Here is a 144,179-nt window from a genome sequence, read left to right on the forward strand (position 1 = left end):
GATGCCTTGGAATGGAATGAATCTCCGTAAGTTTCTTGTTCCCCCTCTCCAGAAAAGCAGGATTTTTCTGTCAGCCTAAAGCAAAAGAGGCAAACCGCCCTCCGGTACTCCCTCGGCAGACGTACTCAAAAAGAGGCTATTGAAAGAACGTTTTCCGCCCCGTACCCCAAACTAGATACACATGCACAGTCACTACAACTCCAAACAGAGTAGGGGTTAAATGCCACATACCGAGCCTTTCTGACTGAGTCTCCTGAGTAAATAGGGGATGGCAGGGCAGAGGGGAAAACCACGAAGGTGATGTTACGGGATAACCAAAATCCCACCCTTCTCTTTTTCCCTAATTCGAAGCTCATGCGGGCCACGGATGTTGGAGGGTGTGCCAGAGACTAGGAACCTTGGCCAGGATGGTAGTGGTGGGTAGTTTGGCCTCTTTTTCTACGGTTAACCGTGCTAAGGCCACAGAGACTGGCATATGGAAGAGGCCCGGTTTCAGAATCCAACCAGGATGTAGGCAGTCTCTGCCTACAGGGTTTAGGGACAACTTCTTTCTCTCCCTCTCCCACAACTCAGAGTGTAGTCCAGGCTCCCCTCCTCAAAGTTCCGCCGCAGAAGCCGGGGGAACTTCTCCCCCTCTGTTTGCGCTCTAGGTCGCAGGATTCGCTACCGAGAAACGTCAGCAACGACCCCACTTCCCCTGGACTCCCCTCCCAGGCGCTCCCGAATCCTACCCTCCTGCTGCTGCTGCTGCTGCTGCAGCTGCTGCCGTTTGGCGGGGGGGGGGGGGGGGGGGGGGGGGGGGGGGGGGGGGGGGAGTTAAGAAAATAGGGAGGGTGTGTGTGTGTGTGAGTGTGTGTGTGTGTGTGTGTGTGTGTGTGTGTGTATGCGGCGCTGGGGGAGGGGAGGCAGGGGCCCTGATCCTGGGAGGGTTCGTTGAGAATTTGGTCTTCTGGGACTTGGTTTAATTCAGGAAGCCTCCCGCCCTGTCACTGCTGGAAGTCAGGGATAGGGGCTGGGCGCTGGGAAGCCACTAGGGCCCGGCCCTCAACGCAGACCCGCCAGGCGCCCCAAAGGCGACTTCGCGTCTCCCCGCCAAGGCTTTGAGCTGCAGAGGGAGGTGGGGAACAAGGGAGGGGGGTAGGAGGGAGGGAGGAGGACCCTTGGGGAAACACGATAGGCATCTTTTCTTTTGAAAAGCGTCGGGGGGACCGGCGAAGAGCTCACCTAAAGTGTGGGCGCACACACCGATTCGGCTGTCGGCGCTGGGCTTTCTCCCCAACCGGTGCAAAACAACTATCCCCAACAATCTGCCCTTGGTTGCTAGCAATGACCAGTAAAAACCTACCTTTCTCTGAGTTTTCCCTGAGCCCTAAGCCTCCGGCCACGCTGCCCTCCCCTCAACATTCCGCGCTCCCGCAGCTGCGCCTCGGGTCCCTTCTCTAGCCCCAGGCGAGATAGCCAGCAACACAGAGCACAATGAAAGGGTCAGATTGAACACCTATCCAAGCCCGGAATACCCCAAGTCCCAAGTGACTTACCTTGCCGGGTGAACAACGATTGCCTGCTGAGAAGCCCGCTCGGACGCTGGGGCTGCAGTGCAGCCGCTGTCTCTTTCCTCGGCCCCCTCCCCCCGCCCCTTGCTCCAACCCCCCCCCCACCAACGCGCGCCACACACACACACACACACACACACACAAACACATACACACACACACACTCACACACACTCCCCCTTAGCCCTAGAGTGACTGGGTGTGCACACGCGCGCACGAGAGTGTTCGCGGGGCTAAGCGTGCGGGGCGCGCACGCGGGCTGCTCCAGTCAGAATCCCGGCGCCCCGCACTAATATTTATATTACAAAAATCTAAACAAGCCGCCAGATAGGCTGCCCAGACGATTCCAATGTAGCAGAAAGGGGGCATGGAAAGAACTGCCCGTTTTCGCGGATTTTTTTCTTTATTAAAGAATCTCCGAGAACATGTTTACACTGGGCTGTATAAACATCCTGCCAGGTTTCCCCCTATCTTAGAAATTAGACCGTTGATTTTTAAGCAGGAGAACGCCAAGGCTTGGGGCCGGGAACCGAGCGATCTGAGCGCTCCAGGCGGGCCTGGGCCAGGACTCTTTGCTTCCCTCGGCTTTGAGACCAAACGGTGGAGTTGCTGCGGCCCGCTGCCCGCTTAGTGGGAACCACAGAGTTCACGGCAGTCCCGAGCCAACTGCGCGGCCGCAGACAAAGCGACTAGCCGCGCTTTCGTTTTCCCCAGGAACGCGGCTAGTCTGGATTCGGGGAACCCCAGGACTTTGGGGCTTCTGAAAATTCAGGCGGAGCAAGGCATTTGGCAGCCACCCGGGAAAGGGTCCCTCAGAGCGGTTCTATTAAGGGGGTCCCCCTGAGGTGGGGGTGAGAGGTTGGGAGTGGGGGACCTCCACCAAAGAGGGAGGCTTGGAAAATAAATGGCCTGGACTTCACGGAGGTGGCTGCAATCCCGGGGCTGTGGAGAAGGGAAGAGCTTGGGGTTGGAAAGTCTATTGATGGCTCGGCGTTTCCCGCTGGTCTGAACAGTTCAGGAAGGTGGGGGTGGGGGGACGGACGTGTGGACGCGAGCGTGGAGAGAATCGCCTGGTATTCGTTCTTCCATTAACAATCGTTTGGACGGCTGGTAGATAGAGATGGGGGGCGGGATCTGGATGAGAGCCACTGTTCGGTGGGGAGAGGGAAGGGGAGTGTGAAGGTCCCTTTAAGTGCCCACTAGAGTAAGGGTGGGGGGTGGGTTGGGGGGAGGGAAGGAACGAAGACGGGGGAGGTCGGGGCGGGGGAACTCCTCCAGCTCCTTACATCTGACTGACTGTCAGGAGCCGACAGATGCAGCTGACAAGAGATAAAGTTAAAGGCGATCTCGGCTGAGGGAGCAGAGCCCAGGGCCGCTGTTATGACAAGCGTCTTCTTTGGGCAGCAGCGGCTGGGGTAGGAGCATTAGTCTCTGTGGGGGCAGCCGGGGTCTTCCAAGGCTGTTTGAGACTGTAGCAGCACAGCCCCCTCGCCCTCAACTCCACCTTCCCTGGACTCCCCAAATCGGAGAGGGGGAGGGTTCCTCGCTGTCCACAGGGCTTCTGTAAAGAGCCTGTCCCTCTGGCTCAGGCTTGGTTCTCAGCTGGTTCCTGCTCTTCTGGGAGGGCCAGAGCGGAGCGGGAAGAGGAGGGGGTGGGGAAGAGAGAGAGAGAGAGAGAGAGAGAGAGAGAGAGAGAGAGAGAGAGAGAGAGAGCGAGAGAGGGAGAGAGAGAGATCCAACCCCTAGCAGACCTAGGGAGCTTCTCCGAGGGGGGGAGGGAGGGCCGCTGGGCCCGGGAAAGGGGGGTTGGGGGGAGGGGAGGGGAGGGGTGTGCAACCGAGTGCTCTGGAAAAGTTGCAGCAGATGACGGCAGAGGTGAAGCAGGCTCCCTTCTCTCAGCCCCCTCCTCTTCCTCCCTCCTCCTCCTCCTCCTCCTCCTCCGCGGCGCAGAGCAGCGGCGGCAGCGGCGGCGGCGGCAGCAGCCACCCAATGTCCTCAGTCCCAGAGAAGGCGCAGCAACACGGCGGCCACAGCAGCGGCAGCAGCGGCGGCGGCGGCGGCTCAGCCATGGACCCCGCCTCGTCCACCACCTCGAAGGCCAAGAAGACGAACGCGGGGATCCGGCGGCCGGAGAAGCCGCCCTACTCCTACATCGCACTCATCGTCATGGCCATCCAGAGCTCGCCCACCAAGCGGCTGACGCTCAGCGAGATCTACCAGTTCCTACAGAGCCGCTTCCCCTTCTTCCGAGGCTCCTATCAAGGCTGGAAGAACTCGGTGCGCCACAACCTCTCGCTCAACGAGTGCTTCATCAAGCTGCCCAAAGGACTGGGCCGCCCGGGCAAGGGCCACTACTGGACCATCGATCCGGCCAGCGAGTTCATGTTCGAGGAGGGCTCCTTTCGCCGGCGGCCCCGCGGCTTCCGAAGGAAGTGCCAGGCGCTCAAGCCCATGTACAGCATGATGAACGGGCTAGGTTTCAACCACCTCCCCGACACCTACAGCTTCCAGGGCTCAGCCGGGGCCATCTCCTGCCCTCCCAACAGCCTGGCCTTGGAGGGCGGCATCGGCATGATGAACGGCCACTTGCCGGGCAACGTGGACGGCCTGGGCCTGCCAGGCCACTCGGTGCCCCACCTGCCCGCCAACGGCGGCCACTCCTACATGGGCAGCTGCGCTGGTTCGGCGGGCGCCGAGTACCCGCACCCCGAGGGCTCTGTGTCCGCCTCCCCGCTGCTGGCCAGCGGCGGGGTCATGGAGCCGCACTCCGTGTACTCCGGCTCCGCCTCCGCTTGGCCGCCTTCGGCCTCAGCAGCGGCGCTCAACAGCGGTGCCTCCTACATCAAGCAGCAGCCCCTGTCCCCCTGCAACCCTGCCGGCAATCCCCTGTCGTCCAGCCTCCCCACGCACTCCCTGGAGCAGCCTTATCTGCACCAGAACAGCCACAATCCTGCCGAACTACAAGGTAAGTGCAGCAGAGTGTGGATGGGAGGCGGGGATGGTGGGTGGTGGTGGGGTGGTGTAAGGTGTTGGAGGGGGGGATGGCAACTGTGGAACTAGGGTCGTGCTTCCTTGAGAATCTATGCAGAGACACGCACCTCCCCAAGCTTGCCCCCCCCCCCCCCGCCCTGCACCATGTGTGGAACAACATATATATTGTGTGTAGTTTGTGTGCGTGTGTGTCCATGACCTTGCCCATACATACCACTAATCCACTAAAAAGAGAAAGTTGAGTTGTTTATCTACATACAGGGTGGGTGGAAAAGATGCTGGTGATTTGTCGGCACTCGGTACATTCCTTCAAATGGCATTCCTTCAAACACACATGTGTTCATTCATGTTCAAGTAGGCTCCCTCCCCTGCCCCTTCTCTTTCCAAAACTTGGACCTTGGCTGCAGCCTATGATTCTCAGTTTGAGCCCAGGAAAGGAGCTCTTCATGGCCTTCCTCAGGCCCCTCTAGAAGCCTGCCTCTTTGCTGTCCCGAGCTCTGGGGTCCTATGCATGTTTAAAAAGCCCACTGTTAATTGCTTGAGGTTTTGACCCTATGGACTTTTTAGTTTTTCTAAAGAAAGAAACTTGAAAGCTAAGCCAGCAGCCCAGGGCCTCTCTGTTTTTTAGGCCCAGTTCCTCCTGAATGACCCTAACAGCCGAGGGAGACTTTCCCAGGAATTGAGCCCTGGGTCTGAGAGGAGGAGGTAGGCCAGGAGGGTCAAGAGCTTTTTTGGGGGGAGTTGGAGTGGCTCAGAGTGTTTGTGGATGCAGGACTAGACTACTCTATACAACAGCTCAGGGTTAGGAGGGCATCCTTTTTCTTTACTGAGGTTAGGGTAAAGCCCAGGCAGGCCTCACTGTCGCTCTTGGGGAAGAGGTTGGCTAGGTGAGGTGCCACAGCTGGTTTCTTAGGCTCCAGGTTCCAAGACCAAGTGCACCCTCCACAGAGAGACTCCCACCCAAACCCAGGGAAGAAAGATTTAAAAATACCTCCCCCTCTCGCTAACCCCCAGCTCATTGCCAATCCTTTCCCTTCTCCGGCCTTGTTTTGGAAACTGTCTGGACTTAGCCAGAGGCCTGTCACTTAGGGCTTCCTTGAAACCAGGATGCTCTACTCCTGGGGCCAGGCCTGGCCTGATTAGCAGTACTGAGGGAGTATGGGGGCTCCCAAACATAGCAGGTTCCTTTTGCTGTATATTGTGGGGTTAGGTGGGCTGAGAACAGCCTTCCTCAAAGAGTAGGGCCTCCGAGCTAAGCAACAGGACAAGATCCTGAACATATTCAGCCTGTGCAAAAGGCTCTAAGATCCACATCCCTCTGTCCTTCCTGAATGTTTCAACTTCTGCTGGTAACTTTGCCTGAAACGTTTCTGCCTCACCTCAATTCTTGTCCTCACCTCCTCCCAAACTCCCTCATTCTGGGAGTTGCCGGTTGGATCAGCCCATAAATGCAATGTGGTCCCGGGGAAAGGGGAGAAGGTCGTTCCAATTGGGGTGTTGGGCTCTCTAGGAAGCCATGGCTGAACAGGGCAGGGGTCTATTCTGAAATATTCCCTTAGCTTGGGACATCAGACCGGGAGGAGGTGTCCCCGGAGACCTGACCGCCTCTCTTTGCCAGACAGGTGGCCCATGATCTCTCAACCCCGCCTAGACCCATCTTTTTGCCCCCCACAACACACACGCACGTAGTTTCCCCAATCTCGGAGAACCTCAGAGGAATCTCAGAGCAGCCAGAAGCATTGGAGGGACTAGATTAGCGTCTCCAAGCCTCAATGCGTCTTGCAGACCCCGCGCCGCCAGGTTAACTCCAGCCGGGCGCCCTGGGAGAGTGGGGATTAGCAAGGCCGGGTGCAGCCAATTCGTTTAGTCCTGGAGCGACCCGGGAAAAAAAAAGGTAATAGGTTTCCCTTTCTTTCCCTTCCAGTCCTGACATTAAAAGGGTAGCGTAGGCTACTTTCCCTGTTCACATCTGCCGCCTTCACATCTCTGCTCCGTGTGTGTGTTTGTGTAAGGGGAAAAAGGTGGGATATTTTCCTACAAATTGCTTTCTCTTTTAAGACATAGACCTTCCAACTTAAACAAATACATACCTATATATATATATATATATATATATATATATATATATATATATATATATACACACACATATATATTTTAAATTTCCTTTCCTCTCTCTATTTCCTTCCCAGGAATCCCTCGGTATCACTCCCAGTCGCCAAGCATGTGTGACCGAAAGGAGTTCGTCTTTTCTTTCAATGCTATGGCCTCCTCCTCGATGCATTCAGCAAGTAGCGGGTCTTATTATCACCAACAAGTGACCTACCAGGACATCAAGCCCTGTGTTATGTGATAACTGGGAAGGCAGCCCTGCGGCGACACAAAAGGCGCCCCCTTCTCCATTACAGGGTGAAGGAACCGCTAAAAACTGAAGAAAAAAAGAAAGAAACTGATTAATTCTTGAGGTATAAGCCATCAGCAGGAGACTAAGAGTTTGGCCTTTGGGACCAACTGGGAGAGGATATCCGAAGGTCGGTGTTGAAAGCAGTCTCTAACTCCTGCTCCTCATCCCCACCTCCGCCCCCAGGCTCCAATTTCCATTTCTAGTGTAGATTGGGACCTAGTCTGACTGTCAGTATTTGAGAATCGATGTTCAGATCCTTTTGGAGCGAACCAGCCCCACCGGATCCGGATGGCAAGGTGCTGTGTTTGGGGAACCCCCAAAACCTGTGAGGAAAAATCTGCTATTTTTTTTAACCTCTCTCTCTTCCTCCAAGGAAGTGAATTTGGGCAAGGAAGGACGGCGGGTTGGTGAGGGTGGGGATATGTGAAATCCAGTAATTATCAAAGACTGATTTTGTCGGTTTGAATATTTATCTTTTTGTCGTCCTTGTTGTTGAAAGAATGTCTTATAAAGAGTGTCTTCCCCCAACACCGCAATATGCTGGGTCCAGAAATTGCCCTGTCTTCGCCCCTTAGCCGGGATTCTCTTCAGATCAACCCCGAGTGGAACTTATAGACAAACTCTATTTTCCGAAACCACTCTCTGCTTAAAAAAATTAAAATTAAACCTAAACCCAAATTACTGCGAACCAAAGAAGTGAGTCCGTAACCGGTGTTAGACTTCCCCTCTGTTCTGCTCCCGCCAACAGTCGGTGTGACCTTTTCCGCATCATCCGTGGGCTTCTTTGTTTGTTTTACACTCTCACAAAACGACTCCTTTCGAATCTCTACTGTAAACTTTCTGGTCCAAGACTGAGCATTGGGCTCTGGAGGCTGAAAATCAGCGGTTGGCTAGGATTTAAGAGAAAAGCTACTAATTCCAAAGTGGATTCAGGATCTCCGGGACACAGAAAGATTGAGGCACTTTTAAAAAAAATAGCAAGGCTCATCCTGTTATTTATTCTACTTTTTTTTTTTCTAATAATCGAAACACCACGTCGGCTCCGTGGATCAGTATTAAATGGTGTGTACCTCGTTGGCAATATTTGCCGTGTAGATTGTTTTTTAGCTATCCATTGTAAATTTGAAACAAAGTCGCATCTGTGTAAAGACAAATTTCCATATGTTTTATATAAATATATATATAATGAAGGACTATTTCCCTCTTTTTTTGTATGTTGGCTGCGCCGGGCAGCATTTGTGACACCTATTTTAAGCTTTCTTCTGCACTGTATAAAATGGTAACTAATGACGTGCCCCTTGTGTACCCTTTTCCAAAAAAAAAAAAATAGAACAAAAATAAAAACATGTATAGCATTTGTACATGGTCTTCACACTTGTATGAACCATAAATAAAACACCACGAATATTTTACCAGCAGTGGGACTTCAGAGTATCGTGCAAACTCCTCCAGGGAGAAAGGAGCCGCCCTAGATTTTTGCTTCTAGTGATTCCCGATCATTTCAACAATCCTTCCATTGTCCCATTCACTTTACCATCTTTGGGAAGTCTTGCCTAGAGCTAATAGTTATTATAGATCTAGTCTCAAAAATTTCCTTCCAGCCTTCAAATTTTGGGATTCTATTCCTGGTCTCTGCTCTTCTCTAAACTGTATCTCCTGCTTTAAAGAAATAACTTTAAATTCGAAGAAAAACCAGAGACCTTCTTTCTTCCATTCCAAAAGTGGAAATGGAATCTTTACTTCTCCCCTTCCCATTAGGAATTTCTATGTTGATTCAGCATTAGAAACCTTCAAGCACTACATAAATGTGAATTCATGTGGTTGTTGTTTAAAAGGAAAGATATTTTCAGATTTTGATACTTTTTCATCCGCGATCAAAAGGAATTTCTTTGTTGAAAAGAGAGAGCCCGCTGACCCCTAGAAATTAAAGGAGTCCTTCCTGTGTCCCTCTCTTCGGTTTCCCCAAACTGGAAATGTCTAAAATCAGATCCGGATCATGGGCCTCTGGAATGAAAGGGGATGAAAGGGCAGAAAAGAAGAGAATTTCATTTTGAACCAGAGAACATTTTCCCTAAATCATAGTTTTTTAAATGCAGGGAAAAAAAGATTTTCAAAATGCTGCACGCTCCACACCCCCCCCCCCCCCGCCCCATTTGTAGCCCTTCCGCTCCTTTCCCTTCTATTAAAACAAACAGAATAAAGTAGATGTCATTGGGTTGCAGCATTTAGACCCACCACAGTTTCTCCCTGTCTTAGGGTCGTGAGCTCTGTACCTGGTTATTTTCAGCCTTGACATTTTGGACGTGAGGGTAATTTCTTCCGAGCTCTGTTACATCAGAATTATCAATAAACTCACCCGGACAATTAATGCCCCAAACAAACAGCTGTCTATAAACTAGAGATAAAGAGACGACCAAATGCAGGCCCCAGTGATCCCTCCTTCCCTTGCCTTCTCCTCTGGATCTCTCTAAATGGCCCCGGAATTCTTTTCCTCAGACTACCTTCACTTAATTTGAGAAGGACGGTTGGAGTGCAAGGAGAAGTCTCATCAAATTGTAAGATTCCTCCCACTTCTCTCCCTTCCCCCACCTTCCATCAATCCCCAAGAACTCATGGAGAGAAATCTTTGCCCTCCCCGTCCCTTAAACCAAAATTTCAAGAAGAAAAAAAAAAAAACTCAGATTCTCTCCCTTCGCGCACCCCCACCCCCACCCCAGTCCCACAGAAAAATAGATCTTCCACAATTATAAGGATAGTGCTGGTGGACGCTGTGTTTGATGAGCAGAAACCTTAAATCTTGAAAGAGGACCCGGTTGCCGCCATGGGCTTGCGGGTGAGCCACACTCCTCCACCTTTCTCTAGGTGTCTGACTCTGCTTCCCTCCACCCTGTCAGGCGCATCAGCCCATAGGGTGTTCCCTGTTTATTTGTTCTTTCCCACCCTTTCCCGCCCTTATTTCTCCCAGCAAGCAGAGGCTCCGGAGACATTCTGTTGCTTCTTAGAAATCTTCCCGGAGTGAGGAACTCCTCCCCCTCCCCAACTCCCTGGTATTTAAAACTCAACTTAACACTTCAGCTTGGCCCAGTCCACCTGGTTTCTCATCTGGCTAACTTCTCATCTCCAGCGGCAAATGCCCAGGCCTAGTGTAGGGAAGAAAGGGATGAGCAGTCAGGGCCTCTGATTTGGGGCCTTAACTAAGCAGTCCCAGGAAGGGGTGGCAATAGCCAGCTAAATGGATTACGAAGATCTCTGATCTTTCCCTTGTTTGAAGAGCCTCTTCCCTTGTCAAATGGACTGCCTACACCAAGGGACCCAGTTTCTTCTTGTGAAGGAAAGAGTCTGGTCTGGGACCTAGGTTCTCCAACCTAGTTCACACTGGCTCAATCCTGGAGAGAGAAACCTCTCTCTGAGATTGTGACATGCTGCTTGTTACATAGGCATCACAGTCAGGCACTGTGGAAATTGCTTCCAAACAACTGCCCATGCCTTCTCTTGGTCATAAAGTGTGTTCAGGGATGGGAGTGTCCAGCAGGCCAGCTACATATGAGATACTGAGAGTAAACACCTAAGGTTTACATGGACAGCTGTAAACACATCATTTTGCACACACACATCCCAGTGTTAGGTATGTGCTGGAACACAACGGAGTATAGAGGAAATGAGACTGTATGGGCAACAGGAGCTCTGGGTTTTCAGTTGTATCCGACTCTTCATGCCCCCTTTGGAGACTTGGGGTAAATCATGTGCTCTTCCTGGACCTCCTCTGTAAGATGAGGGTATTGGGCTAGATGGTCACCAAGGTGACTCCAACTCTTTGGTATTTCACTAGATCTGTGATCTCACTGCTATGTGCACAATTTTCACAAAGGTAATCCCAAACACACTTTCTCATTGAGTAGGATTCTTGGGCATGTCTTTCTTTATATTCTCCCTCCAGAAAAGGCCCATCCAATGCAGTTAGAGACCTTCTGATGTGACTGTTGTTTCTAGAGGTACCAGCCAGACACTTCAAGATGGCACTCTCTCAGTTATGTCGGCTTTGGCTATAGGATGGGCCCATGTCCTCCTCGAATCCCACATGTTCTGGATATTTTCCATAGTTTTTAATTTTGGTTCTAACATTCAATAATTCTAACAAGATATATGCTATTAAAAATATGTGCCACATGAAATCAAAAGCTATTCACTCTCTGAGACATATATTTCCTATAACCACTATATAATACATAAGCTATAAACATATATAAGATATGTACTTAGGGAAGGTAAAAGGTATTTTTATAGTTACTAAATTCTTTTTCTAAAGATATATGCATATACTATGTGTATATGTGCATATATAAAAATGCATAGGTATACATATGTGTACTCAATTTGTAAACACATACATATACACATGTATGCATGTATGGATCCTGGTTAGGTGCCCCAAGGTGGGATCATCTAGCCTTTGATTCTTGTGTCCAGCAGAAACTCAGGGACTTGGCAGAAAGGGAAAGACAGCCTTCAGTTTAGTTGAGGAAGCTTTGGGATGGCCCCTGGGCTCCCCCAGCCTGAGGGCAGTGGGAACTACAGAGTACTGGCTCACCTAAATGCTAGTATCCCTGTCAAAGAAGGAATTGGGCTGGATGAACTGTGAGGTCCTTTCTGGTTCACTAGATACAATCTTATAATTACTGCTTCTCTGTAAACAACACTGTTGTCGTTGTTTGTCCTTCATTCTCCAAGAGGACCATGACATCAGGGAGGTGATGCCATTACTGGAAAGTGAATTGGATTTACATGAGGGAGCCCTGGGCAAAGTCACCAGCCTCACTTTCTCTTCTCTAGCCATCTGGGTCCAGTGGCCAGATTCACATCAGGACTACTGGAGATGGCAACATAGAAGTATAGAGAAGTGGTTAGTAAAGGACCTCAGATTGAAAAATGGAAGGGCCCTTGGTGGTCATCTGGTCCAATCCCTTCAGTACATAGATGAGGAAAATCGAGGCCAAGACAGGTTGTGACTATTGCAAGGTCACCTAGGTAGCAGAATTGGAATTTTGATCCAGGTCCTTTGGCACTCCCAATTCAGGACTTTTCCTACCACATAGCCTGCCCTCCTTTGTCTCTGCCCTCTGTGTAGGCAGTGGGAGCCATACCACTCTGTAAGATTATAGGTCTGTAAGACTGAGTAGGAAGGGATCTTAGAGGCCATTTAGTCCAGCTCTCTTATTTGACAGAGGAGAAGAGTGGGGTCTAGAGAAGGAAGTGACTGACCCAAGGTCACAAACATAAGTAGTGAAGCTACTGGGACTTGGCCCAAGATGCCTCACCCTAAATTCTATATTTTTCCCTTATCCTGTGAGGTTCCCATTTGAAATACTTTATATAGAACCTTGCATATATTGGGAGGAATGCAAAGACCATTCTGGGCTAGAGGTCAGGAAGGAAGGAAGGAAAGATGTGGGAGGTTCTTTCTTTTGGGGATAGGAGATAAATAGAGTCCAGAGATCAATCCTGATGAGAAGGCATGGATACTATTTGGATCTGAAAGAGCTGGAGGCAGATCCTTTGTTCGAATCAAAGAACCAACCAGGGGGATGGCCCAGCTGACTGACCTCTTTCGGACTTGACTGAAATGTGCTATCAGGAAAGTATGCCAGATCTGGAGGTAGTGAAAATAGCTTCAAATCCCCTCTGTTTTTTACTGTATGTGATCTGACAGTCAGTCAATAAACATGTAGGCAATAAATCACTTTATTTCCCTGGGGCTCAGTTTCCATAAAATAAGAAGGCTGGACTAGGCAGGTGGTCTCCAAGGTACCATCCTCTGATCTTGTGAAATGAGATAGTGAGGTATTCAAGGCATCAAGCCATAGAAGGTTACGTTCTGACCTATGTCGTGAACATTTCTAATGCATAAACACACCAAGGATACTGGGTCCATCCTTGCATGTGAAGATAACTGACTTTCCCCAAGCTTTCCACGTTGCTTGGTGGGCTCTTCTATAAAGAAGGAAATCGAGGCAGTTAAAACTGTATCAACAGCTATGGATATGCCAACACATCCCTATCCAGGATGAGCCCAAATGCATATATTGGATGAAATGTTTGTATCTTAAATCTATCCATATTTTTAATGGATCCCTACAATGGCAGGGGAGGGGATGATCTTTCTCTCTCTCTCTCTCTCTCTCTCTTTCTCTGTCTGTCTCTCTGTCTCTCTCTCTCTCTGTCTCTCTCTCTCTCTCTCTCTCTCTCTCTCCTGCCATGTAGAAGGCAATAGATTAGGATAACTAGTATACATGCCCAGAAAAAACTCATTTTGGATGGGGAACTAATGATATAGTTGTGACTGGCCTCAGTTTCCACATTTGTAAGAGAGCAAAGAGCCCATCACATAAAGTAGAAAACTTGGAGAAAGTCAGATGTCTACATTTCAAAGATGAACCCAGAAACCATCTACTAAGCTGACCTATGAGTAGTGTTCATGATTAATATATCCTGGTGGAAGGAACATGGAACTTAGAATTGGGAAACCTGGGTTCTAGCCTTAATTCTATCAGTTAGATATTTGCTTTCTATATGACTTTGAGGAAATCACTTCCCCTTCTCTGGGTCTCTGTTTCCTCATCTGTAAAATCAGGGGGGTCAGATTCTATGATATTTATGGTACCAAATAAATTCAAGTGTTCCATGAGGCTTTGGGCTGGCTGGGTCCTCCCTGCCAAAGGTGGCTAGATGTGTACTGGACTGTTTGATCTTGCTCACTAGTTTGCCAACTTGGGATCAGGCTTTTTCTGCATCAGTACCTATTTATTGAGGGCATCTAGGTGGCACAGTGGATAGCGTACCAGGCCTGGAGTCAGGAAGACTAGTCTTCCTGAGTTGAAATCCGGCCTCAGACACTTACTAATTGTGTGACCTTGGACGAGTCACTTAAACATGTTTGCCTCAGTTTCCTCATCTGTAAAATGAGCTGGAGAAGGAAATGGCGAACCACTCCAGTATCTTTGCCAAGAAAACCCCAAATGGGGTCATGAAGAGTTGGACATGACTGAAATGACTGAACACTACCACAACTACCTATGCATTGAGCACCTCAATTTCATTTGATCTGGGGAGAGAAGCCAGAACTGACAATCATACTGGTAGCTCACATTTATGAAGCAAGTGCTGAAATGTTTGTGAAACACTTTCATACTCATCTCTACTGACCCATACTTTTACTCTGTGGGATAGCTGCTATAAGCTCTATTTTATAGGCCATATACTGAGGCTCAGAGATGTTAAATAACTTAGCCAGAGTCCCAGAGTTAGTGAATATCTGAGGTGGGATTTGAACTCAGGTCTCTGGGATGCTCATGCTCGAAGCTGTATTCACCCCTGCTCAGAGAATCCAGTTGCAACATTGGCCATTCCTTAAATAAGAGGATGCAGGGACTAGGATATGGGGGGGAGGCAGGGGGTGGGGAAGAGATTTAAAGGGGGAGGAAGTCATACTTTCCAGTATCTCTTAGGCACTTAATAAATATTTCTTGACTTGAATTTGTTGAAACTGGGATAGAAGAGATGAGAAGTAACTGATCTACTGGTTAGTGTGATATCCTGGAAAGAATACAATGTTCTATAGAACACCATAGGACTTGGGTGCAAATTCCAGAACTGTCATATACTGTCATTTGTGTCAACTCCAGTAAATCAATTATTCTTTCTCACCTCACTTATAGTGGTGGAGTGGACTAGAAGACTTTGAAGGTTCCTTCCAAATCCAAGTCTGTGATCCTATGATATTGTCCCCATTGAAGGGTCTCCCTGCAGAGAAACTCAGAAGGATACATTAAGGAGGATCTTAAAGGAAAAGGGAGCAATTAGGTGGTGCAGTGGATAGAATACCAGGCCTGGAGTCAGAAAGATTTGAGTTCAAATCTAGACTGAGACACTTGCTAGATGTGTGACTCTGGATAAGTCACTTCATCCTTTTTGCCTCAGTTTCCACATCTGTAAAATGAACTGGAGAAGGAAATGGCAAACTGCTCCAGTATCTTTGCCAAGAAAACCTCAAAAGAGGCCATGAAGAGTTGGACAAGACTGAAAATGACTAAAATAAACAAAACAAATACAGCATAGAATCTAGGTGACCTAGCTCACTGGCTGAAGGAAAAGGGATCCCAAGGAATAATTTAATCCATTGTGAAACTTCTTACTTATTATTTTATATTTACTAAGATATTATATATATAAAGAGGAAGAGGGGGAGAGAGAAAGAGAGAGAGAGAGAGAGAGAGAGAGAGAGAGAGAGAGAGAGAGAGAGAAAGAGAGAGAACAATAGCCAATGACCTAAAGATTCCTTTAAAAGTAAAGTGTTTGGTATCATGGAGACCCATATTCCCCACTTTCAAACAGATCTTATTTTAAAATGTTATGGACCAAGTAAGAATTAAGTAAATCATACAAGCATCAAAAAAAAAGGTTTCTCAGCCAGTCATGGAGGACTTGGAAATGTTAAGCAGGATGTCAGACCTCAAAGAGTTGCTAACTATCCAGTCTCTCAGGTTCCTTAGCACTGCAGGGAATCATGGGCTGGCGTATTAGTTAGGTGTGACCCACCTAGCTTTTATGCCACCCCCATGGCACAGTTAGCTCTCAACATAAAGTAAAAGGCCCTAGTGAGAAAAACCAGAAAAACTACCATGCTAGCAGAGTAGGCAAAACATCTTGATTCATCCCTGGACCAGCACACATATTTGAAAATTAAACTTAATAACTTGTTGGATTATGCCAAGAAGATGCTGTTGTAGTGAGATAAACCCTGTCAGCTTATCTGAGTTCTTCTCCGTTAGCTGGAGGACTTCTAGCAAGAAATTTTACAGATAAGGGACCAGGTTCAAAGAGCTCAATTGGAGATCATAGAATAAAAAACTGAGAGTTGCAAGGATATTAAATATTAAACAGTCCAACCTCAAAATGAAACAATCTTATTTTATTGATATCTTTTATTTTTTATATTACTTTCATTTACAAATATATTCTTTTCCCCACCAAATCTGCTGAGGCACCACTTGGAATAAAGATGAAAAAAAAGAGAGGAAAGCATTTCAGCAAAACTAACACATGAATTAAGTCTGATAATCTAGGTAATATTCCACATCCATATTCTCCCTTCTTTGCGAAGGGAGAGAAACACTGTACTCTGGAGCCAAGCTTGGTCGTTATAATCATGTGGTGCTTAGGTTCCATTTTTTTTTGTTCTTTATATTTACATTCCAATACCTTCATGTTTCAGATGAAAAGACTGAGGGTCAGAGTGGCAACTGACTTGCTGATGGTCAGGCAGCTAGTAAATTGTAAGACTTTAATTTGAATGCAGATCCTCTAATTTCAAATGCAGTGCTCTTGCCACAAAGCCTTGATACCTGCAGTACTTGCGCTACCTCGTTAGGCTACTATGAGGATCCAATGAGATACTTTGACACCATAAACAGAGCACTATGAAAAGGCCAGTCATTATCATTATGATCACAGTATGTAAATGCATTATTATTATCTTTATTTTATTTGGGACCAGGAACAGTTACAGAACTTAGAACAAAAGCTTTTCTCAAAGTCCGCATTGCAATGAGATAGAATAATGTTACAGATGAGGTGTGGATCACAGGTCCTTAGAGGATGCCCGGTAATCAGTGTCTCGCTTCTGGATGGGTCCCAGAATACCCCTGGGGAGATCTCCTGCTGTTGTCATTTTGTGTTTCAGAAAGAGAAAGCAGAGACAATGTTTCTGGGAATTCCTTGTGGCCTGGCTGTACTCTGGCAGGGAGTTCAAGGTTAGTGCTTAACCTGGGTTCTAGGAAATATACATACATACATACACACATACATATATACATATGTATACATACAGGGTGTTCCTAAAGTCTGAACACACAGGCAAAAATGCATATTTTCAAGAAATGAAAGGAATGAAATTTTCAACAATATTTTAATTGGAATATTAACAAATAACATCTTCAATATGATTTATATCATTTGTGATGCAAAGGTTGATGTGCACACTTGATCAAAGGCATAAAGAGTGAGTGTGCTAAGATTGACAGCAATGTGGAGTTATTGCATCGAGTTCAAATGAATCTTGCAAAGCTCATCAAGGCAAGCAGAAGTTAAGTGACTTGAGCAAGGTCACACAGTCAATATGTGTCTGAGGCTTCTTCAGGTCTTCCTGGCTTCAGGAGCCCAGCACTCTTTCCGTGGTGACACTTATGTAATTTATTTTAAATATTTAAATTTTAATTTTAAAATAGGATTCTGAGGAGTCTGTAGGCTTCACCAGAATGTCAAAAGAGTCCATAAGACAAAGAAAAAAAAAAGGTTATGAAGCCCTGGCTTAGAGAAAGGAGGGAGAATACATTCCAATAGGAGCATTTTCTTTTCTTTTTTTTTTTTTTCTGGGCAAGGCAAAGGTTAAGGCTAAATTCTTCTTTCATGGAGATATCGCCACCTGCTGTCCACGTGAGATTTTGCAAGAACAAGCATGAGCCAAAGACAGTTTCATGAAAAGAACTTAGAAAACAAACTTATATAGATCAGAGAAAGTAGCAAAGAGATCGCTCTGACCATGGTGCTTTAAATGCTTTAATTCAAGTTTAAGGGGCAAGTGGCCTCGTAAAGGGGGTAGGAAGATGCTAACTATAAGTGGAGCGAGGCAGTGAGTTTTAATTGAACTGGGTATAAGGGAACAGGGTTTCAGTGCAGGCTTTGTCACCAATCACTAACAGATCAGGCTGGATTAAATGATTTCTAAGATCCAGCTCTAATATTCCATATTCTAAGGTCTTCTCCAGCCCTGACATTCAATGATTCTGACAGAATCATAGTATCCTGGATTTAAAGCCTCCCGTTCCTTGACTAAGAGAATACAGGGGTTCGGATATAGAGGAGATTTAAGGTAGTGGGGGATGTGGGAGGGTAAGTCATGCTTTCCGGTTTCAAATTATTGTTTGTATGATAATTGTCATTATTCATGGACTTGTCTCCTGAACTGGTGAGCTATCCTCATTTTGAAAAGGAAAAGAAAGGTAGCTACTGAATAATTCTACTTTCACATTCATTGAGGATGTATATCTATCTGTCTGGATAGATCTATCTATCTACCTATCTATCTGCTTAGATAGAAAACCAATTATGCAAAATTATAGTTTTGGGAATATGTAGTATTTTAAAATTTAAATATACATATATACATACATAGATAGCTATAGATATAGATTATGAGCCAGATCTATCCATCTACCTATCTGCTTAAGATAGAAAACCAATTATGTTGAAATGTGGTTATGGAAATATATAGTATTTTAAAAGTTTAAATATGCATATATGTGCACACATAGATAGACACAGATTATGAGCTTCTTGAGGGCGGGGACTGTGGTTTGCCTTTTTTTGCATCCCCATTAATCTGGCGTAACTATATTTCTATATAATTGGCTTTTTATTTAAATAGATACTCTATCTATTCGGATATACATCACTGATAAAAGGGAAAGTAGAATTATTCAGCTGCTTTTCCCTTCCTTTGAAAAATGATGACAACTCACCAGTTCAGGAGATAAGTTCACATATCATGCCAATAATTGTAGGAACAACAGTAATTTACATTTCTATACCAGTTTATGGTTTCCAAACACTTAACTCACAAAATCTTCATGAAGAAGATAGGGCAGGCATTATTATCTCCAATTGGCAGTTGAGGAAACCAGGCAGATGAGGCTCAGAACTGAAGTGACTTGGCCAATTTCACAGAGCTAGTAAGTGTTAGTCAATTTCCCATCATGCATAGCTCTCTCTCTCTAAGCGGAATATAAGCTCATTGAAGGCATGGTGCCATATTTATCACTGCATATCTAGCATCTAGCACAAGGTCTTGTTCACAGTATGCTGCTAGTAAGTATTTGCTGAACTCAGAGGAATGAAATTGAATTCATTGGGTCAGAACTGTTGCTAATGAGGCCAAGGCCATGGATGTGGTCCCTACACTGGCCAGTCAGCATCTTATTTAGCACTCTTTGTCATGATCTGGGTAAGCGCAATCTCATCGATCAACATGAAATGCCTGCTATATTTGGACTCTGTGCTGAATACTCACCAATGACAATGACCCATGCCACTGGCAAGGATGTTTCACATACTTCATTTGATATGAAAAACCAAAGAGTAATAGAATAAAGTCATCTTTGTTTTAATGTCTTTCAAGGAATCTTGAATGAGGTTTATTTATGAATGGTAAATACCTTATTGGAGGACAGCCTTTAAAGGTGATATTCTGCTATACCAAATAAAATGCTTTTTAAATACTCAAAAAAAGCATATTGGTATATCTTACATGCTTTGCATGGTTCAGGCAATTTTATAACTATAAGGATGTGGACTGTGGTAAAGGATAATTTTCCCAAGCCTGCCTGATTCCTTCTCATGCTTTTTCAAGGATGTTGTTGTGGTACATATAGGTCAATTATTCTCATAAAAATTTCCATTGATGGCATCAATCACCAGATCCTAAATGAGATCCACAACTACTCAAAGGATTTTGGCATAACTATCCACACAGGAAAAATCAAGTGGATGGAAGAAGAGCAGCTATCCAGCCTCGAGCTCCTCCATCAGTGCCCATATCCTGGGAAGACAATGCATATGGACAATGAGGTGGGCCTAGCACTGAACAGGAGGAAGAAGAATGAGCTGGCTCACCGCTGGGATATTGCGCCCTTATTTTAATAGCCTCAAGTTTCTTCCTGAAATGAACATCCATCTTTTTAAGTAGTGATATTCCGGTCACGTACGGTTTCAAGCCACTCAATACTAGATACAATTTCCCAAAGAATAAAGTCCAAGCTCACACAAATGGCAATGTCAAGGTTCATGGTAGGTATGAGCAGGTTGAAGAGCATCATAAATGAGGAGTTATGCAGGAAAAGTGGTGTAAGAGATGATAGATAGTCTATGATGTCACTTGTATCTCTACCACTGTAAGAGAATGAGAGCTTCCTAGCATATTAGGTGGCCCCCTTGTGGTGAATTTGCAGAAGCTCATGGACAAGAGTCAAACAGGATGGGCAGGCATGAATGATGGTACCCCACATTGTACCTGCACTGATGGGATCACATAGCCATTGGAGTATTATTATACCAGTTATTAATCTTTTCTCCATTCAGGAGTCATGATCGGTATTCATGTTTTATAGATAGGAATCCTTGGGCACAAGGGGGTCTAGATTGATAGGGTGCAGATGGTTCAGATTTACCCCTGCTTGTAGAAAATGACTTCAAAGAACATGACACCTCTTACTGATTGAGTATGAAGGTGATGATAGGCATTCTGGTGCATGAGAAGGAGCACTTGCGCTGCAGGCGGACGACTTGCTTTTGAATCCAGGCTTTGCTGCTCACCTCTCTGGCACTCAATTTCCTCATCTGTAAGATCAAGGGCTTTGTTGTTGTTACTAATTTAGTAGACCACTTGTGTCCAACTGTTTGAGACCCTGTGGATCAACTGTCCATGGGGTTTTCTTGGTAATTTGCCATGTCCTTCTCCAGTGGATCCTTTTGTCAGGCAATCAGAGGTTAAGTGACTTTCCCAGGGTCACGCAGCTAGGAAGTGTCTGAAGCTGGATTTGAACTTAGGTCTTCCTGACTCCAGGCCCAGTGCTCTATCCGCTGAGCCACCAGCTGCCTCCTCAAGGGTTTAGACTAGATGATTTCTAGGGTCTAGGATCCTACTGACTCACCATCACAGAAAAACACATTTTTTATTGTCCAGATACAAATGTTCATGTTATAGATTTTGAATGTATACTGAGTATGACCTCTCATTCATCTTGATGCGCCTGTGCTAGCACTGCCTGCCAACTATACTCAAAGATAAGGGGGATTTCTTGTCAAATGCTGGTGCCACTTACTACCTCGATGACCTTTTGTAAGTCTTTAACATCTTTGGGTTTCAGTTTTCTCATCTTTAAAATGAGAAGGTAGGACTGGATGATCTCAGAGGTCCTGTCCAGCTTTAAATCTAGGATTTATCATTGAAATTTTAAAAAGGAGTATTTAGAGAATGAGAAACAAGGGCTCAGATTCAATCTAGCTCAACTTAGATTCAATCTGGCCCACTGGCTTTAGCTTACAAATGCTCAGGCTCCCTAAGAGTCAACCCATTAAGGCAAATCTTCGATAAACTTTGTTTTGATGTGGCTGAGAAAAAAAAAGAAAAAAAGAAACAACGAAAGGGAGTGCCTTTATTTCTCAATGGCAGTTTCCAATGCAAACATTTCCCAGTCTATCTTGCCTTTGTCTTTGGGATTCTGACTCCAAGATCTGAATTCTCTTCTCTTTTCACTCCTCAAAGCAGAAGGAGAATAAATTTGTTGTATGCCTAATGAATGTTGAATAGCATCTACCTGGAGTAGGGGAGAATGGGCAATGATCTCCAACTTATTGATAAGAAAATTCAGGCACTGAAAAGTAGAATGATCTTTCTAGGGTCACATCATCGTCATCACCATCATCATCATCATCATCATCATCGACATTAATACAGTCTTTTAAAGTTTGTACTACATATTAATGGGAGAGCTTGGACTTAGAGGCATGTACCCAGAAACCTCAGACTTCTATGTGTGGCAGAACACGGTCATCTACACCAGGCTGTTTGGAGATTGTGAAGCCATGGTCGCAGACAGTGTAATTGCACGGTGGAGATGTGAGCATTTATCTCTCTTACCAAACTGGGTAATACTGGATAGGAGATATTTTACATGGAAGGGGGTAATTGAGTCAACTAAGCTCTCAAGAAGATATCATTTGATTCAAGTAGGTGAATACCTTTCTTGTAGGAGGGAATATATTTTATTTACCTCACTTTGCTGCCCAAACTGGTGTAAATGAACCAAATAAAGATTATGGAGGAAACCTAAACTGAGCAAGAAGCAGTCTTATACCTGGGAAGGATAGTGATTATCATCATTACATCAAGAACCCTCTTCTGGCAACTCTCTGGGACTAGATTCCTGAAGAAGCTACGCTGGCTTGTACTGTACCTTTAAATTTTGGCCAGTTGATGATACCATCTTCGTCGTTCTGCCAATTTTTCACTGAGTCTTGGGCTTTCGTCCGGCAAAGGCCTGGTAAATACTCCAACCAGAATTTTAAATGAGAGTTTTCCTTTCCCTTCCACCCCCCTTTTGACAGAAGAGGTTTCTTCATGTGAATGGAACCCTTTATATCTGATGCCCATAAATCATAAAGGTTAAAATGGGTGTTTAAATATGACAATTTAATTTAGGCAGTTTGTACATCTGAAGGCTTGGAAGTGAGATCGCACAACACTCCAAAGCTCCAGGCATCTCAACTCGTTCAGCAGAGGCCAGGGAATAAGTCTGTTAGTTATTACCAAATTGAATGCTGTTCCCATTTTTAGCGGCTTACTGGGTCAGGTCAGAACAGTTGTTTTGGGGGAGAAGGAAGGGAAGGGCAGGCCCTGTTCTTTAGAGGAAGGATTATTTCCCTGTCACTTTATGTCAACTATTTTCTGCCTCTGCCTGACACTTTGAGTTGATCCTCAATCCCATAGGTTTTGCAGAAGAGCTCTAAATTTTGTCAATGTGACATTGAGTTATTTCAGAAAGACTCATCTCCTTTCTTAAGCCCTTGGGCAGGGTCTTAGGTTTGTAATGTTTAAAGTAGCTTCTTTATATGTCGAATTAAACTGTCTCAGGGCCTCAAACTGTTCTCTGGGGGTTAATTAAGATTCTCTTGGAAACTATATATATTTTTTTTTCCACAAGGACGCTAGGGACTCACTTGGACTACAAGTCCATTCCAAGATTCGATCTCCTTCATTGATCTCAGCCAGAAAGCACCTCTGGGAGAGGGAAGAAAAAAGTTATTGTTGTGATAAGCAGTTCTTACTTTAGGAATATGAAAAAAAACCAGTGTGGTGTGATAAGGAGAACCATGAGGATGTGGTTTTTCATTCTGGTTTCACCAGTAACTCATGTGGGGCAAATCAAATCATCTCTCTGACCTAGGTCTCAGGTGAATGAATGAATGAGAAAGCATTTGTCAAGAGATTACTATGTTCAAAGAACTGAGGTTACAAAGAGTAAAGTAATACAACTTCTATTCTCAAGGAGTTCACATTTTAATGGGCGAAACAATATATATAGAAGGTTTCAGCTGAAAATCAAATGGAAAGATTCCATGGTCCTTAGGGGGCAGCATTAGCAAAGCACCTTTAGTAAGACACCTTTTTTTTTTAATGATGAAACTATATTCACAGGGAACATTACATATCTAAGCCTTTATACAAGGGCTTGCAAAAGAAGAGGGAGCTTTTCTCCATGGACATACTCTGATTCATAATATCGCACAGACAAAATTTGCAAACATTCCGCAACATAGATATCATGTAATCTAACCTCTTATATTACAGATGGGGAAATTAAAATGTCTTCCAGGTCTACAGTTTGCATAGCAATCTTTCAACTTCATCATCCTTTCTAAATTCTGGCTTAACCACTTTCTTGGCTACATGGTTTCAGGAAAATTATTACACAGCTCTGACCCTCAGTTTTCCTATCTATCAAATGGAGAAATTAATACTTGTACAGCCTAACTTGCAGAGTCATTGTGAGAATACAGCCAGATTGTGTGTGTAACTTGCTTTGTTACCATGACATCTTACATAAACATGGGCTTTTATTATTGTGCTGGGGTTCCATGAATAGTAAGTCACATTCTTCTCAGGACATACTCCCTTGAAATGCGATGACCTTTGGTAGCTGTAGTAACTGACTCCGTCCACTAGGGAGACCATTTAATAAATTAGTAATAACAAGATTTAGCATTCTAAGGGACCTTTGAGACCATTTTATGTAATCTATTCACTTAAGACCATAATACTAAAGCCAAGAGAAATAATTTGCTTTAGGACCCGCAGCTAGATAGGTGGAACTCTAATCTAGGTTCATGAAATCAATGGAAGGAATCTTAGAGATGATTTAATCCAATGATTTCATTTCATAGAAGATGATGCTGAGAGAGGGCCAATCTACTAACCTCAACTATTAACCTTGGAATCCAAATCTAGTATGTTTCCCACACCTGCACACTGTCTCTTCTAATGAAAATTTAAATATAGTGATGGTTGAACTAGAGCAGTACCCATACTCAAGATGACACATGAAAGCAGTAGCCATAATGCCCAGATGGGGAAGGACCAGTCAATCCCTCCCCCTTCCCTGAAAGTCTATGATTTATAAAATATCACTTGGAGGAATATCTTACTTTTAACTAATATAAACACATCCTCACTTCTTTGCCCTTCCAGCATTATCATAGGAGAAAGGGAGGTCTGAGGACCCAGGGACTACTTAGGGTATTTTACATCATACCAAAGCTACAAGTCTTTTCAATGCTCTGCCACTACATGGTGGGAAGCAACCAGTAAGTTATCTCCAATGTACCCAAGTACTGAGTCACCAAATCTCCAGAGATCCAAAAGTTTCCAGAGTGCATGCTCCCTAGGATAGCCCCAAAGACCAATTCAACCTCTACCGTATTTATAACTCCAAACCTAAGATTTCAACAATTTGTCCCAAGGGAATCAGGACAAAGATTTAACAAGCAAATGAATGTGAGAAAAGGGAGTCCATCCCTCCTCTCATGGGAAACCAGGGTCTCTAGGACTAAACCTAGTTGGACCATATGCCTGGGTCTAGAACAGAAGTGTCTGTTAATAGATAAGGAACCCAATAACTCAATAGACTCAATACCTCAGTCCCAATAGGTCTATCAGGAGTGTAAATTATTTAGCTACTAACGTTTTCCCTTAATGACTCTTTTCAGTAATCTCATGCTTATCTTGGAGACTATATACTCCACCCAGGACCGGGGAAAATGCCAATTTCTCTATGATTCTCAGAGAGCTGCTACTTTTCGTTCCATCTCCATCCTTTTGTGGGTAGCAGCTGTTCCACTAATGCACTTAGTAGTGTGAAGTCGATGTGGATTTATCACATTAGAATCTCTAACCAAGCCCACATCCACTGGGAAAACTCCATTTTTTTTCCTCAGGTTTACTCTATTTCACTGAAGCTTAATCATGTGAGTATAATGTAATAGAGTTGACCACAAGCATGGTTTACCTATATGGTTTTTATTCTTGGCTAAAGCAGCATAAGTAATACAATAAAAACATATTTAAACAACTTTGGCATAGGTTATATACCCATAGCCTCTCCCAAATGCAGGTCACTTACATTCCTGTCTTCAGGTTCTGGACATAGTTTAGATACCTAGACACAGTGGCTCCCATCGGGAACTGCAGATATCTCAAATGTTGGATTTAGCAAATACTCCCAATGCTCACAGTGGATAGAGCAACTGATGTTAGAAAGACTCATTTTCCTGAGTTCAAATCTGGCCTCAGACACTTACTGGCTCTTTGATCCTGGGCAAGTCAGTTAGCCCTGTTTGCCTCAGTTTCCACATCTGTTAAATGAGCTGGAGAAGGAAATGGCATACCACTCCAAGAAAACCTCAAATGTGGTCACAAAGAATGGAGCATGACTGAAACTACTGAACAAGAAAAGGCATACTTAAGGAAATCTTTGTTGATTTATGTTAAGACTACCATGAGAGGACTTCCAGGAGCCAAAAAGGCAGAGTAAGCAGTAAATCACTGTAAAACTCTCATATTCGCCTCCAAACTATCATACAATAGTACCCCCAAAACAAATCCTGGAACAGCAGAACCAGTTTAAAAGACAAGGTGAAACAATCATTTAGTTCAAGAAATTTGGAAGATCAGCAAGAGAAGTCTGTCTCACTTGGGTAACACAGTCCAGGGAATGCAGTCCAGCGGAACAGAGTCCAGGATAGGAAGTGTTTCAGCAAGCCAGTAGCAATCTCCATTTCAGCAAACCAGTGGAAGATCTTGAGCCCCATTGAAGTGGAGCAGGCAAATGCCAATACCAGGCCCCACCACATGCCTCAGCATAGCCAAGGGATTGGACAGACTCGAGTTCTAAGAATTGTCACGTACTTCAATGTAACCCTAGGGAAATGCAGAAACACCCTATTGGCCTCAGCACATGCCAGACACCAGCACTAAGACTCCAGCTCAGCACCCTTTCAGCCTCCATACACCCCCATCTTCCAGCTCATCCCTTCACTGCAGCACCAAATACGAGGGTCCCCTGTGGGCCTCAGGGCAACATCTGTGTGTAAACAGCCAGGACCTGCAGCCCCTGGCACAAGAAACCTGAAACAGTGCCCCTTCCACCCTGGGAGCATAGCTCAAATTTAAAAGAAAGGGAAAAAGTCAAAAAAGGTGAGCAAACTGTTTACATTCCTACATGGGAATGTGATATTTGTAATTCTTACAAATTGTACCACTAATAGACAACTAGAAGGAATATACATAAATAGAGGGAACGACAAAAAAAAATTTAAAGGATGAGCAAAAAGAATACATTAGGTGTAGGAGGAAGGGAGTGGTAGAATGGGGTAAATTAATTCACATGCAGAGGCATGAAAAACCTATTAGAGTGGGGGAAAAGATGAGAGGGTGGGCGATGGGCATCACTTGAACCTTACTCTCATCAGTATTGGCTCAAAGAGGGAATAATATACACAATCAGTTGAATATAGAAATTTATCTTACCTGACAGGAAAGTAAGAGGGGAGGAGATTAACTAAGGAGGCTTGGGTGGGGGGCTGACAGAAGAGAGGACAGACCAGGAGAGGTGGTAGACAGAAGCAAAACTCTGTTGAGGAGGGAAAGTGTAAAAGGAGAGAAAGGAAAAACAGGAGGAAAAGTAGGATGGAGGGAAATATACAATTAGTGGATCAAAAACTAGAATCCCACAATATGTTGTTTATAAGAAACACACTTGAAACAGAGGGACACACACAGAGTAAAGATAAAGGGCTGGAGCAGAATCTATTATGCTTCAGCTGAAGTAAAAAAAAAAGCTGGGGTAACAATCCTGATCTCAGACAAAGCAAAAGCAAAAATAGACCTAATTAAAAGATATAAGGGAGTAAACTACATCTTGCTAAAAGGTACCATAGACAATGAGGTAAAATCAATAATAAATATATATACACTAAGTGTTACAGCATCCAGATTCTTAAAGTAGAAGTTAAGTGAGTTACAGGAAGAAAATAGAAATAGAAAGCAAAACTATACTAGAGGGGGACCTCAACTGTCCCCTCTCAGAACTTGATAAATCCAACTAAAAAATAAACAAGAAAGGAAATAAAGAGGTGAAAAGGATATTAGAAAAGTTAGATATGACAGACCTTTGGAGAAAACTGAATGGAAACAGAAAGGAATATACCTTTTTTCTCAGCAGCACATGGCACCTACACAAAACAGATCATGTATTAAGACATAAACCCCTCAATCAAATGTAGAAAGGCATAAATATTAAATGTATTCTTTTTGGATCATAATGTAGTAAAAATTACATTCAACAAAGGGCAATGGAAAGATAGATTGACAACTAGTTAGAAACTAAACAATCTAATCCTAAAGAATAAGTGGGTCAAGCAATAAATCATAGAAACAATCAATAATTTCATTAAAGATAATGAAAACAATGAAACAACATCCCAAAATTCATGGAATGCTGCCAAAGTAGTACTTAGGGGAAAAGTTATTTTTCTAAATTCTCATATCAACAAAAGAGGGAAAGAGCAAATCAGTGAATTAGGCATGCAACTAAAAAAAAGAAACTAGAAAAAGAACAAATTAAAAATCCCCAAATGAGCACCAAACTGGAAATCCTGAAAATCAGAGGTGAGATTAATAAAGTTGAAAGTTAAAACAACAACTACTGAGTTAGTTTTATGGAAAAAAGAAAACAATAAAGTAGATAAGCCATTAGCTAATTTGATTTAAAAAGAGAAAGAAGAAAACCAAACATCCAGTAATGAAAAGGGTGAAAACACCACCAATGGAGAAGAAATTAAAGCAATCATTAGGAAAATTTTGCCTAATTGTATTCCAATAAATCTCACAATCTGAGCAAAATCAATGACTATTTATGAAAAATATAAATAACCTAAGTTAACAGATCAGAAAATAGAATGCCTAAATAACCCCATCTTTGAAAAAGAAATTGAACAAGCCATTAATGAGCTCCCTAAGAAAAAATCCCCAGGACCATATGGGTTCATAAGTGAATTCTATTAAACATTTAAAGAAGAATTGATTCTAATACTATGTAAACTATTTGGAAAAATAGATGAAGAAGGAGTCATACCAAATTCCTCTTATGACACAAATATGGTACTCTTACCTAAACCAAGAAGAACTAAAACATAAAAAGAAAATTATAGATCAATTTCCCTAATGAATATAGATGCAAACATTTTGAACAAAATACTAGCAAGGCAATCAGAGAAATATATCTCAAGGATTATACATTTTGACCAGGTGGGATTTATACTAGGAATGTAGGTTTGGTTCAGTATTAGGAAAATTATCAACATAATTAACCATATCAATAACAAAACCAACATAAATTATATGATTATCTCAATAGATGCTGAAAAAGCTTTTCACAAAATACAGCACCCATTCCTTAATTAAAAACACTAGAGAGTACAGGAATAAAGGAAGAATTCCTTAAAATGATAAGCAGTGTCTATCTAAAGCCATCAGCAAGCAAAATCTCTAAGCTAGAAGCCTTCCCAATAAGTTCAGAGGTGAAGCAAGGATGCCCATTATCAACACTATTATTCAATATAGTATCAGAAATGTTAGCTATAGCAATTAGAGAAGAAAATGCAATAGAAGGAATTAGCACAGGCAATGAGGAAACAAAACTATCACTCTTTGAAGATGATATGATGATATACTTAGAGAACCCTAGAGAATCAACTAAAAAACTACTTGAAATAATTAACAACTTAGGCAAAGTTGCAGGATGTGATAATCCCACATAAATAATCAGTATTTCCTTATATGACCAACAAAGCCCAGCAGCAAGAGATAGAAAAAGAAATTCCACTGAAAATAACTGTAAACCATATAAAATACTTGACAGTCTACCTGCCAAGACAAACCCAGGAACTATGTGAACACAATTACAAAACACTTTTCACACAAATAAAGTCAGACCTAAACAATTAGAGAAATACCAAGTGTTTAGGAGTAGGCTGAGGCAATATAATAAAAAGGACAATTCTACCTAATTCAATTTACTTATTCAGGACCATACCAATCAAATTACCAAAAATTACTTTTTAGAGATAGAAAAATGACAAAATTCACCTAGAAGAACAAAAGGTAAAAAAATATCAAGGAAATTAGTGAAAAAGATACAAAGGAAGGTGGCCTGGCAATACTAGGTCTCAAACTATATTATAAAGCAGTAATCATCAAAACTATCTGGCACTGGCTAAGAAATAAATTGGTAGATCAGTGGAATACATTAGGTACACTACACAGTAGTAAATGACTATAGTAACCTAGTGTTTGATAAACCCAAAGGACGCTCCCCCCCTCCCCTGCCCCCAACCTTTGGGATGAGAGCTCATTATCTGACAACAACTGCAGAGAAAACTACAAAACAGTATAGCAGAAACTAGGTATGGACCACACCTCACACAATATATCAATATAAGGTCAAAATGGGTACATGATTTAGACAGAAAGGGTGACACCATAAACAAATTAGGGAAGCAAGGAATAGTCTACCTTGTCAGATCTATGGAGAAGGGAAGAATTGACCAAATAAGATACAGAGAGCATTATGAAATGTGAAATAAGATTATTTTGATTATATGAAATTAAAAAGCTTTTGCACCAACAAAACCAATGCAACCAAGATTAGAAGGAAAACAGAAAGCTGGGAAACAATCTTTACAGCAAGTGTCTCTGATAAAGGCTTCATTTCTCAAATATACAGAGAATTGAGCCAAATTTATAAGAATACAAGCCATTCCCCAATTGATAAATGGTCAAAGGATATGAACAGGCAGTTTTCAGATAAGGAAATCAAACTATCTATAGGAACATGAAGTGCTCTAAATCACTTTTGATTAGAGAAATGCACACTAAAACAACTCCATGGTACCACTTCCCACCTGTCAGATTGGCTAATGTGACAAAAGAGGAAAACAATAAAAGTTGGAGAGGATGTGGGAAAATTGAGACACTAATGCACTGTTGGTGTAGTTGTGAACTGATCCAACCATTCTGTAGTGCAATTTGGAACTATGGCCAAAAGGCAACCAAACTGCACACACCCTTTGATCTAGCAATACCACTACTAGGTCTGTATCCCAAAGAGATCATAAAAAAGGGGAAAAGACCTACATGTCATGTACCAAAATATTTATACAGTCCTTTTCAAGGTGGTAAAATACTGGGAGTTGAGAGGGTGCCCATTAATTGCAGAATGGCTGAATAAGCTGTCATATATGAATCTAATGAAATACTGTTATGCAATAAGAAATGAAGAACAGGCACATTTCAGAAAAACCTGGAAAGACTATGAACTGATACAAGGTGAAATGAGCAGAACCATTTCCTTTGTACACAGTATCAGCAACATTGTGTGATGATCAACTATTAATGACTCAGCTCTTCTCAGCAATGCAATGATCCAAGACAAGTATAAAGGACTCAGGGTGGAAAACGCTATGCACATCCAGATAAAGAACTGATAGACTCTGAATGCAGATTGGAGCATATTTGTTTTTCCATTTGCTTTATTTACTTTTTTTGTGTTTTTTTTTCTTTTGATCTGTTTCTTCTTTCACAACTTTGAGTAAAATGGAAATATGTTTTACATGATAACACATGCATATCAAATTGCCTACCATTTTAAAAAGAGGGGAAGGGAGGGAAGGGAGAAAAATTTGGAACTCAAAATCTTGTAAAAATGAATGCTAAAATTGTCGACATGTAAATGGGAAAAATAAAATACCATTAAAATTTACTATAAGAATAAAGGAAGCTATTTAGTATTTTTAAAAAAAATACCATTAGGGTGTTAGGGAGGTGATTCATGAATCTGACAGGGGGATGGGCTCATCTGTGGCCTCAGATCCCTTCTTACTTTCTCTGGGATTCTATGATCTCTTAGAAAACAACTTAGTTGGAAAAAAATAAATAGGAAAGTTTTTGCATCTGTGCTTTTTTGTTATCCTGGTCAGCAGATCGATACCAGTAGCTACCTCATCATCACTGATACCCTTTTTGTCAATCACAGGAGGATTTGAAATCCGGAGTAAGATGAGGCCACTGGCACACTATGACCTCAGGCAGATCAAAGAATCACAGAAAGTCAGATGTAGTTCCTAAGACATCTAGTCCAACCAATGCCTGAAGAAGGATCCTTGCAACTTCTTGGCAGTGTTTGTCTGAAGACCTCCTGAAGTAGAGCAGTTCCACTTCTGAAAAGCTCTAATTGTGTCAGTTTTTCCTTACATTGAGCTCAAATCAGTCTCGTGATAATTTCTTTGTACAGCTCCAAGTTCTCCCCATTGGGGCAGTCATAAAAATCTAAGCCTTCTTCCATTTACTTGTGCTTCAATCACTTGACCATGTGTATCTCTACTTCTTCCAAAGTCTTCTCTTCTTGAAGCTATCTTTAGTCTCATCACTTGGGCCTCATATGGTGTGGTACCTTATGTTCTTCAAGTCACTTCTCCACTGTCTTTAGTAATGTTCCTTTACCTCTTCTGCAAAAATGAGCAACTTGGACAGAATGATCCTCAAGGTCATTGTCACCCCTAACACACTCTGAATCCATGAGTCTCTAAGAGGACAATTCCTGGCAAGTAGAGTGCATACACTGCAGTTTAATGTCTAGCTTGCCCAATGATTAATGATCATCTTAACTCCTTCCTTGCCAAATCTCCTTCACAACTAGAATGAAGTTTGGCAAACATAAATGCTCCATAGCATCTAACTTAGGGAAGGCATTCCAAACTTTCAGCATGGATCAAAATTACACTTAATTAAGGGTCTGCAGGGTCTAATGTCATCAGGAGTGGTGTTTTGATGCATGTCCATATGAATAAACAGATGGTTTGGAAAAGTTGGTAGGCATTACGCCAGGCTGCACATTTCCCTAATGCAATTAGATTTCTCCAAAGTTTTACTAACTGGGTTCCTCATGAACTGTACTAGAACTGTACTAGAGTTTACAAGCCACATTAGGTCATCAGGATTGTTCTCTCAAATTAGTGAATAGACCATGAAGTGCCTCTGGGTAAGGACAGTCGTGAACCATTCTTCTTGACCCATAAAGGCAAAGTTCTGAGGGATTTACATGTATGTGGATGATCCTATGCCTGGAAAGCAACCCACCAAAACCACATCACAGGAACTCCTCCAATTTATCCCATGAAACAGTGAGCTTCAGGCTGAGCAGGGAATTCACTGCCTTAACAAACTTTCCTTTCGAAAGGAAGCTTGGGGAAGGAGATCTTATGTGGTTTTGTGATAGAGCAAGTGTTTTAAATAATCCGAAGTGCCTTTTATGATTTACTTATAAAGACAAAGGAACTGTGCTAAGCACTGCAGAAAGGGATGAAATACAGGACTGGGTGAGTATACAAATAGCTATATAAGATGTAAGATGTGTTAAGAGGGACAAAGTGCTATGGGGTTCAGAGGAAAGAGAAGTTACATCAGGCTGGGGAGATCCAGGAAGGCTTCATGGAATATATAGTACTTCAGCTAAGTGATATTTTGACAGATAGTCATGGAGAGGGTAGGGAAGAGAAAGTATAAGCAAAAGCACAGAGGTGGGAAAAAAACAGGCATTGCAAGAGAGCATTTGAGCAATCTGCACCACCCCCCATCCCCTAAAGCACTACAGTAAAATTTTTTTTCAAGAATCTTTTTTTCCCTTCCTCTATCCTTTCTATCAGTGGTATTTCTTCCTCTAGACCTCCCCTCCCCCAATACACTCATACACCACAATAACAACAATTTTATCCATATGGTATTGGGAAACCCCTCATCTTTGCCCTCCCTCAACCTCCTACCAGGTACATCTCAGAAAAATTTACAACATTGCCAGTATTAAAAAAAAAGGTTGAAGTGGTCTGGGCTCCATATTAGCTTGTTTTCTAGCACCCCCTGATGGCCCAAGTGAGTTAATACAGCTGTCAAAGTTGTCTATTTATGTACAGCACCCCTCTGGAAATCTAGCCAACAGTCCTAAAGCTAGAATAGAAACTTCTACACAAAATGAAAAAGCAATATTTGCTTATTTGGTCCTCAAGGTAATCGTATACCTGTTTTCTGTTACATACTAGGAAAAATTCTTAAAGGAACACAAGAAGAAACAAGTCATGCAATCCAAAGGGTGGTAAACAACATCTCAGGATGCCATCCTTACCTTGACAGTTCAAATGTGGGGGCACAGAAGCAATCTTGAAAGAAATCTTGACACAGTGAAAAGAGTACTAGGTGGCCATGGGCAAGTCTCTTAACCTCTTAGCCTCAGTTTCCTCATCTGTAAACAGCATTCCAAAAGTTTTGGTGCATTTTTAAGCTATTAAATAAAGCTTAAGCACCAAGAAATTTGGGACTCCCTTGTACCCTTGAGATACCCTCCTGCCAGAGTTTTTGTGAGGAAGATGTTAGAACAGGATAGAAAAGGGGGTATCGTTAAAGGGAGGTTGGTAAGAGAGGAAAGAGAAGGATATACATAACCTTCGACCCAGGGTCAGAAGAACTACATTAAAGATTAACAACACATATTGACAGTGTCCTGTAACAAAATTATATGCAATAAATAATCAAATTTCTTATGAAGAAAGATGAACTATAGCATTCGTAGCAATGTCTTCATGGCCCAACTCTCTCCTTGGGGAATGCCAGTGTAAGATTTTGTACTGGCATTTGGGGTGTTAAGGAAGACCAGCACCTTTAGTGTAAAGGCTGCTGAGCCCTTTTCAGGACTGCTCATCTACCTTTGGTCCATCTGATTCACCCAAGTCTCATCTGTGGTTCCAAGAAGCTGCAGCATGCATAGCAGCCACACCCCAGTAAGCCAGCTCAGCAGACAGGCTAAACCAGGTTGAGGGTAACCAATGGGCCTCAAACTTGTCGATGAATTGGGGGGTGTCTGTCTCAAGCATGTGAGGACATCCCTCAGCAGAATGGGTAGATTCCAACAACTTGTTGCAAAGCCTGTGACGTCAGGGGAAGCAGGCATTGTGGAGTGCTTAGAGCTTTGTTAGACACTGAAGATACCAATGTCATCCACTGCATCCCAGGCCATCTCCAGTTGTTGACTTTTGTCTTGCCACTGGACTTCGATGACTCTGGAGGAGAGAGTGAAGCTGATGCTTTGTGCACGCTGCCTCACTTAAATCTAATTTCACAGGACATCACCCTCATGACATCATTGGTCGTCTTTGAAAGCCAAGGACAAACAACAACGTGCAAATAGTCTGTTTTGTATTTAATGGAGAAATAATAAGGCGATATTTAGTGTTAAATGATGAATGCTCTCCTGCTGGTAAGATGGAGGGCCACCAGATCTTATTGTCCGCTGCGTCCTAAGGACCACTGGGACTTTTGCCGTTTGCCCTGCAGCTATGCCCTCCAAGCCCCTGGGCACTGCCACCTGGTCTGCAAAGAAACTTGGAGGACCTCCAGGCCTTTCCATCCATGCTGCTATTGACTTTCCTTTATGTGCTCCCAATTAGGTAGTAGGTGTGGAAGGATACAAGGCACTGGAGTTCAGATCCAGCCTTGGACACTTACCAACTGTGTGACCCTGGATGAGTCATTTAACCTCCATTTATCTCAGTTTCCTAATTGTAAAATGGGGGTGATAACAATAGCACCTGCCTCCCAGGGTTGTTGCAAGGATGAAATGAGATATATTATTTTAAAGCGCTACACAGATACTAGCTATTATTATTAGGTTTACAAATCATGGTTCTTACTAAAACCCTATGAACTACTATGTCTGTTTTACAGATGAGGAATCCAGGGCTCAAACAAAGAAGTGACTTTTCCCTAAGTGTCAGAACCAGAATTCCAATCCAGGTCTACTGATTCCCAGTCTACAATACCTGCTACCATACTATTTAATCCAGTCTACATTTATTAAGCACTTACTATGTGCCAGTCACACTCACTAACAGATTCTCTTTGGTGGAAATAAGCAGAAGAAGTCACGGCATGACAACAGATGTGGGTAGAGGCAAGCAGATATAGAAATGTTTCTTACAGAAGATTCTCAAAGGGAGTGGGGGGGGAAGATTTTAAAACCAGTTCCATTGAGTCTCTTCTCCTTTTAACATGTCACCATTTTGGTGGCATCTATTCTCAGGGAATGTGGCAGAGAAGTGTAGATAAGACCAAGGACAAAGATCTGGGTTCAGGTCTCAGCTCTGCTGCCACGTACCTGTGTGGCCTTGAGACAGTAACTTCTATCACTTTGGGCCTAAGATTCCTCACGTTTAAAAGAGGGATGTGATCACCTTGCCCTGCACACAGGGTTGATGGGAAGTTAAATGAGACCACATAAATGAAAACACTTTGTCAAATATTCTATTAAATCATGCTTTTACTTTTTAAAAAAAATCACTTAATAGGGGTCCTACGTACTGAGCATAAAAGCCTAACTTTTACTAAAGCCTCTTTTTTTTTGTTGTAGGCAAGGCAGTAAACTAAGAGAAAAAAAAATCCACATCAGTTTCTGAGTCACTGCTATGTGAATGCCAGCTGGTTATAATGCAAAAACTGTGGTTACCACTATTTTCCTAAAACAAGGATCTGCTCAAATTACCCTGGGACTTATGCTAGGGAGTGACTTTGCTCTACTGAATTTTCTAATGTGTGCTTACAAACATTTGCTTCATGTTGGCTGCTCTTCTGCTGTGGAGTTGGAGGGGGCTACCCGGTAGCAAGGGACCCGAGGCTTGGGCTTGTGAGCCAAGGGTGCGATCTGCCTCTGCTACCAGAGGGAAGGCTCAAAATGGCATTTATTTCCAGGAGTGGCAAAGCTGTGATTCTCTTCCTTATTGTTTTATCATACCAGTTACAGAGCAATCGGGTTGGGGGAAAATGTGCTTTTTATTTAAGTCTAAAGCATAACATTAAATTAAAACTAGGTACCCCAGGGTGTAGACAATACGAATAAAAATACTGATGATAATAACTAGCATTTATATAGTGCCTGAAAGTTCATAAAGTGCTGTTTGTACATTATCTCATTTGGTACTCACAACAAGTCTGGGAGGTAGGTGCTTTTATTATGGTTATTTTACAGATAAGGAGACTGAGGCTGACAGAGGTGAACTGACTGGCCCCATCAGTGTAGGAGGTTAGATTTGAAATCATCTTCCTGAATCCAGGCCCAGCATCTACCCACCATACCACCAAGCTCCTAGAGGACAGGCCTTAGAGTGAAGGTCGATGGCAACTGTTTCTCTTTGGAACCGCAACCCTGAGGGTCTTCCCCTCCCAGCTTGATTTTTTTTAATCTTTTTTTCTAATCAAAGGGGCCATCCCTTGACTCATTTCTTAGAGGCCTATTCGCTGAATGGGCGTTAACTTCACTCTAAGTGAGTACATGAAAAGGCCCTAGCCTAAAAGTGCCAAGGTCCTCAGGTGCATCCTGGGCCATCTCCAGTCATTCCGGTGAATATCGGGCCACTAGACCCAGGTGGCTCTGGAGGAGAAGGTGAGGCTGGTAACCTTGCACAGCCCTCCCTTGCTCAAACCAAAGGCAACTGAAAGTCATGTCATTACTTCCCTGATGTCATGGTACTATTTAAAAACAAAGGAGAAACACAGCTTAGTGGAGACTGGTCTCTCTATAGTTGGCTAGGCTGACTCCTAGAAAGCAAACAAAGTCTGTTGCCAAGTCCAGACGCGTAGCTTTCCACCTGGATGGACGTCAGCTACTTGAGGCTACAGTTGGAAATGCTCCAGAGAACCCAGGATCATCTTAATGGAATGAGAAAGCTCTGAAGACCTTGTTTACATGACTAAACTTCTTTGAATGGAGTTTGTGTAATGGGGAAAGTGTAAGGCTTGGAGTCTTGGAGCTTTAAGAGCAAGCCACCGCTTGACCATCACCCAGTGTGGATGAGTTACATCAACTTTCTGGGCCTCAAAAGGGACATAATCACTTCTGCCTTCCTAATTTCATAGGGATTCTTCTTGTACAGATGAAACAGGAAATGTGAATGCACTTTGTGATCATGAGGCAGTGGTCATGTAAACTGCTACATCTACCCTCTTTAAAAGGACACCAGAACCTGACCCTTCAACGGAGAGATTTATCCCCCTTCATTTTATCCAGGAAAACCAGGAAAAGAACTCAATATTCAATGAGGAAAATAATTTGAGGACAAATTTTCTTTCCAAAATATCTTCTTTACGTTTATTATAAAAATGGAGACAAAATACTTCTTAAGAAAGTTTTTTTTTTCCCCCTTAGGGAAAACTTGATAGGTTTGAGAATGTTTATTCAATGCTGTATGAAAGGCCTGACCCTCTGGAGGCATAATAATCTACTTAAAATACACTTAGCAATCCCCTCTGGCTGAAAAAACCTTTCCAACTCATATACATTTAAAAATAATAATAAAATGTCCCTGTAGATGCTTATTTTGACTTTCTGCCCAGGATCAATTGCAAAAGTGCTTCTGTTTAGAAAGTACAGTTCAGCCAAAATCCAGCTTGTTTTTCAGGAACAGGGAACTGGACAGAAAATACCATGAGGTATTAAGCAAGCATGTGCATGTGAAGGGTTCTGTTGTTATTATTTTTTCACAATCTATTATTTGAAGCCCTATATCCCTATAAAGACTCAACTTCCCTGTTTAATTGCACACCTAAGTTTAGCTCTCTGGCTGACATCAGGCCTGCATTGGAAGACTGGGGGGCTATCAAGATGGTTCAGATAAAGAATTGGTAGATCTGGCCAGTTTCGATGCAAATACCAGCAACATCACAGCAAAGATCCAATTTAGCTTTGCTTATGCTGAGTCTGTCTGTTCATCCTCCCAGTTCATTCATGGTCTTTCTAGGATTGCCCAAGGACAGCTGCTGCAAATTTGGGGATTTAACACCATTTGTTTCAGCATCTTGGCTTCCCAGAAACCCCCTAAATGCTTTTTTGATATTCAGATTTAAGGTGAATTTTCTTCTCTTGAGTGAAGGAAGAATGGTTTTCAATCTCCTTAAATGGACAATCAGATAGCGATTTTCATACTTTATTTTCCAGTCATCAGAAAAACGGTAGGCATTAATTAAAGTCCTATAATCCCCTGGGACATGCAAACCTTCTCATATTTATTACTTGAGAAACTTAGGTATGAAGTACCAAGTAGTAATGTGATCTCTCCAAGGACAGAAATTGAGTCACAGAGTACTCTGGCCCTGGGATTCAGATACAGTCCTCCAATGCCACTGACCATCAAATGAGGAAAACTATTTAAATGTCTGAAGAACCTTTACAAAACAATGAGAAAGGGCATGCTTTCCCCTTTACCAGGGACCATCTGATCACTTTTGCTTCCTAGCTAAGTTGACCCATAAAGTATTCCCACCAAAGCTTAAGCCTTTTAAAGAAGAGATGACAGTCTCAGCAGTGGCCTGGTCCTCATAATCAAGGAAAGCCCTGCCCTGTGCTCCTTGCCAATTCAGCCTCAAAGGCATGGCATTGTAGTCCCTAAGAGTTCTCTTCAGATCGCTCACTCTAGCACCTTGAGGAATGTTACCCACATAAACAGTGGTGACACTGGAGGATTCTGTTTTTAAAGTTACTTGCTCAGTGTCCCGATGGGAAGAATGGGCCATGTCTGGAGGTCTGACTATCTGGCCAGTGTTCTGGAGGGGTGCTCGCCTGTGGCTGGTTTTCAAATGTGCCAAGTGTTCCTTCTGTAAGGTGATGTCTTTCCCTGCTTTCTTCTCTCGGAAATGAAGATTCTTTAAGATCGGGATTCTTTCCATCATCTCCTCAGTGATCTGAAAAATTTAAAACAGTTTCAACTTTTCCTGGTTAACTCCAAAAGGGATCACAAGGTTTAAAATTGAACCTTAAAGTTCACCCAATTCAATCCCTTCTATTTGACAAGTAAGTAAACTGAGTTCTTAAGTCTGTCACTAGGGAAAAAGATTCATAGCAAAAACCTGCGGCAACTGAAAGATAGTGGAGTAGAGAGACAAAAGCACTGGATTTTGAGCAGATTACATGGCCCACTGGCCATGTAATACAAGCAAGTCTTTATCTCACAGAGGTGCATTTTCCTCATCTTATAGAATGGGAGGATGTTTGTGCAATCAATTTGGAAGGGTTGTTGCAAAAGGTGTTTTGCAAATTATAAACCAGTCTTGGAGCTATTACTATTCTAAAATACCTCTACAAATTTTACCACATCATGGATTTGTAATCTCAAAACCCAATTCAACCTTCTATTGTGTGAAGCTCCCAGTGGTTTAAGTATAAGCCTTCAAGAAGGGAGGTAAGGTATTTGTTAACTAGCTGCACTGACTGACATTGGATTTCCCATAGAACTTCTTTGTGCGGTCTACCCCGCCACAAACCAGCCCTCTCCTTAACTTCAAAGGTGCCATCGTCCTCCCAGAGGCCAGGGCTCTAAACCTAAGCGTGTCAACCTTGACTCCTCATTGTCTCCCAACCCTCTCTATGGATAATCAGTCTGCAGATAATTGAGAGCCACAGAGATCTGTGCATATGCTAATTTATGGGGTTACTCATTCTTATCAGTAAATAGTTTTAAAAACAGCATCTTAAATGATTCTGAGGCAAGAACACAGAAGCTAGACCACTTTCTGGAGTTAGACCCTCACAACGTGGATTCTCATGCTTAGTATGTAGGACTATGGACTCCTAGTAAAACTGATACATTCAAATGTGAATTTCAAAATCACAGTCCTTAAGGAAAATAAATGTGTTTTTAGATGGTTATTTGGAGGTGATTATATTCATCTCCTGCAGCTAGCAAAACCCCTTCATCTATAAGTGGGATATAATCACCTTTGGCAGAAGGAATCTACCTTTTAGTAACTCATCATGACATATAGGCTAAGTACTAATTCCATTTAAGTGATTAGTTTGGTTTGGTTTAACATGTGTTTACAAAACAATGAAAACATTTCTATGGCACTTTTTGACTAAAAGGGATTTCTATACCATTGCCTCACTTAGCAGGTTGTGGGTGTGATGCAGATTGAAGAAACAGAAGCTCTAGGAGATCAAGGAACTTAATTTCCCAACATCCCATTAAGGAGTTGAGTTTCAAGCTCAGGTCTTTGGACTTTTCCCACTCTATCTCGTGACATGTATAGTATTGAAGTCTGATAGGCATAAACACAATGTGAGCTACACTACAACAGGTCTGAGGAGAGAACAGCTATTGGCTTCAGGCTTGCTGGTGTTGGTTGTCCAAGACGACCATGACATCAGGAAAGTGATGTCACGACTTGCAGATGAATTGGATTGAAGTGAGGCAGGGCTGTGCAGTCACCAGCGTCACCCTCTCCTCCAGAGCCATCTGGGTCCAGTAGCAAGACATAAATCAGGACCACTGGAGATGGCCCGGATACAGTGGGAGACCTAGCCTTCTCATGCTAAGGTCTTTCTCAGGTCTCAGTTTGTCTGAGGCAACACCCATTCAATAGTCAAGGCTAGGTAAGAAAGGAGGCAAAAAATGGCCTCTTTTACCTAATCAAAAAATTCAATCTGGAAGGGGAAGACCCTCAGGGTTTCTGGCCAAAACACAAACAGCTGCAATGTATATCAGATTTACAGATTTACAAATTTACAATTTACATCAGAACCCAAACAATGACCAAGGTAGGCTAGGGTTGGGACCTACTGCAGGTCAATCAGTGAGAATCAGAGAGATTTAGGTTTAAGGTATGGTCCTTAAAAAAGAAATCCAGCCAGTAAATCCCAAGATATCTTTTGAGGTTTCAACAATACAACAGCTAAGAAAGCAGCCATGAAAGGTGCTACTGAAAGGCTCAAGGGCAAACCAACAGACATTTATTAAGTATCTACTATGTACCAGGCACTGTGCTAACCCCAAGGTAGTCACAATCTAATGAGGAGACACCTTGCAAACTACTATGCTCAAGTAAGATGTTTACAGGATAAATTGGAGGTAACCTCAGAAGAAAAACACTAGCATTAAGGAGGACCAGGAAACTCTTCTTCAAGGAAAATGGGATTTTGGCTGAGCCTTGAAGGAAGCCAGAGAAAGAAATGAAGAGGAAGCTGATTCCAGGCCTGGGAGCAGGCAGTGAAAATGCACAGAGCTGGGAGATGGAAGGTCTTTTTGGGGAACTGCCAGGAGGCCATCATCCCCAGATCCCAGAATGCATGGAGGTGAGTGTGGTTTGAGAAGACTGGAAAGGCAGGAAGGGACCAGGTTATGAAGAACTTCATGAGTCAGAGCACTTTATATTGGCCACTGGAGGTGAAAGGGAGCCACTGGATTTGACTGAATATGAGGGTAACATGGTCAGCCTTGACTTTTAGGAAAATGACAGCTTCAGGGGAGGAAGGCCTGGAATGGGGAGAGATTGAGCAGGGAGGCTGAGCAGAGGAGGACTGCAGCCGGCCAAGCATGAGGTGATGGTGGCCTGTGTCAGAGGAAATAAAGGGGGTTATGCAAAGGCAGAATTGAGAGGATCTGGCAACAGTTTGGATGTGGAGGGAGCGAAAGAGGGGAAGAGAGACAGAGAGACAGAGAAAGAGAGAGAGACACAGTGACAGAGACAGAGAGAGATGAGAGAGAGAGAGATAGAGATGAATCAAAGATGACAAGCGAGGTTTAGAGCCTGGGGGGTGGGAGAATGGTGCAGTCCTTGAGAATAATCTATTTGAGTCTCTTCCAAACTAACAGTTCAGATTCTAAAGCTATGCCCATTCTCCTCAACCACTTGGAGTGACGGCCCTTCGTGCTGTAATTGGTAAATATAAGCTCATTTTACAGCTTATGGATATTGGGTTTGGGGTCTTACAATAGTAGCTGAAAAATTTGGATTTAGAAGGAGAAAAAAATGCAAAGAATTACTATACTTCCCAAAGCCACATCACATATATCAGCTGCCACCCTGAATTCCCTACATGCCTCTACATGACAAAAAGGAAGGCAAGGTATAAACCACAACTGAGACCTCGGGGCTGTCCTAGAAGTTCCTGGAAGAGCTTAGGAAGTGATGCCAAGTTTCCAGTCAAGGCTCATTTGGAACACTATGTATAGGATAGCCAGCAACCTCAAATGAGAATGCTGGGCCATTTTTCCTGGCTGCAAGGGCCTAGGCCTAGCACTAGTTTTGGGGCAGATCACCTCTCCAATAAAAGAAAGGGGCTTAGATAGAACTCCTAATTAGTATTTTTGGTCCCTAGTACTCCCTAGCTCTAATCTTATGAGCCTCTGATAACTCCTGCAGGCAGAGGAGAAAGTACACAAAATACAAAGCCAAATGAAAGATTCAAGGGATGCTAAGAGGAAAAGTCTCAATTAAATGTCAATAATCTCCCCTCCTCCACATACATTTTCCTTTGTAAGTTGTGACTGAGGTTTGATGACCTTCACTACTGTACTTTTCCCCCTTCTGCAAACAAGAATTCATTCACAAACTCTAGCATTCTAAGAAATGTTACCCATGTAAACAGTGGTCACAAACACATCTTTCCTCAGTGTTTACTGAGGCATTATTACAAGGCATTATGTCTGGCGGGGCTTCCTCACCTGATCACACTGAAGCCTTAAGTCACTGCAGGACCCAGGGCTCCAGGGCTTATTCAGGCAGAGCAAATCTGTGGATATTTTATGTACCTAAGTCACTCCTCAGGAGCCAATCAAGAGCTGACACTATGCAAAGATATGTGGAGGGAGGGTCAACCAAAAGCCATGATTCTGTTTTTGTTTATATTTTCTCCTTTTTATTAACCTTTCCCTCCCACAAGTCCCTCCTCCTTGCCCGAACAACACGCGCACGCGCGCACACACACACACACACACCCCTTCCCCTCAGTATATATTTATCCCTCAGTACATATCTAGTTCAGAAAAACAAATTCTCATACTAGCCATGTCTGAAGATATATGGAAGATAGTGATTTTCTATCACCTAGGTTAGTGTGTATGTATGTATATACATACACACATGTGTATATACATACATATGTACACACACATACATATATATGTTTAAGCCTGTTTTCTAAAAGTGACCATTGGTAAAAAGGTCCAGCCTTTTTAGGAAAAAAGTTGGAAAATAAAAGAATTAGGGATGAGAAAGTGAATGAGTTCAACACAGATGTTAATTTCTTCTGATAGATAGAAATAGGCTGGGGCAGCCAACAATGGAAGAGACATAATAATTTCCCTTTGAGGTATAAGGAAAAGTAAAGCTTTAGATGAGCAGAACTTTTATTAACTATATGCAACAAGGGTACTTAATTTGTACTCAGAGCAAGGATTAAAAGAACTACCAACACCTAAGAGGGATAGGAAGCTACCCTGCTTTCTGCTGTTAGGAATTGTGAGCCCAGAGCAGGGGCCTACCACACAAAACCCAGAGGCAGGGGCCCCAAGATGGCGGACCAGGAGGGCAGTGAGCCACTGCACATCTAATTCCCTGCCCCCGCCCCCCGAATGGATGGACATCTCTGACTCTCAAGCTAAGAGACTGCTGTAGCTCTGGAGCTAGTTTTGCCACTTCTACCATCCCTGTAGCTCCTATTTGTCTTTGTCTAATTGAACACAAGTGCTCTCAAGAAATATGAGCCACAGTAGAAGATCTTTGCAGCAGAAATGCATTTTCAGATCATGTTGTGAAAAACCAAACTACAGCCTTCTTGCTCACATCATAGGAGTCTATTTTTATTCTCTGCTGGCACATACACAAAACATAATCAACTGGAAGAATATTAGAAATTTTTAAAACTCCCACATGATTATGTATGATATATTCAAAAATAAAAACCACACTCTCACATCCTTATACATGCAATGGTATCTTCAGAGACAGAAACACATTTCCTTTTATCTTAGACTTTTAATTTCAGGTACATCTGGTCGCTTGCAGGTGCAAAAATCCCACACTTTCTCCCCTAGAATTTTCAAAGTCCTTAAGGTTTCTGCTGCTTTTTCCACTCTTACCAACAAAGTCAGAGGTAGGAAAAGCTACCTGACCAATATGCGGCTCTTTGCAGCTGTACAGATGACTGCCATTTTTATACTTGAAAAATGAGGACTCTCCATTAAAATTCTTAGAGTTAGTCACTCTGGGTCAGCTGACAGAAACTCCCTTTGTAAAACAAATGGACCTCGAGACTCCTGACTAGTCTTTAGCAGTCTTACTCTCTTTTTCCTGGCCAGCAATTAGGAACATTTGTTGGGTTCTGTCATTTTTCCACGTGAAATGAAAGCTTGTTGCTTATTAAATTAAACATGAAAAAACTTTTTTATTTTGTTCTTCTGTAGCTAATCACTGTATTCTAAAAGTGTTATACAGCAAATATAATTTTCTTATATGCTAAATCACTTTTTGTTGAAACACATATTTAGTAATAATTTTAAAAATGTATCTTCTTTTTAAAAACAGTAATTACTGACACAGATAAGAGGACAACTGGCCTTTGTTTCCAACTCTGTGACAAACCAGCTGGGCATCTTTGGACACGATACCTTCTCTAGGTCTGTTTTCTCATCTGTAAAATGAGGGGACCAGATTAAATTGTCTCTAAAAACCAGGAAGTTGTTTGTTATCCAGTCATTTTAAGCGTGTCCAAATCTTTGTGACCTCATTTGGGGTTTTCTTGGAACAGACACTGGAGGAGTTTGCCATTTCCTTCTCCAGCTTATTTTACAGATGAGGAAACTGAGGCAAACACGAATCACCCAGGGTCACACAGCTAGTGTCTGAGGCTGGATTTGAACTCACAAAGAGTGACTCCAGGCCTGGTGCTCTGTGCACTATGACGCCACCTAAATGGGTTCACATTCTGCCTCAGGCACTAACTGGCTGTGTGATCCTGGGCAAAGCATTTCGTCTCTCTGTGCCTCGGTTTCCTCGTTTGTGAAGTGTTAGGTAAGGCGCTATGTAAACACCAGCTCTAAAGTCCATCATTCTATGATCAGTTTGGCAACGATGACCAGAGATGGTAACTGCCCCACAGAGTAAAGCTAACGTCAGTTTGAGGGAACAACAAGAACAACAACAAAAACTCAATGGAAATAAATTCTGTGTGAGCTGAGCATAGGAAAATAGATGAAAAAGAAGTCTGTAGTCTGTTCATAAGCACACTCAGAGGCAGAGGGGCCTTGGTGCCCTGTTGGTGGGCCATAGGAGAAAAAATAAAATAACCTGATTTATTCTGTAACTTGAAACATCTATAACTTCACAAAACAGCCAAATGTTGTTAGAACACAGCTCATTATCATGTATGCCAGTCAGCAAGCAATTATCAGGCACCTGCTGTTTGCTCACTCTGTGGCAGGCAATGGTAGTACAACCACAACAGAGAAACATACTGACAACCTTGCATAGATTTTAGAGCTTTAATATGTTAGCAAACAAGGTCTAATTACATGCAACAAAGTATCAGCAACAACATAATGGAGGTAAACATCAAGCTTTTAATGGTGGCGGTGGTGGTATTTCCTGCCCCCAAACAAAAAAATCCCAAAGAGGATGCACAGCATCATCACTAGGCCAGATATACTGAGGTAGGAGTACAAAGACCATTTTAAAAAATTCCCTAGAATTTTTAAAAAAATGATTTATTTTTAGTTTTCAATATCCACTTTTATAAGATTTTGAGTTCCAAATTTTTCCCCCTCCCTAAGATGGCCTGCAATCTGATATAGGCTATACACGTACAATTATTACACACATTTTCACATTAGTCATGTTGTGAAAGAAGAATCAGAAAAAAGGGAAAAAACCATGAAAGAAAAAAGAGAAAAAAATAGTATGTTTCAATCTGCATTCAGACTCCATAGTTCTTTCTCTGGATGTGGAGAGCACTTTCCATCATGAGTCTTTTGGAATTGTCTTAGATCATTGATTGTATTGCTGAGAAGAACTAGGTCTTACAATGTGCATCATCGCATAATGTGGCTGTTACTGTATACAATGTTCTCTTGGTTCTGCTCATTTCACTCAGCATCAGTTCATATAAGTCTTTCCAAGTTTTTCTGAAGTCGACCTGCTCATCATTTCTTACAGCACAATAGTATTCCATCACATTCATATACAACAACTTGTTCAGCCATTTCCAATTCTTTGCCACCACAAAAAGAACTGCTATAAATAATTTTGTACATGTGGGGGTCCTTTTCCCCTTTTTATGATCTCTCTGGGATACAGACCTAGTAGTGGTATTGCTGGGTCAAAGGGTATACACAGTTTTACAGCCCTTTGGGCATAGTTTCAAATTGCTCTCCAGAATGGTTGTATCAGTTCACAACTCCACCAACAATGCATACAATGACCATTTTTGAGAGCTGTAATACCTAGTAAGTCCACTAAGGAACACAGGACTTAGACAAGATGACTAAGTCCATGTCTTAGTTTAGACACATGTTAGAAGCAGCCCTGGTATGGTGGCAAAAGTACTGGATTGAGAGTCAGAGAATCTGAGTTTAAATGTGGACTGTATTGACACTGTGTCACCTTGGGGAAGTCAAGTCCTTCTTGGACCTGAACTTCCGCATCTACAGAAGGAGGGGATTGTGCTAGATGATCTCTTCCAATCTAAATCCTATGACTCAATAACTGGGCAACTGAGTATCTGAGGACAGTTTTTCTCACCCATACAATGGGGATGATAATATACTGTCTACTCCACAGAGCAATTATAAGAAAGTATTTTGTAAAATGTCAAGTGCTACATATAAAGTGACCTACTATTTAGCAAATAACGACTTATTCCTATGAAAAATGGCAAGCTGTCATTTCCTTGTCCTGATCTGTCTTACATCTGTTGTGACTACAGGATGGGAAGCAGTTGCTCGTGGGCCTGTGTGAAGGGAGGTTGCCAGGGTCTGCTTTCTGACTTGCACACTTGGCACGGAACCATTATCGTAAATAAACAACAACTACTTAGTGTCTCTCTCATCTTCGTTTCCTGTCATAAACGATGGAGTCAGAAATCTGGAGATCATGAGACTTGCTCGTTTCACTTAAAAATCTTGTTGTTCCACACAGTTTCCTCCATCCATTTTCCGTGAATATATTTAGCTAACTTAAGAGCAATAGTTTATATTTACATAACATATTAAGGTTTGCTAAATCCACAGATGAACTCATTTGATGCTCACAAAAATCCTATGAAATGCAAACTAAAATGATCATTTCCATTTCCAGGTGAAGAAACTAAGGCTCAGAAATGTTGGATGATCTGTCTACAGCCATACAACTAGAAAGCATCACAGGTGAGATCTGAACCCAGGTTTCTGCTGTCCTGACTCTCCTAACTCCAAATCAGCACCCTTTTTACTATGCAGTACTGCCTCTGAGAACAGGGACCCTATCTATCACTAGAATGCTATGTAAACTCTAGAGACATTCATAATTTTACATAACGTGATTAATGGAGCCAGCCCAAAGTGTTAACTGAATTTGATATAAAGCATATTATCTATATCATCCATTTTAAGTTACATGATTCAGAAAAAAGCCAATAGGTTGCCCTCAGCTCGATGTTGCTTCTGGCTGAGGTTCATCTAGGCTTACAAAGAGTGCCTGTAAGAAATCCAGAGTTACACTTTAAGTGAACCTCATCTTGAAAGCAAGTACTTCTAGGACATTAAAGATTCCTTTTTCCGTTGATGAGTCAGTTCTTTGGATGAAGTAAATAAGCTCACCATATTGTGAACATATGGGTGAGAAGCACCGGTCCCAAAGAAGGTCATATGGTGTTGAACATGCTAAGCTTTTAAAATATATGAAATTATTTATTTCCTTAAGCCTAGAATATGAAGATGACCCTTGCGGGAAAAAAATGCTACAACTGCCCTAATTACGGAGATAAATGAATCAACCCGGCAAGGTAAAAACTCCCAAGATTTTGTTCTTCAATGGGCAATGTGCCTTTTGCCTCCATAATCAAGTATGGAGTTACTGATGGTGTGTATGTAGGAGTGGCTAAGAGGATTCATGTGTGACTAATAGTTCTTTCCACGGAGGGCACATGCGATGACTGATCTTGGATAAGGAGTTTCAGTGACTGTTAGCAGTGCTCATGGAGGTTTGCAGCTATACCTATAAACATCTTGTGGTCGAACTGAAGAAACTTTTTCAAAAACAGTTCTTTCTTGAATGCCTCACACCAGGTAACATATCTGATGGGGCTGCTATTTCCCAGGAAGCTGTATCATGTGGCTGAAATATATGCCAATGTATTCTTGACATAATTCCAAGTTGCCCTCCTTTCTACCCTCACTTTAACTTACCACTGAAAAGATATCTGGGCATCCTGCATTCACTCTGTTCAAGGGTAACATAACGTGGTAAAGACAGATTCTCGATGGGCTTGGAAGACAGGCTGGATGAGATGATCTCTGTGATCCCTCCAACATTGAGACTGTGAGCTGTGTGCTCTGGCCAAATCACGTCGCCTCTCAGGACCTCAGTATCTCCATTTGGAAAATGGGAATCAGAATGCTACCTGGCTCAATAGCGCCGGCATGAGGACACGTGCTCTGTAGAGCTTAATGTCGGGCATAAATGCCATCTGTTATTATTGCTGTGCCATCTACTCTCTTCGCGTGTACAGTACTATTCTGTGGTGCCACTGGTAGGTTGATTAGAACACAAGAAAGTGTTATCAGGGACGCCGCCCAGTAATCCAGTGTTTAGTGAGCTAGACAGATGGCATGGAATGGCCGCATAACCATGGAATCATAACAGCTAACATTTATAGAGCACCAACTGTATGCCAGGCCCTCTGCTAAGCACTCTACAAATATCATCTCATAACAACCCTGGAAGTTAGGTGCCGTTATTACCCCCATTTTACAGGTAAGGAAACTGAGACAAACATGGTTAAGTGACTTGCCCAGGGTCACACAGCTAGGAAGTATCTCAGGCCAGATTTGAACTCAGGAAGATGAGTCTTTCTGACTCCAGGCCTGGCGCTCTATCCACTGCACCACCTAGCTGCCTAAAGATTCGTTATAATTCTTCTACGCAACATGACAAATGTGCAAATGTACGTGTAGAGCCCATATCAGACTGCATGCTGTCTTGGGGAGGGAGGAGGAAGGGAAGGGGAGAAAATTTAAAACTTATGGAAGTTAACGCTAAAAACTAAAAATAAATAAATTAATATTAAAAAGTCAGATCGCCATCCTTTATAAGCTTAAAACTCACAGCGTGCAGACATGACTCCTGCTTTACAATCTTTCCTTGAGCTAGAGTTCTGTGTTAACAAGGTGACACTACACTGTCAAGCATTCTGCTCGAGGTCTGGAATGTACTCAAGTACATCAGCAATCCAGGCAATGTGGATGTGCCTGCCACTGTGGGTGGTGAGAGAGAGAGGGGCCTTCCTGGCTCTTCTGTGACACATCAAGGAGCCCAAGCAAGTACATGGGATGTCCACTGGTGGCACACGAAAAAGCCGTGCCCCCCTCCCACCCCCCAACTCTTCTTCAAGGTTCTGGAGCTGTTCCATGTTGCAGGCTGTTCAAACCCACAGAGCTTCTCTATTGCCCTGAGTAATACTAATCTTAATTCTTGAGAGAATATCATGTTCCCCAACTTGGAGCTATCCAACGTTGATAAGATAATGGAATGAACAAGTCGGTCCTTTGTTTCCATGAGAAATGTGTCGGTCATTAAAGCAGTTTTTCAGTTCCTTGGAGGCAATCCAAGTTGCTCTCTCTTCCTCTTGTTTAATTCTTCATCCAACTTATTCTCCACTTGTACTGTCTTTCCCAGAGACATCTACTGTGACAGATAAGTCTAAGCCGGCCAGCTGGCTGCATATTATAAAGGGCATTCTTCATCCATGTGGTTTTCTGGTGTGAATGGTTATAGATTTTTTTCAGGAGGCACTGCAGGGTTCTTGGGCTTGTTAGCTATGTGATGCACAAAAAGGAACACCTATGGGACCTTAACATGTATGAGGAACCTGTAGAGAATCTGACTGTCAGATCTAATGGCCATCTGGATCAGAAGCCTGCCAGTCACCCTCCTCTCGCTGATTCGCTTTTCCCTCTAGGTTCTTGGGATACCACTCTTTCTTGGTTTTTCAGTTCTGCCTATCGATTATTCCTTCTTAGTCTCCTCTGCTGGATCTTCACCCAGTTTTCCCTTACAAGTCACTGGGGTCTCCCAAGGCCCTGTCCTGTCAGACTGTTGTTCACATTTCTTCTTGAATTTGACTTCTTCTCCAACATCTTGTTTAATTTCTCATTATGCATATGTGGAGCCAGTTCTGACTTTGAAGCTGTAGCTTCTCACTTAACCATCTCTGCAGCTAAGCCATCAGCTCCTGGGGTAACATTTCCATCAGTGCTCCCAGGGGTTCTGACAGTTGCACTGATTTTTCCCAAAGCTGGAACAATTTTGCAAAATTCTCTATGTAGCCTTCTTACTGGGATGGAACTGGTCTTTGATACTTTTCTAGTGTCTTTCTTTTAGATACCAGCTTTAAAAGCCTTGTGACATACAGTCTTTCCAGGTACCACAGATGGGGGCTGACTTATTTGATCTTAAACATAAATGACTAAAGATTATGGTTAGACAGACATTTAAGCACATCAAGAATGTGTTTAAGCATAAACTTCCTCCACTGACACAGACTGTTTTAGAAAATTCAGTAGTACCCTGTAGCCAGTTTAGTGGTGAGCTCCTCCCCAAAGTTCATCAGTGGGGTCCATCCTAGAAAGCTCTGAGTCTCATAGCCCCTACCAGTGTGTACATTGTTGGCCTAACCATCGGGAGTCCAGTGTCCTGTGTTAAGAACACCATAACAGGACAAAGGAAGAAGGCTTTAATGGGGACAGGACGGATAGATGCCAGGGATAAATACATCAGCATTTATGGTCAGAGTGGCTTGAGTGGGAGTTATGACTCACCTTGAATCAAATTCACACAGCTCTGGAGGGGTTTGCAAGCATTTTTCTCATAGATATTACAGTAGACTCACTTAGACTACCTAGTTAACAGAGGCAAACAAAGGCAAACAATTCAGGGCTCTGAACAGTGATTGACCTACTATAGGCCCGATGACAATGATAAGTACAAGGCTGTCATTACTGTGCAGAAGAACTGAGGATATGTAAGTTATGGAATTACCTTTGAAAAAAATATTAGAAGCTATAATCTTCCTGGAAAGGGCATGGGAGAGCTTAGGTTTCAGCAAACAAGTAGAACGAGAAGCCTCTAAAGCCTAGGCCTGAGTTTGATTTTCTTTTATGTAACTAGGATTTCACATTTTTCTACCATGTCTGAGCGACCACAATTGGGATTGTTGTTTTTCCCCCAAAATCCACAACATCAGCTCTAGCTCTCCCCTAAGGCAATGCGTGTCTCTCTGCCTTTCTAGAGACAACTACTCTAACTATAAAATCTTCCTAATATGGAATATTATAAATACTCTTTTATCGAATGGTAATCTTGGAATAGGAACCTAACCCCAGCTTCAATGTGGCAGATCTACTCTCACAAACTGACTCTAAAGATTGGGCCTCAGTCTGCAGAGAGAGAGAGAGAGAGATCGAGAGAGAGAGAGAGAGAGAGAGAGAGAAAGAGTTCTACCATCTGGGTCAGTTCTGTAACTGACTCATCTGTCTCCACTTAAAAGCGAGTTGTGGCCCAAGATTCTGAGGTAAACCTACCTTCTTAAGAAAGATGCCAGGAGATTATTCATGTCCACTAAATGTGGAGACATTCCCGATTTTCTTTTTAAGCCTGTCTACCTCCACACTCACAAACTTGAACTTTGAATCAGTATAGCTGGAGGGGCCTGAGGAGTTATTGATGTTTATTTCTAATGTCTTTAAAAAAATTAAGGACCAAGATAGAGAAAACCGACATTTTGGTTCCATAGAATTCTCCTTCTACAGTGCATGTGGCAAAAGGCATTTGTGGAGCAAACATGGCCTGTGTATGTCAACAATGAAAAGAAATAAGCAAATATAAAAATGCTGGTGTGCCCCATTTCAATGTTCATATTTTGAACTGAATGCTGTTTATTTTTCCATGTCCTAAGGCTTCTGAAAAGTTTTGGAAAACTCAAGCTTAAGGATGGAAAATATGGACAAAAATGCTTATTTTTTCTTATAGTTTCATTCCAAATTAAGCAGAACTTCCTAATGTTTTCCCAGTCATTTGTATATTTGCAAATATGAGATCCCTAATTTTAAGAAATCCTTTGAGTCTGATTGCATCAGCCTGGTTTCTGAAGGGTGAAAATCTATTGCAAACTATTAACAAATGATGTCACTATTATATTCTGAAAAGAAAAATTAAAATACTTCAGGGCTAAACGCATGTGTAAACTGCTGCTTTATCCCCTGCCTCGTGGTGAGTTTATTTTTCCTGGGAGATCAAAGAATTCAGAAGCAACATCAGGATTTATAAAGGTGAAAACTATATTCAGTAGATGGTAGTATACAGTAGTGATCACACTGTACCTGAAGTGTAAATATATGTAACACTGAAAAATCAGAAGCAGTTGGCCAAATTTTGACCTAGGTCACTTCTGGTAGGGGGTAAGAGGTGGTAATTCTGAGTGTAAAGCCTCAAGAAATAAGAGTATGCTAGGTACTATATGAAGCAAAGAACACAGAAGAAAAGGTCCTTGACCGGCTCCAAAAGCAAGAGTCAGAACTCTGAAAGTCCTTCATGACGATTACCTACCATGGACCATATGATGCCCTGTGGCTTTGGCCTCGTACAGTGGGTCACGATCACTCTGGTGGGAGTGAGGATGTAATCCACAGTTAGATCATGATCACCAAGCAGCTCTTCAGGCATATCAATCACCTGATGGAAGAGAAATGTGTCAAACTCCAACAGAAATGAATCCCTATGGGCTAGAGATCGACTTAGAAAACCTCAAACTAACATTATCTATGTGGTTTTGTATTTTTATTTATTTTGTTAAACATTTTCCAATTACGTTTTAATTTTGGTTCTGGCCACACTGGGGAGTTTTGTTGACAGTCAGTGAGTCTGAAACCTCTGGTGCGGAGGATCTGACAAGGCCTATGCCCAACTTAAGTTTACTGAAGGAGTCATCAGTAGGAACAGAACACACTGGTTACAGGAAAGCATACCCAAATTTACATTTTAGATGCGGGCTTGCTTGTTGCATCACTAAATGAACACAGCCCAAGGAGCTTAAAAACAACACAGGGCACAATCACAATCAGCGTGAGGGCAGTAAAACAGATGCAGAGATAAACACACACAGGGCAGAGAATGAGCACAGTGGTGTTACTTAGTTTGGTTAACAGAAATTACCTGGCAGTCATGCACAATGGTTACTACTGGTGTCTCCTCCCTGACTGCTCCCATAGAAACCATCATCGCATATTCCATGTCAGCATAACCTTCTCCCTTCCCAATTCTCCATCCTGCCAGTAAAGAAAGCCACAACACCAATGATAGCTTGCAAGGTGCTGGGAACCATAAAGGAACAGTTTTAATTTTGTTGCGTCAGGGCTAAAACTCAGGATGACACTTATCTCTTCCAAACGAGCCCATTCTCACAGGAAGCTAATCTAAGGTGACCTCCCATAGTCAAAGATCCATGTACTGTATTTCTACCTTTATAGCTCACAATGATTCTGCTACATAATGTGAGAGACACAGTTCCTAAGGATGAATATTCTGAATACATATTAGAAAGGAAAATGAATTTCACAGAAACATTTCACCATTAATCTCTGGCCATAAGGATCCTCTTTTAAGATAGTTAAATGGTAATTTAGAAACATACTTGAACATATCTCTAACAAAATGTTAAATGCTTCTAAAAAAAACAATATGCTGGGGAGAAAAAGTCAAGCCTTCAAAAGTGAGGATGTGTGGCTTGAAATGATGGTAACTGAAAATAGTTACATTTATATAACGTTTTAGGTGGAGAAGCATTTCCTGTGTATTACCTCATGTGCTTCTCTGGAACAATCCTGTGAGGTAGGCCAAATAAGTATTTTTATCTTTGTTTTACAGATGAAGAAAGCCCTGGTGGGTGAGGCAGCCTCTCTGATGTCACACAAGGCAGAGCAGAAACTTGACCCCACATCTTCTGACTCTAGAGGTCTTTTGACCATGTTGCCCCTCAGATATGCGTTTTCTAAAAATCCCTCTATGTTATCTTAATCACCAAGTAATTCTCCAGTGAGACATGGGTTTAGTGCAGCTGTGTTGCTGCTCAGCCATTTCAGTTGTCTGACTCTTTATGACGCCATTTGGGTTTTCTTGGCAAAGATACTGGAGTGGTTTGCCATTTCCTTCTCCAGTTCATTTCACAGGTGAAGAAATGAGGCAAACAGGGTTAAGTGACTTGTCCAGGGTCAAGTGACTTGTCCAGGGTCACACAGCTAGTAAGTGTCTGAGGCCAGGTTTGAACTCAGGAAGGCATCTTCCTGACTCCAGGTCCGGCACTCTATGCACTATGGTGCCACCTAGCTGCCTAAATAGTACTGTACTCTTCATAAATAGGTGACTTGTAAAGGGATTTATCAAAATGGAGCTTGGACTCAAACCCAGAACTCCTATCTTCTTAAGGAATTGATCACATCAAACTTCTACAAAGAGAGAAAATATGAAAAGAAAGAGTTTTTTTATCTCAAAAGATCCATTCTTTTATATTATTACTATTCTAGGACACTAGCTATTTTGGAAATCTTGTGTACAGCCTGACATGGTTCACCAAGACCTCAAATAATTCTGATCCTGGGAGAGGTCAATATAAGGCCTCAATTTACAATGTTCTCTCTTTCCTATCTTTCCCATCTCTTTGCTCGCTCTCTCTCTGAGATAAATGGAAAAGCCTTGCTTGCCACAGTCAAAACCTTATTTTACAAGTGCATCTCTGCTAATATGCTGACCCCAGGTGGAACTTATTGATTTGCCAATTTAAGCAGATTACTTTCAAAGTGCCTGGTTTTGAAGCAAACAAGATGGCCTTGTGGAGTGGAAATAGCAGCATGGGGAAAAAGTCCACCATAAACCACAGGACCTTAACTGCTTGGGGCAGTTGAGGGATGAACTGCCTGGCCAAAGCAGCACAGCCTCGCCAGAGACCATCCTGAGAGGGCACAGTTCAGCTCACCTGGCAAAGGACCAAAGGCTTCTGAAAAGTTGGCGAGGAGTATAAAGGACACACTGTGCTGTTAAGGACACAACTGATCACAAGAAAAACAAAGCTCAGAAGCTAAGGCTTTTCCACTGCTCAAGGCCCTCGCAAACCAATGATTTATTGCAAATATATTCAGCTTCAGGCCCAGGTAACTTGAGAAAGAAAAGAGGAGGCTCATTTTAAGAACTTTTCCTTAAGGTGGATGAATCTGAAAGTGGCGAATTATTTGAGGAGTAAACTTAAACCTCAGTGATCCCATCAATGCCCGTTTTAACTAGGAAGCCCATACAACAGAACGAAAGAGTACTGTGCTGGCAGGCTCAGCTCTAACTTTAGGCAGACTCCAGAATCTAGGCTAGACTCAGGCTCTGACTTTAGTTCTCTCTCTAAATAGGGGTTGCGGGGCAAAGTCACTTCACTCTTCTGCCCCAGTGTCTCCTCATCTATAAAATGAGGTGCCTGGACTTAGGAGTCTCTATGTGTCCGTGGTAATGATCCAGTGGTGACTCAGGCATGTGTCCAGCAAGGGATCGATTACCCTGGGGTCATGATCATGAGAAAAATCAATAAAGAATACCTTGAGAATAACAACTGAAATCACAGCCATACTAAAAAACATGAACACAAAAACACCTTAGAAGATCGTCTTAACAGAAGTTTTTGAGTACATCACTCAATGTTGTTTATTCCTACCTTTTTCAGAAACAGCCACTGATCCCACCACTATCAAATCCACTAGGACTCTGGAATCCAAACCTATGGGTACGCTGTAGTTTCTTACACCCTAAAAGCGAAAACATGTTTTAAAAACTTCAAATGCAATAGCAAAAACAAGGTGGGCTAATGAAACGTTGATGCTTATCACCACAAAATAAGAGAGGACATTTACTACGTATTATTTAACCAATCATCATTTTTGGTGATACTAAGCCATAGCTATATACTCAAGTTCTAAAACTAATTCTTGTCTACTTGAATAAAGCTACCCTTGGTCAAGGGGAAAAAGGATCATTAAGACATATATACGTGTGTGATTGAGATTTTACATATATATGTATATACATACACACACATATATGTCTGCATATATATATATATATGTTGTTAACTAATGAAAGCCTATATAAAAAGAATGATGCTAAAAATGTGGTATGATGAAGAATGATTAAAGCAGTCTCCTAGGAAGTCTAGAAAAATATAAATTTCAATTTTAATTTAGCATAACCTTCAGAAACTGGAGACAGTTACGAAGAACTACATTAGGCTATATATATCTACATATTATATATATATATATATTAATAGAAAACCATTTATGAAATTAGCACATATAGTAGTTCATTTTAACATTCATGGCCCAAATGACAATGATTGTTTTATCTCACTATGTTGTTCAAACTGTGACAATCCATTATCTCTAGAAAACTATTTCCAACAAATCAGGTGAATAATGCGCAAGTCAAAAAATCTTTGCACTTCCTTGAGTGTTGGTTGTGTTTGATGACTGCCCCAGCTGATGAGCTGAACCACATTCTTCCTTAATCTCAAGCTCCCTCTCCTTAGACTTCCTTTCCTTAGACTATTCCTTGGATGGACTTCCTTCCAATATTACTACCATTGGGTGGAGTTTTCTGTCCAGTTAGTTTGAGGAGCAAGAAGGGCTCCAACCAACTTAAAGACCCCATATACTGAGGGTGATCCAGGAGGCAGGTAGTGAGAGATATGGACTGGCTTTGTGGACTACAAAAGGGGTGAGAGAAGGGAGAGGGGCAGAGGGGGAAGGTGGGTAGACATGTAGGATATTGAGGGCAAAATTTAGATGTGTAATCTGCCAAAAAAATCAAACTAACACCACAGTTTCTGGGACAGATGGACTAGAAGAAAGAATTTTAGCCATGAAGACAAAACTACCTACATAACTGTCTGATTGTCCACTGGTCTATTTGTTTGTCCCTGTGCTGGTCTGCATTATTAATTAAAAAAAAAAAGAACTCTTGCCATATGGTCATGGTCTTAATAGTTAAATGTTGTTTTCTATCGATTTTTATTTTTACTAAACGTGCTTGCACCTTAGCAGTAAAATGTTTCAAGTCAAACATTCCTTTTATAGGAGGCCTTTAATAAATGTTGAATATCTGTTGAAAGATTCTGTATCTCTTGCTGTTCTAAAAACTTTGTTTTGTAAATTATTAAATGGGAAACTCTATCTTGAGGGTAAGAGGATTATAGAATTCATTAGAATACATATTAGGAAGTGAATGTCTTTGAACTTCAAATTCTACAAATGGGTTCATTTTGCAACTAACTGGCAAAGGGTCTCTCATAAAATGCACTAATAGGAAATTATATGTAATGTTAAATAGACATTTTCAATTTTACACCACAACTATATTATATAATATGGCAAAGTTGACATTCAAACCCAGGTCCTCTAACTTGGAATCTGTTATTCTACTGCACCATACTGTCTTGTCCAGATTGTTAGGTCACAGCTAATGAGAGAGCTTTAAAAGGTTGTGATTCTGATTTTTACAGAGCCGATGGGTAGAAATACTTTGAATTTTACAATATGATAGAGAGGCATGGAAATTCTGAAAATATGAACAGGAGAAATTCTGATGAGAAGGAAAAGAGGTAATCATGTAAAAGGCCAATATGGCTTCTCAGGGAACAATTAACTGACCGGTTCAGATTTTAAAGGCAAGCACAGATGATGGCATTAAGGGAAAGGTAAATGAGGATGAATATAAGAGTAACATGGTCATGTAAAAATAGTGACTGGGCTACACAGCACAGGATGAGCTGAGGCTCATGATGAATGCTAAAGAGAACAAAGGCGTCATCAAGTGGGGAATGTCTAAAGAAGTTGTGGTATATGATTGTGACGGAATACTGCTGTGCTATAAGAAATGATGAGGAGAATGGTTTCAGAAAAACTAGGGAAGACTTGTGTGAACTGATGCACAGTGAAATGAGCAGGAAGAGCAGAACACTGCACACAGTAACAGCAATACTGTAATGATGATCAACTGTGAAAGACTTAGCTACTCTGATCAATACAAAGATCCCAGACAATTCCAAAGGACCCACGATGAAAAATGCCATCCACCTCCAGAGAAAGAACTGATGAACTCAGTACAGATTGAAGCATATTTTTTCACTTTATTTTTCTTGCCTTTTTCTTTTCTTTTTTTGGCAACATGGCTAATATAGAAATATGTTTTGTTTGATTTCACATATAATGGGTATTATAGTGCTTGCCTTCTCAATGGGGTGGGGCTGGAGGAAAAAAAACATAATTTGAAAATCAAAATTTAAAAAGTGAATATTAAAAAATAAAGAAAACGAAGCCTTAAAATATCTATTTTGGCTGGGGGGCGGAGCCAAGATGGCAGCTGGTAAGCAGGAAATAGCGTGAGCTCCGTACGGAGTCCCTCCAAAAACCTATAAAAAATGGCTCTGAACCAATTCTAGAATGGCAGAACCCACAAAACAGCAGAGGGAAGCAGGGCTCCAGCCCAGGACAGCCTGGATGGTCTCTGGGTGAGGTCTATTCCACACGGAGCTGGGAGCTGGGAGCTGGGAATGGAGTGGAGCAGAGCCCAGCCTGAGCGGCGTGGACCAACAAGACCAGCAACCGGGCAGAGCATGCCCTAGCGCCCTGAATCAGTGAGCTGCGGCAGTTACGAGACTTCTCAACCCACAAACACCAAAGACTGCGGAGAAGGTTAGTGGGGAAAGCTGCGGGAGTGGAAGGAGTTCGCGGTTTGGCTTCCAGCCCCGGGGGCAGCGGAGGTGGGGCAGCTATGGCTGTTGCTGCTTCCGGCTCCAGGCCCACCTGGTGGGAGGAATTAAGTGGCGGATCAGAGCAGGGGTGCACAGCCTGCTGAAGATCTAAGCCCAGTCCAGGTTGGGGGTTCTTGGGGAAGGAGCAGTGCTGGTGTGGCAGAGCTGGCACCTCCCCCCCAAACGTGGAACATAAAACTCTCTAGTCTACAAGCAGTCATACCCCGCTGAAAAACTCAAAGGTCAAGTTAGTTGGCTGGGAATATGGCCAGGCAGCGAAAACGCACCAAGATTCAGTCTCAGACTTTGCATTCTTTCTTTGCTGACAAAGAAGACCAAAACATACAGACAGAAGAAATTAATAAAGTCAAAGAGCCTACAACAGAAATCTCCAAGAAAAACATGAACTGGTCCCAGGCCATGGAAGAGCTCAAAAAGGATTTGGAAAAGCAAGTTAGAGAAGTAGAGGAAAAATTGGGAAGAGAAATGAGAAGGATGCGAGAAAACTATGAAAAACAAGTCAATGACTTGCTAAATGAGACCCAAAAAATACTGAAAAATACACTGAAGAAAACAACACCTTAAAAAACAGACTAACTCAAACGGCAAAAGAGCTCCAAAAAGCCAATGAGGAGAAGAATGCCTTGAAAGGCAGAATTAGCCAAATGGAAAAGGAGGTCCAACAGACCACTGAAGAAAACAGTACTTTAAAAATTAGATTGGAGCAAGTGGAAGCTAGTGACTCTATGAGAAATCAAGATATTATAAAACAGAACCAAAGGAATGAAAAAATGGAAGACAATGTGAAATATCTCATTGGAAAAACCACTGACCTGGAAAATAGATGCAGGAGAAATAATTTAAAAATTATTGGACTACCTGAAAGCCATGATCAAAAAAAGAGCCTAGATATCATCTTTCAAGAAATTATCAAGGAGAACTGCCCTGATATTCTAGAGCCACAGGGCAAAATAGAAATTGAAAGAATCCATCAATCGCCTCCTCAAATAGATCCCAAAAAGAAATCTCTCAGGAATACTGTCGCCAAATTCCAGAGCTCCCAGATCAAGGAGAAAATACTGCAAGCAGCCAGACAGAAACAATTTGAGTATTGTGGAAACACAATCAGAATAACCCAAGATCTGGCAGCCTCTACATTAAGAGATCGAAGGGCTTGGAATACGATATTCCGGAGGTCAATGGAGCTAGGATTAAAACCTAGAATCACCTACCCAGCAAAACTGAGTATCATGCTCCAAGGCAAAATATGGATTTTCAATAAAATAGAGGACTTTCAAGCTTTCTCAGTGAAAAGACCAGAACTGAACTAGAAAATTTTACTTTCAAACACAAGAATCAAGAGAAGCATGAAAAGGTAATCAAGAAAAAGAACAAGAAAAAGAAATTTCAAGGAACTTACTAAAGGTGAACTGTTTTGTTGACATTCCTACATGGAAAGATGATGAGTATGATTCATGAGACCTCAGTATTAGGGTAGCTGAAGGGAATATGCATACATATATGTTTATGTATATATGGGTGAATGTGTATGTATGTATATATCTATGTGTATATATATATATGTGTGTATATATATATATGTGTATATATATATATGTGTATATATATATATATATATATGTAAAGAGAGAGAGAGAGAGAGAGAGAGGACACAGGGTGAGTTGAAGATGAAGGGAAGATATCTAAAAGAAATAAAATCAAATTAAGGGATGAGAGAGGAACATACTGAGACAGGGAGATAAGGAGAGATAGAATGGGGTGGATTATCTCGCATAAAGGAGGCAAGAGCAAGCAGTTCTGTGGGAGGAGGGGAGAGGGCAGATGAGGGTGGGAATGAGTAAACATTGCTCTCATCAGATTTGGCCTAAGGAGGGAATACCATACATACCCAATGGGGAATCTTACCCCACAGGAAAGAAGAGGGAAGAAGATAAAAATAAATGGGGGGGATGATGGAGGGGAGGGCTGATGGGGGTGGAGGTAGTCAAAAATAAACACTTTTGAAAGGGGACAGGGTCAAGGTAGAAAATTCAATAAAGGGTGATGGGTTGGGAAGGAGCAAAATATAGTTAGTCTTTCACAACATGAGTATTGTGGAAGGGTTATACATAATGATACACATGTGGCCTAGGTTGAATTGCTTGACTTCTTAGGGAGGGTGGGTGGGAAGGGAAGAGGGGAGAGAATTTGGAACTCAAAGTTTTAAAAACAGATGTTCAAAAACAAACAAAAATGTTTTTGCATGCAACTAGAAAATAAGATACACAGGCAATGGGGTGTAGACATTTATCTTGCCCTACAAGAAAGGAAGGGAAAAGGGGATGGGAGGGGAGTGGGGTGACAGAGGGGAGCGCTGACTGGGGAACAGGGCAACCAGAATATAAGCCATCTTGGAGTGGGGGGGGAGGGTAGAAATGGGGAGAAAATTTGTAATTCAAACTTGTGAAAATCAATGCTGAAAACCAAATATGTTAAATAAATAAATTTAAATTAAAAAAAAACTTTAGGAAATTAGAAATTAGCTTTGAATTTCAGATTATAAAAACATAATTTTTTTTTCTGTCACCTAAGCCAAAGGATATAGAATAAAAAGAAGCAAGAAATAGGGCATTATACATAATTTTAAAGAGATTGTCAATTTTGAGTTACAACCTTATGATACAAATTAGGTATGGTAATAACTGACTGCTGAGCCTCTATTAGTGACCTCTGAAAGACCTTGGAGAAGGGCAGGAAGCCCTGGAACTGTGATGGCAATGGACTCTGGCACCTCACTGTTTGTCCTGGTCAGTTCTGTCCACTTCCCATTTGAAATGGATGGACCATTATGGACACACTTGAAAGTGACCACATCTGGCAGTGTAAACACTACTCTGTTCTTGTTGTCTTTTGCCTCTTTGCTATGATGGGCAAGAGAAATCCTTCAAGTAGAGGAACGACAAGATAAAGATATTTCCAGGAATGTCGGTCTACCTTTTTCCAAAAAGCCAGTCAAGTAACCCGCCTGAGTCATGTGCTCCAGACCAGACTGGGTCATTGTAGGAACAAAACTACCACAAAGCAGATGCTATGCTTTGTCATTAGGCCAAAACATCACTCTTCCCTCCTCCTTTTTTTTTTCTTACAAATCTACTATGCTCCAAACAGTTATCCTAATCCTGACTGCTTGGCAATGACTCTGCCATTACCCCATACCCCATCTTTTAGATATGGGGCAGGGTATGGCTAAACCCTGAACACACTGAAAAAAAACAACAAACTATAGTCATAGCCTTTCCTTTAACTTGCCCTGCCTCAGGGCCAGGTACTGCTGTACCTTTAACATCTCCTGACCAATGTTACACTACCACAGGGCCTCAATCATTGGTCAGAGGTTCCTAGGGGCCCTGAGAACTTACACAAAGCTTCACACAGCTATGTCGCTCTAGCTGACTGACACCTCAACCAACAACCCATTTTCTGACCACTGGACTAAGAGTCCACCATTCCTAGAACTCAAGGCCCCAACTGTACCTGTAACCAGGCCCAGGATGCACCTGTGCCAGTAAATCCTCTCACTCCCCTTGATCCTAACCCCATCCCTCAACTGGCTAAAGCCTCAGAAAGGCCATACACAAGGCCAGGTCTATAACTATCTGGAACGGGACCGCAGCTGCAACACTGCCCTGACTGCTGGTTCAGAGCTCCACTTTTGAAAGTACTGGACATGCGAATAACAATATGTGCTATAATGAGATCTGACCTATACATTATCTCTACTTATGTTATTTAAATTAAGGAGTGTAGCAAGATGAATTAGAACACGTTTTATCAAATTCTCCTTTTACCCCTACTACAATAAGGGGCTGCTTATAAATCAATCAAATTCCCAACTAAATGCTAAAACAGAAGATTCAATGGCATTTGTTTATACCACGTTTTAACACTAGAGGACACCAGAGGATCATCTAACTTAAATTTTTTTTTTTAAGAGGTGAATTCACAGAATCCTATGGCAGGTCCATTCCCCTCTCCCCTAAGTAGTTTCCCATTAGGAGAAACTGAATCCTAGATTTTCCCAATGAGACAAAACTACTTTGAGCAATGGTGAGGAGAATCTGGGTCTCTGTACTCTGAAGGTTGCTAGAAAATTGAAAATCTTTTACATGAACTAAATAAATAAGGTAAATTATTCATAGTTTTTCTGTTTGGATTACTAAATACTAAGGTAGTACTTGATATTCCTTTTGGGGGGCACTAAAAATGAAAACACAAATCTCTTTTAAATATATGATAAATTCAACATCTAATTTTCTAAGCTGTCCTGCTTGCCTGTATTTCCTTCTGGACTTCCTTCTATTTGTTTCTGTGTATTTAAAAATGCTTCAAGGAGTCATTTTTTAAAAATTAAATTAAATTTTTTCAATTTAAAAAATGTATTTTGTCTCCTTCCTACTTTTACCTCCCATTGAAAAAAAGAAAAACAAAACCCTTGTAACAAATATGCAGTTAAGCAAAACAAATTCCCATATTAGCCATGTCTCCAAGATTTATGTAGTTCTTTTTCTGGTTTGTTTTTTTAAAATAAAAATTTATTTTTATTATTTTTTATCACCAGAATACTCTCCCTTCCCCTTTCTGAGAACTATTTCATTTAACAGATAACATTTTTTTAAAGAAAAAAAGAGGTAGAAAAACAATTATCAAAACTGATACACAGAATGAGGCAGACAATACATGCATGATCACTGCAAAGTAGTAGAAGTGGGAGTATCTTCCCATTTATCTTCACTGGGGCCACGTGTGTTCTTCCTAACTTTGTAACATTTACTTTTCATTGTTTTATAATTGTTCTTTCCTTTACAGGACTGTAGTTGTTATTTTCTTGGTTCTGCTTACCTCACTATGTATTGATTGTGTAAACTGCCTCACACTTCTCTATATTCACATTGATAATTTTTTACAGCACAATAATATTCCATTACATTTTCATTAATTTGTTTAGTCTGTCCTCAATCAATGGGCATCCATTTTATTTCCAATTCTTTGCTACCACAAAAAGTGCTGCTAAAAATCTCTTTGTACATATTGGAACTTTCTTCTTAACAATGACTTATTTAGGGTACAAGTCTTGTAGTAGAATTTCTGGGTCAAAGTATATGGATATTTTTGTAATTTTATGTGCATGCTGCTTTCCAAAATGATTATACTGAGTCACAGCTACACCAACAATGCACTAGTGTTTATATTTCCCCCAAACCCTTGCAACATTGATTATTACCATGTTTTAGTTATTTTTGCCTATTTGTTTCATACGAAGTAAAACCTCAGGGTTGTTTTGATTTTTATTGTCTTACTATTCATTTACTGCATTCTTTCATATAGTTAGAAGTTTGTAATTCTTCTTTTGAAAAACTGTTTGTTCATATTGTTATAATCAAAATGATGATAAACTGAGGCACAAAGTTCCAAGCATGTTTAATTTACCAGTAAGGCAAGCAGTTACCATTAACAAAGTGTCTTTCAGCACCTCAGTAGGCCAAAAGACCCTAAATGAATTGTTATAGAAAAAAGGAAGAGCATCCAAAAACTTGAAGGCAGCATCACAGGCAGGGAAAACAGTATGATTGGTTACAGAGCTTGAAGCATCGCAGGCATGAGGAACAATATGACTCACTAGAAATCAGGAATGAGGGGTTAGCAATGACCCCTCCTTCCATCCTATAGCTAAGAAATGTTCATTTTTGGGGTCCACCTGCAAGGACAGGTCAGTGATAGTGGACCAGACTACCTTGGATGACAGACCAGACTCCCTGGCGTTCACCTGAATCCTGCAAGGATAATAGATTCCTTTGACATAAGAACAGAAGAGAGATTAGTAGAGATCTGAACTTCTAAAGACAGCTCAGAGACAATGAGTGATTTATGGGAAAGTTGAATTTCCCATCTTAACTCTGAGACGAATCAAACATGACTTTGGCAGTTACAAAAATGTCTGTGGTAAAACAGAATTGAATCAATAACAAAATAAAAGCAATTTGATTTTCCCAATTTTCAATATCCTTTGCCTTTATATCTTGGATAGCAAACTCTTATCTGATAAATTTGATACAAAGATTTTTTTTCTTCACAATTGACAGTTTCCCATCTTATCCTAGATACATTACTTTTGTTTGTGGAGAAGCTTTTCAGCTTCACGGAGCCAAATTGTCTATTTTGTCTTTTGTAATTAACTCCGTCTCTTGTTTTGGTTAAGAACACATCTCCTACCCATGGCTAAGAGAAGTACATGGTCTTTTTTTGTTCTATTTTTTTTAATGCTATGATTTTTAATATTAAGGCCACACATCATTTGGAATTTACTGGTGTTAACACGTTTATCTAGACATAATTTCTGCCAGACGGCTTTCCAGTTTTCCCAGTAATTTTTATCAAACCTGCAGTTCTTTACTAAGAAATTTACGTTTTCTAGTTTCCCAACTATCGTTTCTGATTCTCCCATGGGTCGTATGTTCTATTGACCTCTTTTTTAAACTAATACAATATGGTTTTGATGACTTTTGCTTTAAACTATATTTTGACATCTAGAAATACCATTCCTTCTTTATTCCTATCTTTTTCAGAACTTCCTTTGACATTCTAGATTTTTTTTCTACAAATGAATTTTATTATTATTTTATTGAGTCCTGCAAAGTAGCCCTTTGACAGTTGATTGGCATAACATTAAAACTGTAAATTAACTCCAACATCTTTATTATATCAACATGGCCCAGCCACGAGCACTAAATATTCCTTGAGCTAAGTAAGTTGCCTTTTATTTCTTTAAATACTTTATAATTGAATGCATATAAATATTTTGTGTGCTCTGGTAGATTGATCCCCAAATATTTCATGTATTTTGTGGTTACTCTGAATGTTACTTCCCTTTACATTATTATCTCTTAGACTGTTATTATATAGAAATGATGATCCTTTTTTGTGGGTTTGTTTTTGAAGCCTACAACTTTACTGAAGCTATTGTCTAAATTAGTACTGTAGATTCCCTAGGATTTTCTAAGCAAACTATGACGTCATCAGCAAACAAACAGTTTTTAATCTCCTTTTTGCCTACAGAGTACCTAGCTATAAATTGCACTAAGACTTTTGGAACCTGACTTTATGCCTTTATTTTCTTCTTCTTGTCTTATTGCTATTGCTAGCATTTCCAGAACTACATCAAATAATACTAAGTAGAGAAAGCATCCTTGCTTTATCCTTGTATTCACTGGGAAAGCTTCCAGTGTATCTCCACTGCATATGATATTTACTTTTAGATATATACCTTTTATAATATTAAAAAAGAATTCCTCTGGTATATTTTTTAGTGTTTTTTTTTAGCATTAATGAATATTGTATTTTGTCAAAGGTTCTTTCCACATCTATTGAGATAATCATATAGCCTGAGATACGTTTTAACACAACATACTAGGGAAAGACTCCCTAATGAGAAGAACTGCAAGGAAAATTATAAAGCACTTTGTCAGAAATTAGACTTAGACCAATGCCATAGGCCACAATAAGTTCTTAAAAATGAATACTTGGCCCAAATATAAAAGGTTATATTATAAAGTAATCAGAGTAGAACAGGATAGAGACCTTTTCATAACCTTAGTTATGAGGGAAAACTCTTAAACCAAAAAGAGATGAGGGAATCATGGAAGATATAGAATTTTAAAATGAATGAATTGATAAGAGATTTAGAAAAGTGCTACATTAATAATAACTCATATCTATGTCTCACTTTAATGCTTATGAAGCACTATCCTCATAGCAACCCTTTGAAGAAGTCAATGATTCTGCATTTATTGCTTACCATGTGCCATAAATACTTGGGCTACAAAGAGGAAAGCAGAGATAGTGCCTGCTCTCAAAAACCTCCTATTCTAAAAGCTTTTGCACTAACAGAATCAGTGCACCTAAAATAAAAGAGATTGTTGAGGAGGGAAATCTTTGCATCAACTATCTCAAATTAAAGCCTAGTTTCCAAAATATACAAGAGACTGATGCAAATATATGTACTTTCAAGTGCTACTCCAAAACAGATAACTGATTAAATGCCTATCAAGTTTCCCAAAGAAATACTCAAACTATCAACAAGCACATGGAAAAATGCTCCAAGTCACTAATAGGAGAAATGTGAATCTAAAGTAACTCTTTAGTTTTACCCTGCAAAAAAAGGGCTTTACCTGTCAAAGTAGCAAAGATGATAAAGGACGGGAATTTGTAGTCAATGTTGGAGTGTCTCTAGGAAGACAGAAACACTAATGAATAATGGCCAATCTTTGTCCTGGAGAAGAGATGAAGAAACACTGACTTCTTCTCAGTGAGAGGCATGGGGGTGGGGGAAGGGAGGAAGGAGAGATGGCATATTTGTGGGTCTAGAACAGGGGTGGGGAACTTGCAGCCTGGAGGCCACATGTAGGTCCTTGGGTGAGGCCTTTTGCAGAATAAATCCTTTTATTAAGGGGATTTGTTCTGTGAAGCTTGAATTCTGTCAAAGGGCTGCACTTGAGGACCTAGAGGGCCCCATGTGGCCTTGAGGCTGCAGGTTCCCCATTGCTGGTCTAGAAGGTTGCATGTGATCTCAGGTGGGGTCCCTATGATGATTATTTTTGCATAATTGCATGTTTACAAGGAGGGCTTATTGTTGAGGAACATATTGAGAAATGACTGCAGTATCAAAAAGGCCTCAAAATCATTTTTTAAAATCACATATGAATCCTAACTTTTTAACCCTGAAAATCCCTTTTGTACTACCACACTACTGAAAGTCTCAGATCAAAACAATTCTGATTCTCTTTTATTTGGGATGTCCATTTTTCACACTTACTTGAGAAGTGGCACATTTTCTTAAGATTTCTTTTGTTGCTCCTGATGGTGGGACAATCCTATTAAATAATCCCGTTCTCAATCGTGGTGTAGGAACTAACAAAGTTTTTCTGCCCTTTTATAGAAAAAAGCAGCAAGAGATTACAAATGGAAATATACTCCTCATTTCTCCAAACTATATCAGATAGAGAACCTAGCTATTACTCTACATGTCGTTCCTTAAAGTAACCAACATACAAAGTTAAGTATGGTAGTTGCTTTGGGTTTTTGGTACATTTCATTTAATGCCTTGTACAATGAGCATTAATTTCTTAAAAGAAAATACATCACTTAATAAACTGTTCAATCATATTCAGTTACCAATAAGGATTTTGGATAATTGTAAGTGAAGAGATTTTGTTGAAAATTACTTTAATAATCCAAACCATAATCAAGTTGTGTGTGAATTTCAATCATAACATTTCCACTACGTCCTACACTCTCATTTATGTTCAACAGTATAGTCTTTGACACTTCATGCCTTTGGAGCTATGTGCTACATTTATTACTTTATTCACAAAAGTATAATGACCCATCAACCCTACTAAATGTTAATGTCCGGTCTAATGATTAATACAGATCAGTATTTGTGAGTCACAACTTGTTATGTTTATTAATAGCTCATAAACTCCAAATACAGCACCAAGGCCGGTATACCATTCCACCTCTGTTATCTGAATGACCACAAAGGCCCCCTGGAGAAGACTCTGTAGCACATTTGCTTGAAAGTACTGAAGAAATGCCGAAGAGGCCATTAGACTAGAAGCAATGAGTGGAAGAGGTAAAGAGGCACCAGGTTCCCCATCAATGGGAATCTCTCCTTGGTCAGGTACAGATTAGATTAAGTGGCTTCTGAGAATCCTTTCAGCTCCAAGGATTCCTAATTCCACTATTCTGCAAATTCCGAAGGTGTGCTGTATGGGAAGGAGTGCCATCTTCCTATTCAAGGAAAAGCCCCTGACTGCTTAGAAAATATATGGACTTTATCTTAGCTAGTATCCAGTTTAAGGAAGGTGTGATTACCTGTAGTACTATTAGTCGAACTCCTTCCAAAGGTTTATCAGGATCCACCTTAACTTCTTGCATTCTGGAGTAGGCTTCTAGCTGTCTGATATTTTGGCAAGCCTCATAAGAACCCTACGTAGGTAAAAAAGATATACCATCATCTTACTTACATCGAGTGCAAGGAAGCGAGCATTTTTCTGGGGAGCATCAGGATTTACTTTAACAGTCCTGGATATTTTAAATTCCTGTAAATGCAGCAGCCTTTCAGCAGCATGAGAAGAACCCTAGTTTTAAGAAGAACAGCACATTACTCAAGGGCCTCTTAAAGATGAATAAAGAAGAGCTTCTAACAGCACTCTCTTATGACATAAGAGAATGAGCCAACTTCTATTTTTGCAAACCTGTAACTACAAACTATAGGACCATGTGCTAGCAGACCTGTTGTCTACAGTAGCCTTTACTCTACCATTCTCGTGTCTTTTTGGCTTATAATTGGTTTAAAAATTGTTGGCTTAAAATTTGGACCTTGTGACTAAAAATTCTTGTGAAGAATTATACATTCACTAAGTACAGTTACTTAGTGTGGTATTTATTGTCTTATGGGGGGGTGTTCTGAGGCTTAAATGAGGTAATAGGTGTTAAGTCTTGCACATTTTGAAATCACTATATATATATATCAGTTACCTAATGATTATTAATATCTAATTATTATTATTAAAACTGGATTTAAATTCAGAGGATTGGCTTTCTAGTGGCAGTATGGTACAGTAAATAGGTTAGTTTTGGAGTCAGGAAGACCTGGTTTCAAAAGTTTGGTCTCCGACAGAATTCACTTAACATTTCCATGATGGAAGGAAGGAAGGAAGAAAGGAAGGAAGGAAGGAAGGGAGGGACAGGAGAGAAAGAAGGACAGGAGAGAAGGAAGGAAGGGAGGGAAGGAGAGAGGGAGGGAGGGAAAGAGGGAGGGAAGGAAGGAAGGAGGGAAGGATCTATTATGTGCCAGGCACCATGCTAAGCCCCTTACAAATGTTATCTCATTTTATCCTCACAACAACCCTAGGGAGTAGGTGATATAATTACTCACAATTTACACTTGAGGAAAGTGAGGCAGACAGAGGTGAAATGCCTTGCCCAGGGTCACACAAGGAGTAAGTGTCTGAGGCTGGATTTGAAGTGAGCTCTCCCCGACTCCAGGCCAAGTGCTGTGTGCCACCTAGCTGTCTCCAACACTCTAAGTTACCCATGGAGATCCCAGTCGTCATCAGTGGAGGGAATGTTCGTTATTAGTCCATCACTATGATGGAATCACAGATCCAGACAAAAACCAACAACAATAAAAACAATAACTGCTCACTTGTTTATAATGATCAGAAAACAAGATGTTCCTCATAATGGGGCAGCAGAGAAGGCACCCTTCTGGAGCCTCTACTTAGCACTTGCGTGAGCCCAGGCTACACAAGTCCCTGAGTCTCCTTGGGTCTCAGTGTTCACCTCTCTAAAATGACAGAGATGTACTAGACAGTCATTGGTGTCTTTTCCAGTTGTAAACTGTACAGACTTAAGTCAATATTCAAGGTCACAGAAGTTTACTCCTTTAAGCATTAAGGGCTTTTTTTACTATTTGGTAGAATCTTTCTAATAGCCAGAATATACTCAATTGCTTTTATTTTTAAAAATAAGTTCTTACTGCTACCTTATTTTCTTCTATTATCATAGTCATACCAAGGATCCCTTCCCCTCTCCCTTCCCCAGAGCCAGCCCATAACAAACAGTATTTTTTAGAGAGGAAAAGAAAAAAAAACACAACTCATCAATACACTGGAAGCCCAACAACCTCTGCAGTGTGTAATACCTACCTCCACCAAAGGGTGCAGTGTCTTCTCAGATCTTTTCATTTGAGTCCAATTTGATTTTTCTAATTTTGAAACATTTTGGATTTTTCAGCACTATGGTTTTCCATTTACACTGTTGTAGTCACTATATATGTTGATTTCTTGGCTCTGCTTACTTCACTCTGTATCAGTTCCTATAGATTTTTCCTTGTTCTCTGTATTCATCACACAAATCATTTCTTACAGCACAGTAATACTCTATTTTACATTTATATATCACAATTTGTCTGGCTGTTCCCCCAATTTATGGGCATCTACTTTGTTTCCAATTCTTGGCTATCACACGGATACATACACAAAAAGCTGCTATAAATATCACAAAAAAAAATGCTGCTCATTTTGGTGTATATGGGGACTTTCTTCCTTGGGGTATAAGCCCCAAAATGGAGTCTCTGGTTTTAAGGGTATGGACATTTTAGTCACTTTATTTGTATAATTCCAAATAACTCTCTAAAATGGTGATAGTATTTCACAGCTCCACCAACAATGCGTTAATGTGACTATCATGCCACAACTCCTCCAACATTACCTATTGCTACTTCTGTCATTTTTGCTAATTTGCAGGGTGTGAGGTGAAACCTAAGGGCTTTTTCAATTTTAAACACAGATTAAAAAATTTTTGAGTTCCAAAGTTTTTCCCTCCCTTCCCCTCAACCTTTCCCTCCCTACAATGGTAAGCAATTTGATATAGGTTATACATATGCACACTATACATACATATATATGATTAGTCATGTTATAAAAGAAAAAGGCCAAAAGGAAAAACACACACACATACACAGATAAAGAAAGTGAAACAGTATGCTTCATTTTGCATTAAGACTCCATAGTTCTTTCTCGGGATGTGAATAGCATTTTCCATCACAAGTCTTTTGGAATTGCCTTGGATCATCACATTGCTGAGAAGAGCTAAGTTATTCACAGTTGATCATTACACAATGTTGTTACTATGTACAATGTCCTTCTGCTTCTGTTCACTTCACTTTGCATCAGTTCATGTAAGTTTCAAAATTTTTCTGAAATCTGCCTACTTGTTATTTTTTACAACACAATAGTATTCCATTATATTCACATACCACAACTTTTTTCAGACATTCCCCAATAGATGGGCATCCTCTTGATTTCCAATTCTTTGCTACCACAAAAAGAGCTACTATAAATATTTTTGTATATGTAGGTCCTTTTCCCTTTTTGATGATCTCTTTGGGATATAGGCCTAGTAGTGTGTTGGATCAAAGGGTATGCAGTTTGACTGCCCTTTGGACATATTTCCAGAATAGTTGGATCAGTTTACAACTCCACCAACAGTGCATTACTGTTCCAATCTTCCCCTATCTTCTCCAAAATGTATCATTTTCCTTTTGTGCCATATTAACCAATTTGATAGGTGTGAGGTGGTACTTCAGGGTTGTTTTAATTTGCATTTTTCTAATCAATAGTGAATTAGAGCATTTTTTCATATGACTATAGATATTCCTTTGTCTTTAAACTGCCTGTTCATATCCTTCGCCCATTTATCAATCAGGGAATGACTTGTATTCTTATATATTAACTCAGTTAGCTGTATTATTTGAGAAATGTGGCCTTTATCAGAGACATTTGCTGTAAAAATTGTTTCCCAACTTTCTGCTTTCCTTCTAATCTTGGTTGCATTGGTTTTGTTTGTGCAAAACACTTTTTTAATATAATCAAAATTATCCATTTTACATCTCGTAATGCTCTTTATCTCTTGGTGGCCAAAAATTCTCCCCTTCTCCATAGAACAGACAGGTAAACTATTCCTTGCTCTCCTAATTTGTTTATGATATCACCCTTCATGTTAAAATCATGAATTCATTTTGACCTTTATTTTGGTATATGGTGTAAGATGTTATACTACATGTATAGATGTTATAATACCTAGTTTTTGTGGTGAATCCATTTAATGATTTGTGGAATAAATCAGTTTAAGCCTAATTTCTGGCAGATTGCTTTGTAGTTTTCCTAGCAGTTTTGATCAAATAAGGAGTTTCTCCTTAGATAAATTGTTTTCTGTTTTATCTGGGTCAACATTAGGTTACTGAGTTCTAATGTTTCTGAATCTCTCTTGGCTAGTCTGTTCAAGTGATCTACCTCTATTACATCATATATATCTATAGATACAGATATAGATATAGATACCGATATAGATACAGACATAGATATATAATATCTAGCAATACTAAATAGTATTGATGACTGCAGCTTTATAAAATACTTTGAGGTGTGAAATACTATTCCCCTTACTTTTCATTTCTCTTGACATTCCAGATCTTTTGTTTCTCCAAATGAATTGTTACTATTTTTATCAAGTTCTATAAGGTATTCCTTTGATAATCTGATTGGTATAGCTTTAAGAGTAGATTAATTTTGGTAGTATTGTCATTTTTATTATATTGGCATGGCCTAGCCATGAGCACTGAATATTCCTTTAGCTATTTAAATTGTTTTATTTTTCTTTAAGGAGCACTTTGTAATTGAATCTATATGTCTTTTGTGTGCTTTGGTAGGTTGATCTCCAAACATTTTATGCATTTTTAGTTGTTTGGAATGAGATTTTCCTATTATTGTTTCATGTGTTTTGTTATTATATAAAAATACAGTTGATTTTTGAGTATTTTGTAGCCTGCAACTTTGCTGAAGCTATCATCTCAATTAGTAACTTTAGAGATCTCCTAGGATTTTCCAAATAAATCATCCTATCATCAGCAAAGAGGAATAAGTTCCTCTTTACCTATCTTTATGCCTCAACTCATTTACTAGATCTGGAGGCCATAGTTCCTTCTATTGTTAATTTTGATTTATTGATTTATCTGCTTATGTTCAAGGTATTTGAGCTTATCTTCCTGAAATCTTTGGTAGTTTCTGTTCACCTCACCACCACCCATTAATTTGCTTTCCTGTTCCCTCCTCTTTCATGATGGTGTCTTTGGGATTTGGATCTCAAAGTATTTCAGCTTCTTCCCATGCGGGAAAATTCAGTTCAGTCTAAGCCTCTGCCCTAAGTGACTTTTAGAGAGTCAGAACTGGCCCCAGTTGGACACTATGCTCTTTCCCTCAGGTTTAATCAAGTGCTGCACAACTAGCCATCTCTCCCCCGGCTCCCCCTCTCCCCCCAACACACACACACACAAACACACACACACACAGAGTGTCCTGTCATGGTGACCTCTCCCACTCACTCTATTCTTCAGTTCTCTAGCTTAGCACCAGCAATTCAGAGCTTTGTAGCACTGGTACCACAGGGTTGTGGCCGCCGGCATGTTTTTGCTCTTAAAGTGCTGCCACCATGCTGGCTGAAGTGGCCCAGGCAAACTTCTGCAGCCTAGAGCAGGGGTCTCCATGGCACTGGAAAGAGGCACGGTACTTACTGGTGGGTGGGTTTTATTGTAAGCCCATATGTCATATTCCTGTATCTGTTAGTACAGCCTTGCTGCAAGTTGGCATGGGAGGTCTGGGAAGGGTGGGTGTTGAGCGGACTCAGGGCCAATGAGGGATAGTTCATGAGTTGGGGGTCTTTTTAGGATTCTGAGTGTACCAGACTGTGAAGACAGGTGAAGTACCTTCATTTATGGTGCCTGGTTTCCATTCTGGAGATGTTTAATAGGTCATGGGGATCAGAAATAAATATCTAGTCCTCCACCTTGTTGCTCACAACCCAGAAGTCCTACTTCACTGTTTTTTAAAAAAGTCATGTTTTCTCTCTTTTCTTGATTAAATTTACTGAATATATTTAGACTTCAAGAGACAGCAGAGGATAGAAGCACCTGGCATGCTATGGTCCACGGGGTCATAAAAGTTAGACACAACTGAATGACTGAACAACAAACTGATATATTCTATTTCATCATAATAGGCATGAGGGAGGCAGTGTGGTATAGCGGAAAGAGCACTAAATCATCATGGGACCTGAGTTTGAGTCCTGGCTTTCCTATTTACTAGTTGTGTGACCTTGGGCAAGTCACTTCACCTCCCTGGGCCTCGTCTCCTCATGAGAGGCCCTGTAACATCCTTTATAGCTCTAGATTTATGATCCTGCTACTTAATAACTCTCCTTGAAAAATCTTCTTGATGACGTGGAATCCTCATTGTGAATGTGTCACTGCAGGCCCTGAGGGTTACTGAGATGTTTGTCCCTACGTTACTAGTCCCAGGCTACACTCCTCACACCTGGCAGTTCTTCCTTCCTCAAACGTCAGCTGATGTGTCTCAGGTTTCAAATATTCAGTCTACTGCGAAGTGAGGCAATACTTCCCTGTAGTCCAGAGCCAGTGGACCCTGGCTATTCAAAGGCTGTACCATGTCAAACCAGAAAGGCTTCAAGTATGGCCCAGTAACCCATAAGGCTTGGACCAGCTCTGGTCAGAAAGGTTCATCACCAGACTGGTTGCAGGGGGTGGCTCTTGAAGACCACGGCATAGATATGGATGTGCTCGCTTCTCACAGTTCTCCCCCTCCCCAAATCTCCTTCCTACGCAGAGACTTGTAGGAGCTCATAGGGTTACAGAGCTAGAGCTAAAAGGAACCTCTGAGATAACTCAGTCCAGTCCCCTCATTTTACAGACGAGGATACTGAAGGCCCAAAGAACATAGTGACTTGACCAACATCATGCAGGCTGTTAAGTGTGAGAGATATAATTTGAACCCAAGTCCTCTGACTCCAGAATCAATGCTCTCCGTTGTACCATACTATCTTTCCTCATTTCCCCTAAATGCTAGAACTACTCCTTATGAAGAGTATTACAACTACAGGGACACAAATGTCACCAGCTACTTGCACAGTTTAGGGCAATTCCACTTCTATGTGTTGCCCTAAGCTTTAATTCCCCACACTCCCTAAAAATCAAAATTCAGCTTAGGGGCCAACTCAATCCTCTGGGGATTTACAGCTATACTTTGCCAAAAAATGCAGGGCATCCACACTATGACACGCCTTCAAACTGCCAAGGATCAATACCCCAAAACCAACTTTCTCCTCCAATCAACAACATGAAATTCTGTCCTGCTCTTGGACTCCTGCCACCATTCTATGCATCAACTAACTCGATCCCTCCAACTACATGCACGCTAACTCTCCATCCTCACTCTTCTCTGCACTGCCTGTATTACTCCCTGGGCACACACTGTCACAAACTGCTAGGGGCCAGATCTCTTATGGCCATCAAATCACAATGACCAGTATCAAAAGGAGGTCTTGACACTAATAGCTAGGGGATTAGAACATAGTAAGCAACTACTGGCAATGGTTTTATGCCCATGCTGCCCTCTTTCACAGCTGTTTGCATTTGAAGTTGTGCATCCTCGGAGCTCATAAGTATCTATTAAGTTGTAGAGAGGTTACAAACTGGAGGAGAGGAAATTTTCACACAACCAATAGTCTCAGATCTTCGAATCACTGAAGTATGAGTCTGCCATGAACAAGTATGAATGACTGCCACCCCAAAGTGTACATGGGGTACATATGACAGCTATTTGCCTTTCAGAGGTCTTTTTCTTTTTTTTCTGGGTTCACAGATATGTTATAGATGACTAATGTAAGAATTCTGGCTTCAAACAAGTAGGGCATAATATGGCAATTTTCTTATATTGCCCCTAAAATATAAAAACAATACAATAATAATAATGCTACATTAAATTTGAGGGAACACCTTATACTTTTAACTATTTCCTAAAGAGGCTCTCAGTAAAGTGGTGAAGATCTAATAGGGAAGAGGCAGAAAAAAAGAGCTTTAGGGGGAAAAAAATACCCAAACCAACAACAGTATAGCCAGGCATGGTGGCACAGGCTTGTAATTCCAGCTACCAGGGATGCTGATGCTATCAAGTCTTACGGGACTTCCCAGCTGATTAAGTGTCAGCACCAAGTCTGGCTTCCGTATGATGAGCCCCTGGAATTGGTGGGGGTGGGGGTGGGGAACCAGGTTGCCTAAGGGGTGCTGAACCAACTCAGGCTGGAAATAGAGCAAGTCAAAGGGCCTGTGCAGCCAGCTGTGGGACAGGGCCCATCAGTAGCTGTACACTTCAGCCTGGGCGAGATGGGGAAACTCAAGTTTTAATTTAAAAAAAAACAGCCTTGATAATTTAGCAGCCTCTTCCTGTAATTTATTTTAATGACAACTCAACTTTCAAAATGGGCTCAGCTTTTTAGATCACTACCCATTTTGGGTAGTCCACTTTCTTTTCATGGGAATTACAGTAGTAGCAAAATAAATCAGCAATCTTTTGCAACTGGCCCAGAAAGTTACTTAGTCCAGAGTCAGTGGTTTTATCCAAGAGTGCTTGTCTTAGCCTAACTTGTACAAAACAGACTCTTCAGATCTGAGCTTCTAGCAAAAACAACAAAACAAAAACCTCACTCTAATATGCAAAACCACATTCATCCCTCCTCTTGGCTCATGACGCATAAAAAGGCATCAGCCTGGTCAAAGAGAATGATGATTCTTTGCCTCTAAAAACAAGCAGTCTTTGGAGTTAGGACTCTTCCCTTCTTCCTTGATGCCAACTTTTCCTACTCTTCTCTTCAGCATTAACAAATTACCAGATTGGATCGACTGAAAAACTTTGTTTTCCCACAGCTCTATAACAACAATAAACATTTATACTCCAAACACTGTATTTTCCCTCACGATGGCAGTGTGGGCACCGTGGAAAGAGGCCTGGGCTTGGAGTCAGGAGAACTGGATTCAAATCCTGCTTCAGCCACTTTCCAGGACAAATCATTTACTCTTTCACAGCCTTAGTTAACTCAGCGGTAAAAGGGGATGCTCACACAGTTCCTTCCTCATGAGACTGGATGAGGTAAGAACTTTGTTGTTGCTTTGGCTGCCCTGGTACATTCTTATTTCTAAAAATATGTTGCAGTTGTCAACTGAGGCCCAGTATGGTAAATCAGTAAAAATGTCAGTTCAACAAACAGCTATTGAGCTCCTGCTGTGTGCTAGTCCCTTTGTTCAGGAGGCCCTCAAGGAGCTTACGATCTAGTGGTTAAGTTCAGACAAATCACTCTTGTCTTTTCAAAGGTACTCCTGGCTAGGCTTTATCCTAACAGGACATTTTTCCATGAATTTCCTGGGTAAGGCCAACTCTGTGGAAATGGCATCATGAGCAATAACACGCTCCTAGCCAGGATCAACATTTTATTTTGTACCAAACAGCAGAAGTAAGCAGTAACTTTAGCAGCCCCTTATATTCAGGACCTGCCCCATTATGCTCATAGATGTACAATGATTAGTCAGTGCAAGTGAAAGTTAAATAACATGATGAGAGATGTCAGAAAACAGAAATGCTTAAGTGACATATGGTTTTAATTTTACACTGCTACCAACTGTTGACTGAATTCTAATCCACCATGAAGAGATACAGTAACAGCATTACTAATGTTACTCATTTAGGAATGGGTTATGCTTGTTTTCAATATTCTAGGAAGGCTTAACTACCTTGAAATTAGGAATCCTATGATGGACAGGCCTTGGGAAGTCAGCTATATTTTGTGCTTCCATATAATCCCAAATCTTTTCACGAATTTCCTGTTTGGAGACACCTAAAACATTAATGAAAGAGGTTTGAATTAACTGTCAAATAAATCATTAGGAATCATGTTACAGTCAAAGACTACCACATAAACCTTTAATATACTATATTCAGTCAATCAATAAACATTTATTAAGAGTCTACCATGTGCAAGGCATTGTGCTAAGTGCTGGGGAGTACAAAAAAGAGGCAAGACAGACCCTGCCCTCAAGAAGCTTATTATCTAATAGGGGAGACAACACGCCCAAACGTACAAACAAGCCATATATGGGATAAATGGGAAATAATTAACAGAAGAACGGCACTGGAATTAAGAGTGATTGGGGAAGGCTTTCTGAAGAAGGTGTAATTTTAGTTGAGACTTAAAGGAAACCAGGGAGGTCAACAGTCAGAGTCGAGAAGAGCATTCCAGGCACGGTGAAATACGGCGTCAGCACGCTGGACAGATGCTCTGCTTGAAGCTTTTTGCAACAAAATGTTGTTCTACTAAATCTGACCGAAAACCAAGACAAAGTTTTGTTTCTTAAGATACTAGTTTACCTCACAGTGAGATGGGCAACTTCTCATCATATCCTATCACCCTGCAGGCAGCTTGGATTGTTCAAGGGTGAACAAATGAGCATTTAGAGCTTAATGGATCCTCCTCTTTAATGTGGCTTCAAGTTGAAATAGTTTAAGGTATGTTTCTTCCCCTCAAGCTACCCACATCATCTTCAAATATATCCTGGCAATGAGAATGACTTTTCCTATTCTCTTTGACAAAACATGTGCCTGCTCTGCTTCCTTTCAAGCACTATACTGAAACTTACCTTCTCAGGAAGTCTTCCCAAGTGAGCTCTACCTGACAATGATCACTACATTAATTGCAGTATCACTTCAGTACCCCTGAGGTGAGACTGACTTCTTTTAATGGCAGAACTTACATATCCAACCTATGGTTGTACTCTTTTTAAAAAAGACACCTCTGGGAAACTGCATTTATTCCAGTGTTGCCGATACTCAAAACAGTTTCTGGACTCCTCTGAAATTGCTTTCTGAATCTGTACATTTTCCCGAATGTCTTCAAGGGTAGCAGATACCAAACCTCTGAGGAGGAATTTGATTTTTCAAAATAGAGGTCATTTGGAGACAAGGCTGGTAAATACAATGAGTAAATAAGGTAAGCCCTTTTGGGGGCCAGAAAAAGTTCTACTATGAATTAATGTCACTAAGTTTTATTTATAATTCATACAATATCCATAATGGTTGATTTTAAAGACATTTGAAACTTTTTCAAGCAATGACAGCACTGCCTCAGTAAGTAAGCCATTATCTTTGTAAGGTACTTTGCCTATACAAGTTGAGACATCTTTTTATAATCTCATTATTTTATAGTCCTATCTTTATATAGTTATGATTAATTTGTACTGTTAACATTTCTCTGCATGTGTTCCATTTCTTTCATTACATGTTGGATGAGTTCACTCTAGAGTACTTATGGAAAGGAATAAATCTATGCCAAGAATCACCCAGGATGAGAAGACAAAAGGGTTGTGGTTTTCCCCAAAGGAGGAAGTATTCCACAGCACCATCTTTAACGTAAATGGCTGTTTTGGATGATTTCCCACAATCTTTTCCATAAGCAAGAATAAGTAAGAGCTCTAAATCAAATTTGCTTTGGGAAGATAGTTATGACTCTGCTTATTTATATTACTATATTACCTCTGGTTTGCAAAACATTTTACAAATATTATCTCATTCGATCCAGTGGGCAGAGCATTGAGTCTAGAGTCAGGAAAAGCTGACTTCAAATCCAACCTCAGGCACTAGCCACTGATCCCAGGTAAGTCACTTAACCTGTTTGCCTCAGTTTCCTCAACTATGAAATGAGAACAACAGCACTTACCTCTTCAGGTTGTCATAAGGATTAATGAGACATTCGTTAAAAAGTGTTCAGTACAGTGTCTGGCACATTGTTGGCACTATAAATGCTTATCTTCCTTCCTCTCACAACCTAATATAATGTCCATTTTACAGATAAGGAAACTGAGGTCCTCAAGTGACTTGCCCAGGGTCACATAGCTAGTTAGTGCTTAAGGCTGGATTTAATTCTGGTTTTCAGGACTTCATGTCCAGTGCTCTAACCCCTGCACCACCTGGGTGCTTCTATAGACGCATGATTTCACAGAAATGGCTACTCTGCTATAATGCTGATCAGACTGCACTTCATCCACTGAGGTCCTCCCAACATGTGGATGGCCTTCTGTTATTGTGCCCTCTACTTGACTGGTCCACTTCCTTTTCCAATCATACATCTTCTCAATGATCTTTTATAACACTTTCTTGCAAGTCACTGTTGGTACTATTTCTGACCCATTCACAACCACAACACACATTAGTGAAGCCTTTGGGCTACTTGCATTCTGATGTTCTAGAAGTTGTACTGTCCTATCACTTGCAGTAGGTTAGCATCACCAGAATAATTGAGTTAAAAAGATGTGGGCTTTTTTGGTGGTGGTTGCTGTTTCCAGGAGAAACACAGGCATGTCCTAAGAGCTATGCACTTTCCCAAGTGCTCTCCTAATAACCAAACTCTGGATTCAATTCATTATCCATTTGCAGTCTTGCCAATGGACCAGCCCAATGAACTGTCCACATTTAATTGCATATCAGTCTACATTAGGGTACATCAGACAGATTTCAGGGGGTCTATGAACTTGAATGGGACAACATATCACATGGTTATTTTTCCTAATCTCAAACTAAAATTTAGCACTCCCTTCAATGATTTAAAAAACAAAACAGTATTCTGAGAAGGGGTCTATAGGCTACCTGAGGGGATCATGATCTGGTCTACATAATGGGCATTATCCATTTCTTTTTTCCTCTATGGAGGATTATTACACTGAACTCTTCCAAGGGGTTGTGAAATTGATCTAAGATGTTCTACAGTATTTGAGAGGTGGGAGTCTACATACATAAACAACAGAAAAAAGAATATGGAAACCCTTATCTTCTATAGGAAATATTCTTTCTTGGATCATGCACTAGATTTTCCCTATAATGAACTACTCTATCTGGATTCTGATATCTCAGGCCCCAGTAAACATCTGTGAAGAAGTGCAGACAGGAAAACTGGCTAGACCAGACCAAGTACACACAAAGGAAATCCATATTGGAAGTGGTACAATTTAAAGTATTACGGGATTAATTCTCAGGATATTTGAAAAAAGGAGAAAATACTGAACAATTGGGAAAACATCATGGGTGGTCTTCCCACCAAAAAGAATGGATCAACAGGACAGTAGTAACTATCAACCGCTCCACCTGTTTTAGCTCTAAAATCATCACGAGAATGATTCTATGCAGGTATTAAAAGTAATATCTTTGGTGAGGGCACTTACTCCTGTTTTATGCCTCACAGAATACTAAATCTTGGAAATTGTCAGGGCTCTCCTTCTGTTCCACAAAACTTCCCCTGGGCAAGGAAGAACTACCCGCATCATCTCTCTTGCATCTATGAGGGGATCATGGACAATCATTGGTGATGTAAAAATGTTCGAAAGCCTTTATGGCTGTATTTAACTCTTCTGCCTCAAATAAATATGGTGGGATCTGTATTCTCTGCACCTTTCAGTCAGGTGTTTAATTCTGAAGATGCGGCTTGCTGTAGAATGACTATTGCAAAAGCCTCCTTTTTCCTCTCCCCTTCTCATATTTTTATCAAGGAAACCTTCAATATGGGGGTGGATGATTCTTCAGAGATAAGAAAGTAGTTATCTGATCAGTGTTCCCTTGACTGCCACTTTAGGGCAGTCATAATACCTGGAATTACAGTTGCATATTTTTCCTTCTTTAGATACCCTGAAAAATAAAACTCATGATGCCCTCGAAAAAGTGTCACTTGCAGCACAAAGGCTTCTTCTGTGTATTCTTGGTATAGTCCAGGGGTGAGGAAGCTGTGGCCTCGAGGCCACACATGTGGCCCTCTAGATCCCTTGGGATTTGTTCCATTAAGTTTGAATTTAGTCAAAGGGCTGAGGACCAAGAAGACCATATGTGGCCTCGAGGCCACAGGTTCCCACTCCTGGCTCTAGTCAAACCACTCATCCCATCCTCTTGTTCTTTAGGACAATTTCTACTGGGACCACAAATGTTAAGACTGCAAAGGCAGTGATTCTACTGTCTCTGATGAAGAAAAATTTGTTACTGAAACCCTGAGAGAGATGTTCTACTCTTTGTCTGCTTGTTGCCCCTCTTCCAGTTTCATCTTAGAAATTCTTGGGAAAATCTGACTTAGCTCTCAGCCAAGTTTTCTGTAAACTTATTTCCCCACCTCTACCAATTGTCATTGGTTTATGAGGCAGTACTGTTGAAAATTTTTCATATTCACCTGTGCTAAGACTTAGAAAAGGACTTTTAAGTTCCAACCTGTTACCCTTGTCCATCACACCTTTCTACTCATAGGAAGGTCAAATGTTTGATGGCTTAGGTGATTTGACCTCCTTGTTGCGGGAATTTCTTTAATCAGTTAAACTTTCTCTGGCAAATGATGATAATCTGTTTCAATGCTTTTTTTTTTTTTCCTTCAGAGTCAATCGCTTATTTTGTTAAATCAGGATGGGGCTGTTACCAGATTATATTAATGATGATGATTATGTAATGCCGTAAAGTTTACAAAGCACTCCACAGCTTCTCATATGATATTCAAAACAACCCTGGGATACAGGTAATCCAGGCAATATTACTATTTTACAAAAGAGGAAAGGAAGGTTTTGAGAGGTTAAATAGCATGTCTGAGAATTGCAGGGGAAATTCATACCTAGAACTTTCCTGTCTACAAGTTTCACACTTTTTCTGCTAGCCTACATTATTTGCAAAGCTGGAGTTTAAAACAACAAAACTACATACCTATGGAACATTGTTTAAATAAAAATCTTTTTTTTGATTAAAAAATATTAAAATTATCCCCCTTTCGCTAATTCATTAACAAAACACTGGTCCTAGGCAGCACAATGCTAGGCACTATGGAAAATTGTCAGGCCTCATCTGACCTCTTGGAGTTTATAGAATAGTAAGGGGATAAAGACACAATGTAGATAACTATCTTGAATAGTGAGTCCAAAAGTTATAAAACAAAGGAGGATGTTAGGTCTGAGAGGGAACATCCTATGAGTAGGGCAGAAGGTTCAGGAGAACTGATAGTGTCAATCTTTTGGACAGAAATTATCTCCTTGAAAATAATTTAACCCTGAAGGGAATTTTTATATTTGCAGAATGAAAAGCACACTGGGCCTGGAGTCAGGGAGACCTGACTCCAAATCTGACCTCAGACTCTTATCAGCTTAGCTGTGTGACCGTAGACAAGTCATTTGACCTCTACCTCAGTTTCCTCAACTGTAAAATTGGGATAATAATAGCACCTACTGAACAGTTCTAAGGATCAAATGATCTTCTGAAAAGAAATAAGCATACTGCCCAACTTCAAAAAGGATTTTTTTTACAAAGATTATTTCATTTAGTTTTATAACAACCTTTTCAAGTAGGTTAAAAGACATATCATCAAGTACATTGTCATAGAATCTGGGTTCAAATTTTAACTCCTACTTTATTGTTTGTGTGACTTTGGGCAAGTTATTCAGCCTCCGTAGGCTTCAGTTTCCTTATCTATAAAATCAGTGGGTAGGACTAGATCAGAGGTGCCCAGAATGCTGTCCACAACACTTCTGAGGGCAGTCTGACTCAGATTAAAATGTAATTGAGAAATATTTAACAAAGTATAAATATATTAAAACATAGATATTACATTTTAAAATGTCAATATGCAGCCCATAGGGATCCTCATGTGCAATGTAATGGCTCATTTTCATATGACTTTAACACTACTGGACTCGGTGACTGCAAAGGTCACTTCTAATTCGAAATTTATTGAGGTCACTAATGAGTGACCTCATTATTATTCATTACTTCAGTAATTAATTTTGTGAATCTATGAACTCAACTAAATTATCAAAGCATTATACACCTGGCAATTTAATATGGTGGGGACAGGGACCATCAACAAACATTCATTAAATGACTACTATGTACCAAGCAGCAGCCAGGTGTTGCAGTGGTTTTGAGGTCAGGAAGACTCATTTTCCTGAGTTCAAATCTGACCTCGGACACTAACTAGCTATGTGACCCTGGGGCAAGTCAATGCCTCAATTTCCTCATCCATCAAATGAGCTGGAGGAGGGCTTGGCAAATGACTTCAGCATCTTCGACAAGAAAACCCCAGACGGTGTCAGGAAGAGTTGAACACGAAAGAAAATGATTAAACAGCAATTGAAACGTGCCAAGCATTACGCTAAGCAATGGGGATACAAAGAAGCAAAAGACAGTCTCCGCCCTCAAGGAGGTTACAATGTAATGTGATTTAGTCAATGGAAAGAACTTCAGGTATTGAAACATCCTTCACCAACGCACTTCTAATTTCACCTCAAAGAGGTGCCTCTGGCACTGAGTGGTGAAGGGTCACTCCGTAGGAGCCAGAAGCTGAGCTGACCCCCTACACAACACTGCCTCCACGCAGAGTTACTGCAAACCTCAAAAACAACAAAACTGAGCACGCTGTGTTCACTTGCATGACAGTGTTAGGCGTTTCAGGCCTCAACCACTCGGGGGCCTGTTTGTCCCTCTGCAAAATGAAGGGGGCCTGGGAGGAGCGGGAGGGTGTAGAATCCATGCCCCACGAGGTTCCCTGTAATCTCTAACTCTCGGCCAGCAGAAGGGCCCTCGGAAGCCACACCGCCTACCCCACACCTGAACAAGAATCCCGTCTCCAATATCCCTGGCCAGCTTTACCTCCTGACCTCCCGGGGGAAGACCCTTACTCTTTAGCAAAACAGCCTAGCTTACTTTTGGGTAGCTCTAATGGTGAGGAAGTTTTCCTTATATCAAGGAATGTCACGGTGGATGGAGTGCTGGCCTTAGGGGCAGAAGACCCGGGTTCAAACTCCTCCTCTGATACTTATGTATGAATACGGACAAAAACACTGAACCTACTTCCTGATTCAGAAATGAGCATAATAAATGGGTATGCTCCACCTACTCGGGTCCAGCTAACCCGGAGCATAGTGAACTTGAAGCTAGGCACTGGCCCTGGAGTCAGGAGGATCTGGGTTCAAATTCGACCTCAGAAACTTACTAGCTGTGTGACCCTGTAGTCACTTAACCCCTGATGGCCTCAAAAAAAAAAAAAAAAGAAAAAAACCCCTCACATTGGGTGCCTGGAGACCTGTATCTGGGCTCTGGACCTGCTACTGGCTAGCTCAGTGACCTCCAGTAAGGCCCTTGGACTGCAAGGTCTTAAAGTTCCCTGCCCAATTCTAAATTCTACAACTATGAGCTGTCCTAAAGACAGTATTTCTGCGGGCAGATTGGATGTGCCCATCCAGGGACTTGCCTTGGTGACCAAAATCACGATTATTTTCCTAAAGAGCAAGTCTGCTCAGAGCACCTCCCCCTACTCCATAAACCCCAGGGGCTCGCTATGCTGCTTGGCGTTCAAACTTCCAGGGCCCCTTCTACCTTAGTCCCATCTACATCCTCTTCTTCATTAGGGTCACTGGCCTCCTGGGTCCCGGCATGCTCTGCGGCTGCCACCGAGGCCTGCAACTGACCATAGGATCGAGGATGTTCCCCTCCCCCCTCCCTGCCTCGCCCTTCCGGGAAGAGACCATGCGGGCACCGCTCGGGCCCGACCTCCAGACCCACGCCCTCAGCCCACTCTCGCCCCAAGTCAGCCAGCGCCATACCAGCTCCCAGCCGCAAAGCCTGCTCCATAGCGGCCTCGTCAGCGGCGCGACGGCCGGAGAAAGGCGGGGCTCTAGGCTCGGCGCGCTTGATGAAGTCACGCGTCCCCGGCGCCTCCTTAATGCACAGACTCAAAGAAGGGGGGAGAGAAAAAGACGGAAAAGTACAGAAGCCCACAAAGGACAAAAATAATAAGGGCACGCCGGATGAATAGTAGCCTGCCCGTGAGTGCCCCCTTTCGGTCTGGTGTCAGTGAAAGAGAAGGAAGAAACGCAGTTCTCCAGCAGAGGGCGACGAAAGAATGCTTACATAGCTGGCTAGCCTAGGAATAGCTAGATAGAAGATAGATAGATAGATAGATAGATAGACAGACAGAAAGACAGACAGATAGACAGATGATGGATGATTGATAGATGGATGAATGGATACGTTGATACATACATAGAGAGATACATTGACACATAGGCAATCAGGCAGATAGATAATAGATGAGACTGGGCAGGAGATGATAGACATAAAATAGATAAAATGGAGGTTAGATGGCTAAGGTAAATGAATAGATGGCAGATGCATTTGCTAGGTCTACAGAAAGATAAATGAATTGATATATTGATAGATAATAGCATTGATAGCTATATAGAGATAAGATGAATAAAAGAAATGATAGACATTAAATAAATAAGATAGAGATTAGATGGATGAGATAAATGGCTAGATGGATTAGATTGACGGATACATGCTGTCCTTCAATCTTGAAGAGGACCAAAATGATTTCACTATGTTGGGGTCAAGGTACAGTGTGTCCAATTGTGGCTGATCAGACCAATATGAGTTTGGAAGGCTTTACCATGGGTCAGGCACACACCGTTCATATGAAGATCTGGAGTGGAGATGTCTCTAAATTTGGACATCTCACATTTCTTTTGGGCTACTGGAATTCTGCTTTGCTCATAAAGTACAACACCTTCTTTGATATGGGCACACCTTGCAGGAAGGTCCTGTGCCCATGTCTCCCATGTCTCCCAATCAATTCCAAAAGTTTATCAGGACATATGATAGATATTAAGTAGATAAGATGGAGGTTAGATGGATAATATACGTGTATCTATAGGTAGATGGATTAAAAAGATATATAGATATATAGATGAGATTATGTGGATATATGGATAGGATATGGTAGAGATGAAATAAAGGTTAGATGTCTAAAATCAGTACATAGGCTAGCTAGGTATATAGATTGATAGACTGATAGATAATTGGATAGATAGATGGATATATAACTAGATGGATATAGATATAGATGGATAGATGGATATATAACTAGAGAATGAATGCATCAAATAACCCCACCAAAACTACAGAGCCAGAGTAAACTTTAAAAATCAACCATTCAAAATGTCTCATGTTACACATGAAGAAATTGAGGCTTTAAGATAGGAAGGCGCTTGCCCAGGGTCACACAATAGCTCACAGTAGGGTCAAGATCTATTCTAAACAAAAGATAGCTGACTTTAAAAACCAGTTGTATTTCCATTAAGCCATGCTCTCTAAAATACTTTCAAGATCTGAAAAGTGTTTATGATGATGATGATGATCCTACTTGTGTTGAGGAATGGGGAGGGGGGAGGAGTGGAGACACTAAAATGCCAGTTGGCATTACCAACCTAAGAGGATTATTTCCTCAGAAATTGAAAATTTGTAACTGAGAGAAATAATAACCTATCTACCAGAGTCTCATTCCTTCCTTTTCCAGCTCTCTCAGATCTTGCCTATTGCATTGCTTTGTACAGAAACTGAGAATCTTGCTTCAAGATCAAGTCAGGAAATATGACCAGCATGTCCTCCTTAGCTCTGCCTCAGTGACAAAGGAAGAGGCAGGAGCTAAAACTGAAAGGGAAAAGGAGGAACTGCTAGATACATCAGTGCTACAGGAGAGTAGATTCTGTACCTTGGGGTGACTGCATTGAAAGAGGCAGAAGTGTATGTATAAGGGGGAGCTGTATGGAAATCTCTTTAGAAACCAGCCATCATTTGTACTGATTGTACCCACATTTACTAATGATCTCAGCTAAAGTAAAAGTTCTCATGACACTGATATGCAAGAATCAAAAAACTGTTTGGGCTGGAAGACCCTACAAAGCTTATCTAATGAAAGCATTTCATTTTACCAAGAGGAAGCCTGTAGCTCAAAGAGGTCATCCCTTGCCCAGCCACAAGTTAATACATAGCAGATTTAAATCTAGGTCCTCTGACTCCAAACTCAATGCTTTCCATTAGACTCCACTGCCCAGATTGGCCCATTAATAGCAGGTAGATATGGGTAGAATTAAACTTTTTTTCTCCTTTTCATTTTGTGACTCAAACTATATCTTTATTCTTTTGTGGTAGGGCTGGGAAGTCTTTTATCAGTACCATGGATCCCAGAATCTCTAAGCTAGAAGAATCCTTGGAAGTCACCACTCTAACTCCCTCACTTTAAAAGGGAGAGCTTGGGTTTCTTTCTGATGTGCCATGCTATCCTCACGGCCATGAACAGCTCAGGGCTGTTCACCTGAACCTTTGCAAACATATCCTAACTGATCTTGCTTCTAGTCTCTCTCCCCTCTGAATTGCTTCCACTGACTCACTGGCTTGGAATGGCTCAAATCATCCCAGGGCTATCCCTCCCACTATGCTAGATTTCACTCTGACCTGTGTGTGTGTGTGTGTGTGTGTGTGCGCGCGCGCGCATGCGTGCGCACATGCACGCACACATGCACGCACACATGCCAATCATAAAGAAGCTCAGCTTTTCCTGAAAGCCAACATTGTCAGTTCTTAACAAGGTAAAATAAAGAGGCTATGGAAAGATTTTTTTCCCCAGCAAGAAAGCTCAGTTTCCTAATATCAATAATGTATTAATGTAGGGTACAATATCACCCAAGGCCAAACTCATGCTGAGGCAACTGTTTGTCTTAGCAGGTAACACAGTTCTAAACAATAGCTCAAATACCATATATCCAATCTGTCATAGCTGCTCAGACTAGTAATGAGACACCAGGGAAAAGTTGCCAGTGTCAATATCAAAAGGCAGGTGGTGTTAGAAAGAAAGAGATTGCCTTTAACTCTTTCAAAAAGTGTTCTTAAGGGAAACTATCTCAGAACCCCTTTGTATTTAAAGGGAATTTAAAAAGGGCATTTGGGAGCAACTTTTTGGACTTTTAGTTGTTTGATGAATCAGTCAAAAGGATGATATAGACAGACGGATATAGATAAACAAATTTACTTTTATTACCTAAAGTTTAAAACACTGAATCAGACTAGAGCCCCTTCCAATTCTAAATCCTATGACCTCACATTATCAAATCTTCATCCAATCTCACGCCATAATCTCATCACTCTTGGCAGATTCTAATTAATTCTTACAATTCTTCTAGCATGTTCATCTGGATATTATTGAATAGATATGGGACATAGAGAGGTGAAGTCTGAAGCTCATCAAAACCATTGGGTTTTCATTAGAAATATTTATTTTCGTGGGTACAGAGAGAAAGAACAGTCCATCACCCCACAAGTATTTAAGTCCTTACTGTGTGCAGGCACTGCACTAAGGATTGGAAATATACAGAAAGGCAAAATCATGGAAGCTTAGGAAACAGACCTTTCAGTAGAAAGAGGGGAATCTTTTGTCTTCAGTACTTGTTTTGCTTCAATTTGTTTTGTTTTAAGGATTAGTTCAGAAATATCATAAGTTTTACTCTAAGCTTCTAGGTTCTATCATGCTACATTCTTCATGTATATTAGTGGAAAGAACAATGGATTCAGAGTTAAAAGCCTTAGACTGGAGCCCCAGTTTTCTGCTGGTGACCTTGCAAAAGTTCCTTTATCTCCCCCAGTCTCAACTACTTCATTTATAAAGTGGGCATGATACTGCCTGCCTTGGAAGGTTGTTATGAGCAAATGAGATCATATTTGTCGAAGCACTTTGTAAACTGTAAAGTTTCATGAACATGTGAATAATAAGTATTACTTATTATTAGTAATAATCATTAATGTAATTCAGGTAAGGTTTTCTTTAGCACTTGATTTTTTGTGTGTGAAAATGTTTTTCATGAAAGGCAAATGTCAGGGAAATGTCACTAATTATGTGACCTTAGGTAATTTCTCTCTTTGGATCTTATTTTTTTTTTTACTAACATGAGAGGGCTGAATTAAATGATTTCTAAAATCTTCCCCCTCTTCTGTACTTCTGAAATTGCATCTTTTTTATGCTTGTCATCTACTTATTAAATAGTAGCCACAGCCTGATTTCCCTGCTGAGGAGCTCCTCCCTCATTGGAGGGGAACTTATTGGGTACCACTGTAGGTGCCTCTTTCTCCTTTAATGGCCTGAAGTTCATGGGTCTTTCTTGCTAAGGACCAAACTTACTATCCGTCATTCCTTTTGGTTGCTTGGTTTATAATTCTAATGCTCTCCAAGACCGCTTAATTCGGATCCTGGCCCTGGTTGCAGAACACTGGTTAGGAGACTTTCTTTCCTTCCCCCAGACGCCAAAGATGGGCTCTTCTGAATCAGAAAAACAAATACTCTTTTCAGCCCAGTTCCCCTCCATCTTCCTTCCCAAACTCAGGGAATTGTAGCGTGGCAGTGAAGGGGGAGGGAAGCAGTGGGGGAAGAGGGGGAGGGGAGGGGGGAGGTCTAATGTATCTTTCTGACCGTTGTCACTCAAGAAGTTAGTACCTGGGGGCCACGAGGAGTCTTTTTAAGCCCTGGGGTTAATTACAGGATTTCAAGGCAGTATAATTTAAAAGATGGCCTTTGAGCTTTGAGTCTCTATATATTCCAAAAAGCATTTCTCCCTTCTAATTATAAGTCATGCTTTTACAACGCACACCTATGGTGTATGACTTGAGTATTTGTGCCTGTACGCAAAGATGCAGTCCTTTATATAGTATCTTCAATTTTAACTATTTAAAGAATCCCTAATTTCCAGGAAGTTAAACACGTTCGTAGTATGTCCAGGAGTTTGAATATTACTTTTCTTCTCCCCTGAATCCTACTAATCTTGGTTTAGCCACACAGACTGGATCCAGAAAAATCTATTACTTTCAGAACCAACTTTACTGCATCTGCGGACACAGTGAATTAACTCCCTTTTGGTCCAATAAACACTATGGCTTCGGGTTGTTGTGTTTCACCAATTTGGGGGAGGAAAAGGGGAGAGAGACTGCTACAAGTGGAAAGAAGGACCCCGAAGCCAAGTGGAGGGTCCACCACTTTATCGCCAACGTTCTGGTGACCTCAGGAGCAGTTAGAGTTATGCTACCTTCTTAAAAGTTCTTTTTTTCGCAGACAAAGGCAAGAATATTTACAGATCGGGGAATGAGTAGTATCGCCGCAGATGTCTACATGCGCCGAGCAACTTCGCGGAGTCAACCGTGAAGTTTGACGTTTCAGTCTCAGCGAATGCAAAAGGGAGTTTTGTAGGGAATGAGAAGAGCAAATGTTGTTGTTTCCTAAACGTAATAATAATACTTCGCAATTTTATAGCTATTTAATGTTTACAATCCTCTTGCCTCACAACATCCCTTTGGGGCAGGAGGTACACGTTATTAACCCCAATTGGAGTAGGTTCAGTAGTTTGGGTCATTTTGCGAATGCGTCGGAGCTGGACTTGGACCCGATTCTTCTGACTCAAACACCAGTCCTTTTTTCACTGTCATGCTAAAACATCTGGATGTTTAAAGTTAAATGGTAGAATTCAACGTAAAGGTTGAGAAATAGAAAGAACTCTCCCCTCCCCACCCCTCCCCTCCTCCCCGGTAATTCCTCTTCAGTTCGACGTGTCTCAGAAGCTGAAGATCCACGTTTTGCGATTCAAATCCTTGTGAGAACCTCTTCTGCTTAGATAAATGAAACAAAATAATGAACAGAAAAATCTCTTCGCCCATTTCTCCGGCAAGTCGGTTCCCGGAGAAAAGACTAGAGCCGAGAGAACAATGAACGGGACTCGCGAAACCCTTGGGGACTCCCGCACCTAGCACCCAGAGCGCCTTGCCAATGTACCCCCTCCAAGGCCTGGGTTCCCGGCGTCAGCTCCAACAGGAGGAAATTGTAGAGGGGATTGGTTCAGCTTCACTGCAAGAGTTTTGCCGAGATCCCGTTGGCTGAAAGCCCCAAGGTAGTAAAGACTTAAGATATGTTTGCGGACGGACACCCAGAATCCCTCTTCTGTCCCTTCCATGTGATTCTTAGAGTTGTCTTGGTTCCAGGCACACTTGCAACGACACAATGTGATTTTCGTTTAGAGAAAAAACAAAAAGGAAGACGAAGAATCGATCCATTCAGGGAAGTTTACACAATCGTTGAGCCCAAATTAAAGTCCGACAAGCAAAGGTCCTTCTTGCAGGCTCGACGGGTGTTGTGCATTACCAGCTAAATCCATAAGGTGCCAGCACCTTCATTTTGACAGAAGAAACCTTTGGTATTCTCCTCCCCTCTACCCCCAACTGTAGCATACCTCAGGTTACCCTCCGGGGGGCGCCAACACCCAGAAAGTCAGCCACTGAAGCACCTTCAGGTGAACAGCAACCAGCCGTAGAGAGAGACAGAAGGGAGAGAGAGCGTCCTGGGATGGGAATGAAATGTTGCTAATGTTTGAAAGTCATTTGTTAGTTTAGATACAGATGATTCTTCCAGGGTCGGATTCCCCTTTTAGCACATTCGGAGAACTTCCAAGGCAAGGGAAAGAAAACTAGCCAGTGAAAGCATTTCATGGGCAATTTCAGCAGGATGTAGTGAAAAGAAATGAGATTCGGCCTCGGAACCAGGAGACCTAGTTTTCAGAACCAACTATACAGCTAACTAGTTGTATGCCCTTGGGCAAGTCATTCACCTCTACAGAGGAGGCAGACGTTTGTTTTCTGTTTGTTTTTTAGTTAACAAAAATAAGAAATTGAACTAAATGACTCCAATATCCCTAACAGTTCTGAAATTGCTAAGTTGCCATGCAGGTTAAATAAAAAAGTCGAAAGCATAGCTTTTGTGAGCTCCAGGTGTGGGGAAGGTGTTGTTTTAATAACCTGAACAAACATCTTTCTTGGAGTCCTACTGAGACTTGGAGAGAACTAATTCCAGGGGAAAAGGACTATGTCTCTCTCACCTTTTCGGTCTCTTGGTTGTAGGGATCCCCCTCCCCCACTCCACCTCCTATGGCAACTGGGCCTTCTACTTTTAAGATTATATTAGTTTAAAACTAGACAAACTTACAAATGCAAACTTGACATGTACTTTCCACAGCCGTTACATTTTTATTTTGGACATGTGCTGGGGATAGGAGGTATGATGTGATAAAGCTATTTGTTAGAAAACACCTCGTAAAATCAGAGAAAATAATATTCCAGGAAGTCTCCAAACCAGGAGTGTTTATCGATCAATATTTTTGCGTTTCCAGAGAAAATTCCCGAAGAACTCAGGATGCCTGTCACGGACTTCACGAGAAAGGCACTATTATTTCGTAGAGTTGGCTTTTTATTAAGAATCGACTTTAAAATTCCGTCACCAAGCCTGGTGATGTTGACGATGGGAGGGGGAGAGTTGAGGGGGGGAGAGAAATTTCTCTCTTATGCTTTTTGCTTATGAACTGGGAGCTCAGTAACTCTAAAGAAGTTTTAATTCTCTTAGTTGCAAAAAAAAAAAAGTGTCAAGTTAGAGAAAGTACTCATACCTTCCATTAAAAAAAGCTGAAGCACAGTATTCAACATATCAAGGACTCGACGTAAATTCTCTCCCGGTTATTTTGCTTTTATCAGTGGGAGCATTTCATCAAAAAATAAAAACAAAACCCCTTCCCTCATCCTTCTCTACATATCCCTTTATTTTAAAAGGAAGAAACAAATTAACTTCTTCCAATATCTGTTACCCACCTTTGTGAATCTTGGGAGTGAAGGGTCGGTGCTATAAATATCTTGTGGGATGAAAAATGCAATTGAAGGAAGAGTTGACAGTATAAATTGCAGCAATAAGTAGGAGCGATTTATCTGCACGAATCCCAAAGAGCAGATAACCTTCCTCAGAAAGAGCCTGACATTTCGCCCTTCCAGCCAAAGAATCCTAGGGGGAAGGAGGGAAAGAAGCTCACATTAGCAAAGGTGTGATGGGACTAATGCTAATAAAATAAACACACGCGTAAACAAATTGCCAAAGGGTGATGGGGGGGGGGGAGAGTTGAGGCAGGGAGGGAACAGGATATTTATTTGTATGTTAGGATGGAGAACAAAATAGGACCCAAGAATCTCTGTTTAAAGGTAGGGGGTGTAAAGAATTTATAACCCTGCTATTTCCATCAATTTAACTTTGAATCCCACCCTCCACCCTCTCTCAATATTTGGATCCCAAAGAGATTTCGGGAGCAAAAGAGGTTTGGGACTTTCTCCTGAAACACATTTGTTTGCTTTAGAGATCTGTTGTTTGCACAATCAGCCTGGCGCAGTTCTTAGCAGTCCTGCAAAACTTCCAATTTGCACTCCGCTCAGTTGCTTCGCTAATTAACCCGATCTTAATTGTCTCTAATGGAACCATTACAGAAACAAGGAAGTCGGATTTCTTTCTACTGCGGAAAAGTTATCCAGACCTCCTTAGCCCCCAGCCTCGTTCTCCCGGGCTTGCCCAAGACAGAAGCTGTGGACGATTTGGTTTTAAAATTAACATCTATAGAAAACGTAGGAGTTATTTGTCAAAGGCTGTCTCGTTCCTTCGCAAAAAGTAGAAAAATTTAAATCGAACGTTCACAGGCTTTGTGTGCAAAGGCGAGAAGTGAAAAGTAGAGGCAATGATCTAGATACATATTGGGCACTCATCTTCTCAACTCTTGAAAAAAAAACTTTGCCCTTGGAGAAGGAGAAATAGCTTGAAATATTCAAATGATTTCTCAATACTGATCGAATCCTCCGGATAATTACTATATTTTCCATTTTACTTCTGCGTAGACACGGTGTTATACACCTCGTTTGGAGAAAAGTGAAATACAGTTTGATCTTAATGAAAAAAAAAATAACTCCCACAGTTAATTCTGGTCAGGCATTTTGGGAAGCCGGACAAATGACTGCCGGTGATTAATTATCATTTAATTAACATCGTGAGAGCAAAACTGGGAGGCCCTTTGAATATTTGCTCCGAGTGAGAGAAAAGTGAACCTTAGTTGAGACGGGAATAAGGGGGAGCGAATTCTTCTTAGGATTATTCACTAATCAGCAAATGATTTCCTAGATCTGTACCCCTGGCCACGTCTTAAATTAGTAATCAAATAATTCCAAGAACTATCCATTTTTTTTTCGATTGAACGTGTTTCAGGGAGAACAATGGTTTGGTAAAAGATCAATTTAAAATATTTTAGGCTTTACTCTTTAGATAGCTAGTAACAGCCAACAAAATAAGAGAATATAAATTAAAATTTAAAATATAACAACAACAACAATAATAATATAAAACCCTTTTCGCCTTAAGACGCGAAGCTCCAAATCCCAGGTCAGTGTGGAAGGGTCGGGTCTTAGCGCCGCCGTGTTCTTAGCGCTCCTGGTCTTCATTGGTTACAACTCCCCGAGACTGATTGGTGATTGGTCTAAAGTTGAGAACAGGGGGTGTGGCCAAAGGAAAGTAAAAACTCGCTTTCAGCAAGAAGAGTTTTGAAAACTTTCCCAAACCCTAAAAAGGGAGTTTGACTTTTTCGGACTCGCTGGCTTCTAGCAGACAGACGCACTGGACACAGACGGACAGACGGCCTCCGTTCGCGAGCTGCCTTGATTTCTCGAGAACTGGGGGTTCTTTTCAGCGAGGGTTTTAAAATTCTTCTCCCACTCCTCACCCCATCCCCCCTCGTCCTGCCTTTTGGCCTTTTTTTTTTTCCCCTTCTCTCCTCCCTTTCTCCTTCCTACAAGCGAGCGGACTCCAGGCTGCGACCCTCCCGGCAAGTCGTCTCAGACCTCTAGATTTCTGTGAACCAAACCAGATCTAAACCTATTTCGATTTAGCCGGCGCTTCTCTTTGGGTCACTCCAAAGGATGCTGATTCTTCGCTGTTGGGGCCGCTGAAAGAGCTCGGCTTAAATTTGGGCGGCGTGTGCCGGAGGCTCCGTCTCCCCCCCGCTCCCCCCGGTGCTCTCCGCAGACCGTCTCCGCGGCTCTCACATCGACGCTTTGGGCTCCCCCGCCTCCTCTGGGGCTCTCTCGCCCCCTCCCCCGCCCTCCTCCCCCCTGCTCCTGCCCGCAGTCCCTGTGCCGCCGGCGGGGGAGCCGTTTTCCAGGATGCAGGCTCGCTACTCCGTGTCGGCGGATCCCAATGCCCTGGGAGTAGTGCCGTACTTGAGCGAGCAGAATTACTACCGGGCGGCGGGTACCTACGGCAGCATGGCTAGCCCCATGAGTGTCTACTCGGGCCACCCCGACCAGTACGGGGCTGGCATGGGCCGCTCCTACGGGCCTTACCACCACCACCAGCCTACTGCGCCCAAGGACTTGGTGAAACCGCCTTATAGCTATATCGCGCTCATTACCATGGCCATCCAGAACGCTCCAGAAAAGAAGATCACCCTGAATGGCATTTATCAGTTCATTATGGACCGCTTCCCTTTCTACCGGGAGAACAAACAGGGTTGGCAGAACAGCATCCGTCACAACCTCTCGCTCAATGAATGCTTCGTCAAGGTGCCCCGGGACGACAAGAAGCCGGGCAAGGGCAGCTACTGGACCCTGGACCCGGACTCCTACAACATGTTTGAGAACGGCAGTTTCCTACGGCGGCGGCGGCGCTTCAAAAAGAAGGACGTGCCCAAGGAGAAGGAGGAGCGGGGGCACCTCAAGGAACCGCCCCCCCAAGCGCCCAAAAGCTCTGCTGCCCATGCTGGAGCCCCTCTCTCCAGCTCCGACACCCCCAAGGAGGTCGAGAAGAAGGTGGTGATCAAAAGCGAGGCCTCGTCGCCCGACCTGCCCGTCATCACCAAGGTGGAGACGCTGAGTCCGGAGAGTGGCAGCGCGCTTCGGGACAGCCCCCGCAGCGTGGCCTCCACGCCGTCAGGCTCCACCGAGGGCTCGCTGCCCGACCACCATCCGTCGGGAAACGGACTTTCGGGCTTCAGCGTAGAAAACATCATGACCCTGAGAACTTCGCCCCCCGGAGGGGATCTGAGCCCGGTGTCCGGCAGGACGGGACTGGTGGTGTCCTCGCTAGCGCTGCCCTATGGTCAGGCGCCCCCGGCAGCCTACAGCCAGTCCTGTCCCCAGGGCGTGGACACAGGAGGGAGCTACCAGTGCAGCATGCGGGCCATGAGCCTCTACACGGGAGGGGAGAGGCCGTCGCCCATGTGCGGCCCGGCAGTCTTGGAGGAGGCCATGTCTGACCACCCCAATGGCACCACGTCCCCCCTAAGCACACTCGGTCTCGCGGCTAGCCAGGAGGGCGCGCTAGCCGGCTCTGGCCACCACCACCCCCAGCACCACCCTCACCACGGGCACCCGCAGCCGCCACCGCCACCGCCGCCTCCACCACCTCAGCAACCCCCGCCCCAAACCGGCGCGGCCGCAAGTCAGGCGGCTTCTTGGTATCTGAACCACAGCGGGGAACTGAACCACCTCCCCGGTCACACGTTTGCAGCCCAGCAGCAGACTTTCCCCAACGTCCGGGAGATGTTCAACTCCCATCGGCTGGGAATCGAAAGTTCGGCCCTCGGCGAGCACCAGGTGAGCAGCAACACGAGCTGTCAGCTCCCATATCGATCCACGCCCTCCATATACCGCCACACCAACCCCTATTCCTATGACTGTACTAAATACTGACTTCCCCAAATCCTCTCCCCCTGCTCCAGCCCGCTTCGGTGGCTCCCCTCTCCCTACATTCCCAGCCGGTGGCTTTTACAAACACTTAAGGCTGCAGAGACGAACATTTGGACAAACTTACCAGCGGACCCGAGAGCAGAGAGCCCTCTGAGACTTGTGCAGGTAACTTTAAATTGCTGTCCCAGTTTCTGGGATTCCAGACCAGCCAATCCGACTTGCCAAAGACAAACAACTAACCCAAATGAACCAATGTTTATATTAAAAAAAATCAGCCCCTCGTCTTTTAAGCAGAATGGCTTCATTATGCTCAATTCTGGGGTCTCAGAAAGTAAGATACGGACCAATATCTTAGCGATCGTTATACGACTTTTCTCTATACCCGCACATTGCTCTCCGTGCGAGTATATAGAGTATACGCGTATGTATATGCTGTGTCCTTTTACGTTCTCTTACTGTGTTGTAAAGTGTGTGGAATTCTAATCAGGCTAACTCAGAGCCATTAATATAATATTTAAAGTTGAGTTCACTGGATTTTTTTAAATGTCCCCAACAATCTCTAACTGCCCAGTCGAATACAAATGATTTGTACTTTTGTTGTTGTTCAATTATACAATAGACTTTCTTTCCACTTAGGGTTTTTCTCACAGAATAAGGAAATAATTTATTTTTGTTGGTGGAGAAAGAAGTCAAGCATCTGGTCATTTTTATTTACAAAGTGTGATGTTTTGTATAGTAGACTCGACCCTGAGCATTCCTAAAAAAAAAAAAAACGACACCCTAATTTTAAAAAAAAATTTTTTGCTTCACCTTTGTTTGTCTGATGTGGTCTTGACTGTTGTACTTACTTTAAAATAAATCCATGTTGTTTTCCTGTTCAAAGCTTGGCCAGCGTGTTTGTGTCTTTGCATCTCCCAAAGGTTGCTCTAAAACACACCTGTTTTTCTTATTTTAAAAAATATGGGTGTATGAATGTGCATAATGCACATTTTCTATATACTTTGTGTGTGCCCATCTATCTATATCTGTCTTTACTCGACACACACAGATGAGGGGGAACTGCCAAAATTATATTGGTTGGTTTCTTGGTTTCTTAAAAAAAGGAATGGGTTTGATATTCATTCCCACTAGAAATAAATTAGACCAAAGACAAAACGCTTTTTTGACTAGAAATCAGTCTGAAGACTACATATTAATCAGTCGCTGATTTTGCAAATGTGCAATTGAATACAGAAATGTTGCCATCAGATTTGGATAGTTCTAACAGTCCTCCAACTTATGGGAATGAGGCATAAAAATGATAACTACTATGGATCTTACCTGGTTGCTTTAGTTCTCTCCTGGCTTTCTAAATGGATTCAGGCTTACAGTCCTAGGGAGCATTTATGATAGTAACTGACATTCACCAGAGAAGGCCTAGACACTTTCTCATTAGAATTTAAATCTTTTTCATTTCAGTGGCAAAATCAGTGCTGTCCCCATTTCTGAAGGCAGAAATCTCGTGGAAGCATTCAAAACTTCTGAATTTCATTTACAAATCCCTTACCTTGACAAACTCATTCCCACCCCACAGAAATGCCTCTATTTTTGTCAGAAAAATAATTTTCTAGATTTTAAAAACTGGGAGGTCCATTTTTTCCCTGGACTTACTATAAAGCTCAGAGACTGTCAGTTCTCTTCATTCCCACCTCCTTTTCATCTCCTCTGTTTTATTGACCCCTCCAAATATCCTGTGTAAAACATTATTTGAAAATAGAGTATTTGATCATCTACTCCATTCTCTGGAAAAAAAAAATTTCCCCACTTCCCTTCACTCGCTTCTGCCCCTTCTTTCCCAGTCAGAATCTTGACCGATTCCCACAGAAACAGGTGAAACCAACCTCTCCGATATCAAGATGTTTGAGAAAATACTGTTTCGATGGCAAAATGTTTGCATTTTAATGGATTTTCCCAAGATTGACATGGCATTTTTTTTTTCTGAAAGTAACTTGGGAAATTATCTGAACCTAGGGTTAATCTTTAAATGAATTCATGCTGAATAGATGTTGCCATAGTTAAAATAGTATTGGAAAGTATCACTGAAGCAGAGCTCTGTGGTCCTATCCTAAATATTATTTAAGGTAGTAGGAGAGAGATAGCATCAATAGGTCTCAGGTGCTCTAGAATGGGATAGGTGGGAAGATATCATTGGAAATCGATGGTCCAGTTTCGGTTTGATGCTCGATTTCCTCAAGTTATTGAAACATTCGGTGAAAAGAATAACATGACTACAGGACTTTGAGTGGTGGAAACTTAATGGTTCCTGGGATGCTCCAGACTGTTCTCCTGGAAAGTTTTTCTTTGCATTAGATGCCAGGAACGCTTTCCGATTTTAATTATCTGGAGATCGGACAGATAGGTTTAAGTGAGATGGGAGGGGTGAAGAAAGAAAAAAGATTGGGGTGGAGGAGAAAAAGATTCACTCACAGCTACAACAAAAGTATTCAAGGCCGTTAAACTGCTGAGAATTGATTCCAGAGCGTCCTTTTCTCTCCTCGGTCCCGGCAGCTCGGACTGCCGCATTAATATATATTAATCTGGTTGAATGGGTGACTCAAATGGGGGAGGGGGCATGGCACCTACTCAGGGACAGCCTGCCCGGGCTGACAGTTCCCTGTAGAAGGCCCAGCAGAAATGTTAACAACAGTGTAGTCTACGACCTCTTGGACCCCGAAAAGAGCAAGACCAGAGCTCTGGGGGAGGTGACAGACTGCGGGAGATCTTCTGGGGTTGCACGAACTGCTCCGTTTTCTCAGATGCTTTTCATCATTCCTTCCAAGCAGGCCCTTCTTTCCCCCACCCTCGGCCAGCTGCAGGTGGGGCTGGTGACTGACACGAAGGCTAGAAGAATCTTTATGTCTCAGGAGCCTCAAGGCCTCTGGCCTCCTCTTTGGCCAACCCCCAGGGACTTGGAAACATATTAAAGCTACCCCTGGCCAGAATGGAGGCCCAACTCTGTTCTGGGTACGCTGGGAAAGGAGCAGGCCCCTAGCAGGCTAAACCCTTGGCCCTCTGGCCCTCAGGCTGCGTAGGCTGGGGTTCTACCTAGGGAGTTGTTTTCATCCTAGAAATCCCTGACAGCTACAGCCCTCAGAATGAGAAGGCCTTTCTGCTGGACAGTTCCGAAGGAGCCCCTTCCCCCTACCTACCCTCCCCCCGCCCCGGCCCCAATTCTGTCACTTCTTTCCTCCCTAGCTGTTTCACTGGAGCGAAGAAACAGGCTAAAGGGAGCCTTGGAAAACTAAGAAAGAAGCCTGTGACTGGAGGTGGGGTGGGGGTGGGGGGGCGGTGCAGCACTCATTAGGATGCAGACAGAGACTGCAGCCGGGGACGGGACTCCTCCACACTTTCTTGAATCAGTATTTGGATTTGAGCCCTTCTCTAGTCAGTCACCCTTGGGTAGTACTCAAACATAGCCCAAAAGAAACCAAATAGACTCCAAGGAAGTAATTATTCTGGGTAGGAGAGAGTTAACCCTTAGGCTTCCAAGTTCTGAATCTCTGGACCAGTTTTAAGAGAAAAAAAAAAAAAGCTCCGTGAAGACTTAAAAACACTGCTGAGCATCGAGCACCGGAACTAACTCGGGAACCTTGGGATCAAAGTAGTAACAACTGGTTTCTTTTCCAGGTCAGTGTCCTGGATGGTTATAGCTTTAGGAATTTGTCACTAGGCCTGGGTTTCTCTAACAGATCCTAAAAGATCAAATGGAGGGAGAATTTCCAAACTCCACAGTCCTAGAGAAGATAGTGCACGGATGTGAGCTAGCAGAAGCCTCCATTTCTCAGTCCTACATGGCAGTTAGTCTGCAAGGAGGCTCCTCATACCCAGCCCTGACTCAGGGTGTGGAAGGCATGTGATTGTCCTTTAACAGCTGGGATGGTGTGTGTTTGAAGTGGGGTGGGGGAGCACATTTACCATTATGAGCTCAGTGGCTCAGTCTCTGGTTTGGTTCTTGCAGTTCATTTTCATGGTTTCAGAGAAAGGCCCTGGGTGCTCAGTTCCTTCTGTCCAGCTTCCCCAAGAGACAAAATAAGAAGCTGAGATTAAAATAGGAAGAAAAAGGAAAAGTTAGGGCCACTTTCCTCCGAAGTTCACACAATCTCCTACAGAGCCTGCCTACCGTCTTGAACAGGCCCTTATTGGTAGGCGAGTTGCAGATGTAGAAAATTTTATTAAAGGATGGGTGTGGAGGGGGAGAGGAATGCAAAAAAGAGTAGCACCCATCTTCCCTTTGAACTGAGCTCTCCTCACTAGTCTCTCTGCTCTTTCATCTCTTTCCCTACGAAGACTCAAAGGGAGACACTAGGGATCTGGCCTCAGGAACTGGATCGATAACTTAAACTGAAGTCACAGACAGAGCAATGACGCAGGACTTGAAGAGAGGCTCCCCCCCTTTTCTTTTTCTTTTTCCTGTCCTGCGGAGGTTCGTGGCCATGGATCTGGTGCAATGCAAAGTCCTGGCTCATTCGTTTTCTTTGTGTGACCGTGTGATACAGGAACAGACACACGCAGGCACAGACAGACGGACTGATCGACAGACTGACAGAATATTGCAGACGTATGTCGCTATGAGCGACAGAGGAGTCAGAGGAATTTTTCCACTGGCTCAGCTCAGATCATTCGAGTACCTGCAGCAGGATTTGGGTACTGTGGAAGGCAGACTTCAGATGGTCATCACACATATAAGCGGGTCTAAAGTCCTCTGCCCTCCCAATGAAGGTGACGGATGCTTCAGCTCCATACGAGTTCCTTGGACAGCGGCTCATCCCCCCTTCCGCGGCAGATTTATCCGAAGTCAGTCAGCGTATTCTTCGACTCGGCCCCATACATATTTGACATGCTTTCAACGGCGTGACTATTAACTGCTCTGGTCTTTATTGTGCTGAGCGCCCATAATGATCTCTCTGAGGCGTTTTAAATGTTTTGTTTTTAGAAAGGAGCTCGCCTCGGAGGGAACGTTTCTCACCGTGTGCAAAGACAGGTGATTGCGCCGTCCTGGAAAGCTACTGGAGGGTGATAAAAATAACACATCTTAAACCTTTAAACCTTTCCCTTCACATTTCCCGAATTCTTCCTGTGCAGCGAGAAGAAGAGGGCAACAGCCTTTCCCAAGAACTAGGCTCCCAATCTAATTTGGAAAGCATTTATTAAGTGCTTACTGTGTGTAGGCTCTGAGGCTAGACGAGCTCTGGTAAATTTACAGGCAGTGAGGGCCCCCTGTATTCCCACAGTGTTATATAACAGACTGGGCTACTTAGTTGGCTAACCTCTGTATTGATTCTTCAGGTTAGGAGAGAAGAGTAGATAGGGAAGAGAGAGGGGAATTTCTTGCATTCGCATACTGTTTCTAGGGCAGAGATTCTTAACTATTTTGGGTGTCCTGGACCACTTTGGCAGTCTAGGAAGCCTATGGACACCTCAGAATGTTTCTAAATTCATAAAACAAAATACATAGGATTTGATGTATAAAAGAAAACAAATGGAAAGAAATGGTATTAAAATATAGTTACACATGACACAATGTTTATAACATAAATGTATATTCCTGTATATGTCCGTTTATGTGTATGTGCATATATATGTTTATACACATATACCGTCATCACTGCCAGCGAGAGAGTGTGTGCATAATGTATGTGCGTGTGTGAAGTTACTTCAGACTGGGGAGCTGGTGCATTAGTGTCCTGGGTGGAACCCAACTGCTTCCAATGTAATCTTGAGAAAGGTAAGACTAAATCCTGCAAGACAGATAAAGTCGTAGAGGTGGAAGCAAACATTTCGTTTTTAGTCTCTCCCCGCAATTGTAGAGTGAACACTTTTTACTTCCTCTCTTTTGGGGGTAGTGAAGACTACTCCTTTCCTCGTAGTCTGTTCTGATGACCAAGCTGGCCCTAGAACTCTTATGTAATACTGTTCCAGTGTTACTTCCATCAGGTGGTCATTCACAATTTTTTTTTTTTGCCTTTCAGCTGACTCCTACACAAAGTCAAGTGGAAAATAGTGGCATTTATTCAGATGACAAGAGAAAATGCTTTTTTGTCTCTATTATCTGGATATTTCAGGCAAAAATACTGTGTGTGTGTGTGTGTGTGTGTGTGTGTGTGTGTGTGTGTGAGACACACACAGAGAGAGAGAGAGAGAGCATAATGGTGTTCTCCACTTCACACTGTGTGTATAGATAAAGCTAAAATGAAGGTTATAGGTGGCACCTTTGATTTTTAAAAAATTCCTTAACACCCAAACAAGGGTGTTGACTTCAAACTCATAGACTACAAGGCAGAAAACCCAAGTGTTTTCTTTCCTTCTTAAAGTTTTATATCTTTATTGAGTGCCAGAGCTGGCCTTAGAGCCAGGATGAAATGAATTCAAGTCCTTCATTTGACATACTGGCTGTGTGACCCTGAGCAAGTCATGTAATCCCAGAAACCTCTCTAAGGTTATATGTTTCAGAACTAGTGCCAATATGAATTGGAAGAGGGTGTTTCCTCATGCATGAATTTCTTATACCAATGAAACCACTGGATTAGTAAAAACCAACCCAACAAAAGAGATCTTGTTCCATACCCCCCTTATTTTAGATGGGAGAAAACTGAGTCTCGGCAGGGGATGTGACTAATCCAAGGTCATAGGATTATTCAATAGAAGAACCAGGATTTTTGCCTAGGTGTCCTGATTCCCAGTTCCACCCTATCCTCATTTAGCTTTCTTATTCTTCCTGATAAAAAGATCACAGTATAAGGATACTGCCTCTGAATTCACAGGCCATATTGACCCTTCAGATCCTGCTTTTCTCCCCAGCTCTTCACAACTCCTCTTATTGTAAATTCACATTGATACACAGTAATGTGTGCAGAGAGCATACTCAATGCTGTGGAAATCGAAAACATAGCTAAGATATGGTCTTCGTCCTCAACTTACTTATAGTATAGTAGGTGGATAAGAAACAGACAACTATAAACAACACCACCCCCACCCCCCTTTTCCACCACAGGCCAGGCCTAGGCCAAAACTTCAAATTATGTTTGAATATTTTAGGATTCAAATGTTTCAAACATCTGTACACTGGCACAACTGTAGAGGGAAGACCAGGATTATTTTTTACTCTTCCCCCAAGTGATTGGCAACCTAAAGATATTGCCTCTCTGTTTTCCATTATTTTTCCCATATATCTTTCATCATTATTTCTAAGAATTATACAGAATGCATATAGTCTGGTTCTCAGTAGTCTCATGGTACTGGAGATGACAGCTTATTTTTCACTTAAAAATGAAGCACTTTTGTTTCTAGAATTACTGAAGCTAGAAAAGGAGATTGATGGGACTTTGGTAACTCAAAATTGTATCACTCAGTCTTCATAAAGCGTTTTTAGTATGTTTTCGAGTATCATGTTGAGGGGATTTTATTGAGATATACATTGGACTGGAGGATCTCTGAGTCCTTCCAACTCTGAGAGGCTAGAAAATTCTACCAAAAATATGCAGTCATTGCCCTCTATCCTCATCCCCCTCCTAGAAGTGATTGTTGTGGAAAGAGCCCTGGGCTGAGAGTCAGGTGACTAGGGTTTGAGTTTTGGTTCTGCTCCTTACAAGCTATGAGATCCTAGGTAAGTCACTTCTGCACTCAGGGCTTAATCATCCTATGTAAAATGAGACAGTGATAATTTATCTCCAAGGGCCTTTCCACCTCTAACAATCTATGAGCTCTCATGTGGGCCATATGATGTTGCTGTGATTATTGGTTATAGTCTTTTAGACTTCAGCAGGGTAGCATTTCATTGACCATTCTTATGCAATCTTTCACCTTGTACAGAATTTAGGCCCACTTCTCTGACCCTTCTCCTCTTTCTTCCTCCCACCTGGGAGACTAGAGCAGAACTGGAAATTTCCTCAATGACATTCTTTTAAAACCCTGCTTGGTTTCACTAGAATATTAGAGATAAGGAAGTGGACTGCGCCTCCTCTCTGACCCTGAAAGTCTGAGATCTCTGGTCTCCCAAGGAAGGTGCTCATGGTCATTTTGTACCAAAGTTTTCAATTGTGATTTGACCCTGGCCAGCAGCAATCACCCAAAACTGGTAGCTTCAGCCTCAGCTTCAGAGGGTGGGGGGGCAGGGGGAGGAGGGGTGGGGAGCGTGGGGGTGGTCAGGATTCTTTGCTTCTTTGACACATCAAGCAGCAGGGAAGAAAGGATCTTCTCCCTCCCCCAACCCGGACAATCAGATATTTTTTCTGGTACCTTTGGGGTTAGAGGATTCTCACACTGCCTCCTACCTCATCTCTTATTACCCTGTGATACTCCCCTCTCTTATTCATATCTCCTGCCCGAACGTTCAGATCTCCAACTAGGTAGAGGGCAGAAGACTTTACATCCATGCTCAGGCTTCAGGGCTAGGTACAGACACAGATGGCCACTCAGGCAAAGGAAATGAAAACCAGAAAGGGAGAACTGACTTTTGCCAAGATCACACAACTACTAAGTAGTAGAGTCAGAATTCAAACTCTCCACATGTCCACATCTTTGAGCTACAGAACACGAAAAAGGAGTGGCTATCACCCCTCCTCTCCCAGAGTGAGAGTGGCGGTCTTTACCGCTGCTAAGGGCAGCCTGGGTTAGAGACTGTTCCAGCTCTTTCTGCCTTTGCCCGGAGATCGCCCATTCCAATTAGTGCAAAACTGTAGGCTGGGCGGGGTGAGAGGAGAGACTTTCTTTGGGCTCAGATGTAACGTGGCGCAAGCTTTGAGAGGCAGCTACATCACTGCTGCTAACTCGAAAGTCTCTGGGAAATCCTTAAAGCAGAGTGTCTTCCCAAAGGTTAACTGTTAGGTTTCTTATCTACTTCTTTCCCTCCTTTCCTCTCTCTTTCACCCAATACCTTCCGTAACTCCTAGTGTGTCTCCGCCTGTATCCGGGCCCGTGACCATATAGGGCAGTATTTATTATTGCAATAATCCTTGCTCAGACTCTCTCCAGGAGACGCCCAGAGTCAGCTAGCATCGAAGGCAAGGCAAGCGACTCGCGCGGTTGGTTTCCTTCAGCGTGGCTGAGAAGCTCGTAGAGGGGACTTAGCAGAGGCTTTGGAGTAATGCTAAAATACCGGGGAAGCTACCTGCACCTTTCCCCTTCTGCGCTGGGCGATGTAGTTTGAGTTTAAGGGAGGTGGAGCCTCTTGGTAGATGCGACAGTCACTTTCGAGAATGGACACGGAATTGGTTGTTGAGGATTAAGATCAGCGGCCACTGATGCTGGGGTCTCCCAGCAATGAAACAGGGCCTACCTGGCTTCTTGGGCAAGTGAGCTCACCTTTCTGAGGCTCAGTTTCCCCAACATAACACGGGAATATTAACAATACTTGCAGTGCTTACCTCACAGGGTTGTGTGAGGAAAACTATACAAATGTGAGTTATTACTGTTATTTTTGTTCTGACTCTCTCGGCCTCTATCTCCCAATTATATGTTTAAATTAAATTAATTGGCTACGAGAGGATTAATGGAAAAGGTGGTAGGGTGGGTGATTCCCAGATGCCCATCTGGCCTTTGTTTTTGTGATGCCATAATATAATAGATAATATCCAAGCATATACTTTGTGTGACTATGTTATTAGGTAATTGTACATTACAGAATATTATGATATGGTATTCGATATTATTATACTTTTATTTGTCCAAACCTGTGATTTTCATTGGGAGCTTCCAGTGAATGAACTCTTGCCACTGGAGATGTGGCAACTCATCTACAACTTAGAGTATTAGAAAGTTGTCAGGGGTCAGTGAGAAGCTAAATGACTTGTCCAGGGAAACACAGCTGTTACATATCAAAGGCCAGACTTGAATCCATGATTCCCAGGTGAGCTCTCTACCTACTGAGCCATACTGTCTTTTCTTATGCTTATATAATAATGATGAAGGTGGTAGTGACAACATTTCATATCTCTATAATACAAGCACCCACTGAGGTGCCCAGTGAAGTATGACTTTCCCTATTTTTTTTCTTTAAGATGAGAAAACTGAGGATTATAGAGCTGACGTGACGACCTTGAGCCCCAACGTTAATTCCACCTGAGATTGTATGAGGCTGGACTCCATCTAGGGCCTGGCACTCCAAGAGCGCTTTTACAAGTCAGCAAGACTAAGGAGGGAACTGCTGGATGGTGAAACCGGGTCTGGGACATGCTGAAAAGACCCTCCCCCATCAAGCAGATTTTCAAGGCTGAAGATGACCCTGGTTTGGTCTGGTCTATTTGGACCAGAGTGCTTGAGAGTTCTTGGAAAGGATCCTTCGCTTTAAGGCACCTAATAGAGCAGCCAACAAGATGCCATTTAGCTCTACTTCCTAGGGGCTGTTTCTGGCCTGTCCCTACCAGGGCTCCTTGATTCAGAGCGAAGTCCTTACCTATCCTTCACCTCTTGGGCAAAACCACCAAGGCAAGGTGGTTTAGTGAAAAGAGCTCTTTCCCTCTGGATAACTGGCCTTGAATCTTGCTTTGCTCCTGGGTGACCTCAGCAAGGCCTGTCTATGGGCCTCAGTTTCCCTATTCATGAAACATGGGAGTTATACTAGAATCTGGTCCATAGATGATCTCTAATTTCCTTTCCACCTTTAAATACCCTAGAGGGAGGAGAAGACAGTCCACAGTCACCCCCTGCCACGCTGCACTCAGCCTCTTCCCTGCCTTGACTCTACTCCTCCCCTTCACGCTGGGGTCCCCTCTCCTTTTACTGAGTAAAGCACTAATTAAATTTTCGTATGATGTTTAAACTGACCTGAGTCGCTGGAATAGCAGATCATGAATAGTTAGGTGGTGCTCTTTGCGTCTGCTACCCCTTTCGAGCGGAGGAGTGCTGGCGAGGGGAAGGGACCCTGACACCTCTTGAACTGCAGTCATTTGGGACCTTTGATTCAAACCGTGACACCGGCGAATTAAAAAATAGAGAGGGAACATTTATACCCCCCAAAAAGGGAGAAAACACACGCAAGCATCCCAAATGTTTAATGTAATCACCGGCCAGCTGTGTGCACTTGTAAAGTTGTTATAATCCCCCTCCTTGTTATAAACAGGAAAGGACAGAATATAAAGCAACAGGCCTGCATTCACAAATACCAGCTTTCCCCCTGAAGCCTGCCAAATCCCCCTTTTATGGTGCTCCTCGCTTGCAACCTCAGCCTGGCCAGAGACCTCACTTTTGCTCCCCCACTCCCAATAGATGGGCTATCAAACCTCTCCCAGGCTCGCGAGTGCCTGATCACCCCGGAACACCTCCACCCTTCCAGATCCCCAGAACCCAACATTATCTAACTCATCTCCTTCTCAACTGACCACTGAGGCTTCGCAATTTCCGTCAACAAGGCTTCACCCCTAAGCTCCCTCGATCTGATGGCACCCCGAGTTAGCTATCCGGGATTGAATTAATTTACACTGAGACTCGACAAATATGAGAAACCTGTGAGTTCTGCTGCACCCACATTCCAACATCCTTCCGTCCCTTGTCAATTCCCGGGAATATCAAAAGCCAAGCGCCATTCCCCCTTCACCTCCGAAAACTCGTGGAGCCTTTCTTCTCTCTCCTTCCCGCCCTGCCGGGTCCCCTTAAAACATCTAAAGTTCTTGAAAGCTTTTTATAAGGATCATTCATCTTCCCATAAAATTAGGGAGAAAAAGGAGATTCTCTGTCCTTGGAGTGGGGGTGGGTGGGTGCCATGAGGGCTCCCTCCCAGCCTGCACTGTTCGTGGACCGCTTCTCTCTGATTAATCTTTCCACCCCCACCTCCTCTCTCTCAGGCCAGCTCGGACCCCGCGCCGAGCCGTAGCAGTTAACATCCTGCTTTGCTGAGTTGTGTGTGCTTACAGCGTCAAGGGGTGGACGTGATATTTCAAACATCAGATCAGTGCGTTTATATATTGGGTGCCCGGAAATTTTTCCAAATAAACACAGCTTGATTCAACTTGGGTGGGCAGACTTATCAACAGACTAATTCTATAAACAAATGAAGAAATAACCCAGAAAACGATTGGCTGGTATCAAAAAGACACGTGGAGAAAAGCTTGGAGTTTTTCAGCAATGAAATTTTAATTAATGTGGGTGGGCTGAGAACACAACGATTGTTTATCATAGACAATTTATTTTCCAGTGCTAAGTCAACATATAATAGCAAACTTACAACAATTATTTAACATTTTTAAAGGCATGAAGAAGGGACACAGCGAGAGCTGGCTGGGGAAGAGGCAGAGAGGGAGGGAGCTAGAGCTGCAGGCTCGCGGCTGGCTCTCTCGGGCTTGGGGAACCTCTCCCTGGCTCGCCCTCGCCTTCTCCCTGCGGGACAGCCTGGAGCTCTCTTAGCCTCGCCATGACCCATCTCTACAACCACCACCTACCTCCTCTGGTCAGCCCCTCCGTGTTGTACGTGTACGGCCCCGAGCGGCCCGGGCTGCCCCTGGGCTTCTCTCCTCCCGCTACCCTAGTGGGGGCCGGTCGGGCCGAGCCCCCCCAGAAGCCTCCCTACAGCTACATCGCCCTCATCGCCATGGCCATCAAAGACGCCCCAGACCAGAGGGTCACGCTCAACGGCATCTACCAGTTCATCATGGACCGTTTTCCGTTCTATCACGACAACAAGCAGGGCTGGCAGAACAGTATCCGCCACAACTTGTCGCTCAATGACTGTTTCGTCAAGGTGCCCCGGGAGAAGGGCCGCCCCGGCAAAGGGAGCTACTGGACCCTGGATCCCCGCTGCCTGGACATGTTTGAGCACGGCAACTATAGACGGCGGAAGAGGAAGCCCAAGCCGGGCCCCGGGGTCCAGGAGGCCAAGAGAGGCAAAGGGGAGGCGGAGGAGGCCGGAGCCCAGGTGGGCCGCAGAGTCAGGCTGGAGGAAAGGGAAGACAGTCCTACAGCAACTGGGGGAGGAGGGGAGAGAGGAGGAGGAGGAAGGAGTGAAGGAGGAGATGGAGGAGGGGGAGGACGAAGTGAAGAAAGAGAATGTGGAAGAAGTGAAGGAGGAGGAGGGGGAGGAAGAAGAGGAGGAGGGACTGTAGGAGGGAGAGAAGAAGGTGAAGAAAGAAGAGAAGGAAGTAGTGAGGGCTATGTGCCCAGCCCAAAGGGAACTTCCCAGGGGCATGCTGCCTCGGCCCCCACTCACCCCTCGACCAGATGCTCTGCCCCCCTTTGTTGGCCCAGCCCTGGCCTCCTTTCCGTTGCCCCCGAGGACGCCGCCCAGGATATTCTCCAGCGAGATGCTGCTATCTCAGGCCAGGCAAGCGGACAGCTAGCTGAGAGCACAGCTATGTCGGGTTCTCCTCCACCTCCTGGTCCGCAAGACTCGGACCCAGAGGACCCTGCCTCTCCAAAAAACGCCGACAAGCCCAAGAGCTTCAGCATAGACAGTATCCTGGCCCGGACACAGAGCCAGAAGCCAGCCAGAGGGGGAGAGCTGGCCGGGGCAGCCAAACATGTCGGGGAGTCGCTACCGGGGGGATGCTTCAGCTCTACCCTCTTTGCTAGTTCTCCCGGTCTCTGCCCGACTTTCAGTGGCTCCCTGATGCTCGATTCTCAAGTTCAAGGGCGACTTTACCATCTGGGGATCCCTCTTCTGTCATATTTCCCGCTCCAGCTCTCTGACGCGGTATTTAATTTCCAGTAATAAGAACAGAGGTGGATTTTTTTCTCCTTCTGTCTCCTCAAAGCCTGGAACCTGTCCCTTGCAAGGGACGCCAACGATTGACCACGACCGAAGCGGGTGAAAAGCATATTATTTTAACTTTGCTTGTTTATTTTTTTGAAAGGCATTTGCCAACCTGTCTGTTCAGGAAAGTTTCAGCTACTCCCACGTGGAGATGTGAACAGCTCAAGAAATTCTCCCATTCTGGGCTGGCTGGTTTATCTTTTGTAATCCGAACCTCTGTTCTTTGCACCCTTCCTCCCCTTTCTGTTCAGATTTTGAATGTTCTTAAACCCGATTCCAAGAGGCTAATGTTTGCTCGCCCCTCCGCCCCCACCCCATCCCCCTGAAAGTTTTATTATAGGCTACCAAGAGACAGCACGCACACCCAAGACCATATAAGTCTATCTCAAAGCTACAGTAGGTCCCGAATAATCCCACTCCCTGGCCTCCCCCTCCCCCACTCCCACCCCATTGCCCTCGCTTCCTGACCACTTAGGTATGAAACAGACTATAAAACAGACTGCAGTTGTAACACAATATGGATCAGGGAGCCAAGACAACTTCAAGTTCAACCGTAGGTTCCCTCTGGCCTAGGGGATTTAGGGCTGTTTGTAGAATAGGTCAGCTGGGCTGACTTCGCGAGCCGCTTGGGTGGCGAATGCATCAGGCTGAAGGTGCCACTGACTGAAACAGGTCACGGAGAAAACTCCGCTTGCTTGGAGCGGATTTACGAGAGATGTTAAGGTGGAAGTTGTCATCTTACCATTTGGACAACAACCAAGATCAGTCACAACTTTTATAGAGCTGTTTCCTTTCTTTCCAGATATACGGTTCAAGGAACATGTTTTATTTCTGTTAAAGAGTGGGCTTTTTTTTTTGTATAATCATAACTGATCTTTGAAAACTTCTATATTAGCAGCCTTCACTATGAATGTGCACTCTAGCCAATAAAATGTTTTGTCCATTTATGTAATACATTGTTGAATACCCATTTTGTTATTTCTGACTAGAAGTAGTCATTTAATGCACTGCTATTTTTGTCTAGCTTTTAAAGACACAAGACATTTCGAGGGACTCCTGAAGAAGGGGAGGGGAGAGAGGGTGATTCGTATCATGCCAGACTCACATTATCTTTTTTAAACATCTAGGATTTTTTTTAGTATTGCTTCTTAATCTGGTAATAAAGAAGGCTTACATTTTTTGTTAAAGAAGTTGATATATATACAGAGAGAATGAAAGAGAGAGAGATGGAGAGACACAGAATGCAGTACTGAGGAATGACAGAGAGAGAGAGAGAGAGAGAGAGAGAGAGAGAGAGAGAGAGAGAGAGAGACAGAGTTATGTTGTTATGTTGTGACAGCTTTGGGAATTTGTTCTCTGCAGACTTTGAATTTCTCTTATTCCAAAGAGAAAACCTTTCAAGGTTCTTTGAAAAGCTTATTTCCTATCTTTTGTTTCACAGTCCATGCCCTGCCCCAGCCTTTAGTTAACTATCTTTATAATAATAATAGCTCAACATTTATATGATACTTTATGGTTTGCAAGTTGCTTTAACAAGGATTATTTCACTATGTCCAGAGAGGCAGAAAGTGCAAGTATAATTATCCCCATTTTACAGATGAAGGAACTGAGGCTCAGAAAGATATAATGATGTCTCAGGTGACATAGCATGGCAAAGCAGGGAGAGGAATCCAAAGCTTCTGACTCCAAGTCCAGCAATTCCTTTTCCTTCTACCATTGGTAGCTAAATAAATACTTTGACCAAATGATTGGAGGTCTTATTGAGGAAAGACCCCTGTTTGCAACAAAGATCTGATTCAGAAATTTCCCAGGGCTCAGCACAGCCCAGGCCGCCTTTGAAATGTCTCAACTTCTTATATTGGATATATTTGGGTTTCACTGGAGTTCAGAGCTTGACTTCCTAAACCTTTGAATAACTTTTATCTGATGTGGGAAAGTACAAAAAGTCATTGAATTTTTGGAGGTAGGAATGACCTCCAGGAAGTTTTAAAGGGATTTCTAAAATAACTTTTTAAACGGTTACTAGGACATTATTAAAATAAATACAAAAGTTAAATGAAGTGGAGGTCCGATTCTGGCTATATTAAAAAAAGGCTTCTCAGGAAACTTCTTTATTAAAAGGCCTGAGAAGATGATCTTCTATCTATAAATCAATAGGACATAGTTAAACAGGACCTAAAGATGGGGCTCCAATGGTTGTTCATGAAATCTGCTTCAAATTTTGACAATAGTTTTTTTTTTTAAAAGATGAGTTTGATGATTTTCAGGAGTATCCTTGCTTTTAAAATCCTATAGAAATCATCTACCAGTCAACCATGTTTTATTAAGCACCTACTATGTGGCATGCACTGTGCTAAGTGCTAGATTCAGCTTGACTCTCACTGTGGTTATCTACAACATCAAGAAATATGCTTTTGTCATTCTTTTATTTTTAACTTCCAAATGAGCAGCGTCTGGTGAATAAAATTGTTTTTCCATTAACCTTTATCTGTTTGGTTCAATGGGATTACTGTGTGAAATAAACAAACAGTGTAATAGGAATGAGGTTTCAGTTACAGCTGTGATTCCTGATCCATCCATCTCTGGAGGTTTCCAGTCATCAGAAAGACTGCATTTTCAATTAAGTACAGAAGAAGGGAGGAGCCTAACTCAGAACTCTGAGCAATTATCTAAATTGTGAAGAATGTGTACAGTTATTCTACTCAGCAGGTACAGTGCATGTTTTATTTGAAATATGTTGGAAGTATTGTTAATTCTTACACTTTCATGTTTGATTTCCCGTTAAATAGTATTAGAGGGGTAGAGTGGTGTCTTGGTAGAGCATTGAACTGGGAGGGTGGAAGATCTGGCTTAAATCTTAACCTCACATACTTATTACTTTTGTGATGGTTCCTTAACCTCTCTGTATCTCAGTTACCTCATCTGCAAAAGGGGAGGCATTTGACTCTGGCTTCTAAGGCCCCTTCCAGCTCTAAATCTCTAAGTCCTGTGTTTTAGTAATTTATGGCACAAGTCTTTTGGTGGGATCTTGGAGCACATTTTTAAAAAAAGGATGTGATATTTAGAATTACAATACAGTTTCAATTATAATACAAGAAATTTCCTACATAAATTATATTTATGCCAGAAAAGATAGGTGTATATACAGAGGACTGGTCTTGGAGTCAGGAAGAGGAGTATAGAGTCATTGATTTACAACTGGAAAGATCTTAGATATGTCATCTAGTCTAAACATTCATTTTACATATAAGGAAACTGAGGCCCAGATACTTTAAAAGACTTATTGGAGGCTGTAAGTAGCAGAGCTGGGATTTGAGCATCTTTCCATTGCCAGTGAGGGACATATGGGTACTTGTCCTATTTCTGAAATGTCATGGTGCTATAAAAGGGTCTTGGGTTTGGAGTCAAAAATTCTGGGTTCAAATCCTGGCTTTGGCAGTTATTAACTCTGAAACCCTGGGTCATTTTCCCTCTCTAGGCTCATTTTCCCTATCTATAAAATTAGAGGATTGCACTAGATGATCTCTGAAGTCTCTTTTGGCTCTAAGTCTGTGATTCTATGATCCCCATATTATGGGTGACCATTGGCAAGTCATTTAACCTTTCATTGACCCAGGAAACCCTCTAAGAGTTGCTGATCTTCATTGGTAAAGGGAGTTTCCACACTGGAAGTTTTTCATACTGATCTAGGGACTCACACATAAATATCAATGTGGGGCAGTGAAATTTGTACTGGTTTTGGAGTCTTGGAAATCTGAGCTCTTCCCCTTGGGAAAGTTACAGAAACTCGACAGGCTTTTTTCTCAAATAAGGTATGTGGGGGGAGTTGGGACTAGGTTAGAAGGTACTAAGGTACCTTCTGACTCTACAATCCTATGCACCTCTATGTCTATATATGTAAAGAAAAACTCTATGATTTTATTCCCACTTCAGACATTCAGCTTTGAAACTGTGTCTATTTCAGACACATATTTTTCAAATAATTAGGGATGTCCTGAGATATTGAAGACAGTTGTAAATTTCAGCACAGCATTCTTTTAGTGGTCCTTGTTCTCCCTATGTATATATAAATAAGAATATGTTATAGATATTTGTAAAACATAAAATTATATATAAATTTAAACATTTAGCTGTATTTTATATACCTATATGCTAAAATCTTGTACTTTTCATCCCTTAACCTTTTCACCCATCCATCTTGTTTTTGTGTCACATTTATTTCTGAATATATTCCTGTCCTCACTAAGCTATCCACTTTCTGCATTAATTCATATCTATCTTCCCATGTTACTGGGAATTCTTCATATTTGTCCTTTTTGTGGCACAGTAGTATTCCATTCCATTCATGTATCGCAAGTTGTTTAGTCGTTGTCTGATCAATGTTTTTAGTTCTTTGCTACTACACAAAATATTGCTGTGAACATTTTGGTAGACATGAAAACTTTCTTTCTAGATTTATAGGAACTGAGGCCCAGAGTGGTTAAGTGACTTGCAGTAAGTCATATAGTTGGTGTTAGAAGTGGGATTTGAACCCAGGGTCACTGATTAAAATCCAATGTGATTTCCACTGAACCACACTGCAATTTTTGACACCTTTGGGTGTATGTGTCTAGTTGGAGGATCTCTGGGTCAAAAAGTATGGACATTTTAGTCCTTATTTCCAACAGTTTCCCAGAACATATCACTTTATGACTCCCAAAAGTACATTAGTGTGTATATCTTTCCACAGTCCAGCCCCTCCCCCAACTTTGATTAGTCCCATATTTTGTGATCTTTGCCAATTTTCTGGTTGCTTGAGGAAACCTCAAAGTTATTTTGATTTGCATTCTTTTATTTGTGATTTGAAACATTCTTTCATATGGTTATAGTTGTTAATAACTTATAATTCTTCTTTTGTGAAAAGTTTTGTAAAATATCTTTGGATCCATTGGGGGAATGGTTCCTGCTCTTATATATTTGTGTTAATTCCTTTTGTATCTTGGAATGTATTTTTTTTAAATCTCAGCCCTTTCATTATTGAGTCAAATGCACACAAGTGAAAAAAAATCCTCAGCTTTCCTCTTTTAGACCAGGTGATGAGGTGCTATGAAGTCCTTTTCTTTCTTCAAAATAAGGGTAACATATCCAAAAGCCTGTAAATTCCTACCTGATTTGAACTCACTCATGTTTATATGAATATGTACGAAAATAGCAGGTGTGGATTATGATCTATATCTCATATATAGATACACATACAAATGAACGTATACATATGTCAGTATCACATTTAGATATTTGGAAATCTGCCCATTTGCAGATGGGCAAGCCTGAAGGGCCCTGTTCAAGGCTGAGTCATTCTCAATCAACCTAAGCAACAGCACTACTTTGAAAAAGTTTGTTTCACTATCCTACACAGCTCAAGTCAGGGTAATCTGATATTGGTGTGACTACAAACAAAACAGCAAACTTGCTACATGGCATTTGGGACACAGGCAGACTTTGGGAATTTTGCCTCTCCCTGACTCTGAAAGACATACACAGTTAGAGGGATTCATTCTCATTAGGTCTGAAGCTTGCTTTTTCTCGATGCTCATAGTTTTGAGTGGGCTTCTCTGGCCATCCTGAGACAAGACTATCAACAAATTCACAGATTCATACATATCAAAGGATCACAGGACTGTTAGAGGGGGAGGGGACTTTTGGGGCTTCTAAAAAAGTCAAATGGGAGTTGGTTGCATGCATATGAAAAATAAAAAAAGGATGCATGTTCACATATATGTACATTTATACATATATATGGATATGAATTATAGCTGTGATTTCATTGTGATAGAGAACCACTGCTTAAATGTTGTGCTGAGATTTTATATTATCTGAAAACTTTAAATCACTTAGATTAGAGGTGTCAAACACTGGTTCTTCCAAGGCATGTTGCCAACAACATTGCTGAATGCAGCCTTTATCAAATTAAAATTTAATTATCGATACTTAACAAATATATATATATAAAGGAAATATATATATATAAAAATATATATATAAAGGAACATTAGGTAATGTTGATATGTGGTTTTCTAAGCCAATATGCAGCTTTCAGGGATCTTTATGTATGGTTTCATGGCCCCATTTCTTATTTGATTTTTCATCTCACAGACTTAGATGATTCCAAATGCAGAGGTCTTTTCAGTACTCCCTTTTAAATTTTGTGGTCCCCTCTGCTGCTACTCACCAAGGTAGAGGTCCTAATATCATCAGTAAGTGGGCGGGTCTGTGACCTCTCAGCTCCAGGAATCTCTAGGTGTAGAATAAGAAACCAGAAGGAATGGTCCAATAGTGTATGGTTATTTTTGCTTTCCAATTAGTGTTGTAGTCTACTTCCCCCACCCTTTGCCCAGGTGACTTCAAGCACGGATCTATATGCATGTATGTATAGCATGGTTTTGTTTTGTTTTGTTTTTCAGCTAAAATCAAGAATTAGTCCATAGTAACTGGTAAGTTCTAGCATTAGGCAAAATGACTGCTGGGGTGACTGACTGAAATAAAAGTGGAAATTTTCATGCTAGACAGTTGAATAATGTTAACACCTGCTAAGTGGTTAATCTTTATATTGACTGGACAAAGACAGAAGTGCTGATGTCCTTGATATGCACATTCGTGATTTCAATATGTATACTTCCAATGCATATAGGCATTGAGGAGAATCATAGAATTATGGACCAAGCACTGGAAGGAAATAAAGAAGGTAGAGAAATCTCTTTCAATCTCTGCTTCTCCCCAATAGATAGGGTAGACAATCATATAGTCATTTGGTTGAGATCCTTCTTGACTATAAATCGTTAAAAGGATAAGCTGCAATCTTATGGGTTTTTTTGAAATTCTGTGCATTACATAACAGATGCTTTGCATATGCTCTTCTCCAAGCATTCACAGTCACCTCCCTCCTCCCTCTCTGTTTTCTCCTCTAGCCTTTAAGTACGCTATAGAAATCCTTGTGGACTCCTTCTTCATATGTTGGAAGAAGAGGGGCAGATCCTGAAAGTCTGGCATGCACCAGGGATGGATTTAGCTCATGTAGGCAATGTTTGAGGCTGAATTTGAATTCAGGTCTTCACAAGTCTTGGGCCAGCACTCCCATGGTACCGTGTAGATGCCTAGGTATTCTAGTGAAGTGGGAGAATCCTGAACTTGGAGTTGGAAAGCCTGGATTAGCATCTTGGGTTTGCCTCTTGACTCACATTTTAACTATAAAGGTCATTTATCCTTTCTGGGTCTCAATTTCCCTATCTGTAAAATGAGGGGGTTGAATTAAGTGATCCTACAAATGGCAACATTCTGTAAAGTTACATTTGCATGTGTCACCTAATTCTTTAAGACCCATTAATACGCATTTCCTATGGATGATCCTGGTGTACAGGGGCAGTATCTAAATGCTTCTTTGGGATCTAGAGTGAAACTCACCACTAAGAAACAGTTTGGTCTAATGGAAACACTCAGAGTCTTCGGTCTGAGCCCCATCTTACTTAGTATCTGAGTAAGCCTGGGCTCTTGTCCTCTAGGAGGCTCAGTTTCTTCTTCTAAAACAATGAATGTCTTCAGATGACCCTGAAGACATTCAAGGTCTAAATCTTGGAGAAAAAAATAAGAGCTAACATCGTTGTTCTAATAGTCCATTTTCAGTCAGCAGCTCTGATGGAAGGACTAGAGGGTAGAGCACTAAAGTCCTCCCAAAGCCTTCCTTTAGAGAGGGCTCACAACCTTCCTAGTGACTCCATTTTCCATTAGCTGCTTTGTTTGGCTTTGACTCTATAGACTAACATCTGGCACCCTCTAGTCCAGCCCCTTCCCTTCACCCCAGATTGTAAGCTCCTCAAGGAGGCAGGAATTGTCTCTTTCTTATTTCAATCCCCTTAGTACAGTGCCTGGCACATAGTAGGCACATAATAAATCTTTATTGACTTGAATGAATAGTTGAACAATATTGCATCAGTCAGTTCCTGTTGGGTTGAGGTTTATTGCTACACATTCTCTATATAAAAAGTAACATACTCCCACTCATGGTTTCCAGCTTTATGGGTCTCAGGATAATATATTAAGTCTTAATATACAAAGAGAAAACAAATCAAGACTCTCCCAACATGGCAGTTAATCTCCAGAAAATGGCTACAGATGATTGGCTTGGCAGGCTGAAGAGCACAATTCATATTGAGCTCAGCTGACATTTTACTCAGTCAGGAAGAGGAACATAGGGTCAAGCCTTTGGTTGCTCTAAACCCAGAGACATTGATTTTTGTTCATTTGTTTTTTTTTTTTTTTAAGTGATTGTGGACTCTGATGAAGAAGACAAGGAAAGAGACAAGGAAATGAATGAAATTTGACTTTCTTCTTCCCTAGCACTTGGCCACTGGTCAAGTCATATGAGTGCAGCACCACCTCATGGTACAGGGACAGACAGTTTCTTGAAGGTAGATTTCAGGACCAGCTTTACTCAGTATAAAGCACATTTATTTAAAATTGTATTACTAAATATAGCGGGAGCTTGGTCAGCTAGAACTTGGTTACATTTTTAGAAATCACATTATGAATCAGGAATGTTCAGGGAAATAAATAAACTTTCCCACATTTTTGAACATCGGGTCAACTTTAAAACTTATATGTTGCATGTATGTTTTGGGGGTGTGCTGAAAGGGATCATGAATAATGCATTAGGTATACAACAAAGGGATCTGTCTGATAGGGCAGTAACTAATAGCACCAATGGTAATAGCAGCTTCTATTTACATAGTTGTTAAGCTTTACAAAGTCCTTTTCTTACAGCAAACTTGTGAGGTAGGAAACACAAGCATGACTATTCCCAGGTATAGATGAGGGAAGCAAGGACTGGCATGGTGAATGGCTTGCTCAGGGCTCCTTAGCTGGTGCATATCAGTCAGACCCAGTTCTCTAGTTTATGAGGCAGCTAGGTGGCACAGTGGATGTAGTGATGAAGTTGTGAAGACCTGAATTCAAATCTTGCTTTAGAGGCTTGCTAGTTGTGACTCTGGGCAAATTGTTTAACCTCTGTCTGCTTCAGTGTCCCCAATTGTATAATGGGGACAATAATCACCTTTACCTCACTGAGTTGAGACTACCAAATGAGATAACATATGTAAAGTCCTTTGTGAACCTTACATCTCCATGTAAATGCTACTCTCCTCCTCCTCCTCTTTCTCCTCCTCCTCCTTTTTCTTCTCCTCTGTCTCCTCCTCCTCCTTGTCCTCCTCCTTGTCCTCCTCCTCCTCCTCCTCCTCCTCCTCCTCCTCCTCCTCCTCTTCTTCTTCTTCTTCTTCTTCTTCTTCTTCTTCTTCTTCTTCTTCTTCTTCTTCTTCTTCTTCTTCTTCTTCTCCTGCTCCTTTGCCTCTTCCTCCTCCTTCTCCTCCTCCTTCTCCTTCTCCTTCTTCTTCCTTCAAGTCCATCTGCTTCCATCTGCTACATGATTATTCCTCAAAGAACTGCTCCCTTTGGCTTCTCTGTGAATTAAGCAGCTTTCAAGTGTGCTGACTCAGGAAGGTAGAATTGAGTTAAGGAAGAGGGTCACATACAATATAATAAGAGGAGGCACAAGAAGTGACAGTGAGATAATGGTTCACAAATCTGTTTCATTTCCTACTTCTGCTATTTCCTAGGGGGTTTGCTTATGAGATGGCATGAATGTGTAATGAAAACAACAACAAAAATTACAAGGGGAATAATAGAGGATAGCCTTAGAGATAAAGGGTCTCAATAAGAAGACTACTCTGCTAGTATATGGAACAGCCCATTTATTTTCTTTTTGTATGCATAAAAATCTTCTATTGCTTTGACTGTAAATTCAATTTACGAAGTGCCCTATGGGGGAATCAGCTTCAATGAAAATCTTCTGATGTCTTACTGTTCCAAGGAGGTGAACTTGGGTTCACAAAGCTCTGCCAGCTGTGACTGGTACTAATAAGCAGTAAAGGCTCTGAGCATGGGTCATGTCTCATCTAGGGACCAACCTAGCTAAGTTTGGAGAGGCTCATCACCAGCTTGCTAGTAAAATAATGACTTTAAAAAAGCCCTAGTAATTCTTTTTTAAGGAAAAAATGTATTCAATTTATTTATTTTCCTTAAACTAATTTTGTTATTTTTTCTGTTTAACACACATTTATTTTCTCTCCCTTCCATCCCTCAATTGAATAATAAAAAAAGAAAAAGAAAACCCTCATAAAAAGTATGCAGAATCAAAGAAAACAAATTTCCACACTGCCTATATCTAAAAATATATGCCCCATTCTGCACCTTAAGCCCATTATCTCTGTGGCAGGAGTTGAGTAAGCAGACTTTATCACTGATCCTCTGGAATCATGGTTGATCATTGCATTGGTCAGAGTTCTAAAGTTTTTCAAAGTTATTTTTCTTTAGAATGTTATCACTGCACAAGTTGTTCTAGCTCTGCTCACTTCCCTCTGCATCAGGTCATAGAAGTCTGTCCATCTCCCTCTGAAAGTACCCATTTCATCAATTTTTATGGCACAAAAATTTTCCATTATACTCATATACCACAATTTTTCAGCCATTTCTCGACTGATAGGTACCCCTTAATTTCCATTTTTTGCTATTACACAAAGAGTGGCTATAAATATTTTTATAAACTGATCTTCTCCCTCCTTTAATCACTTTGGGCTGTAGCTCGACCACTGGTTTCACAGGGCCAAAGGGTATATACAGTTTAGTGACTTTGGGGACAAAATTTCAAAATGCCTTCCAGAATGGTTATATAAGTTCACAGCTCAACCAACGGGGCCTATTTTCCCTCAGTCCTTCCAATCCTTGTCATTTTCCTCTTTTGTCATCTTGTCAATAGGATGAATATGAGTTGGAGCCTCAGAGTTGCTTTAATGTACATTTCTCTATCGATCTGAGCACACCCCTTCATGACTGTTGATAGTTTAGATTTCTTCCTTTGAAATATCTGTTCATATCCTTTGATCATCATCTATTGGGAAATGGTTCATAGTTTTAGAAATCTCAATCAATTCTTTATATCAGACCTTTATTACTCTAGTAACTCTTAAAGGTCATCTCCTACATTATAGAGGGTTGTTCTCTGGACTTCAGTTTCTTCATCTTTAAAATTAGGGCATCAGCCCACAGCATTAGCATCAGAAGATTTACAAAGTGTTCTCTTCATAGTGACTGTATGAGGTGGACAGTACAAGTATAGATAAGGAGGGTGTGATTCAAGGAAGGAAAGCCATTTATCCTCACTCGAAAGGGTCAAAAGTGGTAGAGCTGGAATTTGAACTCAGAGCCCTTGACACAAAGCTCAATACTCTCAATACATCCTTTCAGTACTAACATTCTGTGGTTCTTTACTTCTGTGATTCTACATGATTTCATTATGAGAGCATCACCCTAATAATAGCTATGAGAGTTCATGGAATCTCAAATCCCAAAGCATAAAACTACTAATGTGAAGAAACCCTCCTCTCTGTAATCTGCTGTTACTGGAACCCTGAATTCCAGAGCATTATAGCTGAAAGGGACTTAGAAGATCATCTGTCTAGTCCAACCACCTTATTTTTTTTTTTTTTTTACTGATTAGAATGCTGAGGCTCAGAGAGGGCAATGGACTTTTGTCAGGTCAAACAGCATTAATCGGCAGAGGCTGTTCCTAATTCCCAGTCCATTCTTCCAGTATTTCAGGCTAGAGACTATGAGAAAGAACTTAGTTGGAATAAAACATCTCTGCTTTGGAAGAACTTCCATATGGAATGGAAGAGGAAAGAGACCTTTAGGCAGCTAAAGAGAGACCTTGGTTTAGTTTCTAACACTGCTTTCTGCAAGGCTGCTTCCCCAAGGGATAAGGGGTCCTTCTCAGACCTCCAGTGTGAACTCACAATTTATAGGCTTTCAAATGAGCTATGTTTCTTCCTCTCTGGTGGGAGGGATGCTATCTGGGAGTTGAAGTCTTGCTTATGGGGAGGATAAAAAGGAAAAAGGACATATATGGTCTGTGAGAACCTTTGGAAATCCTTTGTGCTCCATTAAGGAGATAAAGAGTCCCTTTCTCAGTAACAGAAAACTCTCCCCAGACCACAGAACTGCTGCTGTGAAGCCAGCACAATAACTGGGAGAACGCATGGGGCAGCTGCAATGATCGGAAAGCCATCCAGTTTGAGACAACATGGTCTTGTGGACTCTAGCTATTATTTGGAGCATAGTATGGGGCAGGCAGGAATGTGTGAAGGGACAGGATCTTAGGTGAGGGCTGGTGGATCAAAGGAGCAGAGACTTCAAATTGAAAGATCTTAGAGCAGGGGCTCTCAACCTGAGCCCATAGACCCCCTGAGGGCCCATGGATAGGTTTCAGGGGGCTCTGTGAACTTAGGTGGGAAAAATGGCATCTTTATTTTTATTAATCTCAGATAATTGAAGTTTAGCATTTCCTTCAATTAGGAATGTGGGCAACAGACACTACTTTAAGGAGGTGTCCATAGACTTCAGCAGACTATCAAAGCAGTCTATGACACAACAAAGGCTAAGATCCCATGCCTTAGAGGGGATCTAGCCCAACCCCCTCCTTTTACAGAGAGAGAAAGGGAAGCTCATAATAGAAGTGACTTGCCCAAAGTCATGCAAGTAGTAGAAGAATTAGAATTTGAACCCAGATCTAATAACTTTAAATCCAGTGCTTTTATGAGGGCATCATGCTGAGAGATGTGGGAGGGTCTGATGATCTAGAAGTTTTGGGGGTGGGGTAGGGTACTGTAGGCCAATGTAGATGAAGTGCGTCAGAAAGTTGAAAAGGAAGGAAATCCCAATATTGCCCTGAGTTTGGCAGGGCTCTCTGCTTTGCCTGGGTTCTCATTCCCTTACAAAGGGTGGCAGAAAGAGGCATTTCATTTCTCCTTCTCTTCTTTTTTAGAAACCACAACTTCATCTTAATCCATTCAGAACTGTAGTTGGACTCTTGAAGGCATCCCAAAGCCCTGATGCCTGGGTCCATGATGAGACAGATCTCTACATTCTTGATTCGGTGTCTGAAATAGCTTCACCCAGGCTTTGTTTTCACTAGAGAAGCAATATGTAATAATAGTTGTTAAAATAATTGTATTTCTGTTTTTACATCTGTAACGATTAAGTTAAACAGTATGAAGCCCATTAAACTATTTCATGACGTGCTGCCATAAATTTCCTTCCTTCCCACTGCTACTATTATTCCAGAGTAAACTTTTGAGATCAGGCTCCTGCCACAGAGAGTTATTTATAGCAGCTCATTCATCAATAAAAACTTCAAAAAGAAATCTGTTACTCTTCTATGGGGAAGCCAAAGAAAACTAACATAAAGACAACCCTGTTAAGAAACAAAGCTAAGGAGACCACAAGACACTGAGTTAAGTACAATCATGACTTCTAACAAATACCATGGAGCAGGAAGATTGTTGGCAATGTGAATCCATTTAAGGAGCTTGGCTCTTATTGGTAGATTAAAATAAACTGTTAAACAGTTGTATTTATGTTGGCTTCAAAGCCACAGAGCCCCCTCCTTTGGTTTTATACATGTAATAGATTTGTGATCTCGCCATATTTAAACAAGCCTTTTCATCTTGAGCAAATGCAAGTATGGTCACATCCTATTACTTATTTACTACATGCCGGACTCACAGTTCTCTGGGTTGTCAGTTGAGGGGCAATGAAGAGCACTGGATTGAGTGTCAGAAGACCTGGGTCTGAGACTCATTTCTGCCACCCGACAGCAATTCACATTGTTTTTCTCAGCTTGTTTGCTCATCTGAAAAATGAGGGTCATAACACTTACACTGTCCACCTCATCAGGCTGTTGTAAGGATTAGATGAGATAATGTACGCAAAATGCTTCGGAACCAGAAGATGATATATAAATGAGAGCCATTATTTTAGTAAATAAAGATGAAGGTGCTTCACCCCATAGCTCCATCCAAAACATTATTATTTCAGAGAAAGATAAACTGAAGCATGGAGATAGGAAGGTCACATGACTAGCTGGTAGCAATGTTAGAAAGAGACTGCAACATATGGCAGACCTTCCCAGACAGCTGGAAAGGGGCAGCTGCTGATCTATGATTGTGATGGGGAGGTTCATTTATTGACCCTGAATGATCCTTCATCTATTGGTTGAAGCCTAATTTTTCAGGGTCTCTTGATACCTCTTAAGGTAAACATCTGACAAGGAGGTGGATAATAATTTCAGCACCTACCAGCCATTGCTACTTTCTTCTATCCTTCAGGATTCATTTGTTGAGCACCTTCTGTATGTTAGCCAAATCAAATGAGTTAGTATTTGTAAAGTGCTTGGCAAATCTAATAGCATTCTATAAATGCTAGCTACTGTTGCTACTGTTACTACTATTAACATAGGGATTTAAGAGATGAAATCACTTGATAATGACTTTAGAAAGAGGTCTCATGTTAGTGATAGGTGCTAACAATCCGTCCTGTTTCCTGAAGTGATATAGAAATCATGTAAAAATTAGAATCCTTATAGAATATTTTACAGTGATCTATTGCTTTTTGGGAGTGGGTTAATCCCCTTGGGAGGATAGGAGACCAGGTGCTTTGAATTCTGAAGGCTTGTTATGAATACGTCATCTAATCTTTCTGTCAATCTCTCTCTCTCTCTCTCTCTCTCTCTCTCTCTCTCTCTCTCTCTCTCTCTCTCTCTCTCTCTCTCTCTCTGTCTCTCTCTCTCTCTCTGTGTGTGTCTCTGTCTCTCTCTCTCTCTCTCTCTCTCTCTCTCTCTCTCTCTCTCTCTCTCTCTCTCTCTCTCTCCTGTCTGTCCATCCATCTATCCGATCTATCTAAAAACTATGTCTCCCCATCCATCTGTCCCTCTTCCTCTCTCTTCCTTTCCCTCTCCCTATCCTTTCCTCTTCCTTTTCCTCTCCCACTCCCATGAATCCTGGATCCCTTTTTATTCCTACCAGGCGTACTTATCAACTGGCTCTCTCTACTAGAGATCAGTGCTCTTTTGGGGACACAAAAGATGAAAGTCTTCCTTGGGAGCACCCAGGGTACGGGTCTAGAAGGAAATAAAACATTCATGACACAAGGGAACAACTGGCCTGGCCAACATGGAGTAGAGTTTCCTGGTTATGACGGATCTAACCCTTCTATTTCCGTGCTCAGAGGCACTGCTTTTCAAATAAGTCCTCAGAGACTTTATACCAGAGGTATGGCTGTCTTTAGCTAGGAGGGCCAATTCAATGGTAGATATGGGGCACTATCAGTCATTTACAAATATCACAACAAGATTTAGTGGAAAAAGTAAACAGGTTCATGTCTAGGCCTTGCTGCTTATTTGCTACATGACTATGGGTAAATCACTAACCCTCTGGCTTTCACTTTCTTCATCTGTAAGAGAGATAGTAATACCTTCTTCAGGGGGTTGTTATGGAGAAAATGCTTTGCAGAGTGCTATGTAAATGTAATTTGTTGTCATCATCATTGTTACTATTGCTATCGTGAAACACTTAGATCGTCCACAATGACAGCTCTGAATTGCTATTATTTACCCAAGTCATGTCCACAATCATGACACTGGGGAACGAATGAACTCAGCTGCGTTTTGGATTCGCTGAATGCCTCATGCTCTTTTTTCAAATGTTTGGGGTTTGATAAAACCCCAGGGATATTTGCCAAGCCCCTTTCCCCTTAATTTTTAAACCCATGTGTGTTTTAAGGGATATTTAATCCATATGTTTTTTATTCATTTGCTCTCAACTCATCAAATTGTTGTTTGGAAAGGGCTATTTGATGTTAAAGGAGCCTTCAGAGTCAAGTTATAAGTCTTTTAAAGTCCTCTTTGTCCAGCTCTGAAATTTAAAAAAAGTTATGTTTTGCCAATCATCAAAGATCCCCAAATCCAAAAGGGTTCATGTATGGTTCAAAATTTCAAAGCTGTTAATTCTAAGTGGGTTGTGAAATTGGCAAAACACCACTCCAGCCCCTATCATTCCATTTCATGTCAATTTCTACTCAAAGAATATGGTACCATGACCACAGCTCCCCTTGTTGCCAGTAAGCCAGACCTGCCAATAACCACTTGTGCACTCATCAAGGGCCAGTTACAAATCCATGTTGGAAGAGACATGAGGAATATTTAAATCCATTTATTTTTATTACCTTGGAGAAGGGGAAACTGGAAAAAATTTCCATAAATTAATTTTTTTGGGGGGCGGGGGAGAGAAGGTCTTTTTCACAATCAAGCTTGAATCCATTCAAATAACTTATCTTTGTAATTCATAAAATTTCCCTTCCCATGGTCCACATTTATATCCATATTGATAGAGATAAGTATAGTGTTAAGAGAAAGACTAGAGTCTAGAGCTAGAGTCCTAGCTCTATCTTTCATGAACCTCAATTTCCTCATAAGTAAAATGGCACTAGTAATAGTCACTCTACCTGCCTTACAGGATTGTACCAAGGAAAGTGCTTTATAAAGTGTTATTTAAATGGGAGTTATTATTATGCATAGTTTTCACCTTAGGGCCACAGGGTCCATGAAAGGAGGAAGAATCCCTCGATGGGATATATTCAGAGCACTAGGCTGGAGAGAATTTTCCTGCAAAGCACTGCCTAGGAACTTAGAATCTATATTTCCTTTTTAGCTAATCTTCTTTGCCCATTGTTTTCTTTATATCTCCTCCTTCCCTCTTTTCTCAATGCTCCATGCCTTTACTCCTTAATATACCTACTTGCTTCCAGTAGTTTCCCATCTCCCTATTTTCATCTCCTTTCCCTACTAAATTATCCCATTCCTTTCAATTTCTCATTTGAATTGTCCTCTAGTGATATTAATTAATGGTATCAGTGGAACTACCAAATTGCTAATTCAGCCATCTAAATCTTAAACACTACCTCCTTAATTGTTACCAACTGGCACCATGGTATGAAAAGACTAAATGATGATGATATTTTGCATTTGAATATGTCTTTGTACTTTTAGAAATGTTATTTTATTTGGCTTTGGTTTCAGGGGGCTTGAGTTTAAGACTCCTAATCTGTCACTTACTATATTATCTGCATAACTTTGAGCAAATCATTCATAATCAGATCCCGATTTCTGCAAATAAGAATCCCCTGAAATGATCACATCTATTTGAATTTGTGCTATTTGAAATTATGATTATATAAAATATGGTAGCTGGTTCTAGCCCAGTAGAAATATGCAGTGCAAATTTGAATAATGTGACCATTTCAGGAGATTCATTATTTGCGCTAATTTGAAGGCAACTCAAATGAGAAATTGAAAGGAATACAATAACCCAGTGGGAATGGGAGCTGAAAAATAGGGCAGCAGGGAAGGTAAGGAAGTGGAATAAACTCCTTTGGCTCAGGTTCTGTTGCATAGAATAATCTCTAATCTCCCTTCTAACCCTATAATCCTATGATGCTGAGATTCTCACATGATTTTCTTCCTTTTTTTCTCAAATGATTTTCATGAAGTAAATAGAAACCATGCAATGTTGAAGAGAGGAGGTGATCTAATCACAGAGCCATGGGATGTTAGAGATGGAAAGGCTTTGATTAAAGGTCTTGTGGTGCAATTCTTTCATTTTAAAGATGAAGAAAATGAGTCCAGATAATGTTAAACCCTTACTCAAGATCATGCAGCTGGAGAATGTTAGAGCTGGGACTAGAACCATGGTCCCCAGAATTCCAGCTCAGTCTTTTTTCTACCATACTATACTCTCTGACTGGAGCAAGTATTATTGTCCTCATTTGACAAAGAAATTGAGTTCTAGAGAGAGGTTAAGTATTTTACCTGAGGTCACATACTGGATTAGTAGTAGAATTGGGATTAAATTCAGTCATCTATACACCAGATTGTCTTTGACCATAGCATGTGGCTTGTTTGGATGGATGTTTGAAAGACTCTTTGAAACTTTATCCAATTTCCTTTTAGTAACTAATTTAGCTCTGTGGCTTTGGTCAGCTTCCATTCATGTGTTGTCTATCCCCATTAAAATGTAAGCTCCTTGAGGGCAAGAATTGTCTTTCTTTTTGTTTGCATTCTTAACACTTTACCGAGTACTTGGCACATAGTAAGTGCTTAACAAATACTCTATCTTGCTATCTGTCTGTCTACTATCTATCTCTCTATCTATCTATCCTCTTTCATTTATTTATCTGTCATCTATCTATATCATCTATCTACCCAGCTTTACGTATTTTGTCTGTTAATATCTATCATCTATCCGTCTATATCTATCTAGATTTTATCTATCATTGGTCTATCTATAATTTATGTATTCTACCTGTAGACTTATCTATTTTATTTAGCATCCATCTACCTTCTAGCTTTCTCTCTCTCTCTCTCTCTCTCTCTCTCTCTCTCTCTCTCTCTCTCTTTCTCTCCCTCTCCTATCCCCTCCTCTCCTCTCCCCTCCCCTCCTCTCCCCTCCCCTCCTCTCCTCTCCTCTCCTCTCCTTTCCTCTCCTCTCCCTCCCTCCCTCCCTCCCTCCCTCTCTCTCTCTCTCTCTCTCTCTCTCTCTGTCTGTCTCTCTGTCCCCTCTCTCCCCTCCCCAATCTACTTCCCTGCCACATTCAATGAATTTGTCTTTAAAAATTCTTCTCAGAATAGCTTTCATGCTGTTTGCCCCAAGGAGCATTGTGTGGTGCTTGCTTGAAGTTCCAGAAATGCCTTCCCCAGCTCAAGCCTTGATTTTGTACAGAGCTGTTCCATTTCCCACAGAACCAGGAGAAAAAGTCTATTATTATATTCCTACATCACAGGAATTCTGTAACGATTAAATAAGACAAGCCTTTGAAAAGTGTGAGGTAGCTCCTCAAATCCCAACGATCCCTAACTTCAGCTGGGGGAAACAACCCACTCATCCCACATCTCTTATCAGTTTGTCTGGAAGGCTGCTGTAGAAGTGAAATTCTTTTTAGGCAATTCAAGACTTTTTAGACAGTTTAGCTTCCCCAAGGATGTCTCATAAGGCAACATCCTGGATGTTTATAAATGGCCCCTGGGTCTTTCCAACCTCTGGCCTCTATTGACAAATAAATGACTGACTCACTGGATTAAAAATATGCTTCTGGTTAAAAGTTGTGTGGAGGTATTAAAAGTTTGTTGTGTCTACTCAGATTGTGCTGCCCCAGCCTCAGTATGGGGCAGCTGACTTAAATATAAATATAAATAGAGATAAATGTTTCCTTCTCTGTTTTAGTCACTACTGTATATTCTGAGTTCACAATGAGAAAAGGAAGTCACAGGGAGAAGAAAGACTTAGTTGATTACAAGAGGCATTTTTACCTAGAGCCTGTATATCAGGCAATAGGTAGTTTATTAAGCCCACCAGTTGTCTTCAATCTGGGACAGTGGAAAAGGCTCCAAATATCCCATGTTCCCACCCTGCGGCTAAAATTTTCAGCTGGAGAGGGCACCGGCCTAGTGTATTCCGCATCTATCAGGCAGCATTTTCATGTGATTTTATCTAATGGTTCCTGAAAGTCTTGAACCTGGCAATGGTCAGTGGTTGGTGATCAGGGTCAGAGACATGGTCAGGTCCCATTGCTCTAGGAAAATTTTTATCTTTCTGCCTCTCTTTGTTTTCTAGCTAAGTCATAGAATTCTAGAATTTAGAGCTAGAAGGAATTTTATCTTGTCCCAAATCTCTCACTTTGCTGATAAGGAAACTGAGTACCAAAGAGGGGAAACTATTAGACTAAAACCAGATAAGTAGTATATAGTAGGTCCAGGATTCAAATCGAGGTCCTGTGACAAGGACTTATGATTTACCCCTGGAGGGTGCTCTCCTTTCCCTACCGAGGCTCTTTTGCCTTTCTGTTCTCTCTTCTTTCTCTTTTCTGCCTCAATTAGTTGTTCAGTTAGAAGGGTCCCATAAACTCATTCACAATGGATTATTAATAATCATTAAGGCTGAATGTGCTATCTCTCTTGGTTAGTTTTGCATCTTATCAGGGTGAAAATGTCTTAATTCAAAGGACTAAAACTCTAATTGTAGTACAGCATCCCCTCTGGGATACTCCCAACATCCCCTTGCACATTGGGTTCCCCAGGAGACAACTATTCAGGAAAGTACTCTGTGGGTCTGTCTGCATCCTTAAAGTTACAGCTCACAAGCCCCCACTGATGAACGTATGTTCAATAGTCAGCCAGTTCACACAATTCATTCAATGTGGAGATATTTACTGCAATCACATAGCATAAACAGTAGTAACAAAACATTTCCCCTATAAACTTGGGGCATTCTCTGATAGATAGTATCAGTGGAAAAGAATAAGGATATACCTGGTATATATTAAAGTGGAGAAGCTTACATAAATTGTACATACATGGCTAAGGCAATTCACACCCCTGACACCGCAGGGTGTTTATGTCTTTTCTCCTGGTTTCCTCACATGTCTTCCTTGGGGTGTAGCATCTCTGCTACTTTAAGGTCATCCTCAGCTGGGAACACTGTTGCTAATTGAGCAAGCTGCTCTGCTGTAAGACATTGACAATACGGTGAGGAGGAGAGAGAGGAATTTCTTCTCCTCCACTCTGCACTCTACAACAAGCATAAGGTGAAAAAGGAAGAATAATTCCCTCTCAAAAGCAAAATTGTTCTTCCAAAGCCAGATCTCTTCCAGGCTGCTGGTGATCACTCTTCGACTCTCTTAGAGTATATCTGTAGAGCAGGCTAACCTGAATAACTACCATTTATATAGCATTTACTATATACCATGCACTGTGCTAAATGCTTCACAAACATTATTTAATTTAATTTTCACAACAACTCTGCAAGGAAGGTGCTATTATTATCCTCATTTTACAGATGAGGAAACTGAGGCAAACAGAAGTTAGGTGATTTGCCCCAAATCACACAACTAATAAAATATCTGAGGCTGGATTTGAACTCAGATCTTTTTGATATCATGCCCATCACTCTATCCATTGAGCCACCTAACTGCCCCTATAATTCCATCAAATCAACTGAGGAACTTCTTCATAATTCCCAAAAGATTAAATAAGTTTAAACACTTCTACCTCCTTTACAATACCCATTTAGGCTGAGATAGTCTATGGAGTCTGCAGAAATATCCTTTGTGAGCTTTTTAATCATACTGTATAAGTGACTGTGTAATCTAGTCATTTGTCCCGGACATCCCTCTAAGTAATGAAAATACTTAGGTAACTTGGCACAAATACTGTTCCAAGAAACCTTCGCATTGCAGAGACCCTATAAAAAGAGATCTTATTCTGAAATTAGTGAAAAGTAATAATCAAGCTCGTTTATCACTGGTGGGGAGGAAGGCTCGTGCTGCTAAAATTTGACTAAAACATTACTAGGCCTTTTTGTCAAAACCCTTGACAGTGTCAAGAAAGAGAAATCAAATTCTAGGTTTCAGTATTATAGTAGGAGACATACCGCATGCATTGTCCATGGTGGACATAAAGTCACAAAATATCAGAGCTAGAAGGGCCTTAGAAGACAGAATACTTGAGCTGGCAGTGACCTGGCTAAATAGAAAATGTTGGAGCTTGGAAGATTCTAGATTTGGATCCAGAAGAGACATCAGAGAAGATCTAGTGTCCACCCCCACCCCCCACCCATTCTGCAGATGAGGAAACTGACAGGAGTATTAAATTGCTTCACCCAAGGCCATGTAGATGTAAGTGGCAGAGTTGGGATTCACATCCAGATTATCTGACCCCAAATCCAGCAGCCTTCCCATGATTCCATGATGTCTTGTGAATTCTAAGGCTCCTTTGGAATTCAGTTTTATGCAACAAGGATTTATTAAAGCATCTCCTTGTTCTTCCCTCTCTCCAATTCTGTCTACTTTCTCTTTTATCGCTGTCCTCTGGCTGTTATCTCTGTCTTTCTCCTATTCTCTCTCTCTCTCTCTCTCTCTCTCTCTCTCTCTCTCTCTCTCTCTCTCTCTTTCCTTGCCGTCCTGCTTTATTCAATTTTTAATAATTAGAGATTATAAAAGCACGAGTTGGAGGACAAATAGAAATAGTGACCTGCTGTGCTGAGTGCGAATGCTAGATTTTACGGCTGTGGTGAGACAGTATTTAACATTTTAGAGACAGAAATGGCTGTCAGTACAGTTAAAATTATATGGTTTGGCCCAGTCTCTAACCTTTGGAATGCTGCCCAGCTCCTGACAGCCTCTGATGATGTCTCTGTGGAGGAAATCCTCTGTTGAAGGAAAGCATGTTTCTTTCTTCCAAAGTTATATTCAGTCTTTTGCAGCTTTCATTTTAGAGGCCACAAAATGCTTTTTCTCATAATGGCACAATCCAAATATTCTGGTTTCCGAATGGTATCATTGCATCCAAGAAGCTTGACAAAAACAACTCCATTCAGTAAGCATTTATTAGGTGCTCACTATGTGACAATCCCCACCATGAGTATTGAGGGGAGGAGGATGAAGAAATGATCCCATCCCTCAAAGAGTGTAGAGTCAAGTAGAGAGAGATAGGGCATTCACATACATCATAGAGTCTCACAGTTAGAAAAGACCTCAGAGAAGTCATTAAGTCAATTCAAAAAATATTGATTAAGCCCCCACTATATGCCAAGCACAATGCTAAGCACAGGTAATACAAAAAGGGGCAGCAACAGTCACTGCCTTCAAGGAGCTTACACTCTAATGGCACAAATACCATGCAAACAACTATGTACAAACAAACTGCCTACAGAATAAATTAGAGATAATCACAGAGGAAAGTCATTAGCATCAAGAGGGACTAGTAAGAGCTTCTTGAAAATAATGGGATTTTAGTTGAGACTTGAAGGAAGCCAGAGAATACTGGAGGTAAAACTAAGATGGGAAGAATTTCAGGCATAAGGAACAGTCAGTGAAAAAATGTCCAGAGTCAGGAAAAGTCTTGGGTGTGTCTTGGATGGCATTTGAAACCTAAGCAGGAATCCCTCCTGTGAGGGTCATAAGGATCTTGTCACCTCTGGCAGTGAATGTCATGAGGAGTCTCTCCTGTACTCTCCCACTGATATTTCATTGACTCAGAGAGTCTCACCATTGTGAAGGACCTAAGAGGGAAGGCAGGTCAAATTGGACTTGAGAAGGAATCTCCTCTAGAATAGGTCAAAGAAAAAGTTCTAGAGGCTCTGCTCAAGCATCTCTAGTGATAGGGAGCTCATTATCTCTCACGGCAGTCCATTCTGATCAGGATGAATCTCACTCCCCATCCTCATGAACCTGGGCTTCTGAGACTAAAGCTTAAGCTCTTGGTGAGCAGAGGAGGGAGGGTAGGAGTAGAATGGCAGGATGCCTGAGTCTTCAGAGCACTTCCTATGTTAAGAGTTGGCCCATGACTGAAGGTAAACTTGGGATATGTACATAACAGAAGCATAAAGTCTTATAGATGATCCAAGAAGAGATCTGAAGAGTTTTTTTTTTTTGAGTTGGAAGTAATCTAGAAAAAAATTTCTATCAAAAAATACTGACACCATTATCTGCGATCTGATGCTGCTGATGCTCCCCTGGATGGTGGAGGTGACCCTGGCTTTTCAAAGGCTGGGCCAGCAGATTTCAAGTTGTGATACTAAGTGTTACAAAACTGCAAAGGCTTTCTTCCCTTAGGAGTCTGGAGACAGACTGTCCCTGTCATCTGTAGTCCAGCCAAACTAAGTGGAGAGATGAAGCTTATTAGCAAGGGGTTACTTACCCGATGATGAAGGAATGTGTTTTGGCCACAACAACTCATGGAAGGCTCTTCTAAAGTGTGGAGGGACTGAGACCCAAGCCAGTGGATAAGTCTGACATCTACTCTTTTTGTGTTTCTTTCCCTAAGCACAGGCAAAGAGCAATCCTGAGAGATAAACATTTCCAGTCCAAATGGTAACCTGATGGGTCCCCGACATTGGGAGTTCTTAGGTGCTGACTGGCAGCAGGAGGGGAAGACAGGAGGGGAAGACACTCTTACCAGTAGAAACCACCCAGGAGAATTCTGCAGTCAAAGGGATAGGACCCAAGTCATACGTTGGCTTACCATCATCTTGGCTTAGGTAAAACTCATGTCTATGGTCTCTCCTAAAACAGAATATAAGGTCTTTTCTAGCAAAATTAATCAGTATACAAAGTAATAGATATCAGGCATATCCAAGGCTGATGTGGTCTGTAGGGTCATAGATTCTATCATAGCTTAGAGACTGCCTAGTCCAATACCTTAATTTTACAGATGAGGAAACTGAAGCTCATAGAGGTTAAGTGACTTGCCCAAGGTCACACATAAGTAACTGAAAGAGACAGGATTTGAACCTAGTTTTTAGCCCAAATTCAGCCCTGCTTAGAAATATGTTGGAAACCTTCCCTCTTTGCTTCATATGCCTCATAGCATGGACAAATATTTCTTACTCAGTTACCAATCTTCTTTGACACAGCCCTCCCCTGTCATCCCACACCTACTACAGGGACCAAGGGACCAACTTGGAGCTTCCAGTCAGGCACTCTCTTTAGAAAAGGACTAGAGCCTACATTGCTCCCCATGGCACCTCACTCACCAAGTTTAATGGAAAGTACTCTAATTTATAATCCCTTCCTTACCATGCTAATGATAATAAGCACTTCTGTAACTCTTTAATGCCCTAAGACACTTACTAGCTGTGTGACTCTGGGCAAATCACTTAACCCTGTTTGCCTCAGTTTCCCCATCTGTAAATGAGCTGGAGAAGAAAATAGCAAACCACTCTAGTATCTCTGCCAAGGAAACTCCAAATGGGGCCAACCAAGAGTTGGATTCGACTGAAAAATGACTCAACAACAACAATGAAACTCTTTAAGGTTTATGAAGCGTCTTTCTTATGATAACCCTGTGAGTTTATGTAGGTGTTATCCTTATTTTTCTGATAAGGAAACTGAGGCACAAACAAGAAGAGTGACTTGCTTATGGTCACATGGCTTGTAAATGAATGTCAGCACCAGGACTCAAAGCCAGGTTTTCTGATTGTAAGTCTAATATTCTTTCTTCTTTACCAAATTGCCTCCCAAACTTTTTTTTTTACTAAATTTCACCATTCCTTACCCTCCTCAAATGTACTCTGTACGTAGAACCATTTGCCATGAATTTGTCTCCCAACATAAGAATTTTGGAGTACTTCATAAAAGAGTGTGGAGGGGAAGTGTGATATAGCAGATAGGAGACTGGCTTTGGTGTCAGGAGGATTTTAGCTCACAAATCCTTCCTCTGACAGTGAGGAAGACTTCTGACCAATAGGGAAGTTTGTAAGAGAGAGGGGGCTGCCAGCAGGAGGAGGAACTGAAAGCAGTATCTTTGTCTCATGGTCACATTCACGGGCATATTTGTTCAAAAAGATTTGTTTAAATCTTTTGAAAGCCCAAAGGGTTGCTATGTTGGGATGACTGAAACCAATCCTTCCTTTCCTGAACATTTGCAGGAGAAACACCAGTTTGCATCTGAAATTGATGAGCAAATCACTTCCTGTGGGCCTTGTCTTCTCACCTGTAACAAGAGATGGCTGGATCAACTACATCCAATATCCCTTCTAACCCTGAGTCCTGAAATCCTGGGTGGCTTGCATCAATGATAACAAGACCGTGGGCAAGTGAGGTGACCTCAGAGAGTTAACTTACTCTTCTACAAAATGATGAATGATGGAGTAGTTGGGAGGTCAAGCTGGAATTGAGAGGAATGGGTTAAAGTCTGGCTTTGAGCATTTCATAAGTTGTATGACTGGGCAAACCACTTAACTGCATTGTGCCTCAGTTTCTATCTGGAAAACAGGAGGAAAGTTCAGGATTGATGACGTCTGAGATCCCTTCCAGGTCTAAATTGGTGACCCTGTGAATTCTCCTTCTAGAACTAATAATTCTGTGATTCTATTGCCAGCATGTCTGACCAAGCACATGTGTCATTTGGGAAAGCTTGTCTAGGCAGATAGAGCTTCCTTCTACCACTTCACTTACACGCTGCACCCATTTGGAATTCTTCTCACTGGCCCACTCTGAAACTGAATTAGTTATCAGTATCATAGGCTAAGATAATGCTCCTTTATTTATCACTTCATAGTATATGAAATATATTTATCCCAATTGTGTGAGATCTGAATGTTATGATTGTCCCCATTCATTTAGTAGGTCAGTCACTCAAGTAGCATTTATTAAGTTCCTACTCTGCTCTATTATGGGACAGCTAGGGGATGCAGTAGCTAGAGCACCGGGGCTGGAGTCTGATCTTCCTGAGTTCAAATCTGGCCTCAGACATTTACCAGCTGTGTGACCCTGGGCAAGTCACTTAACCCTGTTAGCCTCAGTTTCCTCATCTGCAAAATGGGCAAGAGAAGGAAATGGCAAACCCCTCCTGTATCTTTGCCAAGAAAACCTGAAATAGGGTCATGAAGTCTTGAGCAGGACTGAAAAGACAGAACAACGACAAACAATACTGTGTTTTAGGCTTTGGGATTTGAACCTAGGTTTCTCAACTCCAAGTCTAATATTTCTTTATACCACCCACACTTTTCCTCTCCATTTATAGGGAAAGCATCTTTTGATGTAACTATTTACATCTGGGCTAGCACCCAATATATTGGAATCAGATCCATTCCCCAGTTTATGGGCTGGTTGCTTTCTTGGATGAATATTCGGATCATCAGAACGCACATTACAAAACATTTTTTTTGGCCAATATGATTCTCTTGTTCCATGAGGAAGGTCTTATAAGTAAGGAGGAAGGCAACAGCACTTAATAAAGGCTTACCTATATTCCAGGTACTGTTCTAAGCACTGAGGATATAAATATGAGCAAATAGAGAGGTAGACTCTTCCCTCAAGAAGCTTACATCCAAATGAGACTCTGATACTTTCTATCCATGTGACGTCAAGTAAATCTAATACAACACACAAAAGAAGTGAGGGCAAGAGAAGTACCCACACAGGGACGTGGTCGTAAAGTCCTGAGAGTCAGAAGCAGAGCCAAGAGGTGAATGAAACCCTCCCCAAAATGGAGGCCCCAGCAGGAACTCACCAGTGGGAGAAGGGGCCCAGAAGGATAGAGGGATGTTCCAGGGTGAGAAGGTCCATATAGCTGAAAGGAATCCTAAGGTGAGCAGGCAGCTGAGGTATGGTAGCAAAGTCTTGAGGGTCAGAAGCAGATCTACAAGGGGATTAAATTATTATCCCTATTTTAAAAATTATTTTTAAAATATTATTTTTGTTTCTTTTTAATAGCATTTTATTTACCATTCATTTAAAAAAATTGAGTTCCAAAATTTCTCCCTCCCTACCTAATACTGTAAGCAATTTTATTACCCCATATTTTACAAAAAGAGAATATGGCTTCAGAGATATTAAATGACTTAACCTGAGGTCACATGGCCAGAAAGTGCCAGAGCCTGTGCTCAAACCCAGATCTCCTAACTCTAAGTCTAGGGCTCTTTTCATTACATGCTATATAACCTCTCAAAAACTCCATGACATTAAATAACAACTGCTGAAGTTCTCTTTGCCTCGGTTTCCTCATCGGTAAAACAAAGACATTGTCTTAGATATCCTCTAAGATTCCTTCCACCTCTAGATCCCATAATAAACTCAAAGTAAAGCAAAGTGTCACCATACTAGAGAGCAGAAGCAAGAAGACTCTTTGAGAAAAATATCTCCAAGAGCTGGGGGGGAAAGCCGTCTTTACTACCTTAGCTATTAGGCTTCACTATCCTCTCTCTTTAAAGGGTTCCTAAGTCAACATTATTGACAATGTTAAATAAGCTTCCTTCTCTCCTTTTTCTTTCTTTTTAAGGCGTCTAAGAATACTCGGGAGGATAATATAGCCTATGACTTATGTTTAATTGGCAACACGTTGGGAAGTCCAAGTAGCTAACTATAGTCCTGTGTTTATAATAACAACACCTGGTTTATTATTCTAGATCAAACCCATGGATAAGGAAAGCTGCATTATCTCATAGCTTGGTAGCTCTTTTTTTTACCCCCTGACTGACATGCAGTTCGAGAGACGGGTCAAGCAAAATATTTGGCAATCTGACACTCTGTTAAGACTTCTCATTTGTGGCGATGCTGAGAGACCAGCTCAGGGAGAAGCTATCTTCCGACACACAAACAAATACAGCAAAAGCTGTTTTAATAAGGACTGGCTACTTAAGAACTCTCTGTAACCCATTTTACACTAAGCAGGCTCCTTAAATCTCTCTTTGTTTTATTTGACGAGTTCTTGATCTCACCATTAATCCTAATCTGCTAACAAGAGCTCCCAACACTTCTGGGGCTCCGCATGGAAAGGTCCCTTCACACGTTAGCAGTGCAGCTCCAGCCCTGCTACAGGGAGTCTTAACAGCTCCCCTTGGCATGGTGATAGAAAACAAGGCAACTCTGTTTTCCTTTTAATACTCGCAGCCATCAAACGCTCATTTCTGAACAAGAGAGAGGAAAGATTCCAGGGGCGTGTTTGGTTTCACAAAATGGAGAGAAATTTGCCAAAGATTTTTATGAAACAGATTCAGATCTAGGATTTTGTTTATTCCGCGAGTGGGGGGAAGCTTTCTCCTAAGAGGCTCCAAAGTCTTCTAATTCTCCTTATATATTCCAGCCATTTGACTTGCCTCTGTTCACTCTCTTGCTTTCCTATCAATCCAAATTCTACATGTCTCATGTCCCAAACTTTTCCATAAAGGTTTTCATGACAATTCTAGTCCATGTTGTTTTCTCCCTATTTTGGTGATATTAGACCTGGAGCTTTTCATGTGGTGTAATACAAAGTGCACTAAATCTGGGCCCCAGCTAAGTCAACAAACATTTATTAAGCACCTACCGTGTGCCAGGGACCACAGTGCTAAACATTGGGGATATAAAGAAAGACCAAAAATCAGTGGCTGCTCTCAAGGACCTCCCAGTCTAATGAGTTTGTTATAGTACAAACAATGGTTCTGATTTTGGGGAACTAGCCTTAATTTATTGCAGGCTGCCTCTACTCTAGGCATGCCCCTGCCTCCTTCCTGGTATCAATTTCCCCTCTGTCCTTTCCTGGAATCTTCTATGCTTGAAACTTCCATGCCCCTGCCTATAAAACCAGGGACTTACTGCTCATGACATCAGAGATGGAAAACTGATTAGATGCACCTGAGTGAGACACTACCCACCCCTACCCCACCCCCACTCCCCATAAAACTCTTGATTCTGGGCTTCATCATGAGACTATAGACTTCACTGAGCTGCCCTGGTTAGAGTTGCCTGGATGTAATCCCTTCTCTGCTTTGTGTTATCAACCAATTGATGAACAAACACCGATTAAGTACCTCCTTTCCTTCCTTTGGAGGTATCAGTCGGCAGCAATAATTGTATCCTTCTCTTATTCCTAGCCCTATATGTCTCTTTAAGCTCTGAGCCATTCTTTTTGTTAGTTTATATAAGTGGAATACCTTCCCCTTTATGCATTTACTGGGTAGTCTAGTTCTTTCATGAAATACCAAAATTGCCTTGAGAGACAGGTATGCTCAATCTTGGTTCTGCTGTTCATTCTCTGGGCTTCAGTCTCCTATCTGTGAAACGAGGGAGTTGGGCTATACAATCTCTAAGGTCCTTTCTAGCTCTGATTATAATCATTATCTCCCAAATGTTACTTAGCCTTTGCTTGTACTGCATATTTTAGCAATCATTATATAGCAAATGCTATAAGGTGACTGTCCCAATACCCACCTACGTATCCTCAGAACAGGTGACCAGCAGCTCCCCAGGGTTCTAGGGCAGGCTGAGGGTGTCTTTCCAATTCTACATAGCTCATGAGCCCCCCGGTGTATATCCTATCATGACTATAGGTTTGTTATCAATGAGTCAAAGAGGCTTAGTTAGCTTTTCAAGAGGGAGTATTTACGAAGTCATTATAATAAGAACAATTATTATAAAACATCTTTTCCAAAAAGTCTGTAATACATTTTCCACAAGAACATACAGAGTTAAAGGGAAAGTGGGCTCAAACTTATAGAGTACATGTGGCAAATGGATGACTCACAGTTCCTGGTTTCTGGAAGTCCTTTCTTTTTTTATAGAATACTCAAGAGATTCTTCTTAGTACATAGAATAGTAACTTCCTTGTGGAACTGTGACTTTGCCTTCTGGTATTGTATCTAGACCAATGAACTGCTAGCTGCTAGCTCTTGTCGTTATCCTAATAAATACTGCTAAGATGCCAATGGGAAGAAGGGAAACCACAAATCCTTTGGATCCTCTGAAACTCACAAAGTCCTCTTCTAGCTAAAACCATGTGAGCAGAAGGAGACCCAGGTGAAAGCAAAAGCTGAGGTGCTATCCCTTCCCCTAACTCCCAAAGTAGTTCCTCTTCAGGGGTTTTATGGGAATAATCTCTTCTGATTCATGTTTGCTCCAATATCTCCTCCACCATACATTTCAATGACTCAGATCCTTAACTTATCTTCTGTCAAATAGATGACACACAAGAGGTTATTTCCTTGGCCAACCTGAAAAGTCTTCCTTTCATTGTCACTCCAATTCATCTAAGGACTTTTTCCACTTAAAGTATTCAATCAATTGAGATATATTCTCATCTCATTAAGATAGCATTTACTTTAAATATGGAGGGGTAATTTGGTTTATTTAATTGAGCACTACCCTTGCAATTCTATTTGATGCTTAAAAAAAATCCATAATTGTTTGGGGGAGAAATCATATCATATATTTCTCTTGTTCACTCTCCTCCCTCCTCATTCCTCCCCTCTTCTCAGTGTCTGGCATTGTGCTAGGAATAAAGAAGGTAGGGGATAGGAATAGGGATAAGACCTGTCCTGTGATTTTATTGGCATAGGGAACTCCCAGATGAAGCCATCCCCTCTATCAATCTCTTCTCTGTAGTTAATAGTCTTAAAGTATTGAGAATTTAAGTGACTCACTCAGGATCACATAGTCAATATATATCAGAGGCAAGACTTGAACTCATTTTCTTGAGTTCAAAGCCTGATCTTTATCCTCTATACCAGGCTATCATTAAATATCCTAGAATTACAAAATTTCAGAGCTGGAAGAAGACTTGGAATATGAATGTTGAAGCCGGGCGGGACTCTAGAATACAGAATATCAGAGCAATGAAGGACATTAGGCCATAGAATGTTAAAGCTATGAGGAGTTATAGAGATAATCCAATTCACCCCATTTAATGAAGATATTGAGGCCTAGAGAAGGGAAGGAATTTGTCAAAAATCAGATAACAATATAATGGTATAGCAAGAACCTGTGCCCTGATTCATTGTACTTCTTCAAAACTTGTTGAATAAATTAAACATTCAATAGACACATGCAATACAGAATGCTGTGCCAGGGGAGGCACATAGAGAAACAGATATACAGTTGAGGGTTTAAAAATTTGAATGAGTACCATTTTAAATTTATTAAGTCCAGGTTCATTTATGTGCATGCACTTAAAACTGGAAAGAGATAAGAAATACCTTTCAGTGATACCTCTCATAAAATTAACTTTGGTGTGTGTGTGTGTGTGTGTGTGTGTGTGGATGTATGTATATGTATATGTATGCACACACATATGTATGCATATGTACGTACATATGTATATGCATGTACATTATGTGCATATATGTGTGCATGTATATGCATGTATGTATATGTGTGTATATACATACATGGATATTATATATTTGTTCCTTTAATACACTAATTAGGTCCAACATCACTTTTCCTATGAGATTCTCCTTCCCTGAGGTTTCAGGCATTTTCAAAAATTCTTACCCAGTTTTTGACTTTAAAAAATATTGATAAGGCTCCTATGAAAAGTAGCATTTGATGGGTCTTTATATTTCATAGGGAAATCCTAAATCTATCATGTGAAAGTTGTACAGATTAATAGCTTTTTGATCCAGTATCCAAAAAAGAAATCAAAATTGTCCAAAGTATTCATATATTCAACAATGGGTTTGAAATCAGGACCATTGTTTTGAGAAGACTTCCAAAATAACTCAGGGAGAGCTTTTGAATTTCACAGGACTCCTAACTGGTCTCCCTGACTCCATTTGTAGACCATGGCCAGACTAAACTTCCCAAGGCACCACTTTTACCGTGTCATTCTCTTCCTCAAAAATATACAATGGCCTTCTTTACTCCACAGACAGTGATGTACCAATCAAATTGCCAATACAGTACTTTATAGAAGGATAACATGATAACTGAATTCATTGGGAGGAACAGAAGGTCAGGAATATCAACAGACATAATGAAAAGAAGGAAAAGGCCTTGATCCTACCAAATTTCAAACTTCACTATGAAGAACTAATTATTCAAACTATCTGGTACTGAATTTTTTTTAAAAAAAGTAGAAAAGCAGATCAGTGGAATAGACCAGAGAAGCAAGACTAAAAATATGTATATAATGGTCTAGCCTTCAATGAAGGCAAGAACAAAGACTTGAGGAAAAGGAGTCCTTTTTGGATGAGAATCTCTGGGAAAATTTGAAAGCAGTTTAGAGAAAAATAG

General features: G+C 41.7%; 4 protein-coding genes across 6 annotated transcripts; 3 read left to right on the top strand and 1 right to left on the bottom strand.

The window, feature by feature from the left end:
- Positions 1 to 3,527: 3,527 nt before the first annotated feature.
- FOXF1 (forkhead box F1) lies at positions 3,528 to 7,304 on the top strand. The gene is made up of 2 exons (XM_036751379.1): positions 3,528 to 4,518; positions 6,737 to 7,304. The coding sequence occupies exons 1-2, from the start codon at positions 3,543 to 3,545 to the stop codon at positions 6,895 to 6,897; spliced, it is 1,137 nt and encodes a 378-aa protein (XP_036607274.1). The 5' UTR covers positions 3,528 to 3,542; the 3' UTR covers positions 6,898 to 7,304.
- Positions 7,305 to 38,177: 30,873 nt separating this feature from the next.
- On the bottom strand, positions 38,178 to 86,319 carry MTHFSD (methenyltetrahydrofolate synthetase domain containing). 3 transcript variants are annotated; one of them, XM_036752823.1, is made up of 8 exons: positions 86,203 to 86,319; positions 78,331 to 78,434; positions 69,003 to 69,116; positions 67,942 to 68,055; positions 55,980 to 56,070; positions 53,444 to 53,556; positions 52,838 to 52,963; positions 38,178 to 38,947 (listed from the first exon to the last, which is right to left on the bottom strand). In XM_036752823.1, exons 1-8 carry the CDS (start codon positions 86,228 to 86,230, stop codon positions 38,486 to 38,488), a joined length of 1,152 nt encoding a protein of 383 aa, XP_036608718.1. In that variant the 5' UTR covers positions 86,231 to 86,319; the 3' UTR covers positions 38,178 to 38,485. The 3 variants fall into 3 exon arrangements, with proteins under 3 accessions (XP_036608718.1, XP_036608719.1, XP_036608720.1); XM_036752824.1 differs by lacking the exon at positions 69,003 to 69,116 and adding an exon at positions 69,155 to 69,268 and having other exon boundaries at positions 38,451 to 38,947; positions 86,203 to 86,278; XM_036752825.1 differs by lacking the exons at positions 78,331 to 78,434; positions 86,203 to 86,319 and adding an exon at positions 70,069 to 70,103 and having other exon boundaries at positions 38,451 to 38,947.
- Positions 86,320 to 96,481: 10,162 nt separating this feature from the next.
- On the top strand, positions 96,482 to 98,008 carry FOXC2 (forkhead box C2). Its single transcript, XM_036748108.1, has one exon. It carries the CDS (start codon positions 96,482 to 96,484, stop codon positions 98,006 to 98,008), a length of 1,527 nt encoding a protein of 508 aa, XP_036604003.1.
- Positions 98,009 to 110,387: 12,379 nt separating this feature from the next.
- FOXL1 (forkhead box L1) lies at positions 110,388 to 111,879 on the top strand. Its single transcript, XM_036750064.1, has 3 exons — positions 110,388 to 110,905; positions 111,218 to 111,662; positions 111,823 to 111,879. Exons 1-3 carry the CDS (start codon positions 110,388 to 110,390, stop codon positions 111,877 to 111,879), a joined length of 1,020 nt encoding a protein of 339 aa, XP_036605959.1.
- The last annotated feature ends 32,300 nt before the right edge of the window (positions 111,880 to 144,179 follow it).

The sequence above is a fragment of the Trichosurus vulpecula genome, chromosome 3 (genome assembly GCF_011100635.1).
Source record: "Trichosurus vulpecula isolate mTriVul1 chromosome 3, mTriVul1.pri, whole genome shotgun sequence".
In the NCBI taxonomy this organism is placed as follows: Eukaryota; Metazoa; Chordata; class Mammalia; order Diprotodontia; family Phalangeridae; genus Trichosurus; species Trichosurus vulpecula.

What these genes read in the sequence shown, in the direction of transcription:
- FOXC2 (XM_036748108.1), top strand. Translation starts at nt 96,482, where the DNA reads ATGCAGGCTCGCTACTCCGTGTCGGCGGATCCCAATGCCCTGGGAGTA.
- FOXF1 (XM_036751379.1), top strand. Translation starts at nt 3,543, where the DNA reads ATGTCCTCAGTCCCAGAGAAGGCGCAGCAACACGGCGGCCACAGCAGC. An exon ending in CAATCCTGCCGAACTACAAG is followed by an intron (nt 4,519 to 6,736) that starts GTAAGTGCAGCA and finishes TTTCCTTCCCAG; the next exon opens with GAATCCCTCGGTATCACTCC.
- MTHFSD (XM_036752823.1), bottom strand. Translation starts at nt 86,230, where the DNA reads ATGGAGCAGGCTTTGCGGCTGGGAGCTG. An exon ending in GGCTTTGCGGCTGGGAGCTG is followed by an intron (nt 78,435 to 86,202) that starts GTATGGCGCTGG and finishes TTAATGTTTTAG; the next exon opens with GTGTCTCCAAACAGGAAATT. An exon ending in ATAGGATTCCTAATTTCAAG is followed by an intron (nt 69,117 to 78,330) that starts GTAGTTAAGCCT and finishes TTACCTACGTAG; the next exon opens with GGTTCTTATGAGGCTTGCCA.
- FOXL1 (XM_036750064.1), top strand. Translation starts at nt 110,388, where the DNA reads ATGACCCATCTCTACAACCACCACCTACCTCCTCTGGTCAGCCCCTCC. An exon ending in CAGGTGGGCCGCAGAGTCAG is followed by an intron (nt 110,906 to 111,217) that starts GCTGGAGGAAAG and finishes TTGTTGGCCCAG; the next exon opens with CCCTGGCCTCCTTTCCGTTG. An exon ending in CGCTCCAGCTCTCTGACGCG is followed by an intron (nt 111,663 to 111,822) that starts GTATTTAATTTC and finishes TTTTTTTGAAAG; the next exon opens with GCATTTGCCAACCTGTCTGT.